This window comes from Ranitomeya variabilis, chromosome 2, assembly GCF_051348905.1.
Source record: "Ranitomeya variabilis isolate aRanVar5 chromosome 2, aRanVar5.hap1, whole genome shotgun sequence".
Classification (NCBI taxonomy): domain Eukaryota; kingdom Metazoa; phylum Chordata; class Amphibia; order Anura; family Dendrobatidae; genus Ranitomeya; species Ranitomeya variabilis.
This window is the reverse complement of record NC_135233.1, coordinates 448,199,947-448,344,125: the sequence shown is the minus strand read 5'-3', so window position 1 is coordinate 448,344,125 and position 144,179 is coordinate 448,199,947. Positions and strand designations below refer to the sequence as shown.

Here is a 144,179-nt window from a genome sequence, read left to right as displayed (position 1 = left end):
CGATATAAGTCAGTAGTTTCTGGGTATATGGTCCTAAATATAGGACACCACTTATACATAAAGTGCAAAGTGATGAAATTGAAGAGTTAGTACTACCGTACAGGTCATAAAGGCTTGCTTACTGCAGGTGATGGTAGCCAGTAAAAATACAGGGCAGAAGCTTTCCTCTGGCTTTCCTCAACTATTGAGGTGATGTACCCATTTTCAATGCTTTGACTTTGCTGATTTTATTAATGCTGTTCTAGCTGGTATCTTATCACTGGCAGATCTTTAATGACTTTGCATTTTGCCCTGTATTTTTACTGGCTGGCTACTATCACCTGTGGAAATTTACTGGTATTTTAATTTATCTCCAGTCTCTTCTGAACACGTTCAGGATTTTTAGCGTTTTTTTCGCGTTTTTTCGCTATAAAAACGTGATAAAAACGCGAAAAAAACGCTAACATATGCCTCCTATTATTTACAGTGTATTCCGCATTTTTTGTGCAAATGTTGCGATTTTTTCTGCGAAAAAATCGCATCGCGGAAAAAAAAAGCAACATGTTCATTAAAAATGTGGGTATGTGCACACGTCCGGATTTCTTGCAGAAATTTCCTGAAGAAAACCGGAAATTTTCTGCAAGAAATCCGCATTTTTTTTTTTTTTGCGTTTTTTTTCCGCTTTTTTCGCGGTTTTTTTAGCATTCTGCAAGCGTAATTAGCTTGCAGAATGCTAAAGTTTTCCAAGCGATCTGTAGCATCACTTGGAAAACTGACTGACAGGTTGGTCACACTTGTCAAACATACTGTTTGACAAGTGTGACCAACTTTTTACTATAGATGCAGCTTATGCAGCATCTATAGTAAAAGATAGAATGTTTAAAAATAATAAAAAAAATTAAAAAAATGGTTATACTCACCCAGACATCTCATCAGCGGCGTCCGTTCCTCTTCCTATAGCTGGTGTGTGCGCGCAGGACCTTCCATGACGTCGCGGTCATGTGAGCGGTCACATGACCGCTCACGACCAATCACAAGACAGTGACGTCATCGGCAGGTCCTTCACCGCAAAGCAGCTATAGGAACCGAAGCGGCAGCATGCAGCGGTGAGGCGGGAAGACATCGAGGGTGAGTATAGGACTATTTTTTATTTTAATTCTTTTTTTTTTTTTTTACAATTATATGGTGCCCAGTGCGTGGAGGAGAGTCTCCTCTCCTCCACCCTGGGTACCAACCGCACATAATCTGCTTACTTCCCGCATGGTGTGCACAGTCCCGTGCAGGAAGTAAGCAGATCAATGGACTCCTAGGTGTGCGGACTCCTAGGTGTGCGGAATCCTCGCAATTCCGCATTTTTAATGAACATGTTGCTTTTTTTTCCGCGATGCGATTTTTTCGCGGAAAAAATCGCAACATTTGCACAAAAAATGCGGAATACACTGTAAATAATAGGAGGCATATGTTAGCGTTTTTTTCGCGTTTTTATCACATTTTTATAGCGAAAAAACACGAAAAAAATGCTAAAAATCCTGAACGTGTGCACATGGCCTAATAGTTCCAGCTGCTAGTAACAGTGTATGTATAACACTTTGCCTGAAGTGTCTAGCACAATATATGCTGACTTTGAGACATGTGTGATTCGCTACAATTGTGCAGCTAGAAACCAAAAGAGAACACCGAACAAAAAGGAATTAGAACAAAAGATAGAAGGATACAATACCTTTATTGAATAAGAAATGGTATATGGTGGCACTGCACACAAGGTGCCCACACTTGCATAACGACAAACAGTACAATAGAATAAAATGTGATAAGCCAGAAGGACCACACAAGGAAAAGTAGATCAGGCAAGATTATTACCTTGGTGGTCCGCAGTCCAATTGCGGCGCACATCACAACGTGCCTTTTGGAGCGAGTCCTTCGTCCACCCCTGATGAAGGATTCACTCTGAAACGCGTGTGTGTATTGGTCTGCGCTGCCCTTGGACTGTGGACCACCAAGGTAATCCTTTAGCTTGTTTATCCTGCATTAATATTTACTGTATACACAACATTCTGCCACATATATCTTCCACAGCTACGTTATACCCTGCTGACATCATGTCTGTCAGTGAGAGCTAGGAGCACCTGCATAACTATCTTGATACCTCTTTGGCACCATTTGTCCTGTGTGAGTCGTTCAGGTACAGGATTTGTCCTATCGATTAATTTTTGTACACTCCTACAACTACATAGACACTTCCCTGGCACCATGTGTCTGCATGATGTTTTCATGTTCACTTTACAACTACATTGTTTACTGCCATGTGACAGGGGTTTATATTTATTTACCTTCGTGGTGATGTTAATGCTTCCTTTTTGTAATTACACACGACAGGTCATTTTCTATCTGTACACGTGTGTGTGTGTGTGTGTGTGTGTGTGTATGTATATATATATATGTATATATATATATATATATATATATATATATATATATATACATATATATATATATATACATACACATATGAGCTATATATATATATATATATATATATATATATATATATATATATATATATATATATATATATATATATATATATATATATATATATATATATATATATATATATATTAGCCAGCATTATCTTCAATATGCATTCAGAGCCATTGATCTTGGTTTCCCAACTTTGGGCACCTAATTACTACTAGGCATCTTTATGCCCGCCACTTCTATACATCCCGCCACCTCTATACATCCCGCCACCTCTATACATCCCGCCACTTCTATACATCCCGCCACTTCTATACATACCACCACTTCTATACATACCACCCCTTCAGTTTTGGGATCTTTACGTCCTTCATATTGTGGGGCACTCCCTCCCCTTCCCCACCTTATTTTCAGGCAACGTACATCTCTAGATATATTGTCTTGATCTGGTTATATTATATTTTTGTACTCCTGTAGATACATTTTTATTTATTACTATATAAATATATCTGATCTAGTTTTCCTTTGTGGTCCTTTTTGTTTTTTTATCACATTTTATTCTATTGTACGGTTTCTTTATGTAAGTGTGGACACCTTGTCCTGTGCAGTGCCACCATATACCATTTCTTGTTCAATAAAGGTATTTTATCCTTCTATCTTTTGTTCCAAATTTGTTTTTGACCATATGTTTGGTGTTCTCTATTGGTTTCTAGTGTTATTCCGAACGTTCTGCCATTCATCCACTAAGCAGATATGTCACCCTTTCCATATAGGGGTTTATTCTACTTTCCAAGGCTGGTTGATATGATTTGCTCTGTTCAGTACATGTTCATTCCAATCCTGCAGATGGTCTACGATTTATGCTGCCTGTATTTTGGGGCAGCATGGAACAAAACCAACATCACAAGTGTAAACTGACCCCTAAAAGTGTCCAGTAGGGTAATGGATTCTTATATTATTTTGCAATAATGATTTATTTTATTCTTTTCAAGGTCGTAACAAACAGGGATACGCAGGAGACTCTACTATGTATGGCATGTGTATTTGAAGTGTCAAACAGCGAACATGGAGCACAGCATCATATCTACAGGCTGGTAAAAGAATGAATGTAGACTCTGCCATCCACTCTTTCCACGATGTCTAGACACACACTAAAAAAACTTCATAACGGACACTGACTAAACCTCAACACTAGTGGCAGCGCCTACAGCCACCCAGCGTTTCTCGGCTCTGTTTATTTCAGTGACGTCATTTCTAATATGTTTATAAATTAATTGTATCTGTGAAACATTACAGTTTGTAAAGATTTCTTAAAGAAAAAAAAAAACAGAAAAAAATAACTGTGGGAAAAAAAAATAAAGTCAAAGTCCGATGCGGGGAAAACTGGCTGTTGACTTGCAGAGCAAACGCACAGCATGGTTATCCAGCAGTGACATGGTTTAATGGTGCCACAACTACTTAAAGTAGACTTTTGAGTATGTGGTAATCTTTAACTATAAAGGAATTGTAAGAAAAAAGAATCATTGGAAAAAGAGCCTTTTAAGGATTTACATTAAAATGTATGAATGTAAACAGACGTTATAAAATGTTAACCTTTCCTACTACCTGAGGGAAATGCGGAAGGACGAATGTAAGAACCTAAATTATTTAAAGACAATTTTTTTGTTTTATTTTTCTGTTCAAAACCAAATGATCTATTATTCAGATGTGCCTGAAATGAGGCGGGAGGTTTTTAGTTTTTTTTTTTTTTCCTTTTTTATTTCATGGTTATAGCTAATCTTTTTAGTCCAGAACACTATTTTAAATACGAAAAAAAAAATCGGTACAAAAATCTATAAACCAGCCCTTGTAATGAAAATATCTAGTGTATTTAAAAGAAAAAAATGTACTGTACTAATACAAAGATTTAGTTTAGTAAAACAGATGGCTTATTTTGCAATAATCTTTTTTTTTTTTTTTCTTCTTTTTTTATGTTGACTTGCAAAAAAAAAGTTGTTTTTTGTCTTGGATATATTTTTTTTTATTCGAACCTCATGATTGCAGAATGGAGTGAAATTATATCTGCTGAAGATAGAGAAATATTTGACATTGTTAAACCTATAAATTGGTAGTAACACTACATGCATGAGAAGGAGGAAAATGATGTGGGGTTTTTTGATGTTGCAGATTTTACAGTTTAAAGGGAATCTTGCCCCAAAATTCGCCTATAAGCTAAGGCCACCGGCATCAGGGGCTTATCTAAAGCATTCTGTAATGCTGTAGATAAGCCCACGATGTATCCTGAAAGATAAAGAAAAACAAGTTATATTATACTATCCCAGGGGCGGTCCAGTCCGATGGGCGTCGTGATCTGGGTCCGGTGCCTCCCATCTTCATACGATGACATCCTCTTTGCTTCCTGTCGCTGTTCCTGCGCAGGCATACTGATTTGCCCTGTTGAGGGCAGCGTAAAGTACTGCTTTGTGCAGGGGCCGGGCCCCTCTGACCTTTCCTGGCACCTGCGCACTGCAGTACTTTCCTCTGCCCTCAACAGGGAAGACAAAGTACGCCTGCGCAGGAGCCACGGCAGGAAGAAAAGAAGAGGACATGATCGGAAGAAGATGGGAGGCGCTGGACCCGGACCGCGACGCCCATCGGACCGGACCGCCCCTGGGTGAGTATAATCTAACTTGTTTTTCTTCTCTTTCAGGTAACATCGGGGGCTTATCTACAGCATTCCAGAATGCTGTAGATAAGCCCCTGATGCTGGTGGCCTTAGCTTATAGGCGAATTTTGGGGTGAAATCTGGTGGAAAAATCTGCATGGAAAACATACATGTATTCCCATATCTGAATATACACTTCAGATGGCTGTTGGCCGAACGTTTGGTTGGCAGCCATTTTTGCTGTGTCTCCCATACACAGGAGTGCTCCTGTGTTCTCTATGAGAGAGCAGTCGCCAAACCTGTCTAGTGAAGGCTCATCTCTGGGCGACAATATGATCAGCAATCTATTAAATGCTGGATCAATATCGCCCCCCCCCCCCTTCTCCCTTACTTTTGATAAATTTCCCAGGGCTCCCATGCACACCGTATAGTCTCAGCCAAATCCTTCTATATCTGCTCATTCAGCCAACATTAATGTGTATGGGGAGGCGTCAGATAAACGAAGATGTGGCCTTTGCTAAGATCTATAAAAATTAAGAAACATGACCTGTGATAAAACTCTTTTAACCATTTCTGCACCAAACAGCCTTATGTATAATTTTCCCAGTTTAGAAAATGGAGCTGTAATGGCTCGTACTCCCTGCCGGTGTTAGACTTGTTACAAGCTTCTAGTTGCATGTAAAAAATAATTCTGTAAAATTATTTAACATGCATTGCTGCCATTGAGCTGGAAATGCCAATATGCAGAGCAGCAGTACATCCATACTAGCTGCACCTCGACAAACTAGTATTAAGTTTCCCAATTGGTCAGATGATAACTTGCAGCCCACAGGGACCTCCGATGATCCAGAGCATGGGGCTCTGCAGAGACCTGTCTAAATGGAGCACAAGTCAAGCATGTGCACCTCCAGTCATTGTCTATGTAACGACTTGAGATAGTAGAGCGCCCCTGCTCACCTATCTCCAGCAGTTCTATAAAGAAAATGTAGATTAGAGATGTGCAAGTTCGACTGCTGCTCCATTGAGACCGGTGTAGGCCTTTTTCTCTGGGTCTAGTAGGATTTCCGATGTCCGCCTCCAAGCAATCAACAAGTATCCTATGGATAGTCCGTAATCTTATCACTTGATACAAGTATATGTTCTTCATAATCATAGCGGCCCTGCAGACTTCCAGCGATGCACTTGTAAAATAACTATAATTTCTACTTTCGCAGTAAAATAATTTCACTTCAGATCTGAATCCATTGGTTTATAAAGTTGAACACTAACTGCCTGATTCTGAGATAACTGTGTAATCCTTTTTATTAAAAAAAAAAAAAAAAACAATGTTTTTTTTTTTTTTTTTTGGGGGGGGGGGGTTGTTCTTGATTGTTTCAAGCACTTGTATTTTGAGGCAAACACTACTTTTTAAAAAGCTGACTGTTTTCTATGTTATATATATTGATGACCTTTTTCAATGATTATTCAGACATACTGGTTGAAGCATCAAAAAATATATATATATATATATCCAGAAAAAGCAACAAACTCGGGTGTATAGTGTGTCCTGCATTTTTGTTTTTCTTACTTTGTACGCAGTTCTATAAGGGAAAAGGGCAACTGTTTTGTGATAAAGTATTTTTAAAATGGCATATAACAGCCTGTAGCCAGTTCTGGGACAGCCTTAAATTCTCTTAAAATTCCTAAAATGTCCTGTTACTGTGAGCACTTTTATAAGCTGGAAGAAGTTCATCTATCAACTGTAACCTTGTATTATATAGAATGTTATTCAAAGCTGCCAAAGCATTTACAAATGCAGTGCCTTAGAGCGTAGGAAAACAAAATCTATAAACCACCCCACAATAGTGTTATAGAACTTGTGTTTGTCATTTATCTGCTAAACGCTCATATATCGTTATGGAGCCATCTGTCAATTATCAGCCTCTGCATACAGGAACACATGGGTAAGCCGAAGAAATGTGGCAAGTATGAAAGTGATGGGCTGATAAGGCAATCTGCTATACAAACTTTACCATAAACTCCCTTGTATACATAGTACTACATACAAGCTGTGCCTCAGTCCAAATTTAATGCACTTTTCTATAATACTTCATATTACTGATTGTAATGTACCTTTTTTTTTTACAAATTAACATCTTTGTCATATATATGAATGATAAATGGTTTACACAAGTAAATACTTTTTGCTTTAGCTGCTTCTCCATTTTATCCTCTGTATATAATATGTAGCCATTAATCTGGCCTTTAACAACTTTTCTACGGAATCCCTGTTCCTGTAGGGACACGTTGGGAGTTGTATTACACCCTTGGAACAGTTACACTTTGACAAATCTAGCACTGGCAGTTACTTTTATCACACCGCCTTATTTTTATAATTGAAAGGTGTAGCTTTTATTTTCTTTCAGAACTCAAGTTATACTAATCCGCCATATGGATCAAGCAATGATTACAATACAAAACTAAAACCACCCCTCAACCCTTAAAATTATAAAAAGGGGGTTTCTAGATATATATCTGTAGCTGCTTTCTGACCAAAAGCTTTTGCAAACTAGACTGACTGTGCCTTTTGATTTTGGATGTTCCAGCTTGTAAAAGTGCTGTAAAAAAACAAAAAAATAAATGTTATAAAATTAAAATTTGTAAAAGACCAAAAATGACTCACAGATCACCATAATGCCTTTCGGTTGGATGGTTTAAGACTAAGTCGTAAGGTATATTTTACTGGTCATTACCTTTCGGGACAGATGCCATGGGCAGGAGGGCCCTAGCCATGACATAAGTGAAGAAAATACCTTTTTTTTTTTTTTTTTTTACGTTGGTTGCATTTACCAGCTCGAAACACTTGGCCATGCTTTACAGAATGCCTTACATTATTAGTGAGACACCCAAAGGGTGTTAGGATTTTTACAGTCTATTTATATCCATTATCATTTATATCTTTAAGCTGATGCCTTTCAATCAATGAATACTACTTGCCTTTTCATGGGTTTCTTCTTAAAGTTACTCTGGCACAGTTAAAGCAAAATTGACAAAGGGAGACATTTTTATTTATTTTCTAAAAATCTTATCCAAGTGATTGTCTGGTAACGATACTTAATGAGCATAATCCCTGAAATTACAAATGATAATAAATGTGTCCTTGAGTCTTCCTCTCTCAAGTTAAGTCTGCCTTGCTATTCTTTGGCCACTGATTCGCCTGTTAAAACCTGGCTGATTTGCAGTTTACAACCCTTTTTTCCTTTTATTTTCCTTCTTCGCAAAAAGTCTTACAGCACCAAGTTAGTCCTCATTCACACATCATTATTTTTGATTAGATTAGTATTTATCCAAAGCGAGGAGGGTCTCCAAAACACAGAACAGGTGTCAATCTTTCAGTTCTAGTTTCTCTGCAAGTTCCACTTCTGGTATTGACATACAAACACAGATGCAAAATACTGACGTGTGAATGAGGCCTTAGGTTGTGCAATGAACTGTCCAGGGCTCCAACTTCTCCCCGAGTGATTACACTCAAAATATAGAAAAGAGATGGTGCAGTGGCATTTTCAATATTTTGAGTCATGACACGTTTTGATACTAAGCATTGTCCGCTATTTCAGATCCTTTGTTAGCTGGTTGACTCCTGCACGGTTTGTATGACTCAAGATGGATACAGTAATAGGTTAATCTTTGATTAGCCCATAAATGCAGTCCAGACTACATCGAGGTGCCAAAAAGTAAAAGGATTTTCCAGAAATGGATAAAATGTTAAATACCTTTTGAAGGGAACCTGTATCGTACAACAATGCTACTTACCTGCAGCTATAGTGATAATCTTCAGGTAAATGGCATTTAAATAATATTACCGTTGCTTTACTAGTTCAGGAGAAAATAGTTATATTCTTACTGTAACTTCCAGTATTGGAGCGGTTACATTCACTGTTGAGTACACAGTGAGCGCACTATAATCACTCCTCAGCACACTGGCTGACTGACTGACAACCAGCTCTGCAACATATGTGTGCAGGGTTGACAGTCGGTGCACTTGCTGTATAGTGAAGGATTGTTATAATCCCTCCCTGCACCACCCCATTGACTGGAAGCGGAAGCGAGCAGCTACAGGGAGAATAGGAATTCATTTTCTCACTATAGCTGCTGGTCTAGTAAAACGGCAGCCTAACATAATTTAGATGCTATTTACCTGCAGATTACCACTATATCTACTGGCAAATAGTGTTCTTGTAGGTGACAGATTTCCTTTCATTAAAATGACTTCTGTCTTGTTATATTGACAGTAACTTGTCCTTAAATATTAAGACGGGTGCCTGTGAGCATGAACAGTAGGAAACTGCTGCTGTGAGCTGGAAATGACCTATATCATGAACTGTCAAGATGGTTAGATCCCAACAGCCGTCAGAATTCAGAAAGACTGGACAGCAGTGTGAGCAGCCTCTTCTTACCTCTGCACCCTGGTGTCTCCAGTACTAGATCAGATACACAGGGTGGACAGCAGTGTGAGCAGCCTCTTCTTACCTTGGCACCCTGGTGTCTCCAGTACTAGATCAGATACACAGGGTGGACAGCAGTGTGAGCAGCCTCTTCTTACCTCTGCACCCTGGTGTCTCCAGTACTAGATCAGATACACAGGGTGGACAGCAGTGTGAGCAGCCTCTTCTTACCTTGGCACCCTGGTGTCTCCAGTACTAGATCAGATACACAGGGTGGACAGCAGTGTGAGCAGCCTCTTCTTACCTCTGCACCCTGGTGTCTCCAGTACTAGATCAGATACACAGGGTGGACAGCAGTGTGAGCAGCCTCTTCTTACCTCTGCACCCTGGTGTCTCCAGTACTAGATCAGATACACAGGGTGGACAGCAGTGTGAGCAGCCTCTTCTTACCTCAGCACCCCTGGTGTCTCCAGTACTAGATCAGATACACAGGGTGGACAGCAGTGTGAGCAGCCTCTTCTTACCTCTGCACCCTGGTGTCTCCAGTACTAGATCAGATACACAGGGTGGACAGCAGTGTGAGCAGCCTCTTCTTACCTTGGCACCCTGGTGTCTCCAGTACTAGATCAGATACACAGGGTGGACAGCAGTGTGAGCAGCCTCTTCTTACCTCAGCACCCCTGGTGTCTCCAGTACTAGATCAGATACACAGGGTGGACAGCAGTGTGAGCAGCCTCTTCTTACCTCTGCACCCTGGTGTCTCCAGTACTAGATCAGATACACCGGGTGGACAGCAGTGTGAGCAGGTCTAGGACAGGTTTCTGTCAGTGTATCAAGACTGCAGCTATTTTAATTGACTATTATGATTACCTCCCTATGCAAAACAAATTCTTAAAAAAAAAAACCTTCTAAATAGCAATAGGTATTTAGGATAAAGGGAACCTGTCACCATAAAAACACAGTTCAATCTTCAGGCAGTATGTTATAGAGCAACAGTGGATCAGATTGATATAGTTTTATGAAAAAAGATTCTGTATAGCCTGGATTTTAATCATTTAAACATCGGCTCGCTCTGGGATTTTTGGTCCAGTTGGGGGTTTTATCAGTGACTGACTGTTATGTCTGTATGCACACTTATACAAAGACACTTGTCAGTCACTGATAGGACTGCCCACCGGACAAAAAAAAAATCCCAGAACAAGCAGAAATTAATTTTTTCTTTTCATAAAGCTATATATATATATATATATATATATCTAATCCGCTCCCCCTAAACTATATAAAATGGTAAGAAATTGAGGAAAAAACCGCTTCACAGTCCCAGAGCACAGACAGATGTCTTTACCTGGACACCATAGAAGCATCTTAAAGGAAGATCCAGCTTCATGGAGTAAAATTCTTTATTAGTGAATCATGTCTGCAAGATGGTAAGGTTAAAAACTAGTGATGAGCGAATATACTCATTACTCGAGATTTCTCGAGCACGCTTGGGGGTCCTCCGAGTATTTTTTAGTGCTCGGAGTTTTAGTTTTTCTTGCCGCAGCAGAATGATTTACATCTGTTAGCCAGCACAAGTACATGTGGGGATTCCCTAGCAACCAGGCAACCCCCACATGGACTTATGATGGCTAACAGATGTAAATCATTCAGCTGCAGGAAGAAAAACTAAATCTCCGAGCACTAAAAAATCTCGAGAAATCTCAAGTAACGAGTATATTCGCTCATCACTATTAAAAACATGTCAAGATGACTATATTTGCACATTCCATGACTGGGCCATCAGTCTCTGTGCAGAGAGTCCTGGACTGTGCGCATCTTATCTTGTCATGCTTTTAATCTCACGGACTTGATTCACTAATAAAGAAAAATGTTACTCTGTGAAGCTGGATTTTCCATTAAAGGGCCAATGTCCCCCCCCCCCAGCCGTTATAAACTAAAAGAGCCACCTTGTGCAGCAGTAATGCTGCAGTCTAACAAGGTGGCTCTTTTAGTTTTTGATTCATTTATTACCTCAAAAAAGCATTTTAAAAATTGGCCACACATACCAGATATTATACCTGGAGGCGGTCCGAAGCGTCCTGTATGAATCCCCCAACTGCCGTCACTCATCTCTTCAGGGCCGATGGTACCCGCCCCCTGAGCGCTGTTATCTTCTGAAATCCGGCGCCTGCGCTGTGCGTGCCTGCCTGGGGCCTGCGCAGTGTTCATTGTCAGTGCGGCCACACTGTTGCTGAAGCCCCCGCCCCGCACTGTTATTCATTATGCACAGTGCGGGGCTGGGGTTCCTGGGAAGGCGGGGGAGCTGGGGAGCGTCGGAGCTGGGGAGCGTCTAAACAGCGCAGTGCGCATGCCCAGGAACCCCAGCCCCGCACTGTGCATAATGAATAACAGTGCGGGGCGGGGGCTTCAGCAACAGTGTGGCCGCACTGACAATGAACACTGCGCAGGCCCCAGGCAGGCACGCACAGCGCAGGCGCCGGATTTCAGAAGATAACAGCGCTCAGGGGGCGGGGACCATCGGCCCTGAAGAGAAGAGTGACGGCAGTTGGGGGATTCATACAGGACGCTTCGGACCGCCTCCAGGTATAATATCTGGTATGTGTGGCCAATTTTTAAAACGCTTTTTTGAGGTAATAAATGAATCAAAAACTAAAAGAGCCACCTTGTTAGACTGCAGCATTACTGCTGCACAAGGTGGCTCTTTTAGCTTATAACGGCTGGGGGGGGGGGTGACAGTGGCCCTTTAAGCTGATTCTATAACATGGTGCCTGAAGATTGGACTGCATTTTCACGGGAACAGGTTCTAAGATTGCTAAGGCCAGTAATTGGCTGAAGTGGCCGGGGGCAAGCAGAACTCCTTTTCGTATTCTATGCAGCAAGTTAGAATAGAGTTGACCAAAAATATTTGTGGCTGCCAGACCAGAGCTTGCCTTCCAGCCCCCATGGTGTGGTTAAAAGGCACAATATGACACCTTGCATGTGTTGTGTGGCCACTTGCCCTTGCGCAGGACCTCGGAGGATGCTGGCCTATGGCTCAGCAGCCACTGACTGCCAATGATCCTGCAAATCTTTTTGACCAATTCTAGTATAGACTACAGCAAAAATCCCGAAAACCCCTTTAATTACACACTATAATTCTGGATCAGGATACATTAAGTGGTATGATGATTTTTATTTTTAGGGTATCCAACTCTTTTTCATAGTTAACCCCCCCAGTCAAATACTGCTTAGCTGCCAATTTCATAGAAACAGACGAACAATGATCGCCATTATGTCTGATATTTTAATCATTGTTCTTACCAAGTTTTTTTAATTCGTTATTAATAAGCCCAAGTACCAACTGATTTTAATCTATGGCTAGATGTAGTAAGAGCAGACTAGAATTTCTAACAACTGATAGGACGACTCAAGAACTGAAAACTCTATAACATATCCACAATGTACTGAGGGACTGTTTGGCAAAATATTTATTTTTTTACTTTTATTTTTCTGACTGCTGAAACATTTCATGAACAATTTTTGCACCCAGACTATCCAATAATGAAGGTTTACATGGTCAGTAGTAGCAGATGACTAGATAAAACACATACTGTGATGTTAAAATGAAAAAAAAAAAAAATAGTTGAGATTCTTCCTGTGGAAGTAATTTCTGATTTTATTAACATGTTGCATATATACAGATTTTGGGTCATAATAAGTGGTTACTATTGGATTATACACCCTGCAGTAATGGAATATTTGTATACATTTATCTTCATTTTCCCCCTTCAAATCCCAGGGTAAAATACTTTTCCCCGCTTAGGGGAACGAGACAACTGACCACAGACACCTGCTATTTTTTAATCAGGTCTATATTATGTTTGTTTTCCCCTCCTATTGCTACATATCAGTGACATACACCCTAAAACTTCCCATTTGAACCATTGAATAGTCATCAGGTAGGAGGGATGAAAGGGTTTCTTGTTAGATTGTTTTACAGCTGCATTTACCCTTTTCCTAGAGTATTCAGACTGCTAGGCAAAGGGGGAAATAATCCTAAAAAGTAAAAAATGTGCCTGAAAAGACTAAACATTTTATAAAACTTTCATACCTGATAGCCTTTACTGCTTCAATATTATGATGATGTGTGTAACAGAAAAATGTTTTGCCATAAAAATATGTTCACCTTGTAGATGCGTTCTATGAAAAATAAAAATCACCTTCTGTTTGTGTATTGTATAAAAAAAGAAAACTCAATAAAAAGACTGGTTGTGTGAGTTCTACATATTCATATATGGTCAGTGGTTAATGTGGTACTGCTGCCGGTTTTGTTGAAGAAGCTGCCTTGTTGACCTACTTTATCCTAATAATTCACAACACCGAGCTGTTTTTCTGTTTTTGTACCATTTTCAGATTTCCGCCAATATCAGTCAAAACATTTAGCAGTTCAATATTTTTTTTTTTCTGGTCTGTTGTCGTCTTTCTGTAGGTACTGGTACCTTTTTTGTTCAAGAAAAAAAAATGTGTTGGCTTTAAAGTGAATTTATCTTTTAGAGAGATAGTTAATATGAAATTATAGGGATTGTGTGCGGAGATTTTTTTTTTTTTTTAAACGGTGCTTTGTTTAAGGAATAAAAAAAAAATTTTAAAAAACTGTATTCTAGCTTTTCTGGCGGTACATGTGTGATTTAATAACAGTTAAGTGCAATTATTTCATCACTCTAAAATGCTATTTTTGTGTCGGTTACTGCAGGTGTTTTAATGTCTTTGCAAAGTGACAGATTTTGATGCCTTCTTGACAGTGGTAGACTTTTTGTAGCTTTTTAGAAACTTTGTATTCATACAGTATCAATTGAAAATAAAAGACCATTAAATTGTTCTTGTCTTTGTCAAGTTATTTAAAGGGACGCTAGTTTGTTGGAATGGGGGAAGAAAAAATCACTCTAACATAGTCCATGTACCGAACACGTCGGCTATACATATACAGCATTGACCTAGGGTCACACAATCACACTCCGTTCAGAGTATCAGCATAGTTGGATCCGATATTCTCAAATAAGAAGAAAATGGGGGGAAAAAATGTCCGTTAAAATCAGACTGAACTGTTATCATACTGACAGAATGGAGTGCCATCTGATTTTTTTTTTTTTTTTTACAGACTCATTGACTTGCATGGCCTCGTGCGATCCGAATATCTAATGCAAATCGTACATGTTGCTTTTTTTTTCCTTAACCTGTAAAAGGTAAAAATTGGACAGTGCAATCCAACAAAAAATTGGATTACTCGTACAAAAAATACCGTCATCTGCACAAGCCCTTGGGCAGCAAAATTGAAATATCAGTGCGGCTTCAAACTGAAGTGGTGCTCTGCATAAAATCCAACAATCTGAATATCTTCAAGCAAAGAGAAAACATAAGCACTGCATTCACCAATCTTTTAATACTTATTTTATTAATCCAATTGGGAATTGCACGACATAGGGCCCCCTTTTCCTAATATTGCATGGTGGTGGTTTCACATTGCTAATGATGCTTCATCTAGTTTCACACAAGAAGGGAGTCTACTGCAGCCCTTTCTTGGGGTGATTAGCATTTGGATGAATAAAAGAAGATTGGTGCATGCCATGCTTATTTTTTCATCTTTTTACCTGGAGATATTTAGTGAAAGGGGTTGTCCAGCCTTAGGATACAATCACTGACTGTAGACATGGGAATCCTTACAGTGTGCACACTGAACACTGTAAGAATTCACCAGCGCCAGGAGCAGACTCATTTTCAAACATGATCGGATAACGTCTTAGGCTGCTTTCACACTAGCGTCGGTACGGGGCCGTCGCGCTGTCATACTGTGACAAAAATGCCCGACGTGGGCAGCGGAAGCAGTCTTAAGATGCTTCCTCTGCCCCATTGCAAGGTACGGGGAGGAGAGGGCGGAGTTACATGTAACGTTTTTGTGGCGGCGGTGCGCCAAAACACGACGCAACCGTCGCACGACGGTTGCGACGTGTGGCACTGCGTCGGTAATGTTAGTCTATGGGGAAAAAACGCATCCTGCAGACAACTTTGCAGGATGCGTTTTTTCTCCTAAACGACGCATTGCAACGTACTGCCAAAAACGCTAGTGTGAAAGTAGCCTTACCTGAGCACGCTTGTGTGTTATCCGAGCATATTAGAATAATAATAATCTTTATTTTTATATAGCACTAACATATTCCGCAGTTACAGTTTTGCACACATTATCATCGCTGTCCCTGATGGGGCTCACAATCTAAATTCCCCGGAGGAAACCCACGCAAACATGGAGAGAACATACAAACTCCTTGCAGATGTTGTCCTTGGTGGGATACAAACCCAGGACCCCAGCGCTGTAAGGCTGCAGTACTAACCAATGTGCCACCGTGCTGCCCATATTAGCATATTATGCGCTCAGATCCCCAAAGATTTAAAATTACATATACATATATATATATATACATACATACATACATACATACATACATACATACATACATACATACATCAAAATTTATACACCTTCCCAATAGTGTAGGTGATAACTTCCTGGAGGGAGGGAATAACTCTTTTAACCCCTTAATCCCATTTGACGTACTATCCTGTCAAGGTGACCTTGCACTTAATTCTCAAGGACGGGATAGTACATCATAGCTCACGGGGGGAGCACGGCCGGGTGTCAGCTGACTATCGCTGCTGACATCCGGCACTATGTGCCAGGAGCAGTCACGGACCGCCCCGGCACATTAACCCTCGGCACACTGCGATCAAACATGATCGCAGTGTTCCGGCGGTATAGGGAAGCATCGGTCAGGGAGGGGGCTCCCTGCGGGCTTCCCTGAGACCCCCGGAGCAATGCGATGTGATCGCGTTGCTCCGAGGGTCTCCTACTTTCTCCACGCAGGCCCGGATCCAAAATGCCAACCCCCCCCCCCCCCCCCCGGGGCAATGTTATAAAGTACAAAAAAAAATACATTCCCTTATCTAAATAAAAAAAACAAAAGTACACATATTTAGTATCGCCGCGTCCATAACAACCCAACCTATAAAACTGGCCCACTAGTTAACACCTTCAGTGATCACCGTAAAAAAAGAAAAAAAACGCTTTATTATCATACTGCCGAACAAAAAGTGGAATAGCACGTGATCAAAAAGACGGATATAAATAACCATGGTACCACTGAAAGCGTCATCTTGTCCCGCAAAAAACAAGCCACCATTCAGCGTCATCAGCTAAAAAATAAAAAAGTTATAGTCCTCAGAATAAAGCGATGCAAAAATAATTATTTTTTCTATAAAATAGTTTTTATCGTATAAAAGTGCCAAAACATAAAAAAAATATAAATGAGGTATCGCTGTAATCGTAGTGACCCGAAGAATAAAGCTGCTTTATCCATTTTACCAAACGCGGAACGGTATAAACGCGCCCCCCCCTTCCCCAAAAGAAATTCATGAATAGCTAGTTTTTGGTCATACTGCCTCACAAAAATCGGAATAAAATGCGATCAAAAAATGTCACGTGCCCGAAAATGTTACCAATAACGTCAACTCGTCCCGCAAAAAAGAACTCACATGACTCTGTGGACCAAAATATGTAAAAATTATAGCTTAATGTGGTAACGCAAAAAAATATTTTTTGCAATAAAAAGCGTCTTTTAGTGTGTGACAGCTGCCAATCATAAATATCCGCTAAAAAACCTGCTATAAAAGTAAATCAAACCCCCCTTCATCACCCCCTTAGTTAGGGAAAAATTAAAAAAAAATTATTTATTTCCATTTTCCCATTAGGGTTAGGGTATGTGTCCACGTTCAGGATTGCATCAGGATTTGGTCAGGATTTTACGCAGGTAAAATCTGCACCTGATGTCACTGGCAGGTCACCTGCGTTGTCCTTGAGTTGTTTCAGCAATGCAAGGACATGCTGTGTTATGAAAAGATGCCGCATGTCCGTTTTACGCGGGTCTGCCGCATGCGTCTTTTACTGCATAGTGGAGATAGGATTTCATGAAATCCCCTCCACTATGCTGTAACATCTGGACACTGCGTGTTTGACGCTTCAGCTCTACGCCGCGTCAAACATGCTGCGTTTCCTGAACGTGGAAACATACCCTTAGGGTTTGGATTACATTTACGGTTGGGATTAGGGTTAGGGGTGTGTCAGGGTTAGGGTTATGGTTGGCGTTAGGGGTGTGTTGGGATTAGGGCTGTGTTTGGGTTAGGGTTTCAGTTAGAATTGGGGGTTTCCACTGTTTAGGCACATCAGGGCTCTCCAAACGCGACATGGTGTCCGATCTCAATTCCAGACAATTCTGCGTTGAAAAAGTAAAACAGTGCTCCTTCCGAGCTCTCCCATTCGCCCAAACAGGGGTTTACCCCAACATATGGGGTATCAGCGTACTCAGGACAAATTGGACAACAACTTCTGGGGTCCAATTTCTCTTGTTACCCTTGAGAAAATAAAAAATTGGGGGGGCTAAAAAACCATTTTTGTAGGATGAAATTTTTTTTTTATTTTCACGGCTCTGCGTTATAAACTGTAGTGAAACACTTGGGGGTTCAAAGTTATCACAACACATCAAGATAAGTTCCTTGGGGGGTCTAGTATCCAATATGGGGTCACTTGTGGGGGGGGGGTTCTACTGTTTAGGTACATCAGGGGCTCTGCAAATGCAACATGACGCCTGCAGACCAATCCATCTAAGTCTGCATTCCAAATGGTGCTCCTTCCCTTCTGAGCTCTGCCATTCGCCCAAACGGTGGTTCCCCCCCACATCTGGGGTATCGACGTACTCAGGACAAATTGGACAACAATTTTGGGGTCCAATTTCTCCTGTTACCCTTGGAAAAATGCAAAACTGGGGGCTAAATTTTTATTTGGTGTCACACTTGGTTATTTTCTATCATATAGACCTCTCAAAATGACTTCAAATGTGATGTGGTCCCTAAAAAAATAAAAAAATGGTTTTGTAAAAATGAGAAATTGCTGGTCAACTTTTAACCCTTAACTCCGTAACAAAAAAAATTTTGGTTCCAAAATTGTGCTGATGTAATGTAGACATGTGGGAAATGTTACTTATTAAGTATTTTGTGTGACATATCTCTGTGATTTAACGGCATAAAAATTCAAAGTTAGAAAATTGTGAAATTTTCAAAGTTTTTGCCGAATTTCCTTTTTTTTTCACAAATAAACGCAGGTAATATCAAAGAAATGTTACCACTATCATGAAGCCCAATATGTCTCGAGAAAACAGTGTCAGAATCACCTGGATCCATTGAAGCGTTCCAGAGTTATAACCTCATAAAGGGACAGTGGTCAGAATTGTAAAAATTGGCCTGGTCATTAAAGTGCAAACCACCCTTGGGGCTTAAGGTGTTAAAAGGAGTTTTTCATCCCAAAAACTCTTGACGTATATAGTGGACTTAAGGTACTTTCACACTGAATAACGATCGCGATCCATGACGTTGCAGCGTCCTGGATAGCGATATCGTTGCGTTTGACACGCAGCAGCGATCAGGATCCTGCTGTGACATCGTTGGACGGAGCTAGAAGGCCAGCACCTTATTTCAGGGCCGCGCTTAGTAACCCGATATTTACCCTGCTTACCATTGTAAATGTTAAAAAACCCAAACACTACATACTTACATTCCGGTGTCTGTCGCGTTCCCCGGCGGGGAACGCGACAGACACCGGAATGTAAGTATGTAGTGTTTGGTTTTTTTAACATTTACACTGGTAACCAGGGTAAACATCGGGTTACTAAGCGCGGCCCTGCGCTTAGTAACCTGATGTTTACCCTGGTTACCCAGGGACTTCGGCATCGTTGGTCGCTGGAGAGCTGTCTGTGTGACAGCTCTCCAGCGACCACACAACGACGAAACAGCGACGCTGCAGCGATCGGCATCGTTGTCTATATCGCTGCAGCGTCGCTTAACCCCTTAATGACAGCCAATACGCCTTTTAACTGACCTGATATATAAGAGAATAGCCTCCCCATACAGGTGACAATCCAGCAGCTGTCGGCTGTACACTATAGCTGACAACTTGCTGTATCAGCCACGATCAGTTTTTGCACCGTCCAAATCTGTTTAACCCCTTAGATGCTGCTGTCAATAGTGACTACATCATTATAAATGGTTAACAGAGCGTGGGGGCTTCCTCTTTATCCCAATTGGTGCCCTCAGATCATGATTGTGTGGTCCTGATGTTTGCCATGGCACTTCAAGACCAAATTGTGGCCTTAGAGTCTGACAGCTGTAGTAATCTGTTTAGAAGTTAGAGACATTTAGGTGGTAAAGATGCACATTTTCATTTCTGTCATGCCACTTTGCATTAATTCCTGAAAAGCACCTGAAGGGTTAATAAACTACCTGACAGCCGTTTTCAATATGTAAGGAGGTGCTGTTTTTAAAATGGTATCACTTTTGGCGGTTTCCCAATATATAGGACCCCTAAAGGCACTTCAAATATGGATAAGTCCTAAAAAAAGTAAATGTTGTAAATTTCCTTGAAAAAATGAAAAATTACTGCTACATTTTTAAACCTCCTAAAATGCTAATAAAATAAAATAACAAATAGTGCTGATGTAAAGCAGACATGAGGGAAATTTTATTTTTTAATATTTTGCTGTGGTATGACTATCTGGATTAAAGGGATAATCATTCAAATTTTGAAAATTGCTATTTTTTTAACATTTTTCTCACATTTCTGATATTTTTTATAAATAAACACAAAACATATCGACCTAAATTTATTATTATCATAAAGTATATTGTGTCCCGAAAAAACAATCTCAAAATCACTGGGATTTGTTCAAGCGTTCCAGAGTTATTACTACATAAAGTAAGACTGGTCAGATTTGAAAAATTTGGCTCCGTCACTAAGGGGTTAATGTGACGGTACCTTTACTCTTAAAATATAATTTCTGCAGTAAGTTTTGCTTGCATGTTCATTCCTTATTGTATTGTAGTGTGTTCTTTCAATAATTCTATTAGTGAAACCAGTTTGGATGGTTCTAGTACAGATAAGAAGACTGTAAAAACTTGCTTCAGTTAACAATGCTGCTAGACAGGTATGATTAACTGGAGCTATGTAAAAGTACTGGTCAAATATGTTATCTCCCTTTCCCACACTACTTTTGTCTTAGGTATCAAGGAAAACAGTAAAAATTATCACCTTTGTAAGCTTGAAAATCGCTGTGGTGAAAACTGAAGATTTGCTGTTTCATGGGAGAATACCACATTCACGTGTTCCTACTGGAGTGCTCGAACTTCTTTACAAGTTGTTTAAAGGGGCTGTCCCGTACTGTACAACTTCTTAATTGCCCCAGAGTGCTGCACAAATAAAGTACTCTTACCTCCCAGCCCAGACTCTGTTCTCAGTCCTATGTTCCCCCAATGGTCACAAGACACATTTTCAGGGGAATCCTTCAGCCAATCATTGGTTGCTGATCATCTGTAGCCTGCACAATTTCATCAGAGCAGAAAAAACCCTTCTTCTTCGCTGACGGAATATCAAAGCACTGCAGTCAATGGTGGGTGACTGGGAGCTCACCTGACAGCCAGAGAAACGATATCAAGCACTAATTTCAGAGGTAAGTATGACTGATTTTAGGCTAGCCAGTCAAGTTTTATATAAATATATAATATACATGCATATCTATACATACACAGTGGCATGTAAAAATTTGGGCACCCTTGGTCAAAATCACAGTTACTGTGAACAGTTTAGCAACTTGAAGATGAAAGGATCCCTAAAACGTTAAAGATGACATATTTTATTTTAGGAAAAAAATAATAATAATTTCATCTTTTACATTTTAAAAATTACAAAAAGCAAAATGGGCCGATGCAAAGGTTTGGGCACCCTTGGAAATTTGTGTGCACAGAACACTTAAGGCCCCGTCACACATAGCGAGATCGCTAGCGAGATCGCTGCTGAGTCACAAGTTTTGTGACGGAACAGCGACCTCAGTAGTGATCTCGCGATGTGTGACACGTACCAGCGACCAGGCCCCTGCTGCGAGATCGCTGGTCGTGTCGGAATGGCCTGGACCTTTTTTTTGTCGTTGAGGTCCCGCTGGCATCGCTGAATCGGTGTGTGTGGCACCGATCCAGCGATGTCTTCACTGGTAACCAGGGTAAACATCGGGTTACTAAGCGCAGGGCCGCGCTTAGTAACCCAATGTTTACCCTGGTTACCAGCGTAAATGTAAAAAAAAAACAAACAGTACATACTCACCATCTGATGTCCGTCAGGTCCCTTGCCGTCTGCTTCCTGCTCTGACTGACTGCCGCCGTACAGTGAGAGCACAGCACAGCAGTGACGTTACCGCTGCGCTCTGCTCTCACTGTACGGCGGCACTCAGTCAGAGCAGGAAGCAGACGGCAAGGGACCTGACGGACATCAGATGGTGAGTATGTACTGTTTGTTTTTTTTTGGTAATCAGGGTAAACATCGGGTTACTAAGCGCGGCCCTGCGCTTAGTAACCCGATGTTTACCCTGGTTACCCGGGTGCTGCAGGGGGACTTCGGCATCGTTGAGGACAGTTTCAACGATGCCGAAGTCGTTCCCCTGATTGTTGGTCGCTGGAGAGAGCTGTCTGTGTGACAGCTCCCCAGCGACGCTGCAGCGATCAGCATCGTTGTCTGTATCGCTGCAGCGTCGCTGTGTGTGACGGGGCCTTTAGGCTAATTAAGGCCTGAGACCTTTGTCAATTAGGGTTATGGCATCATTATCGTGGATAGGAAAGGCGAGGTGACTCAAATTTCCCAGCTTTATAAAAACCCAGCCGCTAACCTTGTGCCAAAAAACACAGCAGCCATGGGTTCTAAGCTGCCTAGCACTCTGAAAATGGTGGAGGCTACGACCGGACTATTCAGCCCTGGTATTTGAGAGCACACAAGCCCACTTATGCAGTTAAAGTACCACTCCAGCACTTTTTTTTTCAGTTTTGGAGCGGTGCTGCTAACCTAAGGGCCCATACCATAGTATTATACTTACCCGTCGTTGTCTTCCCCTTTTTATAAGTCCCGTGCCGATCCCGTGGTGTCATTTTGTGATCGCTACTTCTGACTGACCGAATGTCAGCGGTGACGGGCACAAGCTCTCATTGTAAATCTGTGACACCCAGAATGAGGCCGTCATAGACTTACATCAAAAAGTGACTTTTCAGCAGTTGGCTGAACAAGAGCTCCTGTGTATGGGAAAGTCGGCCGAGATGGTTGTCAGCCGATGCAGCGTTCAGCCAACAGCCATCTAATTTTTATGGTTAGCCTAAATGTCAGGAACAGCAGCACCATGGGACACATCATCTGCAATCAGTGTTCTAGGTATATAAAAGCCATTTACAGAAATTGCAAGGTTTAACCTTTTCATTGCCTACTTAAAAACATTGTTTTCTCAGTCTGGTATAATGAGACAATGAAAGGGTTAACTTCCCCTGTCTTGAGCAAATATATTTTATTACCACAGAACCAGGTGTGCTGCTTTTTTGTCACTAAACAGGTCCTTATCAAAAGTGCAGGACCTGCCTTTGATTGTCTCACTTCAATATATCCCCCAAAACCGAAAAAAAGCCCTCTACTCACCCACCAGAATGTGGGAGGGCTGGGAATCTGTATTCCTAGCAGACTGAAGCAAAAACAGGAATTACCGCCTGCTCCTGATTAATTGGACGCTTCCAGTCTCAGCCAGCTCAGCTAGTGGTGATGCTGTCTAAAGGCCCCGTCTCACATAACGAGATCGCTAGCAAGATCGCTGCTGAGTCACTAGTTTTGTGACGCAACAGCGACCTCAGTAGCGATCTCGCTATGTGTGACACGTACCAGCGATCAGGCCCCTGCTGTGAGATCGCTGGTCGTGTCGGAATGGCCTGGGCCGTTTTTTGGTCGTTGAGGCCCCGCTGACATCGCTGAATCGGTGTGTGTGACACCGATCCAGCGATGTCTTCACTGGTAACCAGGGTAAACATCGGGTTACTAAGCGCAGGGCCGAGCTTAGTAACCCGATGTTTACCCTGGTTACCAAAAAAACAAACAGTACATACTCGCCTTTCGGTGTCCAGGTCCCTCGCCGTCTGCTTCCTGCTCTGACTGAGTGCGGCCGTACAGCGTGAGCAGAGCACAGCACCGCTGACGTCACCGCTGCGCTCTGCTCTCACTGTACGGCGGCACTGTCAGAGCAGGAAGCAGACGGCGAGGGACCTGGACACCGAAAGGCGAGTATGTACTGTTTGTTTTTTTTGGTAACCAGGGTAAACATCGGGTTACTAAGCGCGGCCCTGCGCTTAGTAACCCGATGTTTACCCTGGTTACCCGGGTGCTGCAGGGGGACTTCGGCATCGTTGAAGACAGTTTCAACGATGCCGAAGTCGTTCCCCTGATCGTTGGTCGCTGGAGAGAGCTGTCTGTGTGACAGCTCCCCAGCGACCACACAACGACTTACCAACGATCACGGCCAGGTCGTATCGCTGGTCGTGATCGTTGGTAAATCGCTATGTGAGACGGGGCCTTAATGGTATCAATGTCGCTGCTGGTGTGTCCTTCCTCCTTCAGAATAGGAGGAAAAGGACGTCACATAGGAGAGAGGTGGGAGGTAGGACACTGTGCTGGAGTTGATCCCTGTGTAGAGATCTAAATATTAAATCATTGTAGGGATTTGTGTAGTGCTTCTCTACGGAGATTCACTGGCCCACTAACGGTACCAGCCCATCTGGCATTTGCAGATTTGCATTTGGTCAAGATATAAGGTCTGGAAGGCAAACTTGAAAGAGGCCAATCAGAACCCCTGCTTGACTGCAAAAGACCTTCAGAAAGATTTGGCAGACTCTGGAGTCGTGGTACATTGTTCTAATAGTCAGACACACCTGCACAAATATGGCCTTCATGGAAGAGTCATCTGAAGAAAACATCTCCTGGGTCCTCACCATAAAATTCAGCATCAGAAGTATGCAAAAGAACATCTAAACAAGCCTGATGTATTTTGGAAACAAGCCCTGTGGACTGATGAGGTTAACCCCTTCGTGACCAGAGGTATTTTCGTTTTTTGCTCCCCTTCTTCCCAGAGCCATCTTTTTTTTTTTTTTTTTGTTTTGGTCAATATGTCCAAGTGAGGGCTTGTTTTTTTGCGGGACGAGTTGTACTTCTGAACGACATATGTTATAGCCAATCGTGTACTGGAAAACGAGACAAAAATCCAAGTGCTGTGAAATTGCAAAAAAAGTGTAATTCCACAATTGTTTTTTTTTTTTTTTTTTTACTATGTTCACTAAATGCTAAAACTGACCTGCCATTATGATTCTCCAGGTCATTACGATTCATAGACACCAAACATATATACACCATATATATATATGCATATATATATATGCACCAAGCGCGAAACGGCCGTCATCCTTCCCTGCACACTCCTGTTATTTTGGCACACCCCCGAGCCGTGAAGATGTTGTCTTACATGCTTGAATAAAGGATTCTTATCACTCCAGGACTGGTGAGTGCTGCTGCATTCTTCTGTGATACTTTGTCTACAAGTTTTTGCTTTTCATGCGAGCACCCGAGTCCTGCAGGCAGGCATTTCATTGCATCAAGTACAGGTGGTTGACTCCGCAATCAGTGGGCTGTGCTGCTCAATCTTTTTCTTTTGCATGTTCCACCAAACATATATAGGTTATTTTTTATCTAAGTGGTGAAAAAAAAATTCCAAAGTTTGTTAAAAAAAAACAAAAAAAAAAACTCAGTTTTCCAATATCCATAGCGTCTCCATTTTTCATGAACTTGGGTTGGGTGAAGGCTTATTTTTTGCGCGCCGAGCTGACATTTTTGACCCCTTCCCGACCTCCGTCGTACTATTACAGCGGAGGTCGGTACCCCCGCTTTGATGCGGCTGCGGCTGTAAGCCCGCATCAAAGCCGAGATATGTCAACTGTTTTGACAGCTGACATGTGCCCGCAATAGTGGCGGGTGGAATCGCGATTCAACAGCTGCTATTAACTAGTCAGCTGTTCAAAACAGCTGACATTTGCCGGAAAAGTGGGCTCACCGCCGGAGCCCATATCAAAGGCAGGGTGTCTGACATTGGCATATTATTACACCCAATGTCAGAAAGGGGTTAAAATAGACCTCTCTGGCTACAATGATCAAAGGTATGTGTGGAGAAAAAGAGGGTACAGAATTTCAGGAAAAGAACATACCGACAACCATTAAGCATAGGGGTCGATCAATCATGCTTTGGGGTTGTGTTGCAGCGAATGGCACGGGGAACATTTCATGGGTAGAGAGAAAAATGGATTTATTGAAATTTCAACAAATTCTTGATGCAAAGATAACACCATCTATTAAAAATAAAAAGTGAAAAGAGGATGGCTTCTACAAATGGATAATTATCGTAGACACATGTCAAATCCACAATAGACAACCTCAAAAGGTACAAGCTGAAGGTTTTACAATGGCCCTCAGTCTCCTGATCTGAACATCATTGAAAATCTGTGGCTAGAATTCAAAATAGCAGAGGATGCAAGACGACCCAGTAATTTCACAGAACTGGAAGAATTTTCCAAGGAAGAATGGATGAAAATCCCTCAAGAATTGAAAGACACTTGTCTGGCTCCAAATTGCGTTTACAGGCTGTGATACTTTCAAAAGGGGGTACTAACCATGTTTGGGGCCCAATAGTGATGAGCGAATATACTAGTTACTCGAGATTTCCCGAGCACGCTCGGGTGTCCTCCGAGTATTTTGTAGTGCTCGGAGTTTTCTTTTTTATTGCCACAACTGAATGATTTACATCTGTTAGCCAGCATAAGTGCATGTGGGGATTTCCTAGCAACCAGGCAACCCCCACATGTACTTATGCTGGCTAACAGATGTAAATCATTCAGCTGCGGCAATAAAAACAAACTCCGAGCACTAAAAAATACTCGGAGGACACCCAAGCGTGCTCGAGAAATCTCGAGTAACGAGTATATTCGCTCATCACTAGTGCCCAAACTTTTACAAAGGTCATGTTTAACTGTAGGCCTTTTAGAGATCATTCCATCTTCAACTTGCTTAACTGTTCACAATAACAGTAATTTTGACCAGGGGTGCCCAAACTTTTAGGTGTGTGTACATGTATGTATGTATGTATGTATGTATGTATGTATGTATGTATGTATGTGTGTGTGTATATATGTATATATATATCCCAAAAGTTTGGACACACCTCATTTAAAGATTTTTCTGTATTTACATGACTGAAAATTGTAAATTCACACTGAAGGCATCACAACTATGAATTAACACATGTGGAATTATATACTGTGTGAAACAACTGAAAATATGTCTTATATTCTAGGTTCTTCAAAGTAGCCACCTTTTGCTTTGATGACTGTCGACTCTTTTTGGTGAGCGGAGCAATGAGAGTTGGATCACCGAAATGAGCCAGACTGCCCATCACTAAACGCAGTCCATTTAACGGACTGCTAAAACACTATGGGGGCACTGACTGGAGGGGAGTAGGGAGGGGGCACTGACTGGAGGGGAGTAGGGAGGGGGCGAATTCTCGGCCGGACTGTGCCCGTCGCTGATTGGCCGCGGCCGGCCGTGACCAATCAGCGACTCGGGATTTCCGTGACAGACAAACAGACGGAAGTGACCCTTAGACGATTATATAGATAGATGGGGTTGTATACGGGTAGGCAACCCTTTTTGAAGTGTGAACAGAACCCAATAGTCCTGATAGTGTTCAGAATTTCTGTACCATTTTAAGTCGCTTGTCTGCAACTTTTATTACAATCAATACATGTTCAATCAAACCACTTGTATTGTCTTGCGATCTGACCTACAGCCATTCTAATGAGCCTTTATCGATAATCCAAGAGGTAAGGAAACAAAGGTTCTCAGTGCTGCACAACAACATTCGAAATTGTCAGCTGACACAATATCCTGTCCGATGTTGAAATGTTTAGCCCTTATTCACTTTATTGGAAATATTACCTGCCTGTCTGTCACTCAGCAGCACTTTTAACACACCTTTTTTATTTTAATTTTTAAACTATGTACATGCTGTATAGGACACTGAAGACCACTTCCAATACATATACTCATTATTGTAGGTAAAGGCAATGATTTCACAAATGTAGGTTTAGAACCATAAAAAGTGGCGCTTTGCACACCTGTCTTGATCTTTTAGTTGCTGTGTACCACCACAAGAAAAATATATTTCTGTCTTGACATTACTTTTTTGTGTGTAAACTAATTAATTTGCTGGCTACACAGAGACCCCAGACTCCTCCTGGTTACAGTGCTTTTCATAAATTTGGCAGTGTTAGCCAGAAATGGCTTAAAAATGGCAAAACTCACAAACATTTTGTACAACCATGTTATTTCAAGGAGTTTTAAGTCAGAAAACTGGCATTAACGGCTTGATGAATTTGGGCCCTTAGAAGAATTAGGAAATGCAAATTCTACACACTTTCCCCCTTGCGACTAATTAAGGGTACATCAGGGTTCGGTGCATGATTTACCTTTCAATACCATCAGTACATCCGTTAGTGTTCAAAGCGGCTATTATTTACTTATAGTAAGCACTCCAACAAGATAGTATAAAAACAGGGAAAACAAACACTTTGGATAATTGCATGGATAGAAAGCAAATAGTTGCTGTATGGTATTCCTTCAGAGCTGGTATCACCAGTAACAAAGTTGGGGAGTAAGCTGCATCAGCTGTAGATACAAACAGCCTTTCATTGAGACATCGTGGATCGGGAATGGGCGTGCCCATGCACCTGTTGCATCATTTGGGGGGCCCACCAATGCTTAAAACAGAGGTTCACACCCCGCAAGGTTGCAACAGGTGTGTGGCTGCACCACAAATTTGTGTAGTTATGATAGGAGCGGTCATCACCAGTGATACAATCCATCATTCCTGCACTATACATCATTTTGCTGTTATGGATCTCAATGTTCCGCTTTACAAACTATAAAAAGTGCAGGAACCAGACCCTTATTTTGGTCCAGTCACCATAGTGGTTGCCCATCCATCATGGAATAAAATGTAAATTTTTCACATCCATCCACATAGCTCTCCCCCATAGTGATGCTCCCCATTTATCTCTCATGCCTCATTTGTCTACCAACCTATCTGTGCTCTCTGTTTTCCAAACTATCTTCTTTGCTTATCTGGATCTCCTATCTCCAAGACATTTCTTGAACTAGACATGTTCCCCTAAGAAGTCCCAAATGTCCTCATTTTATATGAACCCTAGATACATCTTTTTAGAAAATCCAATCACATTTCATAAAGTGATTCAAGTCTTCTTATCACTTTGTGCCTTCATTTACCAGTGCCCCAACACTGCTTCCAACCAAATTCATAGCATATATGTACATATACAGATACTGACTATAAGGCTGGTGTCCCACTTGCGAGTGCAATGCGAGAAACTCACGCGAGTCTCGCACCTCAATACCCGGCACTGCCGGCGGCACTCGGGACCGGAGTTCGGCTGCATGTATTTGTATGCAGCTGAACGCTCCGGTCCGAACCGCCGGCGGCAGTGCCGGGTATTGAGGTGCGAGTTTCTCGCATTGCAGTTGCAAGTGGGACACCGGCCTAAAAGTAAAACTAGATCAGCCATTACTCCTTCCTACTGTTCATAATCTTCCAACCAACTATTGTGAGAAGCTTGTGGAAGGATATCGCAAACGTTTGATCCAAGTCATTCAGTGTAAGGGCAATGGTACCAAATACTACTGAAATCTCTCATTATTCTGGCACTTGGCAAATATTAATAATTATGGTAATCCTAATTGACCTAAAATGGGAAAGGTTTATTCTGATTTCATGTCAGATATTGAGAAAACCATGCAGATGTCTTTATATAGTATATGTAAACTTCTGGTTTCAACTGTACATAAAAAATGTCAATATTATCAGGTCTCCATCATTTCCAGATACTACATGTGAGAAACTATAAGTTAATTCTACAAAATCAGACCCTTCTGAATGAAGCGTAGGCATAGATGGCAAGTTCCTGCTCCATGTATAGTTCTTTCTGCAGGATAAATGCCAATCTTAACTAAACAAGAAACTGTTCTCAACACTCCAAGGATATCACAATATCTGTTACCATAAACGGTCTTAGTTTCCAATCTCTTCCAAGTCTAGAAAGTTAGACGTAAGACACATCCTCCGCATCTGATCAGCCAAGTGCTCGTTACTGCATGTCTTGGAATGTTAAATTGCTGGAGAAAATTGCATCATTTTGTAAAAAACTATTGCAATAAAAGAAGTTGACAATAACAGCCACTAATACCCAAGATGGAATATACCTGTTGGACGGCAGATCCAAAACCTCAAGCAGTTCATAGCAGGACCTCTGGTATTCTTGTATGTGGAGTTTTGGAGACATTTACTGACTAAAATATGGATTACATGAGGAGCTGAGGATGACATGATGTTCTATAGGGACAGAAAAATCGCATCATCAATTCTGTGCTCATCATTTTTCATTGACCTATGTAAAAAAGGCCAGTAAACACTGAACAAGTTGAATACAGTCGATTAGTGTTCGTTTAGTGGTCTGAAATTGGCTTGTGTAAATGTTTCCTAAATGTTTTTGTGTTATAGGGTAACTTGTTGCACTCCTCCATTTCTGACAGTCCCATAGACTGTAATTTGAGTGGAGGGGAGCAGGATGCTACACAGCCCCCTTCTCAGGATTGTTGAGGGTCCCGGCTTCAAAAACTCCACTCCCCCAGCTGAGGTTTGTTTAAAAAAAAAATAAAAAACCCAGCAACTTTGCTTTAGGACTAATGCAGGAGTCTTGGCTGCATAGTCTGAGAACGGACAGCAATACATGAGCTAAGCGTGACAACTTCGTATTCTAGGAGGATTGCACACTTAGGTCAGGAGACCAGGGGCCAGTCCGTGCTCTGACCCTGTTGTAGGGACATCTGCATAAGCCCTTACTCAGCATTCACAGACCCAGCACTGTCTCTTCCACTGCTCCCGGTATCTGTTATTGTCCTGTAGACCGCACTGAAGCCAATAATGGAGGTCAGCCGCTCTGCCCGAGTTGACACCACGAGCCTCTCAGAACCACTGCGCTCAATTATTGGCTGTGGGGCTGCTGACCTGACAATAGCGCAACAGATACCAGGAGCAGCGGTGAAGATTCAATGCTGGACCCAGGTAGCGTGAGTAACGAAAGTTAGTATTTGAAACACACTCCTTCACCTATGGCCGTAGGTGCACGCTTTATTTTCTGATCATTTCCAGAGACAAGCAGTTCATTAACTAGCCCTGCTGAGATCTCAAAGCAATTTAATACTCAAAAAACACTTGGCACTCAGAAGAAATATGTTGCAAGTTGATTATTCCATTTATTTGTGCATCCAGTTAGAAAATTTAAACGTTTTCGGTCCCTACATCAGACCTTCATCAGAAATTCCTTTTTTTTTTTTTTTTTTTTAACTGAAATACAGGTAGATAATACAACAAATGAATATCTATACACAGACAATCACAAAATACAAAATACATGGTGCACAACATGGGGGACAATAAATTTATAATGATACGTTTCCAGACCAAATCCATTGTGTGACAGACCGAGTGCATGCAACCGTGGCGGCTGGAGCAATTCCGGGTTGGTGGTCCGTGAGTTGTGAGTGCTTCCAATTATCCAGAGCTAGATAACAGGAGGTAAAAAGCTGTGCAGCTAAACGTGCAGATAAGGAAAGAACAAAAAGCACATAAGCAGAAGGTTATGCTATGAGTATAGTAAGTCCTGTCATAGGACCATGATTATGGTAGAGTTCTGTCATATGATCACAATTATGGTAGAGGTCCATATTGCCCCAAAGGATACTACGAGAAGGATTAATCCGGGTGCTTGCAAGGAGTGCTGTGCTCTATAACGGACTAGTGTCAGCCTACAAAGCAATTGTGACAACATATGTTAATTAACACAGAAACTGGTAGCCAGGCTGTCCGGAGCACTAATCGTTGTGTGAATGCTATGCGTGACCCGTTTATCCCAGACAATGAGCTGGTGGTCTAGGCACATTTGGCGACAGGTAAAATAAAGAAAAGAGGAGTATATGAAAAACAGGAGGTAAAAAGGCCGTGTGTGGATATGTTTGGAGCCAAGCGGCATCCCTAACTGTGGTGAATAACTGGATGCTAGGCGGTGAAATGAGATGAACCGGTGTACGGAGGTCCTGAAAACAATAATGGAAAAACGTTACCTGGACGAAAAAAGTATGGAAGGGTATATCAAAGCCTATGCAGGCCAGAGCTGGGTGACCCGGGATAAAGGCCGAGAGGCTGATAGCCTAAGAGATAAGGAAAGTACTATATGTTACCCCCGTTACAAATACACCAAAACCATGTGGGTAATGATAAAGAATAGTTACCCGGTTGCCTCACTATGCCTGAAGAAGTGGTCCTGAGTGAAGGCGCCAAACTGCCACTATGGGTAGCTCTGGAGGGAGGTACAAGGGGAAAAAAACTTAAATAGCATGTAGAGGCATCCGCAGAAGGAAGCGTTGCCTTTAGTGGGTCAGATGTTACCTTGCAGCGCCGGTTGTATGGCATGTAGACAGGAGATCCCGGGGACCGCTGTGTAATGGCGGTACTTCCGGGTTTAAGAGCCCTGTGTGATCGGGTCATGTGACCCGCCGCGTCATATGACCGCGGTGTGTCTAACTGCGCATGCGCGCGTCTGAAGGTGAAAAAACAGCAGCGGTGACTGCAGTGGAAAAAGGATATGTTAGACCGCGCATGCGTTAGGGCCAGGGGTGTATGCTGTGGTTGCCGGGGCGATGTATGCCGTACAGGAAGGAGCAGAGGTAGCGAGCATAGTCAATATGAGAGCAAACATGAATGAATATGAGATCAGAGGTAAACAAGACAGAATAAAGATGCCTATGTAGTGCCATCTCCCTATGGGTGCTTGTATACTCTACCATATATGGTGCCATATGTGACCGCTGGTGCCACGTGTGTGCCGTGAAACTCGATTCTAGGAAAAAGGAAAAGACATAATAAAATTAGACAAATTGATAAAATAACTATGTACACGTATCGCCATCATAAGGAATTGTATGCATATAAATAATTACAGGAATGCTGCTACTTCTAACTCCCTTAACAGGGACTTAACAGGGAGTTAGAAGTAGCAGCATTCCTGTAATTATTTATATGCATACAATTCCTTATGATGGCGATACGTGTACATAGTTATTTTATCAATTTGTCTAATTTTATTATGTCTTTTCCTTTTTCCTAGAATCGATAGTTTCACGGCACACACGTGGCACCAGCGGTCACATATGGCACCATATATGGTAGAGTATACAAGCACCCATAGGGAGATGGCACTACATAGGCATCTTTATTCTGTCTTGTTTACCCCTGATCTCATATTCATTCATGTTTGCTCTCATATTGACTATGCTCGCTACCTCTGCTCCTTCCTGTACGGCATACATCGCCCCGGCAACCACAGCATACACCCCTGGCCCTAACGCATGCGCGGTCTAACATATCCTTTTTCCACTGCAGTCACCGCTGCTGTTTTTTCACCTTCAGACGCGCGCATGCGCAGTTAGACACACCGCGGTCATATGACGCGGCGGGTCACATGACCCGATCACACAGGGCTCTTAAACCCGGAAGTACCGCCATTACACAGCGGTCCCCGGGATCTCCTGTCTACATGCCATACAACCGGCGCTGCAAGGTAACATCTGACCCACTAAAGGCAACGCTTCCTTCTGCGGATGCCTCTACATGCTATTTAAGTTTTTTTCCCCTTGTACCTCCCTCCAGAGCTACCCATAGTGGCAGTTTGGCGCCTTCACTCAGGACCACTTCTTCAGGCATAGTGAGGCAACCGGGTAACTATTCTTTATCATTACCCACATGGTTTTGGTGTATTTGTAACGGGGGTAACATATAGTACTTTCCTTATCTCTTAGGCTATCAGCCTCTCGGCCTTTATCCCGGGTCACCCAGCTCTGGCCTGCATAGGCTTTGATATACCCTTCCATACTTTTTTCGTCCAGGTAACGTTTTTCCATTATTGTTTTCAGGACCTCCGTACACCGGTTCATCTCATTTCACCGCCTAGCATCCAGTTATTCACCACAGTTAGGGATGCCGCTTGGCTCCAAACATATCCACACACGGCCTTTTTACCTCCTGTTTTTCATATACTCCTCTTTTCTTTATTTTACCTGTCGCCAAATGTGCCTAGACCACCAGCTCATTGTCTGGGATAAACGGGTCACGCATAGCATTCACACAACGATTAGTGCTCCGGACAGCCTGGCTACCAGTTTCTGTGTTAATTAACATATGTTGTCACAATTGCTTTGTAGGCTGACACTAGTCCGTTATAGAGCACAGCACTCCTTGCAAGCACCCGGATTAATCCTTCTCGTAGTATCCTTTGGGGCAATATGGACCTCTACCATAATTGTGATCATATGACAGAACTCTACCATAATCATGGTCCTATGACAGGACTTACTATACTCATAGCATAACCTTCTGCTTATGTGCTTTTTGTTCTTTCCTTATCTGCACGTTTAGCTGCACAGCTTTTTACCTCCTGTTATCTAGCTCTGGATAATTGGAAGCACTCACAACTCACGGACCACCAACCCGGAATTGCTCCAGCCGCCACGGTTGCATGCACTCGGTCTGTCACACAATGGATTTGGTCTGGAAACGTATCATTATAAATTTATTGTCCCCCATGTTGTGCACCATGTATTTTGTATTTTGTATTTTGTGATTGTCTGTGTATAGATATTCATTTGTTGTATTATCTACCTGTATTTCAGTTGAAAAAAAAAAAAAAAAAAAAAAGGAATTTCTGATGAAGGTCTGATGTAGGGACCGAAAACGTTTAAATTTTCTAACTGGATGCACAAATAAATGGAATAATCAACTTGCAACATATTTCTTCTGAGTGCCAAGTGTTTTTTGAGTATTAGATTGAGGGGCTGGAAACCCGACTTGAGCACCACACAGGAACCTTGAGTGCCGTGTGCATTTTTTCATTGTCTCAAAGCAATTTAGATTGAGGCACATTCATCATTGTGTTAACATCTCTTAAAATATGGTGTTTGTGCCGAAAGCCTCTTTTTTCTGCCAAATGCGACTCTGCCAAGGAAAGTTAACGGAGCTTTAAAAGTGCATCAACTTGTTTATTAGCCTACTTTTCAAAATACCTTAATTGACAAATTTGCCAATTTTTGGTATTTTAACCCTGTGCACAGTTGGTGAATTTGTAGATGCTCGTGGAAAAGATAATGGCGCACCACTTGACATGCATATTACCTCCCAACTTTCCTCACCTTTCCATGCTCGACCAGGCCATGCATGCATACGTATATGTGCTCTGACTGCTTATCTCCCTCAAGATTGGAGTGTGACATGACCTGTATTCAACATTACTACACTAGTAAGGCTGTGTTTTCACAATGAGCTTTAGTTGCATTTTTGACGCTGCATATTTTTACTGCAGCAAAAATGCAGAGTCTTAGGCTATGTGCACACGTTGCAGATTTTGCTGCGGATCCACAGCGGATTCGCAGCAGTTTTCCATGCGTTTACAGTACCATGTAAATCTATGGAAAACAAAATCCGCAGTGCACATGCTGCGGAAAAAAACGTGCGGAAAAGCAACGTTGTTTTTTACGCAGCATGTCAATTCTTTGGTGTGGATTCAGCAGCGGTTTACACCTGCTCCTCAATAGGAATCCGCAGGTGTAAAACCGTATGGGGAATCTGCAAAGAAATCGCGGAAATCCGCAGTGCGGGTTACCTACGGATTTACCAAAATCAGTCTGGAAAAATCCGCAGAGTAATCCGCAGCGTGTGCACGTGGCCTTAGGCTATGTGCACACGTTGTGGATTGGTGTGCGGATTTTTCCGCACTGTTTTTGCAAAATCCACAGATAAACCGCACTGCGGATTACCCGCGGATTTACCGTGGTTCTTGTGTGGATTCCTCCTGCGGTTTTACACCTGCGGATTCCTATTATGGAGCAGATGTAAACCGCTGCGGAATCCGCACAAAGAATTGACATGTTGTGGAAAAAACAACGCTGCGTTTCCGCACGTTTTTTTCCGCAGCATGTGCACTGTGGTTTTGTTTTCCATACATTTACATGGTACTGTAAACGCATGGAAAATAGCTGCAGATCCGCAGCAAAATCCGCAAAGTGTACACATAGCCTTAGAGTTCCACCAAAGTGGATGGCATTTATATCTCACTAGATGGTGGCCTGATTCTAACGCATCGCATCGGGTATTCTAGAATATGTATTTATGTATGTATATAGCAGCCACATAGTATATAGCACAGGCCACGTAGTATATAGGAGCCATGTAGTATATAGCAGACAAATAGTACGTGGCCTGTGCTATATACTATGTGGCTGCTATATACATATATATTGTAGAATACCCGATGTGTTAATACAGGCCACGCAATATATAACAGTGGCCACGCAGTATATAACACAGCCCACGCAGTATATAACGCAGGCGGCGTAGTATATAACACTGGCTACGTAATATATAGCACAGCCCACGCAGTATATAGCAGCCACATAGTATATAACAGCCCACGCAGTATATAGCATCCACGTAGTATATAACACTGCCCACGCATTATATAGCAGCCACGTAGCATATAACACTGCCCACGCAGTATATAGCAGCCATGTAGTATATAACACAGCCCACGCAGTATATAGCAGCCACGTAGTAAATAACACTGCCCACGCAGTATATAGCATCCACGTAGTATATAACACTGCCCACGCAGTATATACTGTAGCAGCCACGTAGTATATAACACTGCCCACGCAGTATATAGCAGCCACGTAGTATATAACACTGCCCACGCAGTATATAGCAGCCATGTAGTATATAACACAGCCCACGCAGTATATAGCAGCCACGTAGTAAATAACACTGCCCACGCAGTATATAGCATCCACGTAGTATATAACACTGCCCACGCAGTATATACTGTAGCAGCCACGTAGTATATAACACTGCCCACGCAGTATATAGCAGCCACGTAGTATATAACAGTGCCCACACAGTATATAGCAGCCACGCAGTATATAACACTGCCCACGCAGTATATAGCAGCCACGTAATATATAGCACAGCCCACGCAGTACACAGCCCATATAGTATATAACACTGCCTATGTAGTACATAGCAGCCACGCGGTATCTAACAGCCCACGTAGTATACAGCAGTGTGGGCACCATATCCGTGTTAAAAAAAAAAAAAATAGTTATATACTCACCCCCTGGGATCCACCGAAGCTCCGCCGAGCCGCTCGCGCCGGCCGCCATCTTCCGTTCCCAGGATGCATTGCGAAATTACCCAGATAACTTAGCGGTCTCGCGAAACCGCTAAGTCTTCTGGGTAATTTTGCAATGCATTGCCGGGAAAGGAAGATGGCGGCCGGCACGAGCGGCTCGGCGGACAACGGAAGGTGAGTATAGCAGGTTTTTTGTTTTTTTATTATTTTTAACATTACATTTTTTTACTATTGATGCCGCATAGGCAGCATCAATAGTAAAAAATTGGGGACACACAGGGTTAATAGCAGCGGTTACGGAGTGCGTTAACCACGGCATAGCGCGGTCCGTTACCGCCGGCATTAACCCTGTGTGAGCGGTGACCGGAGGGGAGTATGCGGGTGCCTGGCACTGACTGCGGGGAGTAAGGAGCGGCCATTTTCTTCCGGACTGTGCGCGTCGCTGATTGGTCGCGGCAAAACAGCCACGAGTCACGACCAATCAGCGACTTGGATTTCCATGACAGACAGAGGCCGCAACCAATGAATATCCGTGACAGACAGACAGAAGGACAGACGGAAGTGACCCTTAGACAATTATATAGTAGATACCCACTGTGCTTTTTAAACACAGTGTAAACTGACCTGCAGTGCATTTTTTCAAGTATGTTAATTTCTCTACGTTGAGTTTTCTGTGTGGAATTTACCCATACTTGGATTAGGTGCAGAAATTCCATAGGTAAAAAATGCACATGCATTTCCATGGTAGAAACCCATCAAAAATACATATAATCCGCACCTAAATATGTCAATAAAATTTTATCAAAGCCAAATACCAGGAAGTATCAAAAACAAAGCAGCTTCATTTAAAGCATGACATGCAAAAAGCGACAAAAACCGCAGTGTCAAAAATGCTATAAAAAATACATGATAAAAAATGCAAGTAATGTAATTTAACCCCTTCATGACCTTGGGATTTTTCGTTTTTCCGTGTTCGTTTTTCACTCCCCTCCTTCCCAGAGCCATAACTTTTTTATTTTTCCGTCAATTTGGCCATGTGAGGGCTTATTTTTTGTGGGACGAGTTGTACTTTTGAACGACATCATTGGTTTTACCATATCTTGTACCAGAAAATGGGGAAAAAAATTCCAAGTGCAGTGAAATTGCAAAAAAAGTGCAGTCCCACACTTGTTTTTTGTTTGGCTTTTTTGCTAGGTTCACTAAATGCTAAAACTGACCTGACATTATGATTCTCCAGGTCATTACGAGTTCATAGACACCTAACATGACTAGGTTATTTTTTACCTAAGTGGTGAAAAAAAATTCCAAACTTTGCTAAAAAAATAAATAAAAAATTGTGCCATTTTCCGATACTCGTAGCGTCTCCATTTTTCATGATCTGGGGTGGGTTGAGGGCTTATTTTTTGCGTGCTGAGCTGGCGTTTTTAATGATAGCATTTTGGTGCAGATAAGTTCTTTTGATCGCCCGTTATTGCATTTTAATGCAATGTCGCGGAGACCAAAAAAACGTAATTCTGGCGTTTTGAATTTTTTTCTCGCTACGCTGTTTAGCGATCAGGTTAATGCTTTTTTTTATTGATAGATCGGGCGATTCTGAACGCGGCGATACCAAATATGTGTAGGTTTGATTTTTTGTTTATTGATTTATTTTCATTGGGGCGAAAGGGGGGTGATTTAAACTTTTATATTTTTTTTTCTTTTTTTCCCCTTTTTTTTTACTTTTTTTTTTTTACTTTTGCAATGCTTCAATAGCCTCCATGGGAAGCTAGAAGCATGCACAGCACGATACGATCGGCTACATAGCTGAAATCTGCTGTTCACTGCTATGTAGCAGAAAATCAGGTGTGCTGTGAGCGCCGAGCACAGGGTGGCGCTCACAGCTGCCGGGGATCTGTAACCATAGAGGTCTCAAGGACCTCTATGGTTACAATACTGAAGCATCGCCGACCTCCGATCATGTGACGGGGGTCGGTGATGACGTCATTTCCGTCCGGATGCAGTAGTTAAATGCCGCTGTCTGCGTTTGACAGCGGCATTTAACTAGTTAATAGGCGTGGGCAGATCGCGATTCTGCCCGCGCCTATTACAGGCACATGTCAGCTGTTCAAAACAGCTGATATGTCCCGGCTTTGATGCGGGCTCAACGCCGGAGCCCGCATCAAAGAGGGGCTTCTGACCTCGGACGTACTATCCCGTCCGAGGTCAGAAAGGGGTTAAATAGGTGGAGAAATTCTGCAGCGTTAAAAACTCTCCAAAAGCTAATTGTGGGAATGTAGCTTGAAAAACAAACCTTTGTGGATTTGAAATTTTGGGAAAATGTGATCCTGCAGCCCCCCTATCTGTCAAAGACATCATATAATAAATGGGTCAAAATTTAATCTTCACCAAAAAAAAACAAATATAAACGCAGGAAACAAAGAATTAAAGGAACAACACTGTAAAATATGTTGATTCTGAAATATTGCTAAAGTGTTTCCTTGTATCGTGGCTGAAAACACGCTTGTTCAGATGCAAGTGACGGTATTGTAAGGTGCAGCCAAAGTGAACATACCGCACCCATCAAGAAGTATGAATTCGGTAAGTTATATAAAGCATGAAAGTGGTGAGCTGAGGAGATTGCTTCCAGGACTGCAGTTCATCCACGCAAAGGCAAAGGCCGTAGTTATACATAGAAATACATGCAGCCGCACACTCTGGTCCTGAGTGCCGGTGGCAGCGCTGGGTATTGATGCGCGAGTTTCTCGCATCACACTCGCAAGTGTGATCCCGGCCTTAGGAGCACATTCAACAATATTTCTCGTCCCTGTGCTGTGCATTTTCAAGACGGACAGCATAAGAACTCTTGGGGGGGAATGAATAGTTCCACTAAGGGCTCATACTCATCTGTGGGGAAAACGGATGAGTGCAATCCGATAAAAAAAATCATATTGCACTTTGTCCAATGAATCCCTGCTCATCTGCTATTTTTTTTCTAAGCTGAAATCGGACTGATAAAAAACGCAGCATGCTGTGATTCTGTGTATCGGACGAGACTCGCCAAGGCAAGCCAATGAATGTGATTAAAAAAAAAATGAACGGCACATGGACCATGCGAGTGCAGTCTGATTTTTACACACCCATGTCCTTGAACACCTGACATTTCATCTGCCGCATACAGTAAATTCATGACCCTACAAAATAGGATAAATAGAATAGATATTTATACATAGAACAGATAGATATATATATATATCTATCTGTCAGTCACGTATAATTAGTACAGTGCATGTGTAGCTGTATTTTATTACTAAAATTATTTTCTGAAAAAAAAAAATGGTGTGGGACAGCTGTATATTAAGCCTTTACTGGTTATTAAAATTGGGGATCCCCCAAAAAATGATGTAGGGTCCTCCTATAATTAATAACCAGCAAAGGTTAGGCAGACAGCTGCGGGATGATCTTAATAGCCTAGGAAGGGGCCATGAATATTGGCCCCTCCGAGACTAAAAACATCAGCTGTCAGCCATCCCAGAAATGGTGCATGCATAAGATGCTCCAAATCTGGCACTTAACCTTGGTCTTCCCACTTGCCCTGGTGTGTAGTGTCAGGGTTATATGGGGCAGTCGATGAGGAGCGGGTGTGCCCGACTGTTTCAACTTAGGGTGCCAACCTCCGCTGTCAGGAAGGGAAATGTGAAGGACAAAACCAGTCCCTGTCTCCCCTCATTTCTGCTCTTTTTATATATCACTGTTTTTCTGTGCAATGTTTTTTATGTTATGGTTTACATGTATAAGGGCCTCACAGGTTGATCGATTTGGTTGATGATTGTGGGGGCTATGTGGTGAGGTCACACTGCAAATAGGGGGATGACAGAATACTTACAATAGTCACGGTCTGTCATGTGGCCCCTTGGGAAAATTAATCTCCCACCCCTGCTCTATGTTGTATAGTGCTATGTTAAGTATAGTGCTGTACATAAGGGAAAAATGTGCCGTTATCAGTGTCATTTTTCGTGTACGGACGTACCCCAGAGCATCTGTGTGTGTTAGTCACATGATCTATCAGGTGGGGGGTCATGTGACATGTCACGTGATACATCAGGTACTTGGCGGACCCATGCCTTCTAAACTGCCCCGGGTCCTGGCTACTCTTAATCCACCCCTGGTTATGAAAGATCCAACAAAGAAGCATTTGGCTCTCTGGACTGAACAAGGTAAGTATTAGGTCAGGATAGGGTTTTAACCTGTAAATGTAGACAATCACTGCAAGCAGAGATCTTGAAAGGTTTGGTAAATTAAAATGTTATATTGCACCAAATGCTCAATTACATCTAATATAAAATTTTAGGTAAAATCTTGGAGTACAAGAACATACGCAGACAGCCTGTGTTTCCTTGCATGTGTTGTACACACAGCAGTGTCTAGTTAGGCAAATGATTATGTAGGGAGTGTCCTGCCTAGAAATCACACACCGCCACTCTCTACAGGTCAACGAGAGTCTCACATGCAGCCTGATGCTCGCAGCGTTATCTGTGTCTGCTGCTGGATGGTAAGTCCATTGTTACAGACCCTTCAGGGAATAGAAAAAAATGTTTGTATTCATTGATCTGATACCAGTGACCCTCGTGTCAATAACTGTGTGAAAGGCAAATACTTAACGCTTCATGTAATATCTAGCGTTGGTTAATGACTGACAGTAATACAAAACTTTCTACAGTTTTAGGACTGAACATGGCTAGCTTGACTATTATTTAGCTTTGACTGCTGTTGACTGTATGAATAGCATTTCCTAATATGTCTTGTCTTTTCTGGATCATAGTTCTTGTGTCTGTGTGCACCGCACCTTGTAATATTACTACAGGGCGTGTCGGAAATTTAGGACTAACTGGTTTGATGCATGTGTAAGTGAATCTTCTCTTGAGTCTAATCTAATGACTGATTAATGTACAAGCTTATCGTTTGTTCTTCTGCACACTGATGGCTTTTATGAGCAAGAACTGAAAAGGCATCAAATAAAAAGTGCATAAAAGCCGTGATCACTGAAAAAAAACATTAAAAATTAATGTGAAGTAAGTCTCGCAATATCGTCATCAGAAGATTATTGTAACATAAGAATTCTTGGTAAAGTTGACAGGCAGCATAAAAAGGTTTGCATTTTATCTTCTCAACAGGAGAAAGGTCATTCAGGTTTCATTGTCATTAATCCCTTTTAAAAGCTGACGGCCATATTGTGATTTTACGTCGGTCGCTACACTTGTGAGGTGCCACCTAGTATGGATGCTTCAGAGCATCTATTCTCTAGGTCTCTAATCACGAGATCGCGGTCATGACCATTAACATTAACAAAGAATGAAGTGTATAATTATACAAATTAGATAAATACAACTTGTATGCATATAATAAAATCATGATTATAGGGCTCGCCCCATATAAAATCTATCCTTATATACCGTAATTAAGCACCAATCTCGGCGTCCTCAATGCGCATGTACATCACATGATTGAACAAGACACTAATCAAAGTAACCCTAGAAGTCAAATAACACATCTGCGCTATAAAGTCTTTGTTCAAACAGAACCCAGGATAAGAACAAAATGAGCAAATACCCTGTAGTAAGTGAATAAATAGTAATAGTACATGTAAACATGGTCCCCATCACACGTCCATATAAAACTGGTACCGGTAGAAACCATACTGGTGTCATCAGTGTTTTTCCAGTATAGCTAAAAAAGAAAATATGCAAAACTTCTGCTATACTTTGCAATGTTAAACATGTACAGCACATAGATGCCATCCGTGTACTGAACATGTTTTACCCGGACCCATAGACTTGTACTGACCCTTGTCATCCGTGCTGCCGGTAAAAAATGGACATACCGTATCTCCATGTGGTTTTCACTGACACACAGTACTTGTAAAAACCCAAACATGTGCATAGCGGCATAGGGTCTAATGGATACATGTGGCATCCTTGAAAAAAAATGGATGCCACACGGACATGTGTAGGAGGCCTAATATAGAGTACTTAATTAACATTGTTTTGGTAAAAAAAAAAATTAAAAGCCATCCCACCAAGACCAGGTGTACCCAATCGGGATGGTACCTAACTTTTGTAGTTCACCTCACTATGTGTCCGCAGACATAAAAATAGGTGAGGGCAGAGTCGGACCTGAACAGTTGGGACCCAGGTCTGACTCTGTCCTTATCTATTTTGACATCTGCTGACACATAGTGATTTGAACTACAAGAGTTAGGTCCTGTCCTGATTGGGTACCCCTTGTTGTGGTGGGATGTTTTTACACCCTATATTATTTACGTGTATTATTACTATTTATACATTACTACAGGGTAATAGTACACGTAAAGAACATATACTTCGTTAACATTTGCTCATTTTGATTTTATTTTATGTACTTTTTTTGCCCTATTGAAATCATCATCTAATAATAAAAAAATAGTGCCATGAGTACCAGGTAAGTATCAAGGGTATTGGGCATATTGATACATAAATATCACTATGAGCCACAACTCCCTCCAAAAGCTCTTTCGACATGACAGTTTTTTCAGCTCTGTTGCATTGCTAAATCTAAAAACTAATCACGGCACCCAGTAAACTAAGTGATACATCCTTGGATTCTACATTGGTCAATTGAAGTTTCACATCACAAAATATTGTTAATTTTAAAACCAACATTGAAACAGGAAGCCTAAAGGCACAGGAGCCATGCGCTCCTGTAGGCAAGATAATAATTTCAGTTTTGCCTGAGGTTTTGATAGGGTTAGTCTAGGATGTGCCAGTATTTTCTGTAATGTGAGCATGTGACGTTTGCGTATTTTGTTCTTTAAAACAAAAAAAAACACAATTAAATCATTTTACAAATGTAAGTTGTAACCTCTGTTCTGTTTGAACATATTGTCAAATCTGTGCCCTCCAGTTTTTTGGTTTTTTTTAATAAAAAAAATCACATCTTCTAATGTAAAGACTGTACCCCAGCAAATATTGATAATTTATTGTTTAAAGCAGGTTTTTATGTTAAAGAGAACTTCATGAGAAAATAACATACTTTTTATGACAAGTTTTTTACATTTTTTTTTTTTAAATTAGCAATTTATTTTTTTTTTACATCATGATTCGTTTTAACGAAATTAGTAATCTTATGTTCGTATTGGTGCTATTTTAGACTCTTACCTTCTGTTTTAGGAAGAGTTTTCAGAAGGCTCACTATTATCACAGGATTACATTTACAGGTAACACCTCTAAATATAGCCAATAGCACAGGATCCACCATTCAGAAGAGGTGAGGTCACCCTACCTTCACATTGAACTTTGCATAGCACATTAGTTGGTTCAATAAAAAAAAAAAGATAAGGTCTGAGCCAATCTGTTGCTACTCTAGTACATGTGTATTTCTTGGAAGAACAGGAATTATGAGTTTAGAATAACTTCAGTGACCAGTGTGAAAATTGCAAGATTTAATTTCTTAAGAAAAACAATTAAGGCCTGTTGCCCAATATGACCCTTGCGATACTTGTATTTCCTGCTGATATGACCGGTGACAACAGTTGTACACTGATAACTATTGCACAAGTGTTCTCTTCTAAAAGCATCTACATACCATTGTTATGGGAACTTCTGAAACAATTCATAAAAGCAGATAGGGCTTACCACAAGAGCTAGTGAGAATGGGGGACGCAATCTCTGCAGTTGAAACCTCCTTGGAATAAAATATAAATGACTACAATAGCGTGTTTATATTAACCACTGTGCACACAGACACCAAAGTGAAAGCCAGAGAATGGGTAGGGCTAGCATGAGCATCTGGGCAATTATCTAGAGTTCCTATCTCCAAAAATGCCCCCAACAAGACCTTATACAGCTGCAGGTTTAGTGGGTTTGTCAGCGTGCATCTGCCTACTGCTAAAAAAAAGAAACTGCACTCATTATTATTTATTATACATTTTTATAGCGCCATTTATTCTATGGCGCTTTACATGTAAACGGGGCAAATATAGACAAGTACAATAAACATGAGTAAAACAAGGCACACACAAGTACAGGAGGAGGGAGGACCCTGCCCGCGAGGGCTCACAGTCTACAGGGGATGGGTGAGGATACACTAGGAGAGGGTAGGACAGGTTGTGCGGCGGTTTAGTAGAATGGGGATCACTGCAGGCTGTAGGCTTGTTGGAAGAGGTGGGTCTTCAGGTTCCTTTTGAAGGTTTCCGTTGTAGGCAAGAGCCTGATGTATTGGGGTAGAGAGTTCCAGAGTATGGGGGATGTGCGGGAGAAGTCTTGGATGCGGTTGTGGGAGGAAAAGATGAGAGAGGAGTAGAGAAAGGAGATCATGAGACGATCGAAGGTTGAGTGTAGGTAGGTACCAGGAGACCATGTCACAGATGTATGGAGGAGTCAGGTTGTGAATGGCTTTGTATGTCATTGTTAGTGTTTTGAACTGTAGCCTCTGGGCAATAGGAAGCCAGTGAAGGGCTTGGCAGAGAGGAGAGGCTGGGGAGTAATGGGGAGACAGGTGGATTAGTCGGGCAGCAGAGTTTAGGATGGATTGAAGTGGTGCCAGAGTGCTAGAGGGGAGGCCAGAGAGTAGGAGGTTGCAGTAGTCGAGGCAGGAGATGATAAGGGCATGGACTAGTGTTTTTGTGATTTCATGGTCAAGGAATGCACGGATCTGAGAAATGTTTTTGAGGTGGAATCGACAAGAGGAGGCAAGGGCTTGGATATGTGGCTTGAAAGAGAGGGTAGAGTCAAGGAAAACCCCAAGGCACTGAGCGTGCGGGACCGTGGAAAGTGAACAGCCATTGACATTGATGGATAGGTCAGGTGGAGGGGTAGAGTGAGTTGGAGGGGGGGGAAAGATGATGAATTCTGTTTTGTGCATGTTCAGTTTTAGGCTGTGTGCACACGATGCAGCGTTTTTTTCCGCACAGAAACGCAAAGTGATTTACAGTACAATGTAAATCAATAGGAAGAAAAAAAATGCTGTGCTAATGGTGCGGAAAATTCCACATGAAAAAACGCTGTGGATCAAAAGAAGTAGCATGTCACTTTTTGTGCGGATGTGCAGCGTTTCTGCACCCTTCCATTATAGAAATCCGCAGTGGTAAAAAACGCATCAAATCCGCAAGAAAAACGCACAAAATCCGCATTAAAAAACGCATCAAATCTGCACCTGCGTTTTCTGCCAGGAGATGCGGATTTTGTGCAGAAAATTCTGCACCCCAATCCGCAACGTGTGCACATAGCCTTAGAAAACGCGCAGAAAAGAAGGATGAAATAGCAGACAGACATTGTGGGATTTTGGTCAGTAAGGAAGTGAGGTCTGGTCCAGATAGGTAGATCTGCATGTCATTAGCGTAGAGATGATATTGCAAACCATGGGATTCTATGAGCTGTCCCAGGCCGAAGGTATAGATGGAGAAGAGTACGGGTCCTAGAACTGAGCCTTGGGGAACACCGACAGACGGGGCAAGATGAGGAGGTGGTGTGGGAGAGGGAGACACTGAATGTCCGGTCTGTTAGATATGATGAGATCCAGGATAGGGCCAAGTCTGTGATGCCATTGATTATGCTTGTGCTACATTATTAGTGCAGTTATATATAAGAGGAGGACAACGGGAGTATATATAGAAAAGTAACAATTTTATTGAAAAACACAATTAAAAACACACACATTTAAAAGACACCAAATGAATGTACCAGGAATCCATATTATATCCCATTTTAACAACCAACCATTGGAATGTACAAAGAGAAGATGTGCGGTAACTCCATGTAATCCTACCAAGTGGACCCAGTTCCCAATGACCACCCTATATCCGCAGTAATACATATAAGCCTGTGCAACTATGAAGTTAGAAAAGGTGCCAATACAAGAACCTGATCCACAATGGAGACTAACATGGAGAGTGCCCGGAGGAGCAGCAAGAGTAACAAGCCATGCGGCGTTAGAAAATCCACCTCCCAGAGCACAAGCACAATCTTACCCACATGAGGATCCCTGGACTGAGCGTCACCCCCGACGCACGTTTCGCTGCTATCCTAGCGGCTTTCTCAAGGGGAAGTGTCATTTCCTCAAAACACCTAACCTTATATCCTGTAGGACCTGTGTCACATGACAGTCATGTGACCGGGTATTTACACACCACTGCTTGTATCCACCGCTCTCCGCCCCGCAGCCCCGCGGGCCGGCCCACGTCTGAAAAACAGTGAATGGCAGCCAGGTAACCCCAGCAACCAAACAGCCACTCACAGACGCACCGCGGCCGGTCTTTGGAGGTGAAGGGGGGGAGGCAAGTGAGCACACGCGCACTGCAGCCTATAATTTGCACCCTACCACAAACTTATAATTTTATATTCTATTATTCAACACCGCAACTATACAGTCTGTACAATGCCCATTATAACATACAAAATGCAATTTAAGCGATATTCCAATTCCGCAGTTGCAGCGAAGTGTGATGTCATCATTAGCATGATAGATTAGGATGCGTCCCTCTTCAACCAGATGTAACATTAGATGTAATGTAATAAAATCACTAAATACAAAACAAATAAGAAAAAAGCCGGATTACTCACCGGTAATGCTCTTTTAGTGAGTCCACGACAGCACCCCACTGGAGAGAGAGGTATCCGCCCCGCAGGAACAGGAAACCTATTGAGAAATAAATGGGGGCGATCCGCCTCTCCTCCTCAGTTTTGATTTCAGAGTACCCGGAGGACCGCCAGTATTAGGCAAATATCATTTATTTCATTGTTTAAACTTATTTGCTTATGATTAAAAGGATTTTACTCAAATAATATGTATTATATTAATCTAGGGAGGGATGTAAGAGGGTGCTGTCGTGGACTCACTAAAAGAGCATTACCGGTGAGTAATCCGGCTTTTTACTCTTCACCACGACAGCACCCCACTGGAGATCTTTCAGAAACCATCACCTAGGGAGGGGACCACCGTGCTGAGGACAGTCCTGCCAAAGTCTAGGTCAGAAGTTGACGATAGGTCTAGCCTATAGTGGTTATAGAATGTAGAAGGATTTGACCAAGTTGCCGCCTTACATATAGTTTCAATCGGGACGTCTCCCCTCTCTGCCCAGGAGGATGCCATCGCTCTGGTAGAGTGTGTCGCTATGCCTTCCGGAGGGTTTTCTTTCCTCGCGGAGTAAGCCAGTCTGATAGACTCTCTGATCCACCGGGATAAAGTGCTTTTTGTTACTCCATGACCCTTCTTGACACCCTGGAAGGAAATAAACAGAGCCCTACTCTGTCGCCAGCTGCTGGTCTTTTCAATATATTTTAACACTACTCTTTTAACATCTAGAGTGTGATATTTTTGTTCTTCAGGAGTGGATGGATTACTGAAGAAAGTGGGCAAGATTATTTCTTGTGACCTGTGGAATCTTTTCGCTACTTTGGGAAGGTAGGAAGGGTCTGGTTTAAGAATTAACTTATCCTGAAAGGTTAACAAAAAAGGTGGATCTATAGAGAGTGCTTGGATGTCACTGATTCTCCTAGCTGAAGTCAGTGCTACTAAGAGGGCCGTTTTTAGTGATAGACATTTAATTGGTATTGAGTCTATTGGCTCGAATGGAGAGTCTGTTAGGGCTTGTAAGACCAAATTTAAATCCCAGGGTGGAATCCTAGGTATGTTAACTGGATTCATTCTTTCGCAGGCCGTAATAAATCTGGATACCCATCTATCCCCCGCGATGTTATGGCCATAGAGGGCTCCTAGTGCTGAAACATGAACTTTTAAGGTGTTTACAGTTAGACCTAGTTCTCTCCCTTTTTGGAGAAACTCCAGGATAGAATGTATCGGAATCTCTGATGTGTTGGTAGATGTATGGAATTGAAAAATTTTTTTCCATACTCTTGTATAGATTTTTGTGGTGGAGGGTTTTCTACTATGGAGAAGCGTATCAATTAAACCCCCCGAGAATCCTCTCGATCTTAGCATCTGCCTCTCAAGTTCCAGGCCGTCAGGTGGAGATTGTCCACCTGAGGGTGGAAAAACGGACCCTGGAAGAGAAGGTTGGGCGTTGAGGGGAGGACCCAAGGATCTGAGACTGACATGGCATGGTCTGTAGCCATGAGAACCATGGTCTCTTGGGCCAGAATGGAGCTATCAGTACAATTCTCGCCCCTTCTTCTCTGATTTTGCGTATAACTTGAGGTAGCAATATGATCGGAGGAAACGCATACGCCAGACTGAACTGCCAAGGGGCTTGGAGAGCGTCCAGAATGTCCGGATGATCCGCTGGAGATAGGGAAGCAAATCTCCGGACTTTTCTGTTTTTCCTTGTGGCGAAGAGATCTATCTGAGGACGGCCCCAAAGAGATATTATGTCCAGAAATATTTGCTGGTTTAGACACCACTCTCCTTGTCTCAGGGTGTGTCGGCTTAAAAAGTCCGCCTGCTGATTGTTTGCTCCTCTTATGTGCAGCGCAGTAAGGGATGTTAGGTGACTTTCTGCTAGATTTAAGATTTCTGTAGCAGAAGACATCAGAGTCTCTGATCGCGTACCTCCTTGCCGGTTTAGATACGCCACCGTGGTGGTGTTGTCGGATAGGACTCTGACATCTTTCCCCCGAAGCTGTGGGAGGAAATGATATAAGGCGTATTTTACAGCATTCAGTTCTTTAAAGTTAGAGGAGCTGCCGCTTTCCTCCATGCTCCATGACCCCTGGCAATAATCATTCCCCATATGAGCGCCCCATCCATGAGGACTGGCGTCAGTGGTTATGGTATGAGATGGCGTTATTACCCATGGAACCCCACTCATCAAATGGTTTGAGTCTAGCCACCATTCTAAGGAAGTTAAAACCTCCTGAGATAAGGTTATTTTTGCATTTAGGTGCCCAAATAACCGTCTATCCTCTTGTAAAATTTGATGTTGTAGTGTTCGAGTATGGTGTTGAGCCCATCTCACTGCTGGTATACAAGAGATAAGAGACCCTAATTACGACATAGCTTGTCTTAGGGATATACGTGGATTATTTATTGCAGCTAGGACTTTGTGTCTGATCAGTAGAACCTTTACCTGCGGCAGAAGACACTTTTGAGATATGGAGTCTAACTGGAACCCCAAGAACGCCTGACGGGAAAGCGGAGTGAGTCTGGATTTGTCGGTATTGATTATCCAGCCCAGGTCCTGTAGAGAGGAAATTGCGTGAGCTAAACGATCAGTACATTGAGTAACTGAATTTCCTATTACCAGAAAGTCATCCAGATAGGGCACAATCAAAGTCTCCTTCTGGCGTAGGTATGCCATCACCTCTAGCATTATCTTGGTGAAGATCCTCGGCGCTGTTGAGAGGCCGAAGGGTAAGGCCGCATACTGGAAGTGACGAACCTCGTTGTTGATTTTTACCGCCACTCTGAGGAATTTTTGGTATCTGTCATGAATGGGGAGATGATAGTAAGCATCCTTTAGATCAATGCCCCCCATCATACAGTTTGGGAAGAGGAGCTTTATGGTGGACCTAATGGATTCCATTTTAAATGTATAGTTTTCAATGAATGAATTGAGTTTTTTAAGGTTTATGATTGTCCTGAAAGAACCGTCGGGCTTAGAAATTAGGAATAGGGGAGAGTAGAATCCCCTACCCTCCTGTCCCACCGGCACTTGGACTAGGACCCGTTTTGACATTAGGGTTTGAATTTCAAGCTCTAGAGCCTGTTGCTGTATAGGCGAGCTGAGAGATGTTATAATATAAGACTCGTGGGGAACACGAGAGAATTTTAGTTTAATTCCATCTCGGATGATATTTAAAACCCACGAGCTAGATGTTATTTTCTCCCATTGAGTGGTAAAAAACTTAAGTCTGCCCCCGACTGGTATATCCTCAGTATTTGTTGTCTTTTGGGGGGTTGGGTCTTCTAAACATGGTACCTCTCTGCTTGTCATCCTTAGGGGTCCATGTTGTAGACCTATCCGTTTGTCTCCTTTTGCCAAACGGCCTCCTCTTAAAGGCTCTCCTGTAAAAGGGAATAGAGGATTCAGGAAAAGCTTTCTTCCTGTCCTTTGCTTTCTTGAGTATCTCGTCTAAGGTTTTACCAAAGAGGTACTCACCCTCACATGGGATTGCGCATATTTTGGATTTAGATTGCGCGTCCCCTTTCCAACTCTTTATCCATAGAGCTCTTCTTGCGTTATTCACAAGGCCCGCAGATCTTGCTGCTAAACGGAGTGAGTCGGCGGAGGCGTCTGCCATAAAGGCCGCTGCTCCTCGTATTAAAGGGATGGCTGCTCGTAGTTTTTCTCTCGAGCTTTTGTTTTCAATTTGCTGGTCTAATTGATCAATCCAGATGATCATTGACCGGGCTGCGCAAGTGCTGGCTACTGCAGGTTTGAATATTCCTGTAGCCGCTTCCCAAGAACGTTTAAGGGATGATTCGGCCTTACGATCCAAAGGATCGACTAGTAGTCCTGCATCCTCCACAGGTAGAGTGGATTGCTTAGAGGTAGAAGCTACAGCAGCGTCGACCTTAGGGACTTTGGTCCATGTAAGAAGCTCCTCGTCACTGAACGGTTATTTACGTTTTGACGCTGAGGGTAGAAAGCTTCTCTGATCCTGCTTCTCCCACTCTCTTTTAATTAATGTATTCACTGCTGGTATAACTGGAAAACATCTCCTCTTTCTGTCTGCCAAACCCGCGAACATTATGTCCTGCGCGGTTTGCGTACCCTTAGACTCTTCACACCCCATGGTATTTCGAATAGATTTTACCAAGTTGTCCACACTGTCTAAGGGAAAACATGAGCGTCCCTCAATCTCTGATGAGGATGATGATGCTGGACATGATGACAGGGAGGCGTCTGACAGTACAGGTTGGTCACTGTCGGAGTCTGACACAAGTGTCGGTGTTTTAGACTTAGCACTACGCGGTTTGTCCTGGGTCATATTTTTTAGTTCTTCTCTAATAATGGCCCGTAGGTCCGTAATGGACACTGCTGCTCCCTGTGTTGTTTCCTTAAAGCAGTCCTTGCAAAGCTTTTTGGGGTATGAGTCAGGAAGGGGCTGGTTACACAAGGCACATTCCCTGTGCTTCGTTTTTTGTCGTTTTTTGCCCTAAGCGTATAAGTAGAGAGAGAAAGGGAAAAGAGAGAGAAATAGGGAGACAGCGTCAGCTTAATAGGCAGAGTTCACAACTCACCCAGTGAAGCAAATAATACCGGATCAGAAGGCCGAGATCCTGTTCTGGAACCGTCACTTTTACGAGCGGTGTCCGAGGATCCTCTGGCGTGATCTTTGGCGGGGGGTACTGGATCTCCAGCTGTGGGGTCCATGGCACCTGGGGATGACATCTCTGCATCGCCGTTTCAATGTTTGTGAGCGATTTAAATAGTGCGCCAAAATATTTTTTTTTTCGCGCATGCGCAGATCGGCGCCGGCTCCCCCGCCTTGGATCCGGCCTGGGCGCCCCGGAAGTCCATGATTCACTTCCGGGGTAGCCTGTATTGCGGCGGTCGGCGCATGTGCGGCCCGGGATTCAGCGCCGGGCCGCAATGGAGGATCACCTTACCCGGCTCCTGGTCGTACTGCCACACCGCACGCTGGGAAGGACGCCGGTCGGCCCTCCCCGGACCCGGCCATCTGCCCGCTCCATCAGACAAGGAGGGAGCCGTCTAACGGAACTCCCCCGACGCTGCTTCTGAGCTGCAGCCCCTGCCGTTCTCTCGGACACCGCGCAGGCGGCATGCTAGCCCAGGTATGTTTCTCATGACGAAGTCCTGTCGTTCCCGCAGGAACAGGAAACCTAAACTGAGGAGGAGAGGCGGACCGCCCCCATTTATTTCTCAATAGGTTTCCTGTTCCTGCGGGGCGGATCCCTCTCTCTCCAGTGGGGTGCTGTCGTGGCGAAGAGTAAAATACAACGTTAAAAAAAGAGAAGAGAAAACAGAAAGGAGGGAAAAACCACAACAATAAATTTCCATAGGCTTATAAATCACTCAGACCTTACAGGAATGGGGCAAAATTTAGAGCTTCATTTAAACCATATGGTTTAACTGTATTCAGGGTGACAATCCATTTCAACTCCCGTTGAGCCAGCATTTTTTTGACATTGCCACCCCTTATCCCCATATGTATCACATCAATCCCACGCACCTTAAAACTCCGTGGGTCACAATTATGGACTTCTCTAAAGTGCCTGGGAATGGTGGTTAACTCAGACAAATCCTCCACCGTCTTTGCTGTGCCAATGTCCCGCACATGTTCCCTCACTCTCAGTTCCCTGGACGTCAAACCCACATATATTAGTGGGCAGCCACACGTGGCATAGTACACCACATTCTCGCTACTGCAAGAGATGTACTCCCTAATTTGAAATTCTCTTTTTCCATCTGAAGAGTGAAAGGAGGTACTGCGCAGGACATTGGCGCAGGCCAGACAGTGGCCACATGTATGGCACCCCCTAATTGGTCTTGATGCCCCAAATAGGCTAGTAGTTGGTGCCATATAGTGACTTTTGACCAGCATGTCTTTTAAATTTCTGGCCCGCCGTGGGGTCATTAGTGGACAGTCGGATAGAAACGGACCCAAGGAGGGCTCGGTGCTCAAAATGCGCCAATGTTTTTTTAGGATGGCTCTGATGTTATCCCACTCATGATTATATTCAGATATGAATCTGATTGATTTGTCACCACCCTCCTTCCTTTTTTTATTATACAATAATTGATCATGTGGGGTTCTCTTAGCCCTGTTATACCCGTATCGAACACAACGTCTACTATAACCCCTTTGTTGAAAGCGTCTGCTCAAGTCATCAGCCTGTTGTTCAAATGTCTGATAAGTCGAGCAAATTCTCCTCATCCGGAGGAACTGTCCGACCGGGACGGCCCTAATCGTGGCTTGACTGTGCCCCGAAGATGCATGTACAAGCGAATTAACCGCCGTTTCCTTACGAAATACATCCGTTTGAATAAGTAAATCAGAATCCACCCTCAAACAGATATCCAAAAAAATCGATTGTATTATAGTCATATCTGTAGGTAAGTCTGATATTAAAAGAATTTTGATTGAGCACAGCCATAAAATCCCTGAGCTGTTGTTCCGTCCCCCGCCAAAGAAACAAAACATCATCAATATAGCGCAGCCAACACAGCACATGGTCGGCGGCCCGTGCCCCCGCGTCCCCAAAAACCAACCTCTCCCAATACTCCAGGAAGAGGTTGGCATACGCGGGCGCACAGGCCGCACCCATGGCTGCGCCGCGCTTTTGTTGGTAAAATGTATCCTTAAAAATAAAAAAAATTATGCTTAAGGACAAATTCCAACAGCTCAAGGATAAGTTCACACAGAGGGCCGTCCAGGTCGGAGGTCCCCAGAAAGAAGCGAACCGCCCGTAGACCATCCAAGTGATCGATACAGGTATACAGGGCCTCCACGTCAGTTGTTACTAGAAGGGTCCCCTGCTCCACAAAGACCCCGTCAACCCTGGTAAGGACATCCGTTGTGTCTTTGACAAAGGATGGTAAAGTTTCCACCAAACCTTTTAGGTAGTAATCTACAAACTTACATGCGGGGTCGCACAGACCCTGCATTCCTGACACAATCGGACGTCCAGGGGGGTTGACTGGGTCTTTGTGGACCTTCGGAAGGAGGTAAAAAGTTGGGACCTTGGGAAATTCAACCATCAGACCATCCAAAACTTTTTTATTTATGATCCCATCCTCAAATGCCTGGTACAGTATCCTCTGCAGCTGCCCCGAGAAGCAGACCACCGGATTAAAGGAGAGCTTTACATAAATATTATTATTACGGAGCTGTCTAAATGCTTCCTTTTCATATTTTTCCACCGGCCAGACCACAATGTTTCCCCCCTTGTCTGCCGCCTTAAAGACCACATCTTTCATAGATTGTAACTCCCTAACCGCTTCTCTCTCATCATTTGTCAGGTTATCGAATTGCCTCCGCGTCGAAAGTTTTTTAAAATCTTCTGTTACCAACTTGGTAAATACCTCCACAGCGGGGCAGAGAGACAAGGGGGGAAACCTCGTGGATCTGGGCAATATTGCCGATGGAAACTCACCTCTCAGTGTAGTTGTTTGCTCCTCCAATAGCTCCTCCAAAATCCGGAGAGTCTCCTCCTCAGTGCAACCCGGGGATTCCGATCCATGTCCTGCCCCAGAGTGCAATTTCTTCAACACTAATTTCCGAGAAAAAAGGGGGAGGTCTTTTAAGGCTGTAAAAAAATTAAAGCCATTAGTAGGTGAAAACGAAAGACCTCTACCCAGTACCCTAAGTTGACTATTGGAGAGGACATGGTGGGACACATTGATTACCTGTAGCCCCCCCTGGGGCCGACCATCCGACTGTTTCGCCACTGACCCCTTCTTGGTATTTTGTCTAGTGGTCATCCTGTCAGTCCCCTGAGCACCATCCTTATTACCGTCTCGAAGGCCCATTCTTCCTCCATGGCCATTTTCTGCTGACTTATATGATGCAGATCGTGATCTGGAACGTGACTCATTACGGAAATAGGGACGTGAGCATTCATTTCCATTTCTCCACTTATACATTCTATTAGTTTGTTTGTCATTGATGTCCCGCTGGAATTTTTTGGACTTTATCTGTTGGATGTCCTCCACCCACTTTTGGACCTCCTTATCCACATCATTGGTAAATTTCTTCAGGGTTTCACTGGGCATCTCTTTCTTAATTGTGGATTGTAGTACCTCTATCTCCACTTCCATTTCCTTCAGAGACTTAGCATTCATATCTTTAAGTATCCCCATAAATCCCATGGAACATTTACTGGCACATTCCTCCCACCTTTCCCTAATGTCACCATCCTCCACAGGGAAAGATGGGAATACTTGTACTCTCAAACCCCTCGGAATGAGTCCCTTTTGGAGATATCTCTCCAAAAACGCATGGTTCCACCAGACCTTGGTGCGTTTTCTTAACAGATCTTTAAATGTGGCCACTGTTTCCTGTAGTCCTTTAGAATTTCCCTCCAAGCCCAATTCATTGGTGTCATTAAAAACATTATCAATTTGCGTGAGCCATGTACCGTCACGGGCTCTAAAGTCCATTTCTATAATGCTGGGACCTACTGTGAAAAACACAGAAATAATTAACATTCCACCCACACCCAGACTCATAGTAAAACAGGTGGTCAGGAACAATGTCCCCACCCCTGTGCGTATAACTCCCAATAGGAACTATATAAGAGGAGGACAACGGGAGTATATATAGAAAAGTAAAAATTTTATTGAAAAACACAATTAAAAACACACACATTTAAAAGACACCAAATGAATGTACCAGGAATCCATATTATATCCCATTTTAACAACCAACCATTGGAATGTACAAAGAGAAGATGTGCGGTAACTCCATGTAATTCTACCAAGTGGACCCAGTTCCCAATGACCACCCTATATCCGCAGTAATACATATAAGCCTGTGCAACTATGAAGTTAGAAAAGGTGCCAATACAAGAACCTGATCCACAATGGAGACTAACATGGAGAGTGCCCGGAGGAGCAGCAAGAGTAACAAGCCATGCGGCGTTAGAAAATCCACCTCCCAAAGCACAAGCACAATCTTACCCACATGAGGATCCCTGGACTGAGCGTCACCCCCGACGCACGTTTCGCTGCTATCCTAGCGGCTTTCTCAAGGGGAAGTGTAATTTCCTCAAAACACCTAACCTTATATCCTGTAGGACCTGTGTCACATGACAGTCATGTGACCGGGTATTTACACACCACTGCTTGTATCCACCGCTCTCCGCCCCGCAGCCCCGCGGGCCGGCCCACGTCTGAAAAACAGTGAATGGCAGCCAGGTAACCCCAGCAACCAAACAGCCACTCACAGACGCACCGCGGCCGGTCTTTGGAGGTGAAGGGGGGGAGGCAAGTGAGCACACGCGCACTGCAGCCTATAATTTGCACCCTACCACAAACTTATAATTTTATATTCTATTATTCAACACCGCAACTATACAGTCTGTACAATGCCCATTATAACATACAAAATGCAATTTAATTTTTATCTCTTGCAGTAGCGAGAATGTGGTGTACTATGCCACGTGTGGCTGCCCACTAATATATGTGGGTTTGACGTCCAGGGAACTGAGAGTGAGAGTGAGGGAACATGTGCGGGGCATTGGCGCAGCAAAGACGTTGGAGGATTTGTCTGAGTTAACCACCATTCCCAGGCACTTTAGAGAAGTCCATAATTGTGACCCACGGAGTTTTAAGGTGCGTGGGATTGATGTGATACATATGGGGATAAGGGGTGGCAATGTCAAAAAAATGCTGGCTCAATGGGAGTTGAAATGGATTGTCACCCTGAATACAGTTAAACCATATGGTTTAAATGAAGCTCTAAATTTTGCCCCATTCCTGTAAGGTCTGAGTGATTTATAAGCCTATGGAAATTTATTGTTGTGGTTTTTCCCTCCTTTCTGTTGTTTTCTCTTCTCTTTTTTTAACGTTGTATTTTTCTTATTTGTTTTGTATTTAGTGATTTTATTATATTACATCTAAATATCCTGGTTGAAGAGGGACGCATCCTAATTTATCATTCTAATGATGACATCACACTTCGCTGCAACTGCGGAATTGGAATATCGCTTAAATTGCATTTTGTATGTTATAATGGGCATTGTACAGACTGTATAGTTGCGGTGTTGAATAATAGAATATAAAATTATAAGTTTGTGGTAGGGTGCAAATTATAGGCTGCAGTGCGCGTGTGCTCACTTGCCTCCCCCCCTTCACCTCCAAAGACCGGCCGCGGTGCGTCTGTGAGTGGCTGTTTGGTTGCTGGGGTTACCTGGCTGCCATTCACTGTTTTTCAGACGTGGGCCGGCCCGCGGGGCTGCGAGCGGTGGACACATGTGCCGATACAAGCAGTGGTGTAAATACCCGGTCACATGACTGTCATGTGATGCAGGTCCTACAGGATATAAGGTTAGGTGTTTTGAGGAAATGACACTTCCCCTTGAGAAAGCCGCTAGGATAGCAGCGAAACGTGCGTCGGGGGTGACGCTCAGTCCAGGGATCCTCATGTGGGTAAGATTGTGCTTGTGCTTTGGGAGGTGGATTTTCTAACGCCGCATGGCTTGTTACTCTTGCTGCTCCTCCGGGCACTCTCCATGTTAGTCTTCATTGTGGATCAGGTTCTTGTATTGGCACCTTTTCTAACTTCATAGTTGCACAGGCTTATATGTATTACTGCGGATATAGGGTGGTCATTGGGAACTGGGTCCACTTGGTAGGATTACATGGAGTTACCGCACATCTTCTCTTTGTACATTCCAATGGTTGGTTGTTAAAATGGGATATAATATGGATTCCTGGTACATTCATTTGGTGTCTTTTAAATGTGTGTGTTTTTAATTGTGTTTTTCAATAAAATTGTTACTTTTCTATATATACTCCCGTTGTCCTCCTCTTATATAGTTCCTATTGGGAGTTATACGCACAGGGGTGGGGACATTGTTCCTGACCACCTGTTTTACTATGAGTCTGGGTGTGGGTGGATTATTAGTGCAGTTTCCAAGGTTAGAAGAGTAATAGGACCTCTGATGACATTATGGTCACATAACTAAAGGTACCGTCACACTAAGCAACGTCGCCAGCGATCTGTGACGTTGCAGCGTCCTAGGGAGCGATATCGCTGTATGTGACACGCAGCAGCGATCAGAATCCCGCTGTGAAATTGCTGGTCGCTGCTAGAAGGTCTGCACATTATTTGGTCGCTAGGTCGCCGTGTATCGCCGTGTTTGACAGCAAAAGCAACCATACCAGCGATATTTTACACTGGTAACCAGGGTAAACATCGGGTTACTAAGCGCAGGGCCGCGCTTAGTAACCTGATGTTTACCCTGGTTACCAGCGTAAAATGTAAAAAAAAAAAAAACACTACATACTCACATGCTTCCCCCGGCGTCCGCTTCCCACACTGACTGAGCGCCGCAAATTGAAAGTGAAAGCACAGCACAGCGGTGACGTCACCGCTGTGCCCTGCTACTGCCGGCGCTCAGTCATTACAGGAAGCGGACGCCGGGGGACGCATGTAAGTATGTACTTACATTTTACGCTGGTAACCAGGGTAAACATCGGGTTACTAAGCGCGGCCCTGCGCTTAGCAACCCGATGCTTACCCTGGTTACCCGGGGACCTCGGCATCGTTGGTCGCTGGAGAGCGGTCTGTGTGACAGCTCTCCAGCGACCACACAGCGACGCTGCAGCGATCGGCATCGCTGTCGCTATCGCTGCAGCGTCGCTTAGTGTGACGGTACCTTAAAGGTCCTTCACCTTAAAGAGTGTGTGAAGAACTAACAAAGAGGAGAGAGAGACTTGTATGTCCTCTATACCCTTTCTGTATATGGATGTCTGTGTATCTAATACAGTGTGTAATATATATGTGTGTTGTGTATTACGGTATGACCAAAGTGTATGGGATTTACATAAATCTCATGCCTATCGTGGGTTTTTTCTATGCTACAATTTTAAAATCTGCAAGGTGTTAATTTCTTTTGACACACTTTCTTTAATTACACAACCTCCTGAAATGATACCACAATGTTTTCTTTCACTTGATAATCACTGCGTGTGTTCACCTAGAGATATAACAAACTGTTAGCATGCAGGATATTACATAACTGTAAAGTGCTTTTGCAGTCTTATCCTCATTGTCTCAGTTTGCAACCTGCAAATGACATAGAAATTAATGTCTGTGTGCAGAGTGTATGCAAACTATGTGCATGTGTCCTAAAAAATACTTTGAAGAAAGTTTACATTATTATTATTATTATTATTATTATTATTATTTATTGTTATAGCGCCATTTATTCCATGGCGCTTTACATGCGAGGAGGGGTATACATAATAAAAACAAGTACAATAATCTTAAACAATACAAGTCATAACTGGTACAGGAGGAGAGAGGACCCTGCCCGCGAGGGCTCAGAATCTACAAGGGATGGGTGAGGATAGAGTAGGTGAGGATAGAGCTGGTCGTGCAGCGGTTTGGTTGATCGGTGGTTACTGCAGGTTGTAGGCTTGTCGGAAGAGGTAGGTCTTCAGGCTCTTTTTGAAGGTTTCGATGGTGGGTGAGAGTCTGATATGTTGTCGTAGAGAGTTCCAGAGTAGGGGTGATGCGCAGGAGAAATCTTGTATACGATTGTGGGAAGAGGAGGGGCACATATAAATCACCGGATGTAAAATGTAATAAGAGTTGCCACCAGCCAAAAAGGGGGGCTCATTCAGACCTTGTGTCTGATAATGAAGGGCAAACACAGATGCAAAACTATGAACATGTTTTTCTTCTTTTCTTTTTTTTGTTTCCATTATCAGTTTCTCACTTTTAATTGTTCAATTTTTATGCCAAAAGATTAACTTTCTTTTGCCCTTTTTGTAATGTTTCAGAAATACAGAATGCAAACCAAATTTGCATTTGTGAACTATGCAAAAGCAGAACTTGCATTTTTATTTCCAACCCATTCACTTGGGATAAAAACACCCTGAATCATGCTAAGCACTGGAAAAAAAACTTGCATATAAAAAGCAGATGCGACTAAAACTATCTACACATAATAGCAACTTTTATAAATATTCTAAATAATTCAGATCCATTATACACAAGTGTAAATGAACCATATCTCTGACAACCAATAGTACGACAATTGCAAAATTGATGGTGTTTGTATGAAATTTTGAGAATATGAAAAAAAAAAAAGGGCTCAGAGTCATTGTATCCAAGTACACTTGGCTTGATTCATCAACTCCGGCATTGTTCATGCTAGTCTTCATGAGGGGGCATGCTGGAGTCAGACGCTCCTTTATGAAGAGGCGTATGAATCATGAGCGCTGGATGAGTGGCATGCATCTCGCCACAGCGGAGTAAGAATTGTGAGGTACTGAATGCTGCCACTCGTCACGGGACACCAGAAGTCGCAAAATTTAAGTTCAGCTCTGAGTTTGCTACTTTCTAAGCTTTTACTCCAGATTTCTGGTGTGAAAGCTTTGATAAATCAGGCCCACAGTCCGTCGAACTGTTTGCTATTAAATGCTTGCTCTTGGGGTAGTTTAGGTGGTAGATTTTGGCATCTCCACTCAGAACATGCATTGCAAAGAATAAAATCCGCAGCGTTAATTCATATACTACGGATTTAATTTGACATGCTATAGATTTTTGCATCTGGATGACATTTGTTGTAATCTTATCCATTTTGCTGGTACTGCTAATTTTCCACTCAGAAAATATGGATGGAAAATTTGCAGCAAATGTGCCATGTATGATCAGATCTATGCTGCATGGTTATAAACAGAATTGACTTTTAAAAAGAAAACTACTACAAAAAAGTGACTACAATCAAATCCTGTGTAGTCTGGTCCCAAAGGTCTTCCTTTCGATCTCCTTCTACTTCCTGACTGCAGCAGACTACACAGGAATTATATGCCATCTTTTACCATGAAGACACATACACTGGTGTAAGAATTGTGCACACAAAACTATAGGAAGTTTTTAAATCTATTTTCAAAGTAGTTGTATTATCATTTATCAGCTCACTGAAGCACAAAGCAAAAAAGCATGATGTTTAAAACCATAATCTGTCCGCACAAAACGACTTATCAAACCAAATACATAGCCTTAAAGAAAATAATTTTTCAATGTTCAAGTCTGTGGCTATGGTTGCCAGAAATAATTATTTAATTTAATATGATAATGAGATAATCAGTGCAACCTGGGCGTAGCCAAATAGTTCAGCACTCCTTACCACCTGCTTTTTTCCCCATCTATTCTGTTTAGCCAGAGCTGTTAATAAAGAAAGTAGGGGGCAGAGACAGATGCAAGACAAGGTGAACTGGTCGGCCATATCCAGGGTGTAATAAGCCCCTCATTAGCAAATATGAACAAAAAAGAATTCTTACTAATTTGGACACTAAATATGATTTTTATTAGCGCTATGACCCCTACAAGGTGCTGTACTTAGTTTGAACAGTCAGTAAGTTTTTACTGACTCCTTTTAAATACACTACATTTTCCCCCCTGAGCTTCCAGCTGTTGAAATGGTTTATATTAGGGAGCTTGGTTTGGTTCTACAATGAGAATAGTCACTTAGGAATATAATTGTAGTTTCTATTTTTCACCAGTCATTCGGTGTAAAGAATGGAGGTTACATTCCAGGCGCTTTTACTTTTTTATGTATGTACATTTCCTCTAGTTTGTACTAGCTATGTTAATATATACATACATTAGATTACAGGGGCAGGGTTCAGAAAATAGTAGAGGTAGTTATTTTTAATAAAAATATAAATACAGTGGAGATGCATCCTACAAACAGTATTTGTCTGTAGACATGTTCCTAAACATAATAATGACAACCTCCATTCTCTTTACCCTACAGGGTGCCTTTGGAGAGCACACTTTTGAATAAACACCTTTTATTTATAATTTTTTAAAGACTATGACCTCCAATTAAATTGTCTTTCTGAATAATTTGGCTTTATAATGAAGCAGAGCCTGGGCCAACACAGGACAAGATGTAGTCTTCAAGCCAGGTGGGTGTGTAGGGGACAGGGACCTGGTGAGCTGTGCAGACGGGTGGAACCATTGTTGCCGGGAGTCGGGGTTCCGGGGGACGGATTTGAGGGGCGCATGGGAAGCCAGGCTCATGTGACAGGAGGCAGAGTGACGCAGGGAGAGGAGAGGATAAAAAGCAAAACGCGCGAAAGCAGGGACAGAGAAGCGCGGGAAATCTCTGAGGAGAGGAAACTGCAGCGCAGTTGTTGTGTGTGTGCAGGCCGCAGTGAGACTTGCTGGAAGCAGGGGGAGAACGTGCAACAGACACTGCGGGCAATTACCAGAGCCCCCAAAAAGAGGCGCACTCGTCGTCAGCGACCCCCCAGGCAGAGGGGTAGCGCTGATCAGCTCAGGGACAATATTACCGTGCTCCCCGGGAGCATCTTGCCACAGAGTACTCCGGGCCCTCCTGGGTTTTTCTTAGCTGTGACTGATACCGATTATTCTGCTAATTCTTCTCAAAAAGACCCCTCTCTGGACGTGGAAACTGTTACCCCGGATCAACGTCCGCCTGGGGGAGGTAACGCAGCACCGCAAAAGACATTCTGGACTCCAATCTACACCTGGGCCCGTCAACGGAGGACACCTCCTTCCCCCGCCATCAGGACTACGTCGCTGACGGAGCTTCACCATCAGGACTACGCCGCTGACGGAGCTTCACCATCAGGACTGCATCGTTGAAACAACGCTGATAAGTGAACTTGGTTGACTTGTTCTTGTTAGTGGGTCACTAGTGAGGCGCTGTCGTGTTTCGCGGGTTTAGTTCAGGGTGCCTATATAGTAGATAGGATTTACTGTGAAATTGTGATCGTGTACCTAAGTTCCCTGTGTGGAAAACTGTTGTTATTCTTTGTTGGGTTGGAAGTTAAAGGAAAGTTAAAAAAACGTTATTTGCTTTCTGACTCCTCTTTGTCCCTGCATCCTTCTTTATCTGCGGTCTCTACATTTGGCGTAGTCGGCAGGATGCAGGATCCAAAGAGGGAGCCAGAAGATACGGAGGATGGGGCTGGCCCGAGAGCGTCTCTCTCATTGGGGGCCATGTTGAATAACCTGCCCAAGTTTAATGGGAGCAACATGTTGTTGTGGAGTTGGACTGAAAGGATGCGGGGGCTGCTGAGGATGCATCCTATGACCCCGGCCCTGGAAGCAGAGGTGGCCATTATGGCCTTAGACGGAGAGGCCCGAGATTCAGTGATGTTGAGACCCCCCACAGAGCGGAATACTTTTACCGGGGTGTTAAATGTGTTAGAGGGGACGCACGGGGATCCCACCGACGTGGGAGAGCTGCGGGCCCGGTTGTTTGGACGGCGACAAAAAGAAGGCGAGACTGTCACTCAGTACATGAATGCTCTGCAAGAGCTAAACATTGCAATCGTGCGGAAAGATGGTATGGGGATGGGACATGTTGACGTGACCCTGCGCGACCAACTGGTGACGGGACTGCGAGATGAGTTGACCAAACAGGCTCTACGTGAACGAGTGCGGGTCGACCCGCGCCTGACTTTCTCCGACATAGGCAATGAGGCCCGCACCCGGGAGCAAGAGAGGGGGGTGACGGTCCTGACAGGAGAGACTCGGGTTATCCAGACCGCTGCACCAGGAGGGGGTGAGCCGTCGTGGGTTCAGGAGATGCGGCAGGAGCTCAAACAAATCAGGGACGAACTGGCTGAAGTTAAAAAGAATGCGCGAAGCCCAAGGGAGCTACCCCGGGGGCAAGGGTCTGGGAGTCCAGCTCGTGGCGCTCGTCCAGGATATTATCCGGTCCCCGGTGCTTGCTATGGTTGCGGGGAGGCAGGACATTTCGCACGGGAGTGCCCCCGGAGAGGGAGGGCCTCGTCCCGTCAGGCGTTAAACTAGAGGGCTCCGAGCTAAGGGGACGACGCTCGGAGCCAGAGTCCCCGCGGATGGGTGGTGAAAGTCCCGGAAATTTGGTTGCCAGCTGCCCCCTGGTTTGGGCAGAGTTTGAAGGGCGGGCTGTCCGTTGTCTGGTGGACACCGGGTCCCAAGTCACGACTATGCCCGAGGCTTATTTTAGAAAACACTTTCCTTTGACAGTCAGACCCCAATGGGGTCCCGTAATTCGGTTACAGGCCGCCAATCAGCTGCCCATCCCAGTGGAAGGGGTCACCTGGATGCAAATATCTTTATGTGGGAAGGACCTGGGCCGCCGGGGGGTTGTGTTAACACGGGGAGATCCCGGCCCACAACATACTGTGACCTTGGGGATGAACGTATTGAAAGATTTTGGCAGTTTTCTGTTAGGGGAGACTACGCAAGAGACACTCAATCAGTGGGGGACCAGTACACCTCAGGGCTCCGTGTTCAGACAGTTAGTGAGGGAAGTCCGAGTACAAGAGACCTGTCAGGAGGGAGACATACTAGGGAGAGTAATTACTTCCCCGACAGCAAAGGTGACGTTCCCCCCAGGACAGACTGTTATATCCCTGCCCATACGAGCTCGCATCCCTCTAGAAGGAGTACAAGTACAGATTGAGCCCACCTTTACATCCCCTTTGCCCACAGGACTGCTGGTGGCCCGATCCCTGGCTACTGTTAAAAATGGGGCCGTACCAGTGCGATGTGTGAATGTGGACGAACACGATGTCGTGCTACGGTTCCGAAGTGAGATGGCCAAAGTGTTACGACCTTTAGAAGTGATGCCCCCTCCAGATACTTTGCAGTTAACGGTGGATTCCCCTGATCCCTGGATGGTCAGTGTCCGATCTACGCAGGATCCTGAGCCAATAGCGTTTCGAAAGGGTGAAACTATTCTGGAGCACATGCGGACGGAATTGTCGGGCCTGGATCCATCACAGATCTCACAAGTGCAGCGACTCCTTGGACATTATGCTAAAGTGTTCGCACAACATGAAGATGATTTTGGCTGTACCACGGCCATCGAACATGGAATTCCGACCGGAGATACAGTGCCCATCAGGGAGCGGTACAGACAGATTCCCCCGCAGATGTACCAGGAATTAAAGACGTTGTTAGGCCAGATGCTACAAAAGGGAGTGATCCGCGAGAGTCAGAGCCCGTGGGCTGCCCCGATCGTGCTGGTGCGGAAAAAGGACGGCACGCTCCGGTTCTGTGTGGACTATCGTAAGCTAAATGCATGCACCGTCCGAGACTCTTATCCACTTCCCCGTATCGAGGAGTCTCTCTCCGTGCTGGGTCGGGCCAAATATTTTTCCACCTTAGACCTAGCCAGCGGATACTGGCAGGTCCCGATGACAGAAGCAGATCGTCCTAAGACAGCGTTTATCCTTCCCATGGGACTATTCGAGTTCAATCGAATGCCGTTTGGGCTGGCCAACGCTCCAGGCACCTTCCAACGATTAATGGAGCGGTGTCTGGGGGATTTGAACTTCGAGGCCACTCTCATTTATCTGGATGACATCATCATCTATGCTCCAACATTCGAGGAACATCTGTGCCGACTGGAGCAGGTACTAGACCGGTTGCTGAAATACGGGCTTAAGGTGAAGCCCCAGAAGTGTCACTTGTTCCGGGAACAGATCGAGTACCTGGGGCATGTGGTGTCCGCCGAAGGAGTCCGGCCATCGCAGGAGAAGATTGCCGCAATCCAGGAGTGGCCCACACCGGAGACCGCCAAGGATGTACGGGCGTTCTTGGGCCTCGCTGGGTACTACCGGCGCTTCGTAACGAACTTTGCTCGCCGTTCTCACAATCTACAAGTCCTGCTGAAAGGAAGCTCCCCCAAGGAACGGGGAAAGAAGATACAATGGCAGGAGCCACAAGAAGCAGCGTTCCGGGACTTGAAGACAGCTCTCATGGAGCCGCCGGTGTTGGCTTATGCGGACTTTTCGCAACCGTTCATCCTACACACCGACGGCAGCTCTCAGGGATTGGGGGCTGTGTTGTCTCAGGTTCAGGATGGGCGGGAGAGAGTGATCGCCTATGCGAGTCGGTCTCTTCATGACTCTGAGTTGAACCCGGACAATTATAGTTCTTTCAAGGTGGAGCTGCTGGCCGTGGTGTGGGCTATGACGGAGCGGTTCGCTGAGTACCTGGCCGGTTCCGAGGTGCTGATACGCACGGATAACAACCCATTGGCACATCTGGAAAATGCGAAATTGGGTGCCCTGGAACAGCGCTGGGTAGCCCGGATGGCCAAGTACAGATACCGTATCCTCTACAAGCGAGGAGCGGAGAATGTTCATGCTGACGCGTTATCTCGTCTGCGGAAGAACCCCCCAAGAACTAACCGAGATGAGGAGCTGGAGGGAGAAGAAATCCCCTACGCCATCGGGGGCACTGCTTGGACGGCTGTGAGCCGGGAACAGACCGGGAACGGAACGGCTACAGGACTGTTGGTTCAGAGTCGGGACGAATGGATACGGCTGCAACAGGAAGACCAGGAACTAGCTCCATTGCGACAGTGGATAACGAATGGTCTATTGCCCGTGAGAACCCCTGGACAAACTCTCCCGTCAGACCTGAACCTTCTTCTGCGGCAGTGGGAGCGCCTAACTCTTCAGGACGGGCTCTTATGCCACTTAACCATGGCTCAGGCAGATTCCGAGCCGACCTGGCAGATGGTCTTACCAGGGCCCGTGGTGGCCGCAGTTGCTAAAGAAGCTCATGAGTCCGGGGCACACTTCGGAGTGAAGAGGACGTTTAAGTGGCTGCAAACTCGGTTCTATCATCCTCGGCTGCTTGCGGAAGTACAAACTGCCTGTAGACAATGTCGACAATGTGAGCTAACCAAGTCACCGGAGGAAAGGGCGCCTGTGCAGAGCATCATGACGTCTGCCCCTTTTGAAGTATTAATGATAGACTACATTACCATTGGAGCAGCGCATCAAGGCTACGAACACTGCCTCGTTATGGTAGATCATTTTTCAAAATTCGCGGTAGTCACCCCTACCCGTGATCAGACAGCTGAGTCGGCGGCGAGCGCTATCTGTAAGAACTTTATTCAAGTTTACGGCTGTCCGAGGCGAATACATTCGGATCAAGGCGCCTGTTTCTTGGGCAAAGTCATGGAAGAGCTGCATCGCCTCTACGGCATTGATAAGTCACGCACCACACCGTATCACCCCCAGGGAAATGGGGCTTGTGAGCGGTTTAACCGGACTTTGCTTCAAATGCTGCGTGCGCTAGAACAAGATCAGAAGGCTCGCTGGCCGGAGTATGTGTCTGACCTAGTGTGGGTCTACAACAATAGAGTTCATCAAGTCACAGGACGCACCCCGTATGAAGTGGTCTTTGGGCGCCCAGGAAAAGGCATGACAGATCTGGAACGGTCTTCGGAGGAAGAAGGCCCCCGAACAGGGATGGCTTCGTGGGTGCGTGATCATCGGCATCGGCTGCAGACCTTACACCGACTGGTACACACTCGAATTCGGGAAGTGGAGCATCGGAGCACCCCTACAGCAAAACCCCCAGAGTTCCGGCCAGGTGATCGAGTACTCGTTCGAGAGCAAAGACCGCAAAACAAGTTAGACCATCGTTGGGAAAAAACACCCTATCGGGTGCTTCGCCGTATAGACCCGCATAGACCTGTATATGAAGTGCAGTCTGAGGCCCCCGGAAGTACAGGTACTCGCATTCTTCATCGCAACATGCTCCGGTTGTGTCGCTCTGACTCGGACACCCTGGAATCCGCAATCAGGGAAGAGCCACCTACGACTGAGTCCCCCAACAACCATTGGTGGGATGAAGAAGATGATGAAGAAGAAGAAGAACGGCATCAAAATACTCCCCCTATCTCGACTACTACACTACCCCTGACCAGTCACCCTTCCGCTGACGACATTCCCCCAACACCCCCTACACAAGGACCCGAGCCACGACGTTCTGAACGTTCTACTGCCGGTAGACCCCCAACTCGCTACAGTCCTGACTTACACACTAGACAGACCCAAGTGTGGAACAACCCGTCAGATGGGCGACCTGTCAGTGCGAAGGCCTCGCCCGGGGACTGGCGAGCATACAGGGTGGGGGAATGTAGGGGACAGGGACCTGGTGAGCTGTGCAGACGGGTGGAACCATTGTTGCCGGGAGTCGGGGTTCCGGGGGACGGATTTGAGGGGCGCATGGGAAGCCAGGCTCATGTGACAGGAGGCAGAGTGACGCAGGGAGAGGAGAGGATAAAAAGCAAAACGCGCGAAAGCAGGGACAGAGAAGCGCGGGAAATCTCTGAGGAGAGGAAACTGCAGCGCAGTTGTTGTGTGTGTGCAGGCCGCAGTGAGACTTGCTGGAAGCAGGGGGAGAACGTGCAACAGACACTGCGGGCAATTACCAGAGCCCCCAAAAAGAGGCGCACTCGTCGTCAGCGACCCCCCCAGGCAGAGGGGTAGCGCTGATCAGCTCAGGGACAATATTACCGTGCTCCCCGGGAGCATCTTGCCACAGAGTACTCCGGGCCCTCCTGGGTTTTTCTTAGCTGTGACTGATACCGATTATTCTGCTAATTCTTCTCAAAAAGACCCCTCTCTGGACGTGGAAACTGTTACCCCGGATCAACGTCCGCCTGGGGGAGGTAACGCAGCACCGCAAAAGACATTCTGGACTCCAATCTACACCTGGGCCCGTCAACGGAGGACACCTCCTTCCCCCGCCATCAGGACTACGTCGCTGACGGAGCTTCACCATCAGGACTACGCCGCTGACGGAGCTTCACCATCAGGACTGCATCGTTGAAACAACGCTGATAAGTGAACTTGGTTGACTTGTTCTTGTTAGTGGGTCACTAGTGAGGCGCTGTCGTGTTTCGCGGGTTTAGTTCAGGGTGCCTATATAGTAGATAGGATTTACTGTGAAATTGTGATCGTGTACCTAAGTTCCCTGTGTGGAAAACTGTTGTTATTCTTTGTTGGGTTGGAAGTTAAAGGAAAGTTAAAAAAACGTTATTTGCTTTCTGACTCCTCTTTGTCCCTGCATCCTTCTTTATCTGCGGTCTCTACAGGTGCACAGATTAGGATTATTACCATATAACAGCCGGTGCTGAATAAATGATTTACAGATCATATGCAGCCCAACCAACGCCCTGTCGTCACCTTTCTTCTCTAATAAGTAAATTATTAAAAAATCTAAGGCCCGGATATTCTTATAAAAGTAAGTCACTGCTCCATGAGTTAAAACCCTAAGAGAGAGGAACCTGTAAATATCTTAATACATGGGATATGAGAGCTTCTGCCATTAGGAATCAGTCAATAAAGAGGTAATAGGCATTCATGAAATAGTCCTCTCTCTAAGGGCTCATGCAGACAAATCAGAAGTGAGCGGTCCGATTTTTTTTTTTTTTTTTTTTAAACAATAGATTTTTATCGGAGAATTATTCAATTAACAAACAGGTACATTGTAGTGATCAAATTACGAACATTTAGGTGGGAGGAGTACAAAGGCAAGGATTAACATAACTGGCAGGAAGGAATAGAGGGTAAAGCGGGGGGGGGAAGGTATAGAGGGGTAAAGGAGGGGGGGACAGGAACCCGGGGTGGGGTGGGGGGGTAATAGTCTAAATTCAATATGAAGAATTAGGACGAGTCTGAGGAGTCAGGAGCATGTAGACAAAATGATGGTGTGGTGAAGGGGGTGCGGTTGGCGTATTCTGCCCAGGGAAGCCAAATTTTCCCGATTTTACAGACTTTATCCATAAGTATGGTAGATAATTTTTAATTGATCATACACCAAGAAAGGAGTCTCTTGACTTGTGATAAATCTAAACCTGATTTTTTTTTTTTCCAGGCCAATGCTTTAGTTTGCTTGGCCATTAGGAATATGAATGAGATGGGAATGTGGATGTGTTCAGGTATATTAGGAATATGTTTATTAAGGAAGTCCTCCCAAGGTTTTTTTTAAGGTTAGTGTTTGTGACTGATAGAATAAGGTTGTATACCCTAGTTCAAAATCTGCGTGCCATGGAGCACATCCACTAAATATGGTGAATATCCCCGTCAGAATCGCAACCTCAAACAATTGGGAGAGTAGTCAGGCACTGCCTTGGCAACTCTTGCTAGGGTTAAGAACCATCTTGTTAGCACCTTATAGTTTTTCTCTAGCATTAAGGTATTTAGAATTCCACCTGTTGAAGAGGACCAAATCTGAGGATATTCTAGGTCTGTAAGGGTAGATATAAGTTAAATTATGCCTGTGTGAGGTGTAATTGATATGTGAGTAGAGGAGTGAGATGGTATCTGAGGCGTGTGGATTCTGACGACACCTTTTTTCGAAAGGAACAAATGTATAAGGCGAGGTGAAGTTTCTCAGAAATGTGGTAATAAAGTTCTTCACTTGTAAATAGCAGAATATTTCTCTAAGAGGGAGTTTGTGCTTTTCTTGGAGGCCTAGGAATGGAATACCATTCACATTAAATAAGTGGTGGACTTTTGTGATCCCTGCAGCTACCCATAAGCGAAAGTTCAAGAGAGACTCATGTCCTGGGGAAAACTGTGAATTGCCCCAAAGTGGGGCGAGAGGCAGGAAGGGGGAGATTACGTTTGAGAAATATTTTAGGGAATTCCATATTTTAAGTGAGTGTGATAGAATTGGATTCATAATTAGTTTGCGTTGTGTTGGGAGGATCCATAATAAAGCGTCAAGGGTCATTAGGTGACACTCAGTGGCTTCTAAGGAAAGCCATTGTGGGGGATCTAAGTAAGCATGGTATAGAGTTAATTGGGCCAACTGTGCTGCCTGGTAATATTTGGAAGACAGATGCAGCTTCTTCCAATTCTGAAATTGTGAACAAAGTTTGCGAAGCATTTGAGCATAATTACCAAAGAAAACTGACTCTAAGTTGGCTGTTAAGGTTACACCTAGATATTCAGGTGATTGGTGGTCCATTGAAAGGGAATATCTAGTTTGAGCTGCCAGCTGGTGGTAAGGGATATATTCAAGGCGTGTGATTTTGAATCGTTTATCTCCAGAGTGGATATGTGTTCAAATATATTAAGAGAGTGGATTAGGGCTGGCAAAGATGATTGTGGGACAGTTAAAAGGAGTAATATGTCTTCTGCAAACATAAAAAGTTTGTGGGAAGTATACACAATTACTATATCTTGTATATTTGGGTTGAGACTAAGGGTACCGTCACACAGTGCAATTTTGATCGCTACGACGGTACGATTCGTGACGTTCTAGCGATATCGTTACGATATCGCAGTGTCTGACACGCAGCAGCGATCAGGGATCCTGCTGAGAATCGTACGTCGTAGCAGATCGTTTGGAACTTTCTTTCGTCGCTTGATCACCCGCTGACATCGCTGGATCGTTGTGTGTGACAGCGATCCAGCGATGTGTTCGCTGGTAACCAGGGTAAACATCGGGTAACTAAGCGCAGGGCCGCGCTTAGTAACCCGATGTTTACCGTGGTTACCAGCGTAAAAGTAAAAAAAAAAAAACCGTACATGCTCACCATCTGATGTCCGTCCTGTCCCTTGCCGTCCGCTTCCCGCTCTGACTGTCTGCCGGCCGGAAAGTGAGAGCAGATCACAGCGGTGACGTCACCGCTGCACTCTGCTCTCACTGTACGGCCGGATCTGTCAGAGCAGGAAGCGGACGGCAAGGGACCGGACGGACATCAGATGGTGAGCATGTACGGTTTGGTTTTTTTTACTTTTACGCTGGTAACCACAGTAAACATCGGGTTACTAAGCGCGGCCCTGCGCTTAGTAACCCGATGTTTACCCTGGTTACCCGGGGACTTCGGCATCGCTCCAGCGCCGTGATTGCAACGTGTGACCGCAGTCTACGACGCTGGAGCGATAATCATACGATCGCTGCGACGTCACGGATCGTGCCGTCGTAGCAATCAAAATTGCACTGTGTGACGGTACCCTAAGGTGAATTGCAAAAAGAAATAGTGGTGATGGGGGGCATCACTGACAGGTACCTCTTTTAATAGGAAAATGTGCTGAGGAAAAACCATTGTTGTGGACATAGCCCAAAGGGGAACTATGTAAGAGATAGATCCATCAAATAAATTGATCCGGGAATTTCCATTTCTGCAAGACTGTAAATAGATATGGCCATGAGATAGTATCAAAGGCTTTTTCAATACCAAGTGATAGAAGCATACTAGCAATATAAGTATTGAGAAGGGAGCTGCAATCCCTTAAAATGTGCAGTCCGAAAAAAACACAGCAGCATGTAGCATAGAAAAACCTTTTTGCACAATAAGTAGCTGGAAAGTATATCTTGTGTAACTTTATTGCAGACACACACTTAGCATAAACAAAAGAACCAATGTTTCAGCCTACTTCAGCCTTGTTCATGGTTATTTTTTCAGGAAAACAAGGAATGTGAGATCTGTCTTACATGGACGCCAGGAGCATATGGGAAGCCAGCAGTGCGATGGTGTGTCGACCGAAACGTTGGTTCTGTTGTTCAAAACAAGTGTGTGTCAGCAATAAAATTACACAAGATATACTTTCCAGCTACTTATTGTGCTGGAAGGTTTTTCTACACTACAGCATACTAGCAATGTTACATTGTTTGCACTGATGCAGAAGATGAAAAACGCTACGGATATTATCAGATGCTTGCGAATGGGGCACAAAACCAACCTGATCATTGTGTATGAGAGATCCCAGACCCAAATTTAGGCGTTGAGATAAAATGTTTGCTAAGAATTTGAGATCTATGTTTGATCGGGGATACTGGTGTGCAATTAGACCATAGTGTGTGATCGGAGTTTGGTTTGGGTATCATTGATATTGCTGCCAATAAAGAGGTTGCCCCTGACCTATGCCTGTCTCTTAATGAATTAAAAAAGGTGGTGATATGATGGAGCAGGACAGATGCATATTTTTTGTAGTAAAGGGCTGCGTACCCATCAGTGCCTGTTTTTTTTTTTTGTTAATTTTTAGAATTTGAATTGCATTTTCTATTTCAGAGGGAGCAATGGCTTGATTCAGAAGTTCAATCATATTAGGATCAAGGGTTGGGGAAGGGTAGAGTTTAGGAAAGCTTCTATTTTTTTGTGTATTGATTGAAGAGGTGTCTTCGTAATAATGTTCAAGTTGCTGTTGAAACTGGCGAGTAAGTAGTTATGGATAGGAGGTTAAACCTGTGGTGGTGCACAGACATATGAGTACGAGGTGGGCGGAGGCATTTGGGGCGTCTGGCATGGTTAGGGTTATTTTTATTATTAAGGGCATAAAAACGTTGAGACTAACGAATGGCTCAGTCTGCGCTTTTGGAGAGGCAGAGACTGAGTTCAGAGCGTGCTTGTGTGAGCTCGCGGTAAGTAGAAGGGGAGGGCAAGTTCTTCATCTGGGACTCTAATGTTGACAACTTACTCTCCAGAGCAGCTGTTCTTGCGTATGTTTATTTCTTCTTCCTTAAATGCAGAAACCTCTCAACACTGCGTTTTGAATTTTCCAAGGGGAAGACTGGTGAAGAAGCTGACTGAAAGTTCAGAGATAAATATTCATAGAGATGATCTTTCAGTCTCGGAGCAATTTCAGTATAAGAGAGCAAGGAGTCATTCAGAATCCAGTTGAATGAACGGGGTCGTGGGTGTAGAGTAGAGAAGGAGAGCCGGACTGGAGTGGTCTGAATAGGGAGTGAACTGTATAGAAACACTTGTTATATTGGGTATGAATGATGGGTGGCCAATATGTGACATATCCTAGTATAGACTAAATGGCGTGGAGAGAAGTATGTAAAGTCCTTGACCAAGGAGAATTGTTCTCTCCATAAATCTACCCATTGGTACTGGGAAAGGAATTTAAGGCTATGTGCACACGTTGAGGATTTAACTGCAGATCCGCAGCAGATTTGACGCTGCGGATCTGCAGCTGTTTTCCATGCGGTGTACAGTACCATGTAAAGCTATGGAAAACCAAATCCTGTGTGCACATGCTGCGGAAAAATCCGCACAGATTTGCTGCAGTTTATTTTCTGCAGCATGTCAATTCTTTGTGCGGATTCCGCAGCGTTTTACACCTATTCCTTAATAGGAATCCGCAGGTGTAAAAACACAGGTGAATTCCGCACAAAAACCGCAACTGAAGAGCAACTGAATCTGTAGAAAGAGGCGCTATTGAGAGAGTTAAAGTTTGAGGGTTTGTAGACTTTGAGAGTAGTGTTAAGTATGGTGTTGGAGTCACCGCAGAGAAGTGTAGTGCCTTGGGCATGTTGTTCGGAGACAAGTAGTCAAGAGAAGAAGGCAGATTGAGTATTGGGAGGATAATAGGAGACAAAGGTCACCACCTCATCGGAGATAGAACCTATCACCATGAGATAACAGCCCTCTTTATCTGCGACTAATGATTTAAAGATGAAGGGGACCGATTTCTTGAAGCAAGCAATAAAAAGCATATAGCACAATGGCATAATTTAAATATATAAAGGATACAGTATAATGGCCCCAAACAGTGCTTCAAACTGTATAATGTGCCCACATAGTGCTCCATACTATATAAAGGCCCCACATGGTGCTCAATACTTGTTTAATGGCCCCACATGGTGCTCCATACTGCATAGTGGCCCCACATAATGCCCCATACTGTATAATGGCCCCATATAGTGCTCCATACTGTATAATGGCCACACAGTGCTCCATACTGTATAATGTGCTCAAATAGTTCTCCATGCTGTATAATGGTGAAACATAGTGCTCCATACTGTATAATAGCGCCACATAGGTCTCCATACTGTATAATGTGCTCACATAGTGCTCCATGCTGTATTTTGGCACAACATGATGGTACACACTGTATAATGGCCCCGCATAGTGCTCCATACTGTATAATGGCCCCACATGATGCTGAGATCTCATTTCCCGAGATCTCCATCTGCGCATGCGCTGCCCGCCCGGCAGCCATTTTCCCAAAGTCCACTGCATAGTAAACCATGTAAGTGCGGGGGCTCTGGTCTTTCACAAAATGTCAGCAGAGCCCCCGCACCACCGAACACCCGCAGCGGCGCACATCCAAGCACCCCCTCGTCTCTGCCTACAGCAACGCTCCACTCTTGCCTCTTCCAGCAGCGACCCTGGAACCCCACTTCATGGCAGCCACCACCCCCAGTAAGCAATAACACGCATGGATTAAAAGAAGCACCACCATATTATTTAAAAAAAGGGTTTTTTTTTTTCCTGTTTTTCTCCTCAAAATTTGAGGTGCGTCTTATAATCGGCAAGATACGGTAGTTCTGGGCTGATTCCTGATCTTTCTCAGAATTGTCCTTACCATACAAAGCGAGATCTCGCATGGAGCCCCAAACTGAGGAATATTGACAGTCATCTTGTGTTTCTTCCATTTTTTTAATAATTACCCCAACACTTGTTGCCTTCTCACCAAGCCGCTTGCCTATTGTCCTGTAGCCCATCCCAGCCTTGTGCAGGTCTACAATTTTGTCCCTGTTGTCCTTAGACAACTCTTTGGTCTTGGTCATGGTGGAGAGGTTGGAGTGTGATTTGATTGTGTGGACAGATGTCTTTTATACAGGTAACAAGTTCAACAGGTGCAGGGTAACGAGTTCAGAATAGAAGGGCTTCTTAGGGCAGAGACACTGCCATATTTCTCGTGCGATAATCGCATCGCACTGCACGGACTGGCCTGGCACCTCTCCTGACCTGAGCAAGACAGTATGATGTATTTCTATGCAGTTGTTAAGATCAGGCCAGGGGAGCCGACAGCCAGTACGAGGTTTACGATGCGATTCTTGCACGAGAAATACGGCAGTCTGTCTCTGCCCTTAAAGAAAAACCAATAGGTTTGTGAGAGCCAGAATTCTTGCTGGTTGTTAGGTGATCAAATACTTATTTCATGCAATAAAATGCAATTCAATTATTTAAAAATCATACAATATGATTTTCTGTTTTATTTTTAGATTTTGTCTCTCACAGTTGAAGTGTACCTACGATAAAAATTACAGACCTCTTTATTCTTTGTAGGTGGGAAAACTTGCAAAATCGGCAGTGTATCAAATACTTCTTTTCCACACTGTATGTTGTTAAAGAAATGGTTAATCTTCACTTTTTAAATAACAGAAAAATAACAGAATTACAGAAAAACAAGTATTGTGCAAGATGTTATCATCTGGGTCTCCTTGTGGACAATTTCCTGGACATTCCACACAGTAGTGGTCAGAATTCGATATATGTCTGTTTTCCAGGACGTCCCCCTGACAGCACACTGGAGGACGTCCCCTCCTCCTTGCAGGGACAGGAAAAAACACACGAGAGGTTAAAAGGTCCCACTCCGCCCCCTTTCCTTCAGTGTTTTTTCCTGTCCCTGCATGGAGGGACACACGAGAGCAGCGCACGTGTGAAGGCTTACCGGAGGGCTCAGGGGGATCGTGCGGCGGGTACTATATCCTTCCCCCTGTCTAATCGGCCCAAGGCAGAAACTTCCCGGTGGGGAGTCCCTCTGCCACAGAGACCAGTCGAGCGGATGGGCTCCTGGGTAGAGCCGCTTTCTCCCAGTGGGGGGCTCTCGGCTCGGGAGAAGAGGAGCCGGAACTATGTGTTCCATACAGGAACGGAGGAGTCGGCGGTAATAGAGCTGAGCGTCACTTCCGGTGACGTCAGTGGAGGCCCAGCGTGCGTTCCACATCGTGGAACGCAGAAGTAAGTGGGGGAAAATAGCCGAGGTCACTTCCGGTGACGTCAGCGGTGCATCCGGGCTGGTGTTCACGGCGTGGTGGGCGGCAAATTTGATTAGTTGCGTCCAGACTGCCTAGTGTCCACATGTCTGGAACCTGCAGTCATACAATCGGTGTCACTGATTTGGCGCAAAGAGGATCGTGAGCAGGGGTCAGGATACCTGAAACAAAGGAGGATATCGACATCAGAAGTGAGGATGCCGGGGTAAGTGCGCATAGCACAAATACACCTGAACTCACATGTAGACACTAAGCCCAGTCCCTATTCTTGTATTATTAGGACAAGGATACCCCACAAACACTCCTCCCAACGGCAAAAAAGCCAGGCAAGGCCTTGGTAAAATCTAGCCGTTGCTCCATGTGCCATGTAAAGCTTCCAGAGGCGTACAAAAAAGCACTCTGCAGCTCCTGTATTTCCAAGGTTGTAAGAGAAGAACAACCAACATTATTGTCGGAGATGAAGAGTTTAATCAGGGAAGAAGTACAAGCCTCCTTGGCTACAATATCGCAACAACACCACTCCAGTCCAGGTCCGAGCCGCAAGAGAACTAGATGGGACCCAGAGCAAGAAGACATTGATATTTCGTCAAATGAAGATTCAGACTTCAAGAGCTCAGAGCAGGAAGAGGGAGAACTTCCAGCGGAAGAACAGGATCAAGGAAGGAAATATCTTCCCAGTGGAAGACACGGAAGATCTAGTGCAAGCGGTGAGAAATACTATGCAGTTGAAGGAAGAGCCGCATCCAAAATCCAGACAGGATCTGATGTTTGGAGGTCTAACATCTCAGAAGCAGACGGTATTCCCTGTAAGCGAACATATCCGGCTGATGATATTGCAAGAATGGAAGGAAGCAGAGCTTAGACTAGTGATGTCTCGGGAATTTAAGGGATGACTACCATTCAACCCAGAGGATGTCAAAACATAAGAAGAAATCCCTAAAGTCGACGTTCCTGTGGCTAAAGTTACAAAAAAGACTTCTATTCCCTTTGAGGATTCGTCAAGCCTCAGGGATGCCATTGACCGCAAGGCGGACATTCTCCTACGTCGTGCTTGGGAGACGTCAGCAGCCCTGATACGGGCTAATATTGCGGCGACTTCAGTGGCAAGATCTATGTTCATATGGATGGGGCAGTTAGAGGAGCATTTAGTTAATAAAACCCCACGGGCTGAAATAATCTCTTCCCTTCCCATTATAAAATCAGCTACAGCCTTTATGGCTGATACTTCAGCCGAATCTGTGAGATTTGCGGCTAGAAATAGTTCTTTATCTAATGCAACCCGTAGAGCCATATGGCTTAAATCCTGGTCGGGGGATAACGCCTCTAAAAATTGTGTGCCATTCCCTTTGCAGGATCCAGGGTATTTGGACAGGCATTAGATGACATCTTGGAGTTTGCGTCGGATAATAAAAAAGGATTCCCTGAGGATAAACCCAAGAAGTTTCAGCCTTTTCGGAGAAGGCCACCACCCCGTAAACAACCTGAATATAGGGAACAGTGGAGATCCAACAGAGGGTCCTATAAAGGTTCCTATACCCAGAACAGAAGGGGAAAAAAATTCCATTTTTGGGTCAAGCTCTAGACCTAGGAGGCAATGACGCCATAGGTATAGGGGGCAGGCTCAGGTTTTTTTCTCAGCAACTGGGGTCAGACCACACAAAACGAGTTTGTACTAAATATAATATCCAAAGGCTACAAAACAGAACTTGTATCTCCCGCTCCCCAAAGGTATATCTCACCGACAACTGTGGCAGCTGACTCTCCAATGTTTTCAGACCTTCAGGAACTTTTCAGCTCCCAGGTCATAGTTTGGGTTCCCGCATCAGAAATAGGCAGAGGTCACTACTAGGGTTGAGCGACTTTTGCTTTTTTAGGATCGAGTTGGGTTTTGTGAAACCCGACCTTCTCGAAAGTCGGATCGCGTGAAATCGGCCGATTTAACTGGAAAGTCGGGTTCCGGACCGGAACACGAAACCCAATGCAAATCAATGTTCTCTCTCTCTCTCTATATCTATCTATCTATCTATCTATCTATCTATATCTATATCTATATCTATCTATCTATCTATATCTATATATATATATATATATATATATATATATATATATATATATATATATATATATATAAATATATATATATATATATATAAAATCTCCTCCGTGCAAAGCATATGTTGTGTTTGACTGCGGAAATCACTGCAGCCCGAACGGTAATATGGCTCTATGACGCCGCAGAAGCCAGGCCGGAACCTATGTCATCACACTGCCCACACTCCTTAATTGGCTGAAAAAATGGCGGGGAAGGCGTCATACAAAACGCGACTTTGGCGCCAAGATCGCCGACCACGTGGCCAATCCCACGCTGGAGTCAGTTCGGGTTTCACGAAACCCGACTTTGCCAAAAGTCGGCGACTTATGAAAATGAACGATCCGTTTCGCTCAACCCTAGTCACTACTCTTCCCTATTCTCAATCCCGAAACCGTCAGGGTAAAGTCACACCATCATAAACCTAAAACCATTAAATGCTTGGGTCAAATACAAACGGTTCAAGATGGAATCCATAAAATCAACTATCCATCTCATAGACAAAAATTCAGTAATGTGCACTCTCGACCTGAAGAGTGCGTATTATCAGGTTCCAATTCATCCAAGCTCTCAGGAACTTCTGAGGTTCTCGGTAAGTTTATCGGATCAGACCTGCCACCTCCAGTTCCAATGTCTCCCGTTCGGTTTGGCTTCAGCCCCAAGAATATTCACAAAGCTGATCGCAGAAGTTGTTGCATACCTAAGAAACCAAGGAATTACAATAATTCCTTATTTGGACGATTTTCTCCTGGTAGCTCGATCAGAAAAAACTTTACTCCTACACAGAGATCGAACCATAGCGGTGCTGGAACACCTGGGATGGGTCATAAATCGAGAAAAATCTAATCTAAAACCCGAATCTCGGAAGGTATTCCTGGGAGTGCTTTTGGATTCAACCTGCAGACAGTCCTTTCTGCCAAAAGAAAGACAGGAGTCAATGAAAAAGATGATCATAGAATTCCTGAAAGGTCGAGTTACCATAAGATCAGCCATGAAGATCTTAGGGAAGATGACAGCCTGTATCACCTGTGTCAGGTGGGCCCAAGCTCACTCAAGACCATTACAAAGACAGATTTTATCGGTCTGGGATCGTTGCCAGGCGTCTCTGGACAGACGGATTCAACTATCATCAACAGTAAGAAGATCATTGCGGTGGTGGACACAACCCAGCAACCTAAGGACAGGTGTTCCATGGATTCTGACTCCTTGTGTGGTAATCACCACAGACGCCAGTCAATGGGGATGGGGAGCACACCTGGAAGGACGTTTTTTTCAGGGCAAGTGGCCCAAGGACATCAGCCACAAGTCTTCAAATTTCAGAGAACTTTTAGCAGTTTGGGAGACCCTAAGACGAAACCAGTCGCGGCTAAAGAACAAGCATGTGAAGATCCTAACGGACAACATGACAGCAGTGTCTTTCCTGAGACACCAGGGAGGTCCCAAGCACAAAGCACTTCAAGATCTAGCGCAAAAAATATTTGCCTGGGCAGAGAACACAGTTCTGTCGATTACAGCAGTGCATCTAGAAGGGTCTCAGAATACCCTAGCCGACTACCTAAGCAGGAGGAAGGTCTGTCCGACAGAGTGGGAACTAAACCAAGAAGTTTTTCAACTATTATGCCACCATTGGGGAACCCCCAAGATAGATTTGTTTGCCACAAGGAAAAATTCAAAGATGCCCAGATTCTATTCTCTCAACCCTTCAGAGATGCCAGAAGCAGTAGATGCCTTAAGCCAGACTTGGGATGAATCACTCTCCTATGCGTTTCCTCCATTGGCACTCATTCCGGTGGTGCTCAGGAAAATTCAGGAAGACCAAGCTACAGTTCTGATGATTGTGCCATTCTGGCCGAAAAGAAGCTGGTTTCCGTTGCTGGGATCCATGACAACAGAGAACCCAATCAAATTCCCTCTATGGAGGAACATCATTTATCAGGGTCCTGTCTTACACCAAGACCCAGAAAGGCTACACCTTTCAGCATGGATCCTGAAAGGGACATTTTGAAAGCTCGGGGTTTATCAGATGAAGTCATTTCAACTATCCAAGCGAGTAGAAAATCGGTAACGTCGGCAAGTTACTACAAGATATGGAAAAGATTTTGTATGGAAGGTGGCAGGTCTACCATGTTGCCAGATGCCCCGGACATTCCCAGAGTTCTGGATTTTCTGCAATCTGGATTCAACATGGGGCTTAGGCCTAGTACCCTTAAGGTACAGATTTCGGCCCTCAGCATTTTCTTAGATTATCCTTTAGCCTCACACCCATGGATAATTAGGTTTGTTAAAGCCATACAGAGATTGCGTCCCACCTTTAGACAGTTAGTTCCCTCTTGGGACTTAAATTTAGTCCTCAGGGCTCTATGTAAAGATCCTTTTTCATTAGGGGAAAACATGCCTATCTCAGTCCGTACATGGAAAACAGCATTTCTAGAAGCAATTATGACAGCTAAATGAGTGGGAGAAATTCAGGCTCTATCTATTAGGGATCACTACCTTCAGGTTCCCGATGATCACATAATTTTAAAATTAGACCCATCGTTTATCCCTAAGATAGCCTCAATACAAAACCGAAACCAGGGGATAATTTTACCATCTTTCTGTGAAAACCCCTCGAATGCAAAAGAACAATCATTACACTCCCTTGATGTCAGACAAGCAGTGTTAGAATACCTAGAGGCCACTAATTCCTGGAGAAGGGACCCTAACCTATTTATCTTGCTTGGGGGAAAAAATGGGGTAAAAAAGCTTCTAAAGCTTCTATAGCTAGATGGATCACAACGGTAATTTCTAAAGCCTATTCATTAGAAGGGGTAGATTGTCCAGCTGGAATTAAAGCTCATTCTACTAGGGCTATCTCAGCATCATGGGCTGAACGAGCGGGTGCGTCGTTAGAACAAATATGTAAGGCCGCAACCTGGGCCAGAGTAAACACATTCTGTAAACATTACAGACCTGATGTGTTAGCAACCCAGCAAACGTCATTCGGGAGAAAAGTTCTCCAAGCATTTGTCCCACCCTAAAGGAGTTTTATCTGGTATTCTCCAGTGTGCTGTCAGGGGGACGTCCTGAAAATGGGTATTAGACCTACCGATAATTCGGTTTCCAGGAGTCCATCCTGACAGCACCGTTACTTCCCCCCCTATGTATTGTATTTTCATATGCTGTAATATGATGTGGTTAATAAAAATTCTATTTGCATCTATCCATGAGTGGTACTTGTCAAAACACTGAAGGAAAGGGGGCGGAGTGGGGCCTTTTAACCTCTCCTGTGTTTTTTCCTGTCCCTGCAAGGAGGAGGGGACGTTCTCCAGTGTGCTGTCAGGATGGACTCCTGGAAACCGAATTACCGGCAGGTCTAATACCCACTTTTGTCTTCATCCACCCAAGAATCCTGAATGTTCAGCCAAAATCTCAGAACCAGAGCACACTGACATTTTCTTATGTAATCTAACTTGTATACCAGGATGTGTCTGACAACCTATTGTATAATATATACCGTATTTTCCGGCGTATAAGACGACTTTTTAACCCCTCAAAATCTTCTTAAAAGTCGGGGGTCATCTTATACGCCGGGTACAGATAAAATGTGCATATGGTGGGTGGGGGGGAGTGGTCCCGATGACTAAGACAGGGGGCGTCTCACAGTAAAGTGTGAGTGGAGTATATCCCCCTATTACCTCATTGCGGCAGCGTGGGGGTCTCTGTGCTGGGAGCGGCAGCTCCTCTTCGTGCTGTGGGTGCTCTGTGCTGTGGGGTGGCGGCGCATCTTCGTGCCGTGGGTGCTGTGGGGCGGCGGCGGCGACGCATCTTCTTGCAGCGTCGGGGCTTCTCCGGCATCTCCTCCAGGCCCGGAGGCACCACCAGCCCCATTGCTTTGATGCGGTGGCCTCCGGGAAAATGGCCGCTGCTCAGATTCAGGTCTCGTCTCCCGAGGTCTCGGGAGACGAGATCTGAATCTGAGCATGCGCCGCCCACAGCGGCCATTTTCCCGGAGGCCACCGCATCGCAGCCTCCAGGAAAATGGACGCTGCTCAGATTCAGATCTCCTCTCCCGAGATCTCGGGAGACGAGATCTGAATCTGAGCAGCGGCCATTTTCCCAGAGGCCACCGCATCACAGCAATGTGGCTGCCGGACTGCCTCCGGGCCTGGAGGAGATGCCGGAGAAGCCCCGACGCTGCAAGAAGATGCGCCGCCGCCGCCCCACAGCACCCACGGCACAGAGCACCCACGGCACGAAGAGGAGCTGACGCTCCCAGCACAGAGACCCCCACGCTGCCGTATTGAGGTAATAGGGGGATATACTCCACTCACACTTTACTGTGAGACGCCCCCTGTCTTAGTCATCGGGACCACTCCCCACGCCAAAAGGCACATATTCACCGGCCCTATAAGATGACATACGGCGTATAAGAAGACCCCCGACTTTTAAGAAGATTTTATATTTTAACTGGAAAAGTTGGGGGGTCGTCTTATACGCCCAGTCGTCTTATATGCCGGAAAATACGGTATATATCCTTGCCAATTTATTATGCAACTCTATATTTCCTTTTGATCTTGGGGCGTTAAAAGCCCAGCCCTGAAAATAAAGACGGGAGACTATTTGGACAGACAACGAGCGTGTGTCTCTCTGATTATTGCTTCATCGCTTAGGTACCTGAAAGACAGAACACCTGAGTAGGTTAGAAATCCTGTCTCTGACAATGTCCAGCTCCAAAATGCGATGCTCTAAAGCAACTCCTTATTATTAGTAATTTATGAAAGACTTTATCCTCTAAACCCAGGGGGGAAATGCGGATTGCCCAAAACAGGAAACACAGAGGAAGATGGTAAGATATGAGAATGGACCGTGGGAGGAGTACAATATGCAAGAGTGGCCCCAATCGTGGAATGAGATTTAAGCTATTTAACCAAGGACAAATCCAACCACGGAGTAGCCATTAAAGGGATAATTGTAAAGCTTTGCTTCTTTCGGACCAAGGCTTTCCTCTTACTATTGACCCATGTTGTTTAATAGGGCTGTTCAGAATGACTTTTGTCTCAGTCTGACTGCCTGCGAAAAAAAAACATTGCAGTATACACTATTCGCTTCTGAATCTTGGATGAGACTTGCCCATTCTAGTTTATGGGTGCATAAAACACACAAAAAATTGGATCCCAAACTAAACAGATACATTTATATTATAATCCTAGGAAACTATATTTAATCATGTAGATGAATGAAAATGGATCTCGCATGGATGTCACACAGCCTTAAAAAAAAAACACACACGGATTATGACTATATTAAAATAGTCTGAGTTTTCTTGAAGAAACTTAAACGATTTTTCATACGCTCATCTGCAGCCGGCTTAAGGGCCAAGAGATTGGTCTACTTATATGCAGCTAAAAGATCTAGGCCTCAGCTGAAGTTGCCAAAAGGTTCATGTTATAGCTTCTTAAGGTAACATAAGTCTCCTCATTTCAAGGGTGCATAATAAAAAAAAAAAAATATCCCTTTGTGCACCTACTAATAAGGCACCTTTATAGATATCCTAAGAAATATTGATTATTATAAGGGTTGTCTCATATCCACGGGATAGGCGATAAATGTATGATCGCCTAAGCCCCCCATGTGAATAGAGAGTTTGTGAATGTTTACGACTACAAGACTTAAAAGAAAGAGCTGATCAGTGGTCACACATACTCAATGCTGCTACATTCATGCAAGGGACATTAAGATTCTGGATCAATATTGGTACCAGTGGATGCACCTGTGTAAACCGCACATATTTTCGAGTTACACCACTGATAAGTAATGTATTGTTGCGGTACCCAATATGCTCCGTTATGCTGCCACTGCCTCTGTCTATCAGACTAGCACCCATTTTCTTCTCCTAAATAGCAGCTGAAGCGGTACGGGCAGAGTCATGGGAAGTTTGAATGATGCCTTCCTTACCTACAGATTGATGTTTGATAGAACAGTGCCAATGTCAACAATGTTGTATCCATGCCAGGTCACAAGGATCGGGCAGCGTAACGGAGGACTTTTTTGCATATATTAGAGATGTATAATCAAATTTAATGTCAGAGGTGGAAGATCCCTTTAAGTTATATGATCCCAAAAATGTATGCAAGAAATTGCAAAAAGGGTACAAATTTACATGATCTAAAAAAAATATTTAGTATAGCATAAGGTCAAAATTAAACAACAACGAAAAATGACAAGACCAGATAAAAATGCAGAGGAACAGACAATACAATAATTACAAACAATCTCGGACTGGCCCACAGGAGGACAGGAGAATCCTCCAGTAGGCTGCCCCTGTGAAGGCATGCTAATGAGTAGTGCTATTATACTTGATTCACAACTTGCATAAAAAGCTATCATCTAATAATAATCTTTATTTTTATATAGCACCAACATATTCCACAGCGCTTTACAGACATTTTCATCGCTGTACCCAAGGGGGCTCACAATCTAAATTCCCTATCAGTATGTTTTTGCATTGGTTTCCTTCCACACTCCAAACACGGAGAGAACATATAATCTAATCATTCATTAAACAAGCTAGCCAAGTCAATATTACAAAGAAGAAAAAGTAAATTTGTGTATTGTGGTTAGGTTATTTTTGCATGTAGCTGAACAGTGGACCCAAAGAATCCATGTTACTAGTTGGGCCTTTGTGAACCCAGTCCATCACAGATTGCAAATATGTGATGGACAGATTGCAAATATGTGTGCAGAATTATTAGGCAAGTTGAATTTTGATCACATGATACTTTTTATACATGTTGTCTTACACCAAGCTGTTCAGGCTTGAGAGCCAACTACCAATTAAGTGATGTGCATCTCTGTAATGAGGAGGGGTGTTGTCTAATCAAAACCCTATATAAGGGGTGCTTAATTTTTAGGCAACCTCCTTTCCTTTGGCAAAATGGGTCAGAAGAGAGATTTTAAGGGCTCTGAAAAGTCCAAAATTGTGAGATGTCTTGCAGAGGGATGCAGCAGTCTTGAAATTGTCAAACTTTTGAAGCGTGATCACCGAACAATCAAGCGTTTCATGGCAAATAGCCAAGAGGGTCGCAAGAAGCGTGTTGGGCAAAAAAGGCGCAAAATAACTGCCCATGAATTGAGGAAAATCAAGCGTGAAGCTACCAAGATGCCATTTGCCACCAGTTTTGCCATATTTCAGATCTGCAACGTTACTGGAGTAACAAAAAGCACAAGGTGTGCGATACTCGGGGACAAAGCCAAGGTAAGAAAGGCTGTAAATCGACCGCCTTTGAACAAGAAACATAAGATAAAACATCAAGACTGGGCCAAGAAATATCTTAAGACTGACTTTTCAAAGGTTTTATGGACTGATGAAATGAGAGTGACTCTTGATGGGCCAGATGGATGGGCCAGAGGCTGGATCAGTAAAGGGCAGAGAGCTCTTCTCTGACTCAGACGCCAGCAAGGTGGAGGTGGGGTACTGGTATGGGCTGGTATCATCAAAGAGGAACTTGTGGGACCTTTTCGGGTTGAGGATGGAGAGAAGCTCAACTCCCAGACCTACTGCCAGTTTCTGGAAGACAGCTTCTTCAAGCAGTGGTACAGGAAGAAGTCGGTATCGTTCAAGAAAAACATGATTTTCATGCAGGACAATGCTCCATCACATGCCTCCAACTACTCCACAGCGTGGCTGGCCAGTAAAGGTCTCAAAGAAGAAAAAATAATGACATGGCCCCCTTGTTCACCTGATCTGAACCCCATAGAGAACCTGTGGTCCCTCATAAAATGTGAGATCTACAGGGAGGGAAAACAGTCCACCTCTCGGAACAGTGTCTGGGTGGCTGTGGTGGCTGCTGCACGCAATGTTCAGCGTAAACAGATCAAGCAACTGACAGAATCTATGGATGGAAGGCTGCTGAGTGTCATCATAAAGAAAGGTGGCTATATTGGGCACTAATTTTGGGGGGGTTTGTTTTTGCATGTCAGAAATGTTTATTTCTAAATTTTGTGCAGTTATATTGGTTTACCTGGTGAAAATAAACAAGTGAGATGGGAATATATTTGGTTTTTATTAAGTTGCCTAATAATTCTGCACAGTAATAGTTACCTGCACAAACAGATATTCTCCTAAGATAGCCAAATCTAAAAAAAACCACTCCAACTTCCAAAAATATTAAGCTTTGATATTTATGAGTCTTTTGGGTTGATTGAGAACATAGTTGTTGATCAATAATAAAAATAATCCTCTAAAATACCACTTTCCTAATAATTCTGCACACAGTGTATATGGTAATAGTTTTATAATCAAGAGCTACATAATATCAATTCTGAATAACTGCGATGAGCCAGAACAACCAAAGGAATGACAAGCAAATAGAATAATTAAACTAAATTGCCCAATAGTTCAAATAAACCACAAGTAGCTGTAACAAAAAGGAGAATGTAATAAGACAATGTGAGCTGTGATAATACAATAAAACACAGCTAAAATAAGGGACAGAGTATCCACTATATTAAGTACTGCACGAGCCCAGTATTGTACAAATTATATACACTCACATTTACATATATATATATATATATATATATATATATATATATATATATATATATATATATATATATATATATATATATATATATATATATATATATAGACCTAGTCTTCCTCATCCACTCCAAAAACTCTTCAAAAAAAAACTCTATTAGCACATGGCCACAGAGTGAGAGAGGGGAGGGAGTGCTACCGACTTGGACAAATATAACGAAGAGCGCAAAACTTCAGAGGGAACGTCCACTTATCTTTGGACCTACAGCATGTTAGGCCGGTTTCACACGTCAGTGATTCCGGTACGTGAGGTGACAGTTTCCTCACGTACCGGAGACACTGACACACGTAGACCCATAAAAATCAATGCATCTGTTCAGATGTCATTGATATTTTGCGGACCGTGTCTCCGTGTGCCAAACACGGAGACATGTCAGTGTTCGTGGGAGCGCACGTTTTACACGGACCCAATAGAGTCAATGGGTCCGCATAAAACACGGACCTCACACGGACATTCTCCGTCTGGGGTCCGTGTGCGTGCAGGAGACAGCGCTACAGTAAGCGCTGTCCCCCCCACATGGTGCTGAAGCCGGTATTCATATCTTCCCTGCAGCAGCGTTTGCTGTAGAGAAAATATGAAGAATAGTGTTAAAAATAAAGATTTAGGTGTCCGCCGCCCTCCCACCCCCTGTGCGCCCCCCCCCCCCGCTGGTCAGAAAATACTTACCCGCTCCCTCGCTCCTTCCTGGTCTGGCCGCGGCTTCTACTGTATGCGGTCACGTGGGGCCGATCATTTACAATCATGAATAGTCGGCTCCGCCCCTATGGGAGGTGGAGCCACATATTCATGACTGTAAATGATCGGCCCCACGTGACCGCATGCAGGAGAAGCCGCGGCCAGACCAGGAAGCAGCGAGGGAGCGGGTAAGTATTTTCTGACCAGCGGGGGGGCGCACAGGGGGTGGGGGGGCGCACAGGGGGTGGGGGGGCGGCGGACCCATGGATCTTTATTTTAAACACTATTCTTCATATTTTCTCTGCAGCAAACGCTGCTGCAGGGAAGATATGAATCGCAGCTTCAGCACCATGCAGAGTGGGTACCACACGCTCCGTGTGGTACCCACTCGCCATACGGGCGGCACACGTGTGCCGCACGTATGGCCTCCGTGAGTTCCCAGGCACACGGACACGGATAACTCCGGTACCGATTTATTCCGGTACCGGAATTATCTGGATGTGTGGGACAGCCCTTAGAGAAATCAGGTCTTTAAAAAAAATTAAAAAAAAACGCTAAATACCCCTAAACCTCTACTCTGTACAAATATATCTTGCAATCAAATTTTTAGTTTACAAAAATATACACACTTCAATTGTAGATTAACATTTGGCTCATTGTCCACAAGGAGAAAAAAAAACAAAAGTGAAGGGTGGCACACCCGACAGATCAAATATTTGAAAAGAAGATTTGACCCTTGCTGGAACTGATTATTGTACAGATGTCACATGGACATTTTCTGCTTCCTTCTTTAGGTTCAATAATTGCATCATTGACTGTAAAAGCCACATGTAAAGAGTGTCTTCCTCTTGAGAGAACAGTTTTCACAAGTGTGGGAGATTACATAGCAGACAGCACTATAAACTTTAGTATTAGTTTGACCGTCCCTGTCGGGTTTAAACATGTAAGTATACATTGCTTTTATATACATTATCGTATGCTGTACATGGCTAGACTAGAAGTACCGCTGTCAAACTGTAGTGCAGGTACCATAAGGTGAGATCTGGGAGGTCAGAAAACTGTGGAGGAGAACAACACTAAAGTGTTTAACAACTTCCTAATATTCTTGGGGCACAATTCTATATTACATTTTTGGCTGTTTTGTCTGGCTTTTGGTGTTTTCCGCCTGTTTTACATTTGCACCTTATTCATCTTTTATTTTGTGCCTTTTATTCTTTTAGTCTATTTTATGTGTTGACCTTTTTTAAAAGTTAGTCATTGTGGTCGGGGTTTGGGGTTTCCAGATATTTCTTGCTGATTTTGAAACAGTTGCAACATTTTTGCACATATGTACTTTTTTCCTCCTTTCTTTGAGTTATTTTATGTTTAGAATTTTTGCGACATTTTAGCAGAATATTTCACTTTTTGTGCTAAAAAGTCACAAAAAATATTTGACAAAAATAAAGCGCATTTTTAATTTTGTGTAAAATTCATGAACCATATATACAATTTTGAATAATTTGGCACAATAAAACATCAGCAAATACCACATGACAAAAAAACAGTGACCTTTGCCCCTTAACGACATATGACATACAGGGTACGTCATATGCTGGCTCCCTGCCTTAGCTGTAGCTCGCACGCTGATCCCGCATGTTTGTCGGCAGATAATGGCTTTAAGGCACATTCAGACGTTCTTACAAATCGGTCAGAAATCGGACCGCAATGCACGGAGTGGTCGTAGGTCTCTGTAGAAATATATGAAGCTGTCATGCTCCGATTGGGAGACTCGTGGCCAGTCCATACATTGCGGTCTGACCTCGGACGGGTTTGTATGCAAGCCTGAATGTGCCCTAATAATCAGCCAGCATCTGGATGTAACTTAACCTGTCAAATGCCACTGTCAATCAATGACAGCAGCATTCACAGTGCGCTGGCAGGGGGGAAGCTGTTCTATGCTCCCATCAGTGCACCCATGCCATGATCACTGGGTGCCAATGGGTTGCCACGATGGCCAGGAGTCTGCTGAAAACCCCTGTGCCTGTCATGACAGTACTTCTGTGAAAACCAGCTCATCAGTAGAGGCACTCGGTGCACTGTGGCCAAACATTTGAAAACACATTCCCACCTGCTTGGTTTCCAAGTATTTCTGCCGCTCTCTGGCGTTATGAAGATAGAGCTGTCAAAGAAGATGGTGGCAGTGGAGATAGATGGAAAACAAGTGAGTGAGACTGCGTATTTAAATATTTGGCTACGCCACGGTGCACCGAGTGCCTGTACTTGGTTTGAACAGTCATTATGATGACTGTTTCAGGCACCCTAGAAAAAGAACATTGTTGTGCACTATGTCAAAACGAAATTTGGGAACCTTGAAGCGGTTAAAACAAGTGACATGATCATTCTTTGAGTGTTTTTTATGCTGCAGTGTTTAGTCTTCTTTTGGTTTGTCATGTTTTAACCCCTTCATGACCTTGGGATTTTCCGTTTTTCTGTGTTCGTTTTTCGCTCCCCTCCCTCCTAGAGCCATAACTTTTTTATTTTTCCGTAAATTTGGCCATGCGAGGTCTTATTTTTTTTGGGACAAGTTGTACTTTTGAATGCCATCATTGGTTTTACCATGTCGTGTACTAGAAAACGGGAAAAAAATTCCAAGTGCGGTGAAATTTCAAAAAAAGTGCAATCCCACACTTGTTTTTTGCTTGGCTTTTTTGCTAGGTTCACTAAATGCTAAAACTGACCTGCAATTATGATTCTTCAGGTCAGTACGAGTTCATAGACACCTAACATGAGTAGGTTATTTTTTATCTAAGGCTACTTTCACACTAGCGTCGGTACGGGGCCGTCGCGCTGCGTCGGCCCGACGTACTGACGCAAACTGTGCAAGCGCCGCACAACGGGGGCAGCGGATGCTGTTTTTCCACGCATCCGCTGCCCCATTGTGAGGTGCAGGGAGGTGGGGGCTGAGTTCCGGCCGCGCATGCGTGGTCGGAAATGGCGGATCGTCGGCACAAAAAAAGTTACATGTAACGTTTTTTGCTGCCGGCGGTCCGCCACAACATGACGCAACCGTCCCACGACAGTTGCGCCGTGTGTCAATACGTCGCAATGCGTCGCTAATGTTAGTCTATGGTGAAAAAACGCATCCTGCAGACGACTTTGCAGGATGCGTTTTTTTTGCCAAAACGACGCATTGCGATGTATGCAAAAAAACGCTAGTGTGAAAGTAGCCTAAGTGGTGAAAAAAAATTCCAGACTTTGCTAAAAAAAAAAAAAAAAAAATTGCACCATTTTCCGATACTCGTAGCGTCTCCATTTTTAATGATCTGGGGTCGGTTGAGGGCTTATTTTTTTTGCGTGCTGAGCTGGCATTTTTAATGATAGCATTTTGGTGCAGATACGTTCTTTTGATCGCCCATTATTGCACTTTAATGCAATGTCGCGGCGACCAAAAAAACGTAATTCTGGCATTTCTAATTTTTTTACCGCTACGCCGTTTAGCGATCAGGTTAATGCTTTTTTTTTATTGATAGATCGGGCAATTCTGAACGCGGCGATACCAAATATGTGTAGGTTTGAGGGGTTTTTTTATTGATTTATTTTGATTGGGGCGAAATGGGGGGGATTTAAACTTTTATATATTTATTTTTTTCACATTTTTTTTAACTTTTTTTTTTTTTTACTTTTGCCATGCTTCAATAGCCTCCATAGGAGGCTAGAAGCAGGCACCACTTGATCGGCTCTGCTACATAGCAGCGATCTGATGTTTGCTGCTATGTAGCAGAATTGCAGGTGTGCTGTGAGCGCCGACCACAGGGTGGCGCTCACAGCTGCCGGGGATCAGTAACCATAGAGGTCTCAAGGACCTCTATGGTTACTATTCTGAAGCATCGCCGACCTCCGATCATGTGACGGGGGTCGGCGATGCGATCATTTCCGGCCGCCCGGCCGGAAGCGGTAGTTAAATGCCGCTGTCTGCGTTTGACAGTGGCATTTAACTAGTTAATAGGCGCGGGCAGATCGCGATTCTGCCTGCGCCTATTACGGGCACATGTCAACTGTTCAAAACAGCTGACATGTCCCGGCTTTGATGCGGGCTCACCGCCGGAGCCCGCATCAAAGCGGGGCTTCTGACCTCGGACGTACTATCCCGTCCGAGGTCAGAAAGGGGTTAAATAAAACCACTTTGTTTTTAATACTCCCTGGTATTTGGCTTTGCTAAAACTTTGATACATTCATGTATTGATTACATGCATTTTTAAGATATTTTACACCGTGCATACGCATTAAAAACACTTATGTGATTTTTACATCGAATGAAATTTTATTGTGTAATAACTTTTATGTGGATAACGTACCCGCAAGAGAAACCGAAATGTTGCGGATTGCAGTAATGCACCAGGGGGGAGTTTATGCAGAGTAAAAAAAAAAAAAAAACACAGTGGGCATGAGATTTCTATAAAATTCAATTCACTTAAAGCGCCAAAAACTAATTGTGACAATTTAACCTTTAATAGCGACACATGGAACAATTTCTGCCTAGAAACTATTGCTTGAATACACCAACAGCAGTTAAAACAGCAAATCTGTGGCACAAATAATAGGTTACAAGGTGTTGACTTCTGTCATGAGTTCCAAAGCAAATACATGTTGAATTTTTGTTCTACATGAAGAATGCATTATGTGAACGTACCCCTACAATTAGGAAATCCTATGTGAGCTAAGTACATCAATAGATGTTCCCTCTACTATTTGCTATGTTTTCAATTATGGTTGTTCCTAGACTGGACACAACTGGAGCAATTTTTTAAATAAGTCCCTTTCTGTTTTGTCAGGTGCAGTTTTTTTGTGCCAAATTCTTCAAAATGGTGCACACGATTCGAGAATTTGGTGCAAAGTAAAAAATTGGCCTTTATTTCCTGTCTTAAACTATTTTTGCAACTATATACAGAACAGACCAAAAGTTTGGACACACCTTCTCATTTGAAGATTTTTCTGTATTTTCATGACTATGAAAATTGTAAATTCTCACTGAAGGCATCAAAACTATGAAATAACACGTGTAATTATATACTTAACAAAAAAGTGTGAAACAACTGAAATTATGTCTTATATTCTAGGTTCTACAAAGTAGCCACCTTTTGCTTTGATGACTGCTTTTCACACTCTTGGCATTCACTTTTGGTCTGTACTGTATATACATATTTAATGGACTTAAAATAGGCGCAAATAGAATAATGAATTGGGTGCAAACAAAAAAAAACTGCACCTAGACAAAAAAAAAATCAGGTGCAAAGCCAATGATGAATCAGGTCCAAAGTATACTGAATTCTAGAAGTTTGTATTCCAAATTATTCAATTTTTTTTTGCATAATTGGATTTCTTTACTGGTATAACAGATTAAATGTAGTGGTTTCAATAATACAAAGTACTGTCCGATTTTTTTTTTTTTTTTTTTTTTTTTCTTCCACGCACTCAGACTTGCATGGTTAAGTGTGGTCCGAATATCTGGTGCAAATCTTGCATGCATCAATCGGATATGTGCACGGCCCCATAGAATAACATTGGTCCGAGTACGATACAATGTTTTGTCAGATGGCACTGGTATCGAAAAATCTAATTTACTAAATTGCAAATTCATCTGGATCATGTTCAGCTGCTCATTCTCATTACAAGACACTGCGCCAATATATTGAAAACCATGTACCTGAAGATAAAAAAAAAACAAAGTTTTTAGCTCCATTTTAAACCTTATTAAAATAATAATGGATAACCTCTTAACATCCTGTGATCAGAAAACCGCCCACCGCACTGCATTCCACCTCATGGAATATAATATTCCATGAGGTGAGGTGTCAAACTGCATTCCTCGAGGGCCGCCAACAGGTCATGTTTTCAGGATTTCCTTAGCATTCCACAAGGTGCTGGAATCATTCTGTGCAGGTGATTAAATTATCACCTGTGCAATACAAGGAAATCCTGAAAACATGACCTGTTGGCGGCCCTCGAGGAATGCAGTTTGACACCTCCGATATAAAGTCCTTATAAATAATCTCCAGGGTCAATGCTCTGCTAAACCAGGAAGATCATACTCATGGACTATTCTTTTGTGTACTGTATGTATATACTGTAACAGTTTTTATCTATTTTAGATAAGAACAAAATATTACTAGTTGCTCCAGAAGATGAGAAGTTCCCAAGTCTGGAAAGTTCTTTCTATATTGTTTTTTGGCCTTGGAGTCACAGTTCTGCTTGTCCGAGGTCCTGCCGATGTTGAGTGTCCAGACCTATCTGATCCCTATACCATACAGGTAAAGAATGAAGGTCCAGATTCATGATTTGCATTTTTGTTTTGTCATTTCTTTTTTTGTCTTGTGGTATTCATTGCTGTTATTTCCGCCAAATTGTTCAAAATAGCTTTTTACTTTGCATAACTGCGTCGTGTGCTATCTATTTTTTTCCTTGACCCGTTTTACAACTTATTAGCACAAAATCTTGCACATTTCATAAAATTGTAAAAAACTGGAACCAAAAATACCCAGAGGGGGGGAAGAAGTACATTGGTGCCAAATCTTGTTACTTTTTAAAAACATGCAATTGATGAGTTAGCCAAAAACATTTGGAAACCCAAAGTTTCTACCACAATAGAGAACATGTGAAAAAAAAAACCAGGCTAACACATAAAATTGACTTTTTTTAATTTTTTTTTTTTTTTTTTAAAGGGGAAATTAAAAAAAAAAAAAGAATTAGATGCAAAAAAAAAAGCCAGACAGAAATGCAATAATGAATTAAACCCAAACTCTTTGAACCAACAAGCACCATACAATATAAAGGACAGGATCAGGACATGGTGCCAGAATAGAGCTAAATATACAGGCTGATTGACCCACTGATTACATTTTCCAGATTTCATAAATATGTTACTGAGACTTTATTTGTGCATGACACTCAACATGTTCATTTCACTTACTTTTCCTGGGTTTATATAGAGAAAAGAAGTACAGGATAATCGCTTGTTTGAAGTGAACAGAGACACTCTGCAAAAGCTTGACATTCCCTATAAATATCTACTGGGTTCTCAGCCTGGAACCAAAAGTGAGTATACCCTTTAATTAAACTTTGGCTTCAGGGGAAATAAATATTATTTCAATAAAAAAATGTTGGAGTTGGTGTGAAGGGGAATATGAACTACAGATAGACAATAAATAAAATAAAACATTTCTGAAAGATTCTTGGATGTCAATTCTGGAGAAATGGCTGTAGGTGTCTCTAGATTTTCATATAGTGGTCTCTATATAATTGGGTGTACAGAGTGCCTGGGCTTCGTTTGATCAGTCATTCTGTGCTGACAGACTCCCGGGACCGCTCCCGGCACATTAATCCCCGGAACACTGCGATCAAACATGATCGCAGTGTTCCGGCGGCATAGGGAAGCATCGCGCAGGAAGGGGGCTCCCTGCGTGCTTCCCTGAGACCCTCAGAACAACGCGATGTGATCGGTCTCCTACTTCCTCCCTGCAGGCCCCGGATCCAAGATGGGCACTGGGTCCTTCCGAGTCCTGCAGGGAGGTGGCTTGCCAGCGTCTGCTGAGAGCAGGTGCCGGCAAGCCTCCTGCACTGCCTGTCAGATCGCTGCAATATATAGTGATGTCCCACCTTGGGACGAAGTAAAAAAGTAAAAAAAAAAAAATGTGTAAAAATATCTAAAAAAAAAAATCCTAATCAAAGAAAAAAAAATGTATAACAAAAAATACATTTCTTTATGTAAATAAAAACCAAACAATAAAAGTACACATATTTAGTATCGCCACATCCGTAACGACCCGACCTATAAAACTATAAAACTGTCCCACTAGTTAACCACTTCAATGAACACTGTAAAAAAAAAAGATGCAAAAAACAATGCTTTATCATCATACTGCTGAACAAAAAGTGGAATAACACGCAATCAAAAAGACGGATATAAATAAGCATGACACCGCTGAAAAGGTCATCTTGTCCCGCAAAAAACGAGCTGCCATACAGCACCACCAGCGAAAAAATAAAAAAGTTATAGTTCTCAGAATAAAGCGATGCAAAAACAATTATTTTTTCTATAAAATAGTTTTTATTGTATAAAAGCGCCAAAACATAACAAAATTATATAAATGAGGTATCACTGTAATCGTACTGACCCGAAGAATAAAACTGCTTCATCAATTTTACCAAACGCGGAACGGTATAAACGCTCCTCCCCCCCAGAGAAATTCAGGAATTGCTGGTTTTTGTTCATTCTGCCTAACAAAAATCGGAATAAAAAGCGATCAAAATATATCATGTGCCTGAAAATGGTACCAATAAAAACGTCAACTCGTCCCGCAAAAAACAAGACTCTGTGGACCAAAATATGGAAAAATTATAGCTCTCAAAATGTGGTGACGCCAAAAATATTTTTTGCAATAAAAAGCGTCTTTTAGTGTGTGACGGCTGCCAATCATAAAAATCCGCTATAAAAACCCGCTATAAATAGTAAATCAAACCCCCCCTTTATCACCCCCTTAGTTAGGGAAAAATAATAAAATAAAAGTATTTATTTCCATTTTCCCATTAGGGTTAGGGCTAGGGTTAGGGTTGGGGCTAAAGTTAGGGTTGGGTTTGGGGCTAGAGTTGGGGTTAGGATTACGTTTACGGTTGGGTTAGGGGTGTGTCAGGGGTGTGGTTAGGTTTAGGGTTGGGATTAGGGTTAGTGGTGTGTTCAGGTTAGGGGTGTGGTTAGGGTTATCGTTAGGGTTGGGATTAGGGTTAGGGGTGTGTTGGGGTTAGGGGTATGTTGGGTTAGGGTTGAAGTTAGAATTGCGGTGTTTCCACTGTTTAGGCACATCAGGGGCTCCAATTTCTCCTGTTACCCTTGGGAAAATAACAAATTGATGATTTTTGTGAAACAAATATGATTTTTTATTTTTACAGCTCTACATTATAAACTTCTGTGAAGCACTTGGGGGTTCAAAGTGCTCATCACACATGTAGATAAGTTCCTTAGGGGGTCTACTTTCCAAAATGGTGTCACTTGTGGAGGGTTTCCACTGTTTAGGCACATCAGGGGCTCTCCAAACACGACATGGCATCCTATCTCAATTCCAGCCAATTTTGCATTGAAAAGTCAGATGGCGCTCCTTCCCTTCCGAGCTCTGCCATGTGCCCAAACAGTGGTTTACCCCCACATATGGGGTATCGGCATACTCAGGACAAATTGTACAACTTTTGGGGTCCAATTTCTCCTGTTACCCTTAGTACAATAAAACAAATTGGATCTGAAGTAATTTTTTTGTGAAAAAAAAAAGTGAAATGTTCATTATTTTTTTTTAAACATTCCAAAAAATTTTGTGAAGCACCTGAAGGGTTAATAAACTTCTTAAATGAGGTTTTGAGCACCTTGAGGGGTGCAGTTTTTAGAAAATATCAAAGTGACACCATTCTATCATATAGACCCCTCAAAGTGACTTCAAGTGTGATGGGGTCCCTAAAAAAAAAAAAAATGGTGTAGTAAAAATGAGAAATCGCTGGTCAAATTGTAACCCTTATAACTCCCTAACAAAAAAAAAATGTTGGTTCCAAAATTGTGCTGATGTAAAGTAGACATGTGGGAAATGTAACTTATTAAGTATTTTGTGTGACATATCTCTGTGATCTAAGGGCATGAAAATTAAAAGTTGGAAAAATGCGAAATTTTCGCCAAATTTCCGTTTTTTTCACAAATAAACGCAAGTAATATCAAAGAAATTTTACCACTATCATGAAGTACAATATGTCACGAGAAAACAATGTAAGAATCACCAGGATTCGTTGAAGCGTTCCTGAGTTATAACATCATAAAGGGACAGTGGTAAGAATTGTAAAAATTGGCCCAGTCATTAACGTGCAAACCACCCTTTGGGGTAAAGGGGTTAAAAACGTCACGTCAGGATACAATAAACAACAACAGCAACATATCAAAAAAATGAAAATGCTTCGGGTGTCGGAAAATAGTGGCATTAGTGATTTTTTTTTTTTACTTACAAATTTCCCAACTTTTTTCACCACGTAAATAGAAAAAACAAAACAAACTATACATGTGTGGTATCTGCGTACTCTGACCTGGAGAATGATATTGCCAGGTCAGTTTTACTACATGTCAAAACAAGAAACAGTAGAACCGCACTGCTGGGCTCCGGAGCAAAGAACAATATGCAACAAAATGCGTGCAGCATGAGCTGGATTCCTGGCCACTGATCCTGGGTGCTCGCATGAAAACTTAGGTAAGTAATGAATCGTGTCATAGAGAAACCCAACCCGTAGAAGCGCTAGATACAGCGCGAAACGGCAGTCGTCACCTCCTGCACCTTCCTGCTTTCTTTGCACATCCCCCGAGCCGTGAAGATGTACCTGCACACGTCTTAATAAAGACTTTGTTCACCCCATGATCGGTGAGTGCTGCCACATTTATCTATGACACGATTCAGTTTTACTACATGGTGAACATGGTAAATAAAAAAATATTTTTTTTGCAATTTCAACGCACTTGGATTTTTTCCCCTGCCTTCCAGAGCATCACATGATCAATCACAGATACTTCAATTGCAGTAAAAAGATGTACCGTACATAACATTCTGAAAGTGGTTGGATATAGTTCTAGGAGACTTCAATCTCTTGAATGCAGCCAGATATTGTAATATCAAAGGACCCCATCAGAAACAAATGACTCATTGATAATCAACAGCCCATCTAATAACAGTGCACTGACAGACTTTGTTTTTTTTTTGTGGCTGTTAAAAAAACCCAAACAAACAGTCCAGAAATGATCAGTGTTAGTCATTTGTGATCAGACAGACTGTTCTGTGCACAAACACTGACGCAAAAGAGGTAACATCACCCTGTTGTTACTGAAGTTAGTGATGTGCTATATATTCCATAACCCCTCCATAGTACGCTTGCCAGAGGCAAAGAAGAACAAATGTGGCCTGCGTTTAGTGGTACTACTAACCGGATGGCCGGTACCAGTGGTGGTCTTCTGCTGCTACCGGCTACCACATACTTGGTTGTGGTATGTTGTTCTTTCTTTCTTTTTTTTTTCCCCCCTTTTTTTTTTCCTTTTTACACTAGCCTATCCATTGACACTTTTAGGTATGACATGTATCATTGTCAAATTGGACTAGTAAAATAAATCTTAAAAACAGACTCACAAAGTTACATTTTTTTTTTTCCACCCCATTCTACCCCCTTCCCATATATTATGAAATAATTTCATAAGAGATCAGGAAAAAGACTCAAATTGCAATTGTAATACAGTGAATTTGTTGCTACTCTTCAATATACATGAACCTTTAGTAAGAGTTGGAATGTGGAATCGGAGTCGGATGTTTAAAGAGATTTCCACTACAGGGACAACCTCTTTTCAATCCATAGGTTTGCCCCCAGTAAAATAACAACACTTATACTCCCCTTTGGTGCTGGGGCAATTCCAGTGGCATTGATACTGTCTTTCCCGAAGCTTATGTGACACCGTTGCATCATGCGAGCCCTGCTGGTCTATCAGGTGCCACTTCACCCTCTCTGCCTTTCGACGTATTACATACGTCCAGAGTAAGTAGCAGCACTCGCCTTCTCCGGATGGGATGTGTCTGAAGGAGGGGAAAGTGAAGTAGCCGCTGATTGGCTGCAGAGACTGCATGACATAACCATGTTACGAGATGCCGCCAGCATGGACCCAACACCAAAGGGAAGTATAACTATTAATTTACCTCGGGGAAGGCATATAAGGATTGAGAAGGGGTTGCCCCAGTAGTGAAAACCCCCTTTAACTTACCACTTCTAGAGCCCTAGTCATAAGCATCACATTGATAATGCTGGATAAATCATAGATGTATAGTGGTCGGCCAACCATTTGTTTAACCAAGACACTAAACACTTTTATAAACCAGAAGACCCCATTTAATAATAATATATGTCTTCCATTTTTCTAAGGATTCCTATCCATTGGCATATCTTCTGTGAAAAGAAAAAAGGAAAGTTATCTGCTGACCACAATCCAGTCCATCTTCAGCCACTGCAGTCAGGACGAGTTGAATGAATTGGTGGTGGTGATCTACTTGGCGGATACAAGTCACACTTATAACCAAAACACTGCAGAGGAAATACAAAATCAGTTTTCTTTGGAAATTTCCTCAGGTCACCTGATTGTTATCTGTAGCTATAATAATGCCTACCCGCCTCTGAATGGCTTGAAGAGGAACTACAACGATGCTCCTGAGAGAGTGAGTTTTCGCTCAAAGCAAAATGTGGACTATGCTTTTTTGGTTAACTTTTGTGCAAACCTGACTCAATATTATCTTATGCTAGAGGATGATGTGACTTGTTCTAGTCACTTCCTTACATCAATTAAAACATACGTCAATCAGAACACCTCTCCTTGGACTACTATAGCATTTTCCAACTTGGGATACATTGGAAAGCTTTATCGCAATGAAGACCTTCCCAAACTGGCCCGTTTTTTATTCCTCTTCTATGATGAAATGCCATGTGATTGGCTCCTAGACCTGTTTTATAAATCCAAAGCTCAGAAAGATATTATCCGATACAAACCATCTCTCTTTCAACATATAGGAAAATATTCCTCATTCCAGGGCACTCAAAATAGGCTGCTAGACAAAGACTTTGCAGAAGTAGTACAATCGTTTGGAGATCGACCACTGGCTTCTTGCTTCACAGATATTAAAGTGTATAAAGATAACACTCCAGATAATGTTTGTTTCCAAGGTCCCAACTTCTTTTGGGGAATAGAAATACATCTGGACAACTATTTTACAATGGTTTTCCAGAAACCAATCAACATTAAAAAAATAAGCATTGTTACTGGGACTTCAGAGCATCCTTACGATGTTCTGAAATCGGGTACTGTACAGGTAGGAAAAGAAAAAGAGCAAAATCAAGAAAGCTGCAAAACATTCACAAAAATTGGAGAGTTTGAAAATGGAAACTTTGTACTTGATAATATAAACCAAGCAACAGGGGGCTCGATAGACTGCCTTAAAATTCAGGTATCTGCACCCCAGGCTAACTGGCTTATAATACAAAAAGTAGGTATTTGGGTCAGGACGGAAACTATACATAATGACACCTCATCTCATGTTGTTTTGGCCTCTAAGTTGGTTCAATTGTAGATTGTGGTTGATCTGTATTGTATCTTTCTTTCATGAACCCCCATCCCCATTATTTTTGTAGTTATCAAATGATTTCTCCTTCCATGTCACGGTTGAAATCCAGGCGGTGAACGCTGTGCTGTCATTTTGGACTTGACACAAATCACGTGTTATTTACACCTTAATGATCAGAGTGTTCATCTAGAAAAGACTAGACACTTTTTAGCAATTTGGTGCACAATGTGGTTTAAATGCCCCAATTTTATTCTTTCGACCATGAAGATAATTTTCTAACTTTCTTTTTGTGATACCTAGGTCTGTTTTTTTGGCATTTAAAAATTAAAAAAAAAAAGGTAATGTCTAGCTCTTCTCTTATTTTTTACATTTACAAATTGAGTTTTAATATGGGTTCTCTATGTTGCTTTGGTCATTTTGACACAAAATATTAATTACTGGAGGTCAGAAAAGAAATCCGGGGTAATTTATCTTTAATTTTTTTCCATTATATCTGGGGTATCCATAAGAGCACAAGTTACTGGGGAAACAGTATTCCAGAGACAAATCAGTGGCTGGTAGATCTGATATCAGTTTGCCATGACTTGTCATCTGTAGATCAAGTGATCTTGGGGACCAATGCAGGTCATAAAAACAGATTCTCACATCTGGATCCAGCACTCAAACTGCGCTCGCTCCTTTGCACGAGTCAGAGCTCTAGTCTAGCAATGTATATTTACAACTCATGCCCAAGTTACTTGCTTGTCTGATGCTTGGTGGGCATTAGGTTAGAAAAATAAGGACAAATATTCTATATATTATTTCTATTATTTTCTAGTAATCTCCAGAATGTTTTTATAAAACGTATTTTATCCTAAATTGTTTAGTCATAAAGGCAAACAGCAAATGCTAACATTTATAATATTTATACTTATTCTCTTTTAAAATTATTTTGAATAACTCTTATTTTCCAGATTTTATATTCCATTAGGAGGAGATTGTTCTTGTTGTTGCCCCGTGCTGAATAATCCACATTATTTAGGCTGCTGAGAAGATTGGTGGATTGACTCTGAGCTTACTTTTGCTTTAAAAAATGTGGCTGTACAAGAATCTAACTATTATAATACTGCCTACCATGTACAAGAATATAATTACTATAATACTGCCCCTATGTACAAGAATATAACTACTATACTACTGCCCCATGTACAAGAATATAACTACTATAATACCGCTCCTATGTACAAAAATATAACTACTATAATACTGCCCCTATGTACAAGAATATAACTACTATAATACTGCCCCTATGTACAAGAATATGACTGCTATAACTCTGCCCCTATGTACAATAATATAACTACTATAATACTGCCCCATGTACAAGAATATAATTACTATAATTCTGCCCCTATGTTTTGTACAAGAATATAACTACTATAATACTGCCCCATGTACAAGAATATAACTGCTATAACTCTGCCCCTATGTACAATAATATAACTACTATAATACTGCCCCATGTACAAGAATATAATTACTATAATTCTGCCCCTATGTTTTGTACAAGAATATAACTACTATAATACTGCCCCTATGTACAAGAATATAACTACTATAATACTGCCCCTATGTACAAGAATATAACTACTATAATACTGCCCCCTATGTACAAGAATATAACTACTATAATACTGCCCCTATGTACAAGAATATAACTACTACAATACTGCCCCATGTACAAGAATATGACTACTATAATACTGCTCCTATGTACAAGAATATAACTACTATAATACTGCCCCTATGTACAAGAATATAAGTACTATAATACTGCCCCCTATGTACAAGAATATAACTACTATAATACTGCCCCTATGTACAAGAATATAACTACTATAATACTGCCCCTATGTACAATAATATAACTACTATAATACTGCCCCATGTACAAGAATATAACTACTATAATACTGCCCCCTATGTACAAGAATATAACTACTATAATACTGCCCCCTATGTACAAGAATATAACTACTATAATACTGCCCCCTATGTACAAGAATATAACTACTATAATACTGCCCCTATGTACAAGAATATAACTACTATAATACTGCCCCTATGTACAAGAATATAACTACTACAATACTGCCCCATGTACAAGAATATGACTACTATAATACTGCTCCTATGTACAAGAATATAACTACTATAATACTGCCCCTATGTACAAGAATATAAGTACTATAATACTGCCCCCTATGTACAAGAATATAACTACAATAATACTGCCCCTATGTACAAGAATATAACTACTATAATACTGCCCCTATGTACAATAATATAACTACTATAATACTGCCCCATGTACAAGAATATGACTACTATAATACTGCTCCTATGTACAAGAATATAATCATTTGTATAATACTGATATGTACAGGAATAAAAGTACTAGAATTCAGAAAAGCTTTAAAAAAGACAGATAATCAGACAGTGTAAACTGCTCGAAGATGCAGGTCATCTAATGGCTAGAAGTAGTGTTTTCCTTTACAAACATGCCAGTTTATCCAGACAAGTCACCTAAATAACAATTGTATTCTATCAATGGCAGCATCAATACAAATACAACACTTGCTGAGCCACAAAAGTTAAATGAGTTGTCCACTTCCCCAATGAGCTTAATAAGAAAAAAGGATACTTGTGACAAAAATAAATCTTGTGACATTGTCACGTGAGTATTGTGCTGCTGATGGGCTGCAGCCTTCACAGGTCTGTCAGACGGAAATACAATACATTGCTCTCTGGGCCAGAATATTTAAGAAGTCGTACTCTACTAGACAACTCTTATTGAATGCTCCCAGTGTGCTTGATAAAAGAAAAAAAAAAAAAAAAAAAAAAAAAAAAAAAAAATATATATATATATATATATATATATATATATCCCCTACCATCTTATTTTATAAAGGAAGTCTCTCCATGAACATTTTTATTTTTCTAAATCTGTGTGCGTGTGTTAAAAGGGTTGACCAGCCTTAGACTACAAGTCTGCACTGTCTGGATTTTCTGGTACCTGCCTTAGTAGCAGACACACGCGTGATCGCAAATATGTGATATGCATACATGTGGTCACATGCCAATCAGACATTCACGGCCTTATTAAATCACTTGCTGGATAAGTCTAGTCTAAATGTTGCCAGAAGTATGCAAATCGCATACTTGCGGTCACATTACCACCCAGTGCAGAGAATCTGCACAGTGCATGAGCTGTGACGATTCACAAGTTTGCAGTCAAACAGAATACCCTAAAGTCCAGACAACCCCTTTAATATACTCACCTACTGCTGTCTTCTCTGGTAACCGGCGACGTTCCGCTTCTCTTTTGAGCAACGTCCTTGCTCTTCAGATTGTCAGCCGAAAATGTCTTTAACCCCTTCACCCCCAAGGGTGGTTTGCACGTTAATGACCGGGCCAATTTTTACAATTCTGACCACTGTCCCTTTATGAGGTTATAACTCTGGAACGCTTCAACGGATCTTGGCGATTCTGACATTGTTTTCTCGTGACATATTGTACTTCATGATAGTGGTAAAATTTCTTCGATATAAGTTGCGTTTATTTGTGAAAAAAACGAATATTTGGCGAAAATTTTGAAAATTTCGCAATTTTCCAACTTTTAATTTTTATGCCCTTAAATCACAGACATATGTCACGCAAAATACTTAATAAGTAACATTTCCCACATGTCTACTTTACATCAGCACAATTTTGGAACCAAAATTTTTTTTTGTGACGGAGTTATAAGGGTTAAAAGTTGACCAGCAATTTCTCATTTTTACAACACCATTTTTTTTTAGGGACCACATCTCATTTGAAGTCATTTTGAGGGGTCTATATGATAGAAAATACCCAAGTGTGACACCATTCTAAAAACTGCACCCCTCAAGGTACTCAAAACCACTTTCAAGAAGTTTATTAACCCTTCAGGTGTTTCACAGGAATTTTTGGAATGTTTAAATAAAAATGAACATTTAACTTTTTTTCACACAAAATTTATTTCAGATCCATTTTTGTTTTATTTTACCAAGGGTAACAGGAGAAAATAGACCCCAAAATTTGTTGTACAATTTGTCCTGAGTATGCTGATACCCCATATGTGGGGGTAATCCACTGTTTGGGCGCATGGCAGAGCTCGGAAGGAAAGGAGCGCCATTTGACTTTTCAATGCAAAATTGACTGGAATTGAGATGGGACGCCATGTTGCATTTGGAGAGCCCCTGATGTGCCTAAACATTGAAACCCCCCACAAGTGACACCATTTTGGAAAGTAGACCCCCTAAGGAACTTATCTAGATGTGTGGTGAGCACTTTGACCCAACAAGTGCTTCACAGAAGTTTATAATGCAGAGCGGTAAAAATAGAAAATCATATTTTTTCACAAAAATGATATTTTCACCCCCAATTTTTTATTTTCCCAAGGGTAAGAGAAGAAATTGGACCCCAAAAATTGTTGTGCAATTTGTCCTGAGTACGCTGATACCCCATATGTGGGTGTAAACCATTGTTTGGGCGCAGGGCAGAGCTCGGAAGGGAAGGAGCGCCATTTGACTTTTCAATGCAAAATTGACTGGAATTGAGATGGGACGCCATGTTGCATTTGGAGAGCCCCTGATGTGCCTAAACATTGAAACCCCCCACAAGTGACACCATTTTGGAAAGTAGACCCCCTAAGGAACTTATCGAGATGTGTGGTGAGCACTTTGACCCAACAAGTGCTTCACAGAAGTTTATAATGCAGAGCCGTAAAAATAAAAAATCATATTTTTTCACAAAAATGATCTTTTCGCCCCCATTTTTTTATTTCCCCAAGGGTAAGAGAAGAAATTAGAGCACAAAAGTTGTTGTGCAATTTGTCCTGAGTACGACGATACCCCATATGTGGGGGTAAACCACTGTTTGGGCGCATAGCAGAGCTCGGAAGGGAAGGAGCGCTATTTTACTTTTCAATGCAAAATTGACTGGAATTAAGATGGGATGCCATGTTGCGTTTGCAGAGCCCCTGATGTGCCTAAACATTAAAACCCCCCACAAGTGACACCATTTTGGAAAGTAGACCCCCTAAGGAACTTATCTAGATGTGTTTTGAGAGCTTTGAACCCCCAAGTGTTTCACTACAGTTTATAACGCAGAGCCGTGAAAAAAAATTCTTTTTTTTTTTTCACAAAAATGATTTTTTAGCCCCCAGTTTTGTATTTTCACAAGGGTAACAGGATAAATTGGACCTCAAAATTTGTTGTCCAATTTGTCCTGAGTATGCTGATACCCGATATGTGGGGGGGAACCACTGTTTGGGCGCATGACAGAGCTCGGAAGGGAAGGAGCGCCATTTGGAATGCAGACTTAAATGGATTGGTCTGCAGGCGTCACGTTGCATTTGCAGAGCCCCTGATGTACCCAAACAGTACAAACCCCCCACAAGTGACCCCATATTGGAAACTAGACCCCCCAAGGAACTTATCTAGATGTGTTGTGAGAACTTTGAACCCCCAAGTGTTTCACTACAGTTTATAACGCAGAGCCGTGAAAATAAATTCTTTTTTTTTTTTTCACAAAAATGATTTTTTAGCCCCCAGTTTTGTATTTTCACAAGGGTAACAGGATAAATTGGACCTCAAAATTTGTTGTCCAATTTGTCCTGAGTATGCTGATACCCGATATGTGGGGGGGAACCACTGTTTGGGCGCATGACAGAGCTCGGAAGGGAAGGAGCGCCATTTGGAATGCAGACTTAAATGGATTGGTCTGCAGGCGTCACGTTGCATTTGCAGAGCCCCTGATGTACCCAAACAGTACAAACCCCCCACAAGTGACCCCATATTGGAAACTAGACCCCCCAAGGAACTTATCTAGATGTGTTGTGAGAACTTTGAACCCCCAAGTGTTTCACTACAGTTTATAACGCAGAGCCGTGAAAATAAAAATTCTTTTTTTTTTTCACAAAAATGATTTTTTTAGCCCCCAGTTTTGTATTTTCACAAGGGTATCAGGATAAATTGAACCCAAACAGTTGTTGTCTAATTTGTCCTGAGTATGCTGATACCCCATATGTGGGGGGGAACCACTGTTTGGGCGCATGACAGAGCTCGGAAGGGAAGGAGCGCCATTTGGAATGCAGACTTAAATGGATTGGTCTGCAGGCGTCACGTTGCATTTGCAGAGCCCCTGATGTACGCAAACAGTACAAACCCCCCACAAGTGACCCCATATCGGAAATTAGACCCCCCAAGGAACTTATCTAGATGTGTTGTGAGAACTTTGAACCCCCAAGTGTTTCACTACAGTTTACAACGCAGAGCCGTGAAAATAAAAAATCTTTTTTTTCCCACAAAACTTATTTTTTGGCCCCCAGTTTTGTATTTTCCTAAGGGTAGCAGGAGAAATTGGACCCCAAAAGATGATGTCCAATTTGTCCTGAGTACGCTGATACCCCATATGTTGGGGTAAACCCCTGTTTGGGCACACGGGAGAGCTCGGAAGGGAAGGAGCACTGTTTTCCTTTTTCAACGCAGAATTGGCTGGAATTCGGATCGGATGCCATATCCCGTTTGGAAAGCCCCTGATGTGCCCGAACAGTGGAAACCCCCCAATTATAACTGAAACCCTAATCCAAACACACCCCTTACCCTAATCCCAACAGTAACCCTAACCACTCCTCTAACCCAGACACGCCCAACCCTATTCCCAACCGTAAATGTAATCCAAACCCTAACCCTATCTTTAGCCCCAACCCTAACTGTAGCCCCAACCCTAGCCCCAACCCTAGCCCTAACCCTAGCAATAACCCTAGCCCTAACTCTAGTCCTAACTCTAGCCCTAACCCTAACCCTAATGGGAAAATGGAAATAAATACATTTTTTAATTTTTTTTGTTTTTCCCTAACTAAGGGGGTGATGAAGGGGGGTTTGATTTACTTTTATAGCGGGTTTTTTAGCGGATTTTTATGATTGGCAGCCGTCACACACTGAAAGACGCTTTTCATTGCAAAAAATATTTTTTGCGTTACCACATTTTGAGAGCTGTAATTTTTCCATATTTGAGTCCACAGAGTCATGTGAGATCTTGTTTTTTGCGGGATGCGTTGACGTTTTTATTGGTAACATTTTCGGACACGTGACATTTTTTGATCGCTTTTTATTCCGATTTTTGTGAGGCAGAGTGATCAAAAACCAGCTATTCATGAATTTCTTTTTGGGGAGGCGTTTATACCGTTCCGCGTTTGGTAAAATTGATAAAGCAGTTTTATTCGTCGGGTCAGTACGATTACAGCGATATCTCATTTCTATCATTTTTTTTATGTTTTGGCGCTTTTATACGATAAAAACTATTTTATAGAAAAAATAATTATTTTGGTATCGCTTTATTCTCAGGACTATAACTTTTTTATTTTTTTGCTGATGATGCTGTATGGCGGCTCGTTTTTTGCGGGATAAGATGACGTTTTCAGCGGTACCATGGTTATTTATATCAGTCTTTTTGATCGCGTGTTATTCCACTTTTTGTTCGGCGGTATGATAATAAAGCGTTGTTTTTTGCCTCGTTTTTTTTTTTTTTCTTACGGTGTTTACTGAAGGGGTTAACTAGTGGGCCAGTTTTATAGGTCGGGTCGTTACGGACGCGGCGATACTAAATATGTGTACTTTTATTGTTTTTTTTATTTTATTTAGATAAAGAAATGTATTTATGGGAATAATATTTTTTTTTTTTTTCATTATTTTGGAATATTTTTTTTTTTTTTTTTTTACACATTTGGAAATTTTTTTTTTTTACTTTTTTACTAAGCCACCTCCCTCCCTGCAGGACCCGGATCCGCGGCCATCTTGGATCCGGGTCTGGAGCAGGCAGGGAGGGAGGTAAGACCCTCGCAGCAACGCGATCACATCGCGTTGCTGCGGGGGGCTCAGGGAAGCCCGCAAGGAGCCCCCTCCCTGCGCGATGCTTCCCTGCACCGCCGGCACATCGCGATCATGTTTGATCGCGGTGTGCCGGGGGTTAATGTGCCGGGGGCGGTCCGTGACCGCTCCTGGCACATAGTGCCGGATGTCAGCTGCGATATGCAGCTGACACCCGGCCGCGATCGGCCGCGCTCCCCCCGTGAGCGCGGCCGATCGCGTATGACGTACTATTCCGTCCTTGGGAAGTAGGGCCCACCCCACATGGACGGAATAGTACGTCTAATGACAGAAAGGGGTTAATATTAAGTCTATGGAGCCTCATTCTGATACTCTAGACTTACATTGTAAAAGCCACTTCCGGGTCACGCAGAGCGCAGTGTGACCTAGAGAGTCTGAAGAGCGATGACATCACTGAGAAGAGATGCTGAACAGTGCTGGATCCTAGAGAAGGCAGCATAAAATCATAGAATGGTAGAGTTGGAAGGGACCTCCGGGGTCATTGTGTCCAACCCTCTGCTCAAAGCAGGATTCACTAACCATCTCAGACAGATGTCTGTCCAGCCTCTGTTTGAAAGACTTCCATTGAAGGAGAACTCACCACCTCTCGTGGCCACCTGTTCCACTCATTGATCTCCCTAACTGTCAAAAAGTTTTTTCTAATATCTAATCTGTGTCTCCTCCCGTTCAGTTTCATCCCATTGCTTCTAGTCTTTCCTTGTGCAAATGAGAATAAAGATGATCCTTCTACAATGTGACAGCCCTTGAGATATTTGTAGACTGCTATTAAGCCTCCTCTCAGTCTTCTTTTTTGCAAGCTAAACATTCCCAAATCCTGTAAGCAGTAGGTTAGTATATGAACACACTCGCACTATGCTATATACACAGGTTTAGTGAGAGAAAAAGAAAACTCCATGGGATGGCTTCTTTAACCCCTTTCTGACTTTGGACGGGATAGTAAGTCCGAGGTCAGATCCCCTGCTTTGATGTGGGCTCCAGCAGTGAGCCCGCATCAAAGCCGGGACATGTCAGCTGTTTTGAGCAGCTGACATGTGCCCGCAATAGCAGCGGGTGGAATGGCGATTCACCCACAGCTATTAACTAGTTAAATGCCGCTGTCAAACACTGACAGCGGCATTTAACTACCGCTTCCGGCCATCCGTCCGGAAATGAGCGCATCGCTGACCCCCGTCACATGATCTGGGGGTCAACGATGCATCGGCATAACAACCAGAGGTCTCCTTGAGACCCCTATGGTTGTTGATACCGGATTGCTATGAGCGCCACCCTGTGGTCGGCGCTCATAGCAATGCAGGAAATCAGCTACATAGGAGCTATCTGAGCTTCGCTCCTTTGTAGCAGAGCCGATCCAGTTGTGGCAGCTTCTAGCCTCCCATGGAGGCTATCGAAGCATGGCAAAAGTAAAAAATATGAAAAAAATAAAAAAATATACCGTAGTTTAAATTACCCCCCTTTCGCCCCATTCAAAATAAAAAAAAAATCAATGCTACACATATTTAGTATCGCTGTGTTCAGAGTCGCCCGATCTATCAATTAAAAAAAAAAAAGGATTAACCTGATCGTTAAACGGCGTAGCGAGAAAAAAAAATCGAAACGCCAGAAATAAGTTTTTTTGGTCGCCGCGACATTGCATTAAAATGCAGTAACGGGTGATCAAAAGAACGTATCATTAAAAACGTCAGCTCGACACGCAAAAAATAAGCCCTCACCCGACCCCAGATCACGAAAAATGGAGATGCTACGGGTATCGGAAAATGACGCATTTTTTTTTTCTTTTTTTTTTTTTTTAGCAAAGTTTGGATTTTTTTTTCACCACTTAGATAAAAAAGAACCTAGACATGTTTGGTGTCTATGAACTCATAATGACCTGGAGAATCATAATGGCAGGTTAGTTTTAGCATGTAGTGAACCTAGCAAAAAAGCCAAACAAAAAACAAGTGTGGGATTGCACTTTTTTTTGCAATTTCACCGCACTTGGAATTTTTTTCAAATGATGTCATTCAAAAGTACAGCTCATCCTGCAAAAAAATAAGCCCTCAAATGGCCATATTGATGGAAAAATAAAGTTATGGCTCTTGGATGGAGGGGAGCGAAAAAAAAAAAAAAAAACGAAAATACCCCAGGTCATGAAGGGGTTAAACACACTAGGAAAATTCAAAACTATTGGTCCAGTGGTGAATAACTCCTTTAAGTAGAAATATTCCACAAATGTATTTACACACTTGTCATTTATTAATATTTATTTTTAAATCGGTGGATAATTGTAAGGCTCGGGGAGTAGAAATTGGTACACAATCTTAAAGAGCATGTACGTGTTATGCAACAATGTCCCTAATCTTCTTGCCTCTACTGGCACCACCACACTTTCTAGTCTTTAAGATGTATTACTATGTATGACTGTAAGTTACAAAACTTGATGAATTTATTTTCTATTAGTACTTCTATGATCAGTGACCGCAGCTTAACCATCAGCATGCATTCACCTTTGATAATATTTTTACAGCTATGGTAGATTTACTCTATAAATTCCATTACTTGCCATTTAATGATCCTGACATACAGTCTGTATTATATTCTAGAACTGCATGTGACTAGACACTAGAGCGTTGATAAGTGGGAATATTATTTCTTTTTTTTGTGTAGTCTATGAACCATAAAACTTTAATATTATGTATTGAAATTGTTTGAAGTTGAAATTAAATGCTACATAAAGGTAATAGCAATTTATGTAAGCGCTGAATGTTGGAAGAGGTGATTGGCTGCAGTGGTAATGTGGGCAGACATCACTAACTGGGTGGTCGGCAATTGGTAAGGTTTATGGTTTATATCTTTTTGTTAGGCCGGGATCAAACATGCGAGAAACTCGCATGAGTGTCGCTTGTCAATACCCGGCACTGCAGCCGGCACTCAGGACCGGAGTGTGTGGCTGCATGTATTTCTATGCAGCCGCACGCTCCGGTCCCGAGTGCCGGGTATTGACATGCGAGACTCGTGTGAGTTTCTCGCATGTCTGACCCCGGCCTTAAAACAGATCAGATGTATTGCTGGACAACCCCCTTTTAAGGATGCAAAAGACCCACCAGTAAACCAGTAACATTGATTCTAGGGGCTTACTGTTCAGCTACATGCAATATTACCTGACCCTCATTCACAAAGTCGCCTGTGCTTTTATCAAATAAATTGGGTAGTTTATTAACGATCAGGAGATGCTGCTTTTGTCTGTAAATACTTCATTACGGGTACTATGCCATGTCGGACGTGGCTTATGTAAGGTAGTGCGGGGCCCACTCTTTCACAAGCAGATTCACCTGTTCCCCTGTGTGCCACTCCGAGCCTCGTTGGTCTCTATTTTGCTGAAACATTTGTTATTAAAACCTAGAGCAGAACCAAAACTGAGAAAAAGTATAATGGGAAGATTTAGGCTTCATTCATATTTTAAATCAATTCCTGGTTTCGGGGTTACAAAAACTGATCGAAAATACTGACCCACCTGTGTAAAAGTGGTTAAACGCTTTAAGAAAAACTTGTATTTTCAGGCCACATTCACACTGCAATGTTCTGATCACTATTTTGTATCAGTATTTGTAAGCTAAAAACAGGTGTGGAACACAAAGAAAATAATATAGGAAAGATTTATGTATGGTGGGTCAGTGGTTAGCACTGCAGCTTTGCAGCGCTGGGGTCCTAGGTTCAAATCCCACCAAGGACAACATCTTGGTGTTTGCGTGGGCTTCCTCCGGGTTCTCCGGTTTCCCCCCACACTCCAAAGACATACTGGTGGGGAAATTAGATTGTGAGCCCCAATGGGGACAGTGCCAATAATATCTATAAAATTCTATATAAGTGAGTAAAATAAATACCTCTTCCATGTTCTGGACCCATTTCTAGTCTTGGCATACAAATACTGATGTAAAATATTGACATGTAAGATGCCTTGGGGTTCGCTTACACAAGAGTATAAAAAAAAAAACTGTCCCATTCTCATCCAGGAGAGTGGGACATTTATTTTCTCAATTGTTAGCCATGTGCTGTCCGTATGCTATCCATTTTTTTTCTCAGCAGCTATTAATCTTTTACAGGACAGTTTCCTATGGTACTGAATTGTAGTGTGTCCGTTAGGGCTTGTTTCCACATGCGAGAATCACGTCCGTGTCTCGCATGTAGAAACCAAGCTCTGGCGCCGGCACTCAGGAGCGGAGCGTGCAGCTCCATGTGTTCCTATGCGGCCGCACGCTCTGCTCCGGAGTGCAGACACCAGAGCTTGGTTTCCACATGCGAGACACGGACGTGATTCTCGCATGTGGAAACAAGCCCTAAAACTCAGATGCCATACTTAGGGTATGTTTCCACTGTCAGGATGGCCGGCGGTATCGCCGCTCGGCACTAAGCCACGCCCCCTTTCTGGGACGCGATGATGCCGGATGTGTTAACTCTTCACATCCGGGATGATCGCTCTCTCCCATAGCGCCCTGTGATATGCCTTGCGGGGACGCTGCGTCCCCGCAAGGTGTACGGACATGCTGCGATCTGAAAAGACGCGCAGCATGTCCGGAGTCGCAGGGCCGCCGCGTGCGGGTTTCCACGCATAGTGGAGACGGGATTTCATAAAATCCCCTCCACTATGCTGGAACATCTGGACGCTGCTTGTTTGACGCTGCAGCTCTGCGCAGCGTCAAACAAGCAGCGTTTCCTGACCGTGGAAACATACCCTAAGGGTATGTGTCCACGGTCAGGTTTGCTTCAGGCTTTGGTCAGGATTTTATGCAGGTAAAATCCTGACCAAAACTGCACCTGAGGTCACTGGCAGGTCACCTGCGGTGTTTTGCTCATAGTAGCAACATGCTGCGTTTTGAAAAAACGCACCGCGCATGCGTTTTCGCGGCAAAAACGCATGCGTTTTTTAACGCATATTGGAGTCGGGATTTCATGAAATCCCATCCACTATGCTGTAACATCTGGACGCTGCGTTTTTGACGCTGCGGAAAAACGCAGCGTCAAAAACGCAGCGTTTCCTGAACGTGGAAACATACCCTAATACAGCTGAAAAAAAAAATAGCAGATCAACGCAGTCTCATTAGATAACATTGGTGCAATCTGATTTCTTATTGGATTGGACTTGTCCGATTTATATGCAAATGTGAGCGAAACCTTTCTATGAATTTATCATTTTGATGTTGGCTGTTTACTATGTTTTGAAATATGCATAAGAATATTTATATAATAAATATTTGTATTTTCTGCCGTGTGTTACTACTTTAAATTTCTCAAAAGACTGCAGTCAAATTTGTTAGTGAACCTGTTCTATTGTCAGGGTCTATAATACTTTTCTCTTTTCTACTGGATTCATCTAAGCTGAACATTGATGTGACCATAAATCAGTTTATTATAGGAGTGAAAGGCTGAAGACCCCGCCATCAGAACACGCTTACTGACTTCATTCTGTAGTGCTATATACTATTATACATGGAGGTTGTAGAAGCCAAATAGCTAACAAGTTCCTTATTTAAACCATAATGCAAAAATGATCTTTTTAGCCAAACCTGCGGGTGCTGGATTAGTGCATCTTACTATCATGAAAACTTTTGAAATCTCACATTGATCATCTGGATACAGATTAGCTTCAGATATATATTAATGATTAATGCACAGCTTACCACTTGTGCGGTAGCACAGAGCTGGGCAGAGGGATCTTCTTTTAGTACAATTCATCCATTGAATGAACACGGAAGGGGGTAGAGGAGAATGTGTTATGGTAGGGGGTGGTGGTCTGATCCTAAAACTTTTTAGAATTCAATGGCTCTTGGTGCTGGAGTAGATTACCCCTTTACAGATGGGGGGATGGAGATGTACAGTTAGGTCCATATATATTTGGACAGAGACAACATTTTTCTCATTTTGGTTATAGACATTACCACAATTTAATTTTAAACAAAACAATTCAGATGCAGTTGAAGTTCAGACTTTCAGCTTTCATTTGAGGGTATCCATATTAAAATTGGATGAAGAGTTTAGGAGTTTCAGCTCCTTAACCTGTGCCACCCTGTTTTTTAAAGGGACCAAAAGTAATTGGACAATTGACTCCAAGGCTATTTCATGGACAGGTGTGGGCAATCCCTTCATTATGTCATTCTCAACTAAGCAGATAAAAGGCCTGGAGTTGATTTGAGGTGTGGTGCTTGCATTTGGAAGGTTTTCCTATGAAGTAAACATGCGGTCAAAAGTGCTCTCCATGAAGGTGAAACAAGCCATTCTTAAGCTGTGAAAACAGAGAAAAAACCCACCCGAGAAATTGCTACAATATTAGGAGTGGCAAAATGTACAGTTTGGTACATCCTGAGAAGGAAAGAAAGCACTGGTGATCTCATCAATGCAAAAAGACCTGGGCTCCCACGGAAGACAACAGTGGTGGATGATCGCAGAATAATCTCCATGGTGAAGAGAAACCCCTTCACAACAGCCAACCAAGTGACCAACACTCTCCCGGAGGTCGGCGTATCAATATCCAAATCTATCATAAAGAGAAGACTGCATGAAAGTAAATACAGAGGGTTCACTGCACGGTGCAAGCCACTCATAAGCATCAAGAATAAAAAGGCAAGACTGGACTTTGCTAAAAAACATCTAAAAAAGCCAGCACAGTTCTGGAAGAACATTCTTTGGACAGATGAAACCAAGATCAACCTCTACCAGAATGATGGAAAGAGAAAAGTATGGCTAAGGCGTGGTACAGCTCATGATCCAAAGCATACCACATCATCTGTAAAACACGGCGGAGGCAGTGTGATGGCTTGGGCATGCATGGCTGCCAGTGGCACTGGGTCACTAGTGTTTATTGATGATGTGACACAGGACAGAAGCAGCCAAATGAATTCTGAGGTATTCAGAGCCATACTGTGTGCTCAGATCCAGCCAAATGCAGCCAAACTGATTGGTCGTCGTTTCATACTACAGATGGACAATGACCCAAAACATGAAGCCAAAGCAACCCAGGAGTCTATTAAAGCAAAGAAGTGGAATATTCTTGAATGGCCAAGTCAGTCACCTGATCTCAACCTAATTGAGCATGCATTTCACTTGTTAAAGAAGGCCCACAAACAAACAGCAACTGAAAACCACCGCAGTGAAGGCCTGGCAGAGCATCAAAAAGGAGGAAACACAGCGTCTGGTGATGTCCATGAGTTCAAGACTTCAGGCAGTCATTGCCAACAAAGGGTTTTCAACCAAGTACTAGAAATGAACATTTTATTTAAAATTATTGAATCTGTCCAATTACTTTTGGTCCCTTTAAAAACAGGGTGGCACATGTTAAGGAGCTGAAACTCCTAAACCCTTCATCCAATTTTAATGTGGATACCCTCAAATGAAAGCTGAAAGTCTGAACTTCAACTGCATCTGAATTGTTTTGTTTAAAATTCATTGTGGTAATGTCTATAACCAAAATGAGAAAAATGTTGTCTCTGTCCAAATATATATGGACCTAACTGTATATAGATCGTACAAGAACAGCTTTGCATATGAAGAGGCAACAAGCTTGCTGGTTACTAAGGGTACCGTCTCACAGTGGCATTTTGGTCGCTACGATGGCACGATCCATGACGTTCCAGCGATATACATACGATCTCGCTGTGTCTGACAAGCTACTGCGATCAGGGACCCCGCTGAGAATCGTACGTCGTAGCAGATCGTTTGAAACTTTCTTTCGTCGCTGGATCTCCCGCTGTCATCGCTGGATCGGCGTGTGTGACACTGATCCAGCGATGTGTTCGCTTGTAACCAGGGTAAACATCGGGTTACATAGCGCAGGGCCACGCTTAGTAACCCGATGTTTACCCTGGTTACCATTGTAAATGTAAAAAAAAAAAACACTACATACTCACCTTCTGATGTCTGTCACGTCCCCCGCCGTCTGCTTCCCGCACTGACTGTGAGCACCGGCCGTAAAGTAAAAGCAGAGCACAGCGGTGACGTCACCGCTGTGCTGTGCTTTACGGCCGGCACTGACACAGTCACTCAGTGCGGGAAGCCGCCGGCGGGGTACGTGACAGACATCAGAAGGTAAGTATGTAGTGTTTTTTTTTTTTTTTTTACATTTACAATGCTAACCAGGGTAAACATCGGGTTACTAAGCGCGGCCCTGCGCTTAGTAACCCGATGTTTACCCTGGTTACCCGGGGACTTCGGCATGGTTGGTCGCTAGAGAGCTGTCTGTGTGACAGCTCTCCAGCGACCACACAACGACTTACCAACGATCACGGCCAGGTCGTATCGCTGGTCGTGATCGTTGGTAAATCGTTTAGTGTAACGGTACCCTCTCACCGGTCTCACAAGAGGCAATGAGCTTTATGGTTTCAACAGTCTCATAAGAGGCAACGCTTGACATCAACGGAGCTTGACAGTTGGAATTGACAACACATCAACAACACCTTTAGACTCCAGCAAACATTCTCAGTGTTTGTCTCAACCGGTGTCCGACTGGAATGCCAATAACTCACCAGTAACCTTCTCCAGAGCCCCACTTTTCAACTACATGCAAATGGGACATTATCCTCAATCACAAATTTATATAACAATGATCTGGGTAGATTGTTAAATGAATAAGATGCTTCCTTTGTCTGTACATAGTGATTGAAATCCAAAAGAGAGACCTTAAGGCTATGTGCACACGTCCGGAATTGCCGTGGAAATTTCTGCGTCAATTCTGCAACTGTGCCGTGGGTAAAACGCATGCGGAATTGGCATGCATTTTCCCGCTAAACACTAGCGTTTTACAAGCGTAATTAGCTTGCAGAATGCTAGCGTTTTCCAAGCAATCTGTAGCATCGCTTAGAAAACTGATTGACACGTTGGTCACACTTGTCAAACATAGTGCTTGACAAGTGTAACCAACTTTTTACTAACTTTTACTGTGCAGCATCAATAGTAAAAAGATCTAATGCTAAAAATAATAAAAAAAATAAAACAATCGTGATATTCTCACCTTCTGGCGTCCCCCGCAGCCTCCCCGCTCCTCGTGATGCTCTCGGCAACTCCTGTTCCCAATAATGCCTAGCGGCAATGACCCTCGCGAGAACGCTACATCATCACAGGTCATTCTCGCAATGCATTATTGGGAACGGAAGCATCGCGAGGAGCGGGAAGACTGCCGGGGACGCCAGAAGGTGAGAATATCGTGATTTTTTTGTTTTAATTCTTTTTTTTTTTAAACAATTATATGGTTCCCAGGGCCTGGAGGAGAGTCTCCTCTCCTCCACCCTGGGTACCAACCACACATGATCCGCTTACTTGAATGAACATGATGCGTTTTTTCCGGAATGTGATTCCGCCACGGAAAAAAATGCAGCATGTGCACAAAAAATGCGGATTGCATTCTAATAAATAGGATGCTTAATGTATATGTTTTTTCACGGTTTTATCGCATTTTTATAGCGAAAAAACCCAAAAAATCCTGAACGTGTGCATATAGCCTTAATATTATATGTCTACTTCCATGAAAAGAAGATATACCCAAAAACAAGGGAAGTGCCAAACAAAAATTAAATTAAAATCCGAGTAGTTTATTAACAAAATTAGTGAAATTATTCAGAGGAAAACATTCAAAATGAAGCCCGGTATACATAATAGCACAGTGATAAAGAGTCAGGAAGTATATACCCTCATTTAAACAAAATAAATCCTAAATGGGTATAAAATTAGTATGGGTACGAGAATAAGACTTCCTAAAAAGGCAGCTTAAAAATATGGAAAAATCATCACACAAGTGATATAAAAAATAGTGCAAAGTGCTAAGGAATTATATATAGATGTGAGCAGCCCATGGAGTCGAAATTAATAATCCTAAATGCTAATGCAAAGTGCTGTGTAATGCTAGCAAAAACATTTTTTAGGATACATGGGTAAAGCAACATATGCTGCTGAAATATGGGCAATACCTGGTACGGTGGTTGCAAGGAGAAAGGACCCCGATGCGCGTTTCGCTTTGTCGCTTCTTCCAAGGGGGCGTATTGCCCATATTTCGGCAGCACATGTTGCTTGACTCATGTATCTTAAAAAAAAATTTTCATAGCATTACAAAGCACTTTGCATTAGCATTAAGGATTAATTATTGTGCTATTATGTATACCGGGCTTCATTTTGAATGTATTTGTGTGTTGCTTGGAGTTGACTCTGCCATGTTCTACATATTGATGTTTTCCTCTGAATAATTTTACTGATTTTGTTAATAAACTACTTGGATTTTAATTTAAATTTTGGCTGGCACTTCCCTTGATTTTGGGTGTACATAGTGATTGAAGTATATAGTATACATGACACCCAGTGAGTGGTCGGGTGCCTATTTGTTGAGGGACAATTCATGACGGCCGTGTCTATATGGACGACCAGCAGCAGGCAGAGACATGCAACCTCAGGGGGGTGATAGTACACAGCGGGGCGCAAGCAAGGGGCCTATATATGGGGCTGGAGACAGTGGGCGGTAACCCTGATGAAGAAGTGCGTGTCACTTTGAAACGCGTAGGTTTGAATTGGCCCAACTAGGCTTCCATAGACCAGTGACGTCACTCACTGCTCTGCAGTGTCGGCCATTTTCCACGTGTATCCAGGGACGCCTCCGGCCGGGACGTCTCTGGCACTACACGTAGCACTCGCGGTCTCCACCGGCAGCACCCACAGCCACCGGCATCGGCATACGCTGGTATTTACTCACTCATTTCCCGTGAGGACGGGAACTGCCTCGGGACAGAGCGGACACCTGTGTGTGAAGATCTGACACTCGATTTCAAGCAAGCAGCCCAGCCGTCCAACGATCTACACACAGTAGGTGATACAGCACTATTAGTTATCAACTACTTTTTAATTATTGTTAGTTTATGCAGGCTCGGCTGGTCCAGCCACTAATAGGTGTAATACGTACACAGAGGGGTCCTTTACATGTTACAATAGAACTTCGGACATGGTTTAGTTTTAGCCACTTGTAGCGCGGCATCTCTAATTGTTTTATACTGGCATCATACAACCACTGCTCCACCACTGAAACCTACACTAATCTCAAAATGTACCTCTTCAGAAAAGGCCTCTACTTCATGTACTACTTCTTCCCCACTTGTTTATTGTAGGTCCTCTCTAAAATTATACTATTCTGTCATTCATTAAGAGTTTTCCATTCATAATTTTTCTCCATTAATTAAATCATCGTTATTTACCCTCTGTGGCCCCAGCCATGCTTCTCCACTGCTGCTCCTTTTTATGTTGCCGGGCTGCACTGGTAACTTCAAGATTACAATTCAAATGACCCCTGCAGCCAATTGCTGGGCACAGAGATCCTGTGCTGACTACATCAGTATCACCTCCGAGCCCAGTGATTGCCTGTCAAATGCGCCATCGTTGTGATATCACGGTTGTAGCCTTTTAAGCAATCACTGGGAGCAACAACAGAAACTGAGTAAACCTGATTTTATTAATTTTTAAATAGGGCAAAAGATGAGAAGATATAAAAACTAAAAATTTCTTCTTTTTCTATTACAAAAAAAATCTGAGAGTAGCCGTATTAAGTACATTTCCAGCAGGTGGCAGCAGAGCTTAACAAGAAAGATGAGCTATGTCAGCACAGCACTTGCAGAGGTTCAGACTTACAGGCCTCGTACACAGATTTGCAGGGAATGAGACATGATGGAGTCTGTGTGTCAGGACACTAGGGCCATCTAGCTATATACTAATAAACTGACATCTGCTTTGCAGTCCCATGCTGGCTCAGTGCACCTGTCATGGTCTGTTGTGTGTATGGTTCCTTAAAGAAGTTTTCAAGGGGATAAAAAAAGACATTTTATAAAATAATTTTATCAGCAATTGTTAAAAAAAATCTTTCTAATTTACTTCCATACAAAAATTCAGAAATATTTCTGCAATTTCTCTTTTAAAAACTCTGAATTATTATATCAGCTTCTATCCTCCTTGGATCAGAGCGGAAGCTCTACACCATCTTTTGTCTTGACACAGAAGGAAACAATTGTGGGTCAAGACTTGTTAAGTGGCCAACAATATGAAGTTTATAATGATTCAAAATTTTACATTTCGGCTGGACAAAAATGCAAATGTTGAAGCTTCCTACCCCTCCTCTGCTCTGGATGTCACAGCGGTTGTGACAGCTCTGGTATTCGGTTCCTCAGCCAGGATGAACAATGCAGAGTGACAGATTCTCTTTAAACAGTAATCATTACCATTCAGGTGCCAGTCCTGCTCCTAATAGGCTCTATACATAAACTGACCATTTTCTGGGACATCAGACTCTTCCCTGACAGCTAAGTGCAGGAGGCAGGAAGGGTTTTACTACCCACAGGAGATGGACCCACAGAGAGGGGGATTCCACCCACTCACAAACCCCATGAGCACTTCCTCCTGTATATACAGGGCTGCCAGGAGAAAGAACGCCGCTGGGAAGTTACAGGCACTCGGGTTGCAGCGGCCGCATTGAGCTGATGATGGATGGAGAGTATTTCTTGGCTGAGTGACATGTAGGGATAAACTCTCTATTATGCAGATGTTAATGTGTAAGCCAACCTCATGGCTAATGCTGCTGCTGTAACAATAATCTTAATGAATGGAAGTCAGTCTGTGATTAGTGGTTAACTCATGGCTTGCTGCTTTGTCATCCCTCTTCCCCCTACATTCTGGTAATGACACTACTGCTTAATGTCTTTTATTGTAGTGTATGACAAATTAATGTTTCTCATTTTGCTGTATAAGAAAACTGCAACTAGTCTGACAAGAATAGAACCAGTAATTGTGAGTCACTGGTGTCCAGTAGCTAAAACTTCCATTGAAACCTGCTTGTTGTACTGGAAATACAAATTGTAAATACAAATACATTTATATATATATACAGTTGTGGCCAAAAGTATTGACACCCCTGCAATTCTGTCAGATAATGCTCAGTTTCTTCCTGAAAATGATTGCAAACACAAATTCTTTGGTATTATTATCTTCATTTAATTTGTCTTAAATGAAAAAACACAAAAAGAATTGTCCTAAAGCCAAATTGGATATAATTTGGATTTAATTCCACACCAAACATAAAAAAGGGGGTGGACAAAAGTATTGGCACTGTTCGAAAAATCATGTGATGCTTCTCTAATTTGTGTAATTAACAGCGCCTGTAACTTACCTGTGGCACCTAACTGGTGTTGGCAATAACTAAATCACACTTGCAGCCAGTTGACATGGATTAAAGTTGACTCAACCTCGGTCCTGTGTCCTTGTGTGTACCACATTGAGCATGGAGAAAAGAAAGAAGACCAAAGAACTGTCTGAGGACATGAGAAACCAAATTGTGAGGAAGCATGAGCAATCTCAAGGCTACAAGTCCATCTCCAAAGACCTGAATGTTCCTGTGTCTACCGTGCGCAGTGTCATCAGACGTTTAAAGCCCATGGCACTATGGCTAACCTCCCTAGATGTGGACGGAAAAGAAAAATTGACAAGAGATTTCAACGCAAGATTGTGCGGATGTTGGATAAAGAACCTCAACTAACATCCAAACAAGTTCAAGCTGCCCTGCAGTCCAAGGGTACAACAGTGTCAACCCGTACTATCCGTCGGCGTCTGAATGAAAAGGGACTGTATGGTAGGAGACCCAGGAAGACCCCACTTCTTACCCCGAGACATAAAAAAGCCAGGCTGGAGTTTGCCAAAACTTACCTGAAAAAACGTTTTGGAAGAATGTTCTCTGGTCAGATGAGACAAAAGTAGAGCTTTTTGGGCAAAGGCATCAACATAGAGTTTACAGGAGAAAAAAAAGAGGCATTCATAGAAAAGAACACCGTCCCTACAGTCAAACATGGCGGAGGTTCCCTGTTGTTTTGGGGTTGCTTTGCTGCCTCTGGCACTGGACTGCTTGACCATGTGCATGGTATTATGAAGGCTGAAGACTACCAACAAATTTTGCAGCATAATGTAGGGCCCAGTGTGAGAAAGCTGGGTCTCCCTCAGAGGTTATGGGTCTTCCAGCAGGACAATGACCCAAAACATACTTCAAAAAGCACTAGAAAAATGGTTTGAGAGAAAGCACTGGAGACTTCTAAGGTGGCCAGCAATGAGTCCAGACCTGAATCCCATAGAACACCTGTGGAGAGATCTAAAAATGGCAGTTTGGAGAAGGCACCCTTCAAATATCAGGGACCTGGAGCAGTTTGCCAAAGAAGAAAGGTCTAAAATTCCAGCAGAGCATCGTAAGAAACTCATTGATGGTTACCGGAAGCGGTTGGTCGCAGTTATTTTGGCTAAAGGTTGTGCAACCAAGTATTAGGCTGAGGGTGCCAATACTTTTGCCTGGCCCATTTCTGGAGTTTTGTGTGAAATGATCAATGTTTTGCTTTTTGCTTCATTCTCTTTTGTGTTTTTTCATTTAAGACAAATTAAATGAAATTAATAATACCAAAGAATTTGTCATTGCAATCATTTTCAGGAAGAAACTGAGTATTATCTGACAGAATTGCAGGGGTGTCAATACTTTTGGCCACAACTGTATATATATATATATATAATCTCCAAAAATCAGAGGCCGGCTTGAGAAAGGCTCTCCATGGGCCGAAACGTTGCCATAATGGGCTATTAAATTTAAGCACCATTTCAACTTACAATGGTGTGCCGCCTCTGATTTTTGGATCCCTATGACAAGGTTTGGTACATGCCTGGGGGGCTCTGCACCCTAATTTTTCTTTTTGTTTTTTTGTGCTGCTCTTAACTCTTCTGGCAATTATATATATACTAGATGGTGACCCGATTCTAATGCATTGGGTATTCTAGAATATGTATGTATGTATGTATGTATGTATATAGCAGCCACATAGTATATAGCACAGGCCAGGCCACGTAGTATTTAGAGGCCAGGCCACGTAGTATTTAGGAGCCATGTAGTATATAGCAGACACGCATTATATAACACAGCCACGTAGTATATAACACTGCTCACGTAATATATAGCACAGCCCATGCAGTATATAACGCAGCCCAAGCAGTATATAACACAGGCCACGCAGTATATAACACAGGCCACGCAGTATATAACATTGCCCACGTAGTATAACACTGCCCACGTAGTATATAGCAGCCATGCAGTATATAACACAGCCCACGTAATATATAGCACAGCCCACGCAGTATATAACACAGCCCACGCAGTATATAACACAGGCCATGCAGTATATAACATTGCCCATGTAGTATATAACACTGCCCACGCAGTATATAACACAGGCCACGCAGTATATAACACAGGCCACGCAGTATATAACACAGGCCACGCAGTATATAACACAGGCCACGCAGTATATAACACAGGCCACGCAGTATATAACACAGGCCACGCAGTATATAACACAGGCCACGCAGTATATAACACAGGCCACGCAGTATATAACACAGGCCACGCAGTATATAACACAGCCCACGCAGTATATAACATTGCCCACGTAGTATAACACTGCCCACGTAGTATATAGCAGCCACGCAGTATATAACACAGCCCACGTAATATATAGCACAGCCCACGCAGTATATAACACAGCCCACGCAGTATATAACACAGGCCACGCAGTATATAACATTGCCCATGTAGTATATAACACTGCCCACACAGTATATAACACAGCCCATGCAGTATATAACATAGCCCACGCAGTATATAACACAGGCCACGCAGTATATAACACAGGCCACGCAGTATATAACACAGGCCACGCAGTATATAACACAGGCCACGCAGTATATAACACAGGCCACGCAGTATATAACATTGCCCACATAGTATATAACACTGCCCACGTAGTATATAGCAGCCACGCAGTATATAGCACAGCCCACGTAATATATAGCACAGCCCACGCAGTATATAACACAGCCCACGCAGTATATAACACAGGCCACGCAGTATATAACATTGCCCATGTAGTATATAACACTGCCCACGCAGTATATAACACAGCCCATGCAGTATATAACATAGCCCACGCAGTATATAACACAGGCCACGCAGTATATAACAGTCCACGCAGTAGTTAACAGCCCACGCAGTATATAACACAGGCCACGCAGTATATAACACAGGCCACGCAGTATATAGCACAGCCCACGCAGTATATAACACAGGCCACGCAGTATATAACATTGCCCATGTAGTATATAACACTGCCCACGTAGTATATAGCAGCCACACAGTATATAACACAGCCCACATAATATATAGCACAGCCCACGCAGTATATAACACAGGCCACGCAGTATATAATACAGGCCACGCAGTATGTAACCTAGCCCACGCAGTATATAACACTGGCCATGCAGTATATTGGCAGTATATAACACAGCCCACGCAGTATATAACACAGCCCACGCAGTATATAACACAGCCCACGCAGTATATAACACAGCCCACGCAGTATATAACACAGGCCACGCAGTATATAACATTGCCCATGTAGTATATAACACTGCCCACGTAGTATATAGCAGCCACGCAGTATATAACACAGCCCACGTAATATATAGCACAGCCCACCCAGTATATAACACAGCCCACCCAGTATATAACACAGCCCACGCAGTATATAACACAGACCACGCAGTATATAACACAGGCCACGCAGTATATAATACAGGCCACGCAGTGTGTAACATAGCCCACGCAGTATATAACACTGGCCACGTAGTATATAGCAGCCATGCAGTATATAACACAGCCCACGTAGTATATAGCAGTGTGGGCACCATATCCCTGTTAAAAAAAAATAATTAAAGTAAAAAAGTTATATACTCACTTGCCGGCGTCCAGCAAAGCTGTCCCGATGCACGCGCTGCTGCCGCCAGCTTCCGTTCCCAGTGATGCATTGCGAAATTACCCAGATGACTTAGCGGTCTCGCGAAGTTTTAGACAGACAGATAGAAGTACCCCCTTTAAATGGCGAGGAATTGAAATAGAGTGTGTTAGAATGTTGAAGAACTGATTCTTATACAATGAGTAATATTTATTATCATACTTGAAAACCTTGGAGTATATATAACAATTTATGCTGCATCTTGCCTGGCTGGCTTAGATACAATATTGGTTGAACAATTGTCTTCCAGTAAAAGTAATTTCCTGATGATGGCAGACTGAAAGCCAATTCATCTTACTTAACCTATGGATTAGTCTAAAATAATTAACTTGTACAAAGAAAAATTAGGACACCAAAATGCCAACTATTTGGATAGTTTGGCTTCAATATGATCTTATATGGGATACACTTATGTCCTCCGAATCCTGACATGTGGTGCCGATAACATGATGTTTTATGTGAACAGACTAATTGTGTAATACAGAATGAATGCATAGAAGTGCAGTCAGCCTGTCTAAACAGGTCAATAAATGACCATCAGTCATTTAAAGGCCGTGGTTGATTAGTCTAAATGGTGCCTTAGGCAGATTAGTTCTATTGAATTACAGTGGGGTTTATTTGCATATGGATCCACTATCCAAACTGCAGCAAAAAGTAGTTTTGTAGTAAAGTAAAAGAATAATACACAAAAGATAAAACACAAAAGCAGAAGTCTGCCAGGCTAACATCACATTACGTTTGTTCTGCTGATCACGGAGAGGACATGGGCAGTACATTAGAGTGGGTTTTCAACTTCCAGGCATAAACGCAAAAATTTGCATTCCCGATGGCAAACAGAAAGGGACCTTTTGAGTACTCGTAGACTCTATGGTCGGGCTACTGTTGTGAATCCTGTGTTATCTATTGTACATTGGTGTTATATTTCATTGAAAGCCTGTCTAATGACAATGAGAAAGAAAACCTTTTGTACAGAACCAAAGTTTGAAAATTGCAAGACTTCTCATTTTGTTTTTATATATTGACAGTGAGATAAAAAACTGGACCTCCCCCCCACTATTAATGAAAACAAATGCATTTAGCATAACAACATGTCTCCCCCTATACGCACACGTAGGCAGACACCTGTCAATTCAAGGCAGTTAGTGGGGAGAAGCCGCCGGAGACACGTCTATCTGACGCAATCTACAGTGCGGCTCAGTCCACAGCGGCCTTTAAAGTATGTTTTCAGAATCAAATATAACTGGCTTAGTTCATACAGTGAGTGCTGATACATGCTGCCCCTATCATGTATGAGCTGTCAGATTCTTTATAAAGGGGTTCCCCATCTCATAAACTGGTGGTATTCTCAGCAATATGCCATCACTTTGAGATGGGAAACCCTTGTTTTTTTGTTTGTTTGTCTTTTATTAGCAAAACTTGTGTCTTGTGATGCCACATACATGTAAAAGTTTAGGCACCCCTGGTCAAAATGACTTATTGTGAACAGTTAAATGGAACCTGTCACCCCCAAAATCGAAGGTGAGCTTCAGATGACAAATGCACTAATATGGGCGTGATCAATAGGTTGTCCAGACACTGTGCATCACATTTATCTGTGTGAATAGTGTCTTATGCAAGCCTTACCTGTGTCTATGTTTGTCATCTGACAAGGTTTTGGTGAGTCTGCTCTTCACCCTGCATTGTTAGTACCTAGTAGCACCCCCTTTTGCAAGTATCACAGCTTGTAAATGCTTTTTGTTGCCAGTCAAGAGTCTTTCAATCCTTGTTCGAGGGATTTTCAGCCATTCTTCCTTGGAAAATTCTTCCAGTTCTGTGAGATTCCTGGGGCGTCTTGCATGCACTGCTATTTTCAGGTATAGCCAAAGATTTTCAATGATGTTCAGGGGACTGTGAGGGCCATTGTAAAACCTTGAACTTGCGCCTTTTGAGGTTGTCTATTGTGGATTTTGACATATGTTAAGGATCATTATCCATTTGTAGAAGCCATTCTCTTTTCAACTTTAGTTTTTTTACAGATTAAACCGTCTGAAATCTTGGTCAAAGTTATTTGAGCAGACAAATCTGAAGGATGCCCAAACTTTTGCATGGAGTATTTTCATTTTTGTAATTTTTAAAATGTAAAAGATATATATATATATATATATATATATATATATATATATATATATATATATATATATAATTTTATATATGTATATTTTTTTTTACCTAAAGTATAAAGAAAATGTGCCATCTTAAACTTTAGCCCTTGTAGAGATCATTTCAGCAAACCAGCAGTAGTTCTCAAGCTGCGAGCAGTGACATCAGTAAGCAACTGCGGTAACCTTACTGATGTCACCGTTTGTCAGAGCAGCCCGGTTCACATGCTACTCTCTGTGTGTTCCGGCGGCTGTGGTGAGCAGTAACGTTACTGATGTCACTGAGTCGGGCATTGTCGTGGGACATCCATATTATGGATTTATAGCAGATTCTCTGTGCGCGCAGAGAGCAGTGAGTATTCATTGCTCTTCAGTAGCGCACACAGTGTCAGCCTCCGGCTTCCTGCTGCTGCCGACGGTCACATGTGCCGTTACTTAAGAGAAATGAATATTCACCTCTTTCCATGCCCAGAGAGGTGAATATTAATTTCTCTTAAGTAGCGGCACATATGACTGCCCAGCAGCTGCAGGAAGGCTCCGGCTGACGCTGTGCGCACTACTTAAGAGCAATGAATACTCGCTGCTCTCTGCACACACAGTCCCGGCATGCAGAGCAGTGAGTATTCCAGCAGCTGTGCTCTGCTTGTGAGCAGCACATGGCGTCCCCGCCATGTGCTGCTTACATGCATAAAGCAGCTGCTGGCAACAGAGCAGGAAGCTGCGAGGGAGCGCCGGGAAGGTAAGTGTAATTTTTTTTTCTTAATGTTTTCTGATGGGTCCATGCATACCAGGATGGGGATTGGGATAGGGGAGGGGGCCATGCATACCAGAATAGGAATGGGGCCATGCATACTAGGAAGAGATGGGGGCCCTGCATACCAGGATAGGGATGGGGCCATGCATATTTGGATGAGATGGGGGGCCATGCATACTAGGATAGGGATGAGGGGGACCATTACTACCAGGATAGGGATGAGGGGGACCATTCCTACCAGGATAGGGATGAGGGGGCCATGCACACCAGGATAGGGATGAGGGGGCCATGCACACCAGGATAGGGATGAGGGGGCATGAACACCAGGATAGGGATGAGGGGGCATGAACACCAGGATAGGGATGAGGGGGCATGCATACCAGGGTAGGGATGAGGGGGCATGCACACCAGGATAGGGATGAGGGGGCATGCATACCAGGGTAGTGATGTAGGGGACCATGCATATCAGGATAGGGATGAGGGATCCATGCATACCAGGATAGGGATGAGGGATCCATGCATACCAGGATAAGGATGAGGGGGCCATGCATACCAGGATAAGGATGAGGGGGCCATGCATACCAGGATAGGGACGAGGGATCCATGCATACCAGGATTGGGATGAGGGGGCATGCATACCAGGGTAGTGATGTAGGGGACCATGCATACCAGGATAGGCATGAGGGATCCATGCATACCAGGATAGGGATGAGGGATCCATGCATACCAGGATAGGGATGAGGGGGCCATGCATACCAGGATAGGGACAAGGGGACCATGCATACCAGGATAGGGATGAGGGTACCATGCATACCATGATAGGGATGAGGGGGCATGCATACCAGGGTAGTGATGTAGGGGACCATGCAGACCAGGATAGGCATGAGGGATCCATGCATACCAGGATAGGGATGAGGGATCCATGCATACCAGGATAGGGATGAGGGATCCATGCATACCAGGGCAGGGATAAGGGAGCCATGCATACCAGGATAGGGATGAGGGATCCATGCATACCAGGATACGGATGAGGGGGCCATGCATACCAGGATAGGGACAAGGGGACCATGCATACCAGGATAGGGACAAGGGGACCATGCATACCAGGATAGGGAAAAACACCAAAAAAGGAACAATCCAAGAAAAAACACCAAAAACAGGCAGAGATGCTTACCTGTCTGAATAGGCCTCAATACTAATGCACAAGCAGGATGCAGCGGACCCAAATGAAATAGCAAATGCACAGGTGCAATACCTGATGAGACAGCCAGCCTTCAATAAGGGTTTGGCCGTGTGGTGCACCCGTGCACTAAGATAAAAACTGTATGTGGCGTGTTCACACAGGGAATGCAGGCATCTGGCTCCAGCCTATTAATAACGCCCTATGGCGGGCTGCCCAGTGCCAAAATGCATCCCGTGTGAACAGAGGCCACAGTGTACAGAACCAATTGGGCCCAGCTGCACCCTGCAAAAAGATATACGTGCAAAATCAAAACATATAAATATATGTAAGGTATTGGTTGATATTCTGGCCATAATATGGAAGCTGGCAACCCACGTCAAGGGTCCTTACTTATTGCCAGTCCTACACTAACATGAAAAACACCAAAAAAGGAACAATCCAAGAAAAAACACCAAAAACAGGCAGAGATGCTTACCTGTCTGAATAGGCCTCAATACTAATGCACAAGCAGGATGCAGCGGACCCAAATGAAATAGCAAATGCACAGGTGCAATACCTGATGAGACAGCCAGCCTTCAATAAGGGTTTGGCCGTGTGGTGCACCCGTGCACTAAGATAAAAACTGTATGTGGCGTGTTCACACAGGGAATGCAGGCATCTGGTTCTGTACACTGTGGCCTCTGTTCACACGGGATGCATTTTGGCACTGGGCAGCCCGCCATAGGGCGTTATTAATAGGCTGGAGCCAGATGCCTGCATTCCCTGTGTGAACACGCCACATACAGTTTTTATCTTAGTGCACGGGTGCACCACACGGCCAAACCCTTATTGAAGGCTGGCTGTCTCATCAGGTATTGCACCTGTGCATTTGCTATTTCATTTGGGTCCGCTGCATCCTGCTTGTGCATTAGTATTGAGGCCTATTCAGACAGGTAAGCATCTATACCAGGATAGGGACAAGGGGACCATGCATACCAGGATAGGGATGAGGGATCCATGCATACCATGATAGGGATGAGGGGGCATGCATACCAGGGTAGTGATGTAGGGGACCATGCATACCAGGATAGGCATGAGGGATCCATGCATACCAGGATAGGGATGAGGGATCCATGCATACCAGGATAGGGATGAGGGGGCATGCATACCAGGGCAGGGATAAGGGAGCCATGCATACCAGGATGGGGATGAGGGAGCCATGCATACCAGGATGGGGATGAGGGATCCATGTATACCAGGATAGGGATGAGGGGGCCATGCATACCATGATAGGGATGAGGGGGCATGCATACCAGGGAAGTGATGTAGGGAACCATGCATACCAGGATAGGGATGCGGGGGGCATGCATACCAGGATGGGGATGAGGGATCCATGTATACCAGGATAGGGATGAGGGATCCATGCAGACCAGGATTGGGATGAGGGGGCATGCATACCAGGATAGGGATGAGGGATCCATGTATACCAGGATAGGGATGAGGGGGGCATGCATACCAGGATAGGGATGAGGGGGCCATGCACACCAGGATAGGGATGAAGGGGCATGCACACCAGTATAGGAATGAGGAGGCATGCATACCAGGGTAGTGATGTAGGGGACCATGCATACCAGGATAGGGATAAGGTAGCCATGCATACCAGGGTAGGGATGAGGGATCCATGCATACCAGGATAGGGATGAGGGATCCATGCATACCAGGATAGGGATGAGGGATCCATGCACACCAGGATAAGGACGAGGGGGTATGCATACCAGGATAGGGATGAGGGGGCATGCACACAGGATAGGGATGAGGGGGGGCATGCACACAGGATAGGGATGAGGGGGGGGGGTGCATACCAGGGTAGTGATGTAGGGGACCATGCATACCAGGATACGGATGAGGGATCCATGCATACCAGGATAGGGATAAGGGATCCATGCATACCAGGATAAGAATGAGGGATCCATGCATACCAGGGTAGTGATCTAGGGGACCATGCATACCAGGATAGGGATGAGGGATCCATGCATACCAGGATAGGGATGAGGGGGCGTGCATACCAGGATAGAGATGAGGGGGCATGCATACCAGGGTAGTGATGTAGGGGACCATGCATACCAGGATAGAGATGAGGGGGCATGCATACCAGGGTAGTGATGTAGGGGACCATGCATACCAGGATAGGGATGAGGGGGCCATGCATACCAGGATAGGGATGAGGGGGCCATGAATACCAGGGTAGCGATGAGGGGGCCATGAATACCAGGGTAGCGATGAGGGGGCCATATGTATCAGGATGGAGATGAGGGGACCATATATACCAAAATAGGGGATATTTAGTACAGAATTGACCACATTTTTTGCTTCAATTTTTTGTTTTCCTAATTTCCTCCTCTAAAACCTAGGTGCGTCTTATGGTCCGGTGCTTCTTGTAGTCCAAAAAATACGGTAATTGTCAGGGAGTACTTTTTTCCAAATAAATGACTTTTCTGTTTTGTGAGTGTGTGTGTTTAGTTCTTTTGACTACGGGGTTAGTAATGGGGGTTTCTGACAGACACCTCTCCATTACTAACCACTGGGCTTGATGTCAGCAAACAGTACACAGTTGACTTAAACCCAAAACACTAACCCCGATTGCCCTGGTGTAATGGCAATCGGCAAGAGCTGAGGCTTAGCACCAGAATTGCGCTATTTCTGGGGCGGCTGAGGGCAGGTCTTATTAGGCTGAGAAGGGGCAAATAAATATCCATGGACCTTCCCAGCCTATTAATATCAGGCCACAGCTGTCTGCTAAGCCTTTGTTGATTAAAAGTTAAAAAAAAAAGTTATTTTGGGGGGGTCTGCCCTTTTAAATAAACAGTAAACACTAAGCAGACAGCTGTGCGCTGCTATTAATAGACTGTGAAGTTCCATGGTTATTGGCCCCTTCCCAGACTATTAAAACCAGCTCACAGCTGTCTGTTTTCCCTTAGCTGGTTATTAAAAATACCCCACATCATTTTTTCCATTTATTTATTTGCTAAATACATTTACTGTCAGCTACACACTCATTGCACTGATTATTTCTCACTGACATATTTCTTTATATCTATTCTATTCCGTTGGTTTGGGCTGTGAATTTACTGTACTTGGCTGATCAAATGTCAGGTTTCCCTTGAGATGGGCGTGCAAAATCAAATGACAAACGCATGGTCCATGTGCCGTGTGATTTTTTTTTTCTCACACCCATTGACTTGCATTGGCGAGTATAATTCGATTCTTGTAGACAATTGCAGCATGCGGCGATATTTTTTAGTCCAATCCAAACTGAGAAAAAAGTTGCAGATGAGCATTGATCAGAATGCAATACGATGGTTTGTCGTATTGCACTCGTCCGATTTATAAGACAGTGTGAGCAAGCCATAACCATTCTCAGGCCATGTGCACACGTTGCGGATTCCGATGCGGAATTTTCCGCAGCGGATTTGATAAATCCGCAGTGCCAAAAGTACTGCAGATTTTATCGCGTTTTTTTGTGCGGTTTCCACTGCGGTTTTAGACATCTGCGGGTTTCTATAATGGGGCAGATGTAAAACCGCTGTGGATTCCGCACAAAGAATTGGCATGCTGCGGAAAATAAACCGCTGCGTTTCCGCGCGTTTTTTTCTGCAGCATGTGTACTGCGGTTTTTGTTTTCCATAGGTTAACATTGTACTGTACACCGCATGGAAAACTGCTGAGGATCCGCAGCGTCAAAACCGCTTTGAACGTGTGAACATAGCCTCAGAGTTTTTTTGTGATCAGACATCATGACAACACATAAGTCTGGAGGATGGGGGCTGTATACACAAAAACGGTAGGAGATGTGTAAACTCAGTTTATTTGCAAAGTTGGATCAGGTTTTATTTTGTAATACATTAAAGCAATTAAAATCGATTGGGAAGGTGAACAATAGATTCAGTTACATTTTTTATCTATTTGTTGGCTTTGCCCATGTTGCTTTGCCAGGCAAGTGTAGCAATTCCTTGGTAAAATGCCTATTGGTCTTGATGCTATTACATTGGCTTTGCTTGCTGCATTCAAGAATAAACAGTGGAAAAATTGAGCAGACTTTTGTTTTCATGCCCTGAGGAAAGTTATTCTAGTTAATGGGGAAACTTAATTAAAAAATACTGATACTTTATTACACATATAAGGGCAACAATTTGACACAGCATGTGGTTTATATCTGGATTTGTGCCAAATTGGTTAATAAGAAAAGCTGCCTTTGTGTATTATTCACACGAAAATAATGTGAACTAGTTTGAAAGCAATGAAAAGATATCAATGGTATGAGGAGGTATTTCTTGCCTCCATCCAGGTGTAGATTTAACCCAGGGAAATCTGTATAGTTAAAAGACAAAGTGACACATAGATCCAGCAGCTGAGTGAGTATAGTTTTAAGGGTTCTTTAGCATGGTCAACTTAGGGCTTGGTACAAGTTTCAAACTCAAAGTACCGTATGTACTGTGTCTGTGGCAATCTAAAAGGATATCTGTATCCCTCTGATTGCACACAGAAGTTCATTCCTTATGATTCCAATAGGAAAACAACTGTATCAAGTTTCATCAAATGCTGCATTATGGACATTTCCTCCCCATAAAACAGAGATGTCAAACTCAAATACAAAGAGGGTCAAAATTAAAAGCTTAAAAAAATGTCAACAATTGAAGAAGTTTTTCCTTATCAAATATAACGATGAACCTTTTCACATGGAAACAAACTTAACGGGGTTTTCCCATGAACAAAGTACATTTTAATTAATAGATCTTAGAATAAAATATTGGAATAATATAATGTTATGTAAGAGCAGTAAAAAGCATATGGCCCAATGGTCTAATTTATATATGTAATTTAAAAAATAAATGAATAATATAGATAATAAAGTATGATGCAAATAAAAGTGCCCCCCCAAACACAGTAAGATACTCCCAAAGTGAATTCCTCCACATGCACTCTGACAACCCTACTGTAAACCCCCCATCCCCCGCAGAGCATGATGCCCAAACTGTGATCAGCGCAAAGCCCTCCACACTTCATACAGTATAATGGGTCCTGCATTGCCTTCCGTACAGCATAATGCTCCCAACATAGTACTCCACACAGTATAATGGGCCTCACATAGTCCTCTGTACAGTACAACAGGGCCCTGCATTGCCTTTCCTACAGTATAATGGGCCCCACATAATGCTCCACACAGTATAAAGGTACCGTCACACTAAGCGACGCTGCAGCGATAGCGACAGCGATGCCGATCGCTGCAGTGTCGCTGTTTGGTCGCTGGAGAGCTGTCACACAGACCGCTCTCCAGCGACCAACGATGCCGAGGTCCCCGGGTAACCAGGGTAAACATCGGTCCGCGCTTAGTAACCCGATGTTTACCCTGGTTACCAGCGTAAAATGTAAAAAAAAAAAAACAGTACATACTTACATGCGTCCCCCGGCGTCCGCTTCCTGCAATGACTGAGCGCCGGCAGTAGCAGGGCACAGCGGTGACGTCTCCGCTGTGCTGTGATTTCACTTTCACTTTGCGGCGCTCAGTCAGTGTGGGAAGCAGACGCCGGGGGACGCATGTGAGTATGTAGTGTTTGTTTTTTTTACATTTTACGCTGGTAACCAGGGTAAACATCGGGTTACTAAGCGCGGCCCTGCGCTTAGTAACCCGATGTTCACCCTGGTTACCAGTGTAAAATATCGCTGGTATCGTTGCTTTTGCTGTCAAACACGGCGATACACGGCGACCTAGCGACCAAATAAAGTTCTGACCTTCTAGCAGCGACCAGCAATTTCACAGCGGGATCCAGATCGCTGCTGCGTGTCAAATACAGCGATATCGCTACCTAGGACGCTGCAACGTCACAGATCGCTGGCTATATCGCTGCGACGTTGCTTAGTGTGACGGTACCTTAATAGTCCCACATAGTGCCCCATACAGTATAGTGCGATCCACATAGAGAGGCAGAGTTTAGGTATCCTGCTCGGTGATAGGTGCGGAACCTATATAGGGACGCTTAGGGCAGACAGGGTGACGTAAGATCTGCCAAGGGAACTCCACTCCCCGCTTCCCTAGTGTTGGGTTCCCTTACCCTTATCCCTTCATATTGCACTTAGTCTTTCCTACACTGTGCGTGACAACTGTAATAGGTGCTACTTCCCTTCTGAGCTTTGCACTATGCCTCAAAAGTAGTTTTTGACCACAAATCAGCAAACTCAGGAGAAATTGCATAACAAATTTTAGTGTCCATTTTCTCCTGTTACCCTTGTGAAACTACAAAATTTCGGGTGAAAAAAAAAAAAACATTTTTGTGGGAAAATTTGTTTTTTTATTTTTTTATTTTCACGGCTCAACGTTATAAACTTCTATGAAGCACCTGGGGGTTCCAGGTGCTCAATACACATCTAGATATGTTCCCTGAGGGGTCTAGTTTCCAAAATGGTGTCACTTGTGGGGGTTTCCACTGTTTAGGCACATCAGGTGCTCTCCAAACGCAACATGGCGCCCACTAATTATTCCACATTCCATTATTTACATCCAAAAAGTAAAATGGCTCTCTCTTTCCTTTCCAAGCCCTGCCGTGTGCCCAAACAGTGGTTTTCCCCTACATATGGAGTATCGGCATGCTCAGGAGAAATTGTATTTCTTCCCACATTGGGGGTTGTGACTTTTACGCTGGATTGATGAATTTTGAAAGATTTGTCAATAAAATAAGAAAGGTTTTTATGGGACTAGCAGAGCTGGATTATATTTTCTTGATCGATTGCTTTTCCTGCTACACTTCAGTTTCTGTGCTCTGAGTTCTGGACATCTAAATGGGTGAGCTGACTTTTTGTACGTTTTATGAAAAAAAAAATGTTTAAAAAATTGTGCTAATGTAAAGTAGACATGTGGGAAATGTGATTTATTAACTATTTTGTGTGACATGACACTGATTTAAGGGCATAAAAATTAAAAGTTTGAAAGTTGCGAAATTGTCGCCAAATTTTCAATTTTTTAACAAATAAAAGTAAGCTCTAAATGTAACATTTAGTTAATGTAAATCAAATAAATTTTACAACTAATTAAATACAGAATGTCACAAAAAACAATCTCAGAATCAGAGGGATCCATTGAAATGTTCCAGAGTTATGACCTCATAAAATGACAGTGATCAGAATTGTAAATATTGGCCTGGTCAGGAAGGTAAAAACAGGCTTGGGGGTGCAGGGATCTAAAGAAAAAGAAAACTATAAAAAAAAAAAAAAAAATGTAAAAAATATTTATTTTTCATACCACTATTACAAAAAAATTAGATTGCAATGTTCACGCTGACCATTAGCTCTGAACATTAGATTCCTTCTTTATGTTAAGCATTTTGACATTAGCAACAATAGACTGACTCAGACCTTACTGAAATGTATTCAAGTATTTAATGAACAGGGTCTCATCAGGGCGAGGGTCATAGTGAGGTGGGGGAGAGAGGTGCGCTGTCACATTCATTGGTGTACATTAATGCTGGTGGGCCCAAAGACAAAATCTACAAAACGGCCAACTTTCACGAGGCTGTAATGGTACTGGACTTCTCATATAGGCCAAGGGGACCTATTGGGCCCTTCTAGACTCCAGGTCAGGCTGTGACCCCTGAATCCACTTAAGTTGTACCCCTTATCACCTATTGTGAATCTTTAGTTATCTACTGCACATAGTGGTGTTACTTTTCATTGACAGCCTGGTTGTGAGGATAAAGTAAAGGTACCTTCACACGAAGCGACGCTGCAGCGATAGCGACAACGATGCCGATCGCTGCAGCGTCGCTGTTTGATCGCTGGAGAGCTGTCACACAGACCGCTCTCCAGCGACCAACGATGCCGAGGTCCCCGGGTGACCAGGGTAAACATCGGGTTGCTAAGCGCAGGGCCGCGCTTAGTAACCCGATGTTTACCCTGGTTACCATCCTAAAAGTAAAAATAACAAACAGTACATGCTCACCTGCGCGTCCCCCGGCGTCCGCTTCCTGTACTGTGTGAGCGCCGGCCCTAACAGCACAGCGGTGATGTCACCGCTGTGCTTTTACTTTCACTTTAGGGCCAGCGCTCAGTCAGAGCAGGCAGGGGACGCGCAGGTGAGTATGTACTGTTTGTTATTTTTTACTTTTACGCTGGTAACCAGGGTAAACATCGGGTTACTAAGCGCGGCCCTGCGCTTAGTATCCCGATATTTACCCTGGTTGCCAGCGTAAAACATTGCTGGTATCGTTGCTTTTGGTGTCAAACCTGACGATAAACGCCGATCTGACGACCAAAGAAAGTTCTGAACTTTAATCAACGACCAGCGATATCACAGCAGGATCCAGATCGCTGCTGCCTGTCAAACACAACGATATCGCTATCCAGGACGCTGCAACGTCACGGATCGCTAGCAATATCGTTGTAAAGTCATTTCGTGTGAAGGTACCTTAAAAAAAAGATCTTTTGTACAGAACCGTAGTATGAAAATTGCAAGACTTCTGATTTTTTTTTTTATATAGACAGTGATTGCATCTGAAGGTTCTCACTTTTGAAGGTTCGCACTTTGTTTTTTTTTTGTCCATCACAATTGTTTATTTTGTTCGTTTTATGAATGAATAATGCAAAGTTTGTGGATGTATCATAGAAATAAGTACGGTTTTCTTACAAATAAGAGGGTTTTGGCGGTAGTTGTAAAATAAATTTTAGTACTTTTTGTTTTCTTATGCTTATTATGGTTTTTTTGCAACTCATTTTGTCTACTCTCATTTAGTACTTCCCTATGAAGGTCACTTATTACTTTTAGAGGCCAGAAATTGAGATAATTAGATATTATAGGCGGGTTTCTAACCTGTACCTGTCAAGCGCACTACGTCTGAACTTGAAGATATGAAACCTGGTGGTAGCAGTTTAGACCTGGGATGATGGGCTCCCTCTAAATATGTTAGGTTATTTGTAACATTGTAAAAAAGAAAATTTCATACAAAGAATATTGCTAATCTGCAAAATAATCAACGGAAGCGAGTTTGTCCTAAAATGTTATAGTGCAATGCCCACACTCCAAAGACATACAGATAGGGAGTTAAGATTGAGAGCCCCAGTGGGGATAGTGATGATAATATATGTAAAGTGCTGCAGAATATGCTGGTTCTGTATAAGCAATTAAATATACTAAATATCACAATACAATAACATTAGCAGTCATAACAATCTTTCTACTATTATGCAGTATCTCCGGGCTTAACATTTCACACAGTGCTTTGGCAATGTGAGGGTTACTCTGTATGAAAGTTCATGTTTATTGTTACCCATGGTATAAAAGCAACGCTATTGTTCTGCTTCACAACAGTATTGCCACGTTCCACATTCCTCTGCACATTAAAAAGCTGTGATTGCTCATCTACAGTCCCTGGAGACTTTGCACTATTTTGTATTAATTTATTTATACCACAAAGCTGAATGTCCGCCTTTAAACACCACTATTAGATCCAACATTTTTTGCATATTATGTAAATTCATCCTTATAGAGCTACATTTTTACAGAGCTCAAAAACTAAACGTCATGGACGGAGCGACATTACAAAATTCTGACTGCCTGCAGCGGTCACTAATTGCAGTCTAGCAGCTAACTACATATGGATTTATTACGGTGTTCAACACATTCCTAGGCAGTGGTGCTGGTGGTGGTAAGGGAACATATACTCGCTGCTGTAATTTGACTATGAATGCTCCTTCAGCCATCTGTGCTGTTTATCTGTTTTTAGCAGTTGTCAATGGTAGCCAATGGCACTGATCTCCTGTAGCGTATGTCAGCAGTTTAAAAATGCAATTGGTTGGCACATCTAAGCAGCATCTGACCTCGATACATCCTCATCTTTACTGTCTCAATGTATTTTGAGCATGAGCTATCCAGTCCAAATTAATCTTAAACAGTGTGTTCGCCAATGCCTTTTGCTCCTAAGTAAGAAAACATTGGCCCCAGTTTATCAAGAATGGCTTTTTCAGAGTAAGCATTTTTCAACTACCGTGTGTTGCCGCAGGAAATGTGGTCCATTCAGGAACAGAAGCATATTTCTGTTGTAGTTTATGCCACATTTGTGCCATAAATGATCAATTTGCTACCTGTGCTTGGTCACGCATCCTCCCCATGAAGCTTTACCTGCCTTTCAAAAAGTTGGTAGAGCTTGCCAGGACTAGTGCAAAAATGACAAAGGTTGCAAAAATGTTTGAAGAGGAGAAGAAAGGAAACATCATGTGACATACAGAGAAAAGTCATGTCCAATTCTAAACCCAACACTAAAGAAAAGAGTCCTACATTTGCAATAAAAAAAAAAAAATTGGAAATGGAGCAAACCATGAGAATGAGGTCACAATCCAGTAGACACCACTCCAACTGCTGACTCCATGCTAAAAGAAAACTGCAAAAAGTACACTTAATAACAGGTACTGGTCAGAAAGTTATACCAAAGGGAGACATGTAGTGGCTGGTAACATAGAAAAAAACTCAGAAAAAATACATACCATGAGATACAGCCTTCCCAAAACCCTGTCTGATGACAAATGCACACTTAGCAGGATGCAGCAGGCCTCCACTGATAAAGGCTAGGGGCGGCACAGGTGCAAACTACTTGATAAAAACAGCCACCCCCACACCAACCAAACATTGCAGGGGTTGGCTGCCTAGTAGAAAAAATGCACATTGATATAACTCACATAGGAAGCCAGTCACACTGGTAAGTGTGGTGCACAGTGTCTGGTATGCAGCCTATTAATGACGCCCCTTGTATCAACAGGCAGGCTGCCCAGCACTATAATATGCAACACACAGTGACAGACGCCCCAGAAAAACCTAAGGGGCATCATTAATAGACTTTTTTCTACTAGGCAGCCAACCCCTGCAATGTTTGGTTGGTGTGGGGGTGGCTGTTTTTATCAAGTAGTTTGCACCTGTGCCATCCCTAGCCTTTATCAGTGGAGGCCTGCTGCATCCTGCTAAGTGTGCATTTGTCATCAGACAGGGTTTTGGGAAGGCTGTATCTCATGGTATGTATTTTTTCTGAGTTTTTTCTATGTTAGCTGTTTTTTGATATTAGTGGTAGGACCCGCAATATTATGAGGACCCTTGACGTTGGGTTGCAGGCTTACTTTATTTTGGCCAAAATATTAAACCAATACCTCATATAATGTATGTGTTTATCATATGCATACATTTTTTGCACTATATCATATCTTTTTTTGCAGGATGTGGCCAGGCCTCTTTTTGTTGGTTAGGTTTTTCTGGGGCGTCTGTCACTGTGTGCTGCATATTATAGTGCTGGGCAGCCTGCCTGTTAATACAAGGGGCGTCATTAATAGGCTGCATACCAGATACTGTGCACCACACTTACCATTGTGACTGGCGTCCTATGTGAGTTATATCAACGTGCATTTTTTCTACTAGGCAGCCAACCCCTGCAATGTTTGGTTGGTATGGGGGTGGCTGTTTTTATCAAGTAGTTTGCACCTGTGCCGCCCCTAGCCTTTATCAGTGGAGGCCTGCTGCATCCTGCTAAGTGTGCATTTGTCATCAGACATGTCTCATGGTATGTATTTAGACATGTAGTGGCTGTCACATTGGAGTGATTATTCGACCTTGACAAGGTCAGTGGGGTAAATTAATAAATTAAAGTATTTTGTAATTTTGTTAGTCATTGAAGTTCAAAGGGGTATTCCCTTCTCCAACATTCAATTTCAATATGTAGTAGTGGTAATAATAATATTAGTAAATACATCCAATTAGAAAAGTAGTATAGTTTTTCTGATTCGCTATCTCTTTCCTCGTGTGCAGGTATTGCAGTAGAATCATAGAATGTTAGAGTTGGAAGCGATCTACTGGGTAATCTTGCCCAATCTGTATTTTCTCCCTTTTAGTTTCATTCCATTGCTTCTCGTATTTACGTATGCAAGTGAGAATAAGGATCATCCCTCTACACTGTGACATCCCTTCAAATATTTGTAGACCGCTATTAAGTCTCCCCTTAGCCTTCTTTTTTGCAAGCTAAACATTCCCAGATCCTTTAACCGTTCTTCTTAGGACATACTTTGCAGTCCAGTCACCATCCTGGTAGCTCTTCTCTGAACTTGCTCCAGTTTTTCAATGTCTTTTTTTTAAATGTGGTGCCCAGAACTGGACACAGTATTCCAGATGAGGCCTGGCCAAGGAGGAGTAGAGGGGGATCACGTAAAGTAGTTATCTAGACTCTATGCTTCTCTTAATGCATACTAGAACTGTGTGTGCCTTTTTTGCGGCTGTATCACACTATTGACTCATGTGTCGTCAGTGATCTATTAGTATACCCAAGTCTTTTTCACACATACTGTTGCTTAGTTCTATTCCTCCAATTCTGTAGGTGCAATTTTTGTTTTTCTTGCCCAGATGTATAATCTTGTACTTCTCCCTGTTAAATACCATTCTATTAGTCGCTGCCCATTGTTCTTCTCAACATAATTTTTGACCATTTCACCTTTTTCATCCTGTAAAAACCCTATAGCATCTTTGACCTTTCTGTTGCTTTTGACATCCCCCCCCCCCCCCAATCCTTTTTTACTGCTCTTGGTCTCCCTTGCAAGCTTTACTTCATTACTGGCTTTAGCTCTTTGATGCTTACCCTGCATTGCCCACAAACAGCATTATATTTTTCTTTAGATATGCTCCCCTCTTTCCATTCGATATACAAGTCTTTCTTCCTTTTAAACAAGTAATTAAGTTCTGTGTTCATCCACCCTGGTCTCTTTTAACGCTTCCAATTCTTCCTTATTTTCAGAATTGTTACCAATTGTGTACTGAGAATTTAGAACATCCAGCCATTGGATCTTTCCTACCCTCTTTTCGGAGTCTATTAAAATCTGCCTTTCTGAATTTTAACTTTAAAGTCTTCCTCCTCTTGTAATCCAAAATTCGAGGATAGCATGATCGCTGCCTTCTAAATAACCAGCAACTGGTCAATCATTTCCTCCCTGTTGGTAAGAATTAGGTCCAAGATTGCAGATCCTCTTGTTCTCTCTTCTACCTTTTAAAAAGATAAAGTTGTCAGCAAGAGAAGGTAAGAATTTTCTGGACCCATTACTTTTGGCCTGAGTGAGATTTCCAACAAATATCTGGATAGTTAAAATCTCCCATGATCACCATGTCGTACTTTTGTGAGAACAGAGACATCTCATGTAAAAAGAGTTCATCAATATAATCAGTCTGTCCAGGTGACCTATAGTAAACACCTACAATAGTGTCTTTTCTGTTCTTCTCTCCTTGAATTCTTACCCAAACAGTTTCTACAGTGCTACCAGTCTCTGAAACTTGGATCTCTGTGGAGATATACATTTTCTAACATTCAATGCAACACCTCTGCCATTCTTCTTAATCCAGTTTCTAATAAAGTTGTAACCTTCAAGGTTTGTATTCCAATCTGGGGTATCATCCCACCAAGTTTCAGTGATGCTTAGACATCATATCTCTCTTCCTGTGTTAGCAGCTCCAATTCTCGTTTGCTTCTAATGCTCTGTGCAGTTGTATAGACACATTTTAGTTTGTAGTCGGTTTCTCTCTTGCTCCCCTATATTGGTTTCGAATTTGTTGCTTTTGTTTTTTCTTTTCTTCTTTTCACTTGTAATAGCAGGGTTCTCAAAAGAATTCATTAGCTGCATAATTTTTCCTGGCAGTATATTTACCATCCCATATTTCTCTAGTTTAAAGCTCTCCCGATGAGTGTAAATAGGCGTCTACCAAATATGTATTTTCTGATTTTTGAAAGATGCAACCCATCTTTAGCAAGTAGTTAATCATACAGGTAATTCAC

At 43.0% G+C, this 144,179-nt stretch overlaps 2 protein-coding genes and 1 long non-coding RNA gene across 9 annotated transcripts in view; all 3 read left to right on the top strand.

The window, feature by feature from the left end:
* The window catches only part of TEAD1 (TEA domain transcription factor 1), a 345,319-nt gene extending 341,502 nt beyond the window's left edge, over positions 1-3,817 (top strand). For all 5 annotated transcript variants that reach the window (XM_077287236.1, XM_077287235.1, XM_077287239.1 and 2 more), the window contains one exon: positions 3,450-3,817. In XM_077287236.1, the coding sequence (XP_077143351.1) occupies positions 3,450-3,563 (114 nt within the window). In that variant the 3' untranslated portion in view covers positions 3,564-3,817. The remainder of the gene's footprint in view (positions 1-3,449) is intronic.
* A 28,968-nt stretch (positions 3,818-32,785) lies between these two features.
* On the top strand, positions 32,786-34,525 carry LOC143809567 (uncharacterized). The gene is made up of 3 exons (XR_013222337.1): positions 32,786-32,845; positions 33,881-33,944; positions 34,095-34,525. It is a non-coding gene; the product is annotated as an uncharacterized LOC143809567 (long non-coding RNA).
* Positions 34,526-41,310: 6,785 nt separating this feature from the next.
* LOC143806559 (alpha-1,6-mannosyl-glycoprotein 4-beta-N-acetylglucosaminyltransferase-like) lies at positions 41,311-102,687 on the top strand. Of its 3 annotated transcripts, XM_077287233.1 has the most exons (5): positions 41,321-41,383; positions 89,123-89,271; positions 94,457-94,615; positions 95,294-95,399; positions 100,284-102,687. In XM_077287233.1, exons 3-5 carry the CDS (start codon positions 94,490-94,492, stop codon positions 101,477-101,479), a joined length of 1,428 nt encoding a protein of 475 aa, XP_077143348.1. In that variant the 5' UTR covers positions 41,321-41,383; positions 89,123-89,271; positions 94,457-94,489; the 3' UTR covers positions 101,480-102,687. The 3 variants fall into 3 exon arrangements, with proteins under 3 accessions (XP_077143347.1, XP_077143348.1, XP_077143349.1); XM_077287232.1 differs by lacking the exon at positions 89,123-89,271 and having other exon boundaries at positions 41,311-41,383; positions 100,284-102,686; XM_077287234.1 differs by lacking the exons at positions 41,321-41,383; positions 89,123-89,271 and adding an exon at positions 62,259-62,374.
* Positions 102,688-144,179: the final 41,492 nt, after the last annotated feature.

Excerpts from the sequence above, each read along its gene's own strand:
- LOC143806559 (XM_077287233.1), top strand. The coding sequence starts at position 94,490 with ATGAGAAGTTCCCAAGTCTGGAAAGTTCTTTCTATATTGTTTTTTGGC. Across the intron at positions 94,616-95,293 it reads CTGATCCCTATACCATACAG|AGAAAAGAAGTACAGGATAA; the intron begins GTAAAGAATGAA and ends GGGTTTATATAG. Across the intron at positions 95,400-100,283 it reads TTCTCAGCCTGGAACCAAAA|GATTCCTATCCATTGGCATA; the intron begins GTGAGTATACCC and ends CATTTTTCTAAG.